General features: G+C 38.7%; 2 protein-coding genes and 1 pseudogene across 6 annotated transcripts; 2 read left to right on the plus strand and 1 right to left on the minus strand.

The window, feature by feature from the left end:
- Positions 1 to 16,822: 16,822 nt before the first annotated feature.
- On the plus strand, positions 16,823 to 87,306 carry UBE2Q2 (ubiquitin conjugating enzyme E2 Q2). 4 transcript variants are annotated; one of them, XM_060293951.2, is made up of 13 exons: positions 16,823 to 16,970; positions 28,263 to 28,364; positions 32,681 to 32,785; positions 40,012 to 40,068; positions 42,911 to 43,051; positions 45,845 to 45,929; positions 47,276 to 47,336; positions 48,092 to 48,182; positions 69,982 to 70,040; positions 79,293 to 79,341; positions 79,795 to 79,890; positions 85,178 to 85,244; positions 87,132 to 87,306. In XM_060293951.2, exons 1-13 carry the CDS (start codon positions 16,872 to 16,874, stop codon positions 87,161 to 87,163), a joined length of 1,044 nt encoding a protein of 347 aa, XP_060149934.1. In that variant the 5' UTR covers positions 16,823 to 16,871; the 3' UTR covers positions 87,164 to 87,306. The 4 variants fall into 4 exon arrangements, with proteins under 4 accessions (XP_060149934.1, XP_030730736.1, XP_060149935.1 ...); XM_030874876.2 differs by lacking the exon at positions 16,823 to 16,970 and adding an exon at positions 17,297 to 17,797; XM_060293953.2 differs by lacking the exon at positions 16,823 to 16,970 and adding an exon at positions 18,158 to 18,462.
- On the minus strand, positions 69,413 to 69,759 carry LOC115862751 (eukaryotic translation initiation factor 1 pseudogene; annotated as a pseudogene).
- A 3,695-nt stretch (positions 87,307 to 91,001) lies between the features above and the next one.
- On the plus strand, positions 91,002 to 121,665 carry FBXO22 (F-box protein 22). Of its 2 annotated transcripts, none has more exons than XM_030874879.3 (7): positions 91,002 to 91,239; positions 91,605 to 91,743; positions 101,919 to 102,006; positions 102,820 to 102,915; positions 106,913 to 107,077; positions 114,934 to 115,099; positions 120,149 to 121,665. In XM_030874879.3, the coding sequence occupies exons 1-7, from the start codon at positions 91,085 to 91,087 to the stop codon at positions 120,564 to 120,566; spliced, it is 1,227 nt and encodes a 408-aa protein (XP_030730739.2). In that variant the 5' UTR covers positions 91,002 to 91,084; the 3' UTR covers positions 120,567 to 121,665. The 2 variants fall into 2 exon arrangements, with proteins under 2 accessions (XP_030730739.2, XP_060149939.1); XM_060293956.2 differs by having other exon boundaries at positions 91,005 to 91,073.
- The last annotated feature ends 582 nt before the right edge of the window (positions 121,666 to 122,247 follow it).

Consider the following 122,247-nt stretch of genomic DNA (forward strand, 5'->3'; position numbering starts at 1 on the left):
GATTTTGTTTGACATGAATTCCCAGAATGCCTGACACACCCACATGCAAGCAGGCCCAAACCCATCCTGGAGCCTGTTGTGAATGAACCCGGGGTTTGTGCTGCTTCTGCCCTCAGCATCATTCCACACTCCCCGTTGAGCAGCCTTTCCCACGTGGAAGTGTCGCTGAGAGCTATGGGTATAGGAAAGTTCAGGTACTTTTACTAAATTGACTCTCTAAATGCAAATCAAAACTACAATGAGGTATCATCTCACACCGGTCAGAATGGGCATCATAGGAAAATCTACAAACAACAAAGGCTGGAGAGGGTGTGGAGAAAAGCGGACCCTCTTGCACTGTTGATGGGAATGTAAATTGATATAGCCACTATGGAGAACGGTATGGAGGTTCCTTAAAAAACTAAAAATAGAATTACCATATGACCCAGCAATCCCACTACTGGGCATATACCCAGAGAAAACCATAAGTCAAAAAGACACATGCAACTCAGTGTTCACTGCAGCACTATTTACAGTAGCCAGGTCATGGAAGCAACCTAAATGCCCATTGACAGACGAATGGATAAAGAAAATGTGGTACATATATACAATGGAATATTACTCAGCCATAAAAAGGAACGAAACTGGATCATTTGTAGAGATGTGGATACAGAGTGAAGTAAGTCAGAAAGAGAAAAACAAATATCGTATATTAACGCATATATGTGGGATCTAGAAAAATGGTACAGATGAACCGGTTTGCAAAGCAAGGCAGACATAGAGACACAGATGCAGAGAACAAACGTATGGACACCAAGCAGGGAAAGGGGTGGGGGGGTATGAATTGGGAGGTTGGGATTGACATATATACACTAATATGTATAAAACAAATAACTAGTAAGAACCTGCTGTATTAAAGATAAAATAAAATAAAATTCAAAGAAAAATAAATAAATTGACTCTCTAATTCTCAAGCCCAAGAGGGAAAGTTGTTTTCAGGGGAACCAGTTCCCAGTCTTTGCTAGAAGCTTGACACACCTTAACTTCTTGTTTATTTCTTAATCTGCCAAACAGATGGGTCAGCTGTTGGTTTGGTGGTAATGACAGGAATATTTACTCTGTAATCAAGCCAAGAGAGGTGAGATGGGGAGGACCTGGGAAAGGTGAATCTAGAAACCTGGGGAAAGATACTGCTCTTCTTTTCCAGAACTGCAGTCAACATAGTGACATCCTTTCATGTGGCCACTAGAGTCATCACTAGAAAGTAGTACTGCATTTGGAAACTGAAGAAATCTCAGAGACCATTCATTATCTCTTTGTTTTAAAGAGTAGGACAATGAAACTCAATGAAATTTATAATCGCTGAAAATTACCTGGGAAATGATGAAACCAAGGTTAGAACCCAGGTCTTGTGGCTATTAGTTCAGTGTGATTTCTATTATGCTATGCCGCTTCTTAAAGTAGCTTTCTTATCACTCACTCATTTATTCATCAAATATTTACTGTGTATTACTATGTGCCTGACACTGTGGTATATATGCTGGGATAGATAAATGATACGTGCTTGGACTATAGCAATGAACAAGACAGACATTGTCCTCATGGACTTTAAGTGTAGTGAGAAGACATATTACATATTGTATAATTATTTATAATTATATAAATAAGCAATTACAAGGGTGATGAACGCCACAAAGAATTTGAGGGTACTATTAGAGCTCATAAAAGCAGGCCTTACCTAGCCCAGGTGACAGTGACGGAAGTTAGATCTGGGAAGGCTTCCCTGAGGAAGTGACATTTAAGCTGAGACTTGAAGGATTAGTAGAAGATAGTGAGGTAAAGGGTCTAGGAGATGGGAAGAGAAATCTGGACAGAGGGAAAGACATGTACAAAGGTCGTGACGCAGGACAGAGATGGTACTTTGAAATAACTGAAAACAGATTCATGGCCTAGTATATAAATGGTCAGAAGGAGAGGGCTGTAAAATGGTTTGGGAAGGTAGGCAGACTGCAAGCCATGGTCAGGATTCTAGACTTCATCCTAAGAGTAACAGGAAACCAGTGAAGGGTTTTAAACCTAGAGGAGTTATGATCAGATTTTTAAAAGATCACTGAGAAGACTGCACTTGTGGGGAGCAAAAGTGGATGCAGGGAATTACTTAGGAGGCTATTGCAACAGCTCAGGTGAGAGAAGATGGTGACTTGGGCCAGGGCAGGGGTAGTAGATGTGGAGAGAAGTGAAGAAGACATTCAAAAATAATGAGGAGGTATGCCCACAGAACTTGGTACTAAACGGATGTGAAAAATGAGGGAAGAGGGGAGGTATCAAGAGTAGCTCGCAGGTGTTAGCATGGAATGGGGAAATGGTGGGAATTCCCTGGCAATCCAGTGGTTAAGACTCCACACTCCCAATGCAGGGGGCACAGGTTCAATCCCTGGTTGGGGAACTAAGATCCTGCATGCCACCCAGTGTGGCCCAAAAAAAAAAGAAGAAGAAGAAATGGGGAAATGATGGTGTATTCGTGGAACTAGGGAATGCTGCAGGAGGAGCATCCTCCAGGGAAAGACCAAGAGTTTGGATGTGTTAAGTTTGAGGGGCCTGGGAGACAAAAGGAGAAGATACTGAGAGGGCAATCAAATATATAGGACTGCAGTGCAGACAAGAGGTCTGCCTTGGAAATAGAAATTTGGGGATAATGTCATAGAGACTGTAATTGAAGCCATGGAGGAGATCACTTAGGAAGAGAGAAGAGGACAAGAAGAAAAGAGACAAATAAAGGAAATAACCAAAGGGTCTATTCCATTGCAAGAAATAATGTACCTCTAAGAACATGTAACACCTTTGTTTTTAAGATCATTGCTGATTATTAAGCTATTGTTTCTCTGTTTCAAACCCACCCTTCTATACTCTGCTTGGGGTATTGGGGCTACAGACTATATTCCTCTTCTGCGTACTGGGTGGTAGGAGTTGCTTGAAGGCATCTGAAAGGTTGGAGAAGGGAGAAGGGATCTGTGCTTTCCTTGTTATTGCTTCCTGTTTCTGTCAGCATCCCCCCAGCAGCAGTCTTTCATCCTGGTGGTGGCAGTTTTCTTAAGGAGAAGCAAGCAATTCCATACGCAGTATTTATACGCTCTGAGACCCAGTCTTACACAACCCCTCAGAGACATCAGCCTTGCTGCCACGAAATCCCAATATCTTCACTACTGTGCTTACTTGAAGATCATTTTCCCTGACTCTGGCCTTCTCATCATGTTACTCACATGTTACCATCCAAGAATATGTTAGAAACTTCGTCAAGCACCTGCAACCTAGCTGCAAGGGAGTCTGGAGCTGTGAGTTCTGACTCCTTCATTGAGGTGGTGGAATTCATAAAGTGGGAACTGAGAACTGCAAAAACATGGCTTCTAGCAGCCTAAGGCTGCATGCCTGGGACAACCCAGCCGCCTCCCGAGTGCCTGTCTGGAAAAGCTCAGGGCTGTCAAAGGAATTTACGGTCTGTTCTAACCAATACCTGAGGAAAGGCATCTGATCTCCCTTTCTTAGAGCATTTATCAGAAAGGAATTGCAATTATGAATCCTTTTTCTGTCCCCTCCAGATGTTTATGTATCTCCTACAAGTCAGGAGTGTCTTTTTCAAGAACCTGAAAACAATTTCTCTAAAATGTTATCATCAAGAAGGATAGGGCCTCTGTCTCCCAGTCTGTGTGGGAGGAGAGAATCCTAACTTCCGTAATTGCCAGCTATCAGACACAGCTGGGCTAATCACATGTACACCTGGCAACCCTTTGTAACTTTCTACTTGAGTTACCTCTTTCTCCCCCTCCCTGCTCCTTCCTTCTCCTTTTAAAATGCACTGTCACCTCTGTACAAATCAGAGCACAGTATTTCCTGTGCTGTCAGTAGTTACTGAATAAACTCTGTTTAGATCACTTTTACTCATGTCCAGCTGTATTTATCTTTGACAGAACCTTCCCAAATATAAAAAGATGATTTAAAGCATGACTGGAAGCCATGGATATGGCAAATATCACAGGGGTTTCGTTGTTCTTTATTTTTTTAAATTACTTGCCTCTCGCCGGGAAGGAGGTAAGGAAACATACTAAAAGACATTATCCAATAAGAGGGATAAGATAAGGCTAAAAAGGAAAAATTTAAAGTCCTGAGAGAAAGGAATTGTTTTGGTTAGGGTACAGGCTAAGCTGGTATAAATAGAGACCCCAAAATATAATGTTTAAACTAGAAAGAAGTTTGTCTCTTACATAACAATCAGGAGATAGCTTCAAAAGCTGGAAGGGTGGCTCCTCCATCATTAACATGTGGTTTCTGTCACTGAGTCCAGATTGGCTGTTCTGGTCTTAGCATCCCCTCCAGAGGAAAGTGGGGAGTCAGGGTGGGGGAGTAGTAGAGTGTCTGACCCATCCTTTTAAGGGCAAAACTTGGAAGTAGTGTGCATCCTTCCAGCCACACGCCATGGTCCATAACTAGGCTATTTGGCCACAGTTATTTGTGAAGAAAGTTGAAAAAGACATCTCTGGTTAGGTAGCCCTATGTCCAATTTAAATTCTTATTTTGAAAGAGGAGAATGGGGGGGGCGTTGGGGTGGGGCAGACATGGACAACTATGGTCTGTCACAGAGAGAACACAAATATCCAAAGTTAAGAAATCTGTGACTGAGCTATGCCCACCAGAGCAACAGTCAGCTCTACCCACCACCAGTCCCTCCCATCAAACCTCTTAGATAGCCTCATCCACCAGAGGGCAGAGAGCAGAAGCAAGAAGAACTACAATCCTGCAGCCTGTGGAACAAAAACCACATTCACAGAAATATAGACAAGATGAAAAGGCAGAGGGCTATGTACCAGTTGAAGGAACAAGATAAAACCCCAGAAAAGCAACTAAATGAAGTGGCGATAGGCAACCTCCCAGAAAAAGAATTCAGAATAATGGTAGTGAAGATGATCCAGGACCTCGGAAACACAATGGAGGCAAAGATCGAGAAGATGTGAGAAATGGTTAACAAGAACAAACAAACACAGATGAACAACACAATAACTGAAACGAAAAATACACTAGAAGGAATCAATGGCAGAATAACTGAGGCAGAAGAACGGATAAGTGACCAGGAGGACAGAATGGTGAAATTCACTGCTGCACAACAGAATAAAGAAAAAAAAAGGATGAAAAGTAATGAAGACAGGCTAAGAGACCTCTGGGACAACATTAATGCAATAACATTCGCATTATAGGGGTCCCAGGAGGAGAAGAGAGAGAGAAAGGACCCAAGAAAATATCTGAAGAGATTATAGTCAAAAACTTCCCTAACCTGGGAAAGGAAAAAGCCACCCAAGTCCAGGAAGCACAGAGAGTGCCATACAGGATAAACCCAAGGAGAAACATGACAAAACACGTAGTAATCAAATTGGCAAAAATTAAAGACAAAGAAAAATTATTGAAAGCAGCAAGGGAAAAACGACAAATAACATACAAGGGAACTCCCATAAGGTTAACAGCTGATTTCTCAGCAGAAACTCTACAAGCCAGAAGGGAGTGGCATGATATACTTAAAGTGATAAAAGGGAAGAACCTACAAGCAAGATTACTCTACCTGGCAAGGATCTCATTCAGATTCGATGGAGAAATCAAAAGCTTTACAGACAAGCAGAAGCTAAGAGAATTCAGCACCACGAAACCAGCTCTACAACAAATGCTAAAGGCACTTCTCTAAGTGGGAAACACAAGAGAAGAAAAGGACCTACAAAAACAAACCCAAAACAATTAAGAAAATGGTCGTAGGAACATACATATTGATAATTACCTTAAATGTGAATGGATTAAATGCTCCAAACAAAGGACACAGGCTTGCTGAATGGATACAAAAACAATACCCATATATATGCTGTCTACAAGAGACCCACTTCAGACCTAGGGACACGTACAGACTGAAAGTGAGGGGATGGAAAAAGATATTCTATGCAAATGGAAATCAAAAGAAAGCTGGAGTAGCTATGCTCATATCAGATAAAATAGACTTTAAAGTAAAGAACGTTACAAGAGACAAGAAAGGACACTACATAATGATCAAGAGATCAATCCAAGAAGAAGATATAACAATTATAAATATATATGCATCCAACATAGGAGCACCTCAATACATAAGGCAACTGCTAACAGCTCTAAAAGAGGAAATCGACAGTAACACAATAATAGTGGGGGACTATAACACCTCACTTACACCAATGGACAGGTCATCCAAAATGAAAATAAATAAGGAAACAGAAGCTTTAAATGACACAATAGACCAGATAGATTTAATTGATATTTATAGGACATTCCATCCAAAACCAGCAGATTACACTTCCTTCTCAAGTGCGCATGGAACATTCTGAAGGATAGATCACATCTTGGGTCATAACTCAAGCCGCAGTAAATTTAAGAAAACTGAAATAATATCAAGCATCTTTTCTGACCACAATGCTATGAGATTAGAAATGGATTACAGGGAAAAAACCGTAAAAAACACAAACACATGGAGGCTAAACAATACGTTACTAAATAACCAAGAGATCACTGAAGAAATCAAAGAGGAAATCAAAAATTACCTAGAGACAAATGACAATGAAAACACGACGATCCAAAACCTATGGGACGCAGCAAAAGCTGTTCTAAGAGTGAAGTTTATAGCTATACCAGCCTACCTTAAGAAACAAGAAAAATCTCAAGTAAACAATCTAACCTTACACCTAAAGGAACTAGAGAAAGAAGAACAAACAAAACCCAAATTTAGCATAAGGAAAGAAATCATAAAGATCAGAGCAGAAATAAATGAAATAGAAACAAAGAAAACAACAGCAAAGATCAATAAAACTAAAAGCTTGTTCTTTGAGAAGATAAACAAAATTGATAAACCATTAGCCAGACTCATCAAGAAGAGGAGGGAGAGGACTCAAATCAATAAACTTAGAAATGGGCTTCCATGGTGGCGCAGTGGTTGAGAGTCTGCCTGCCGATGCATGGGACATGGGTTTGTGCCCCGGTCCGGGAAGATCCAACAGGCCATGGAGCGGCTAGGCCCGTGAGCCATGGCCGCTGAGCCTGTGCATCCGGAGCCTGTGCTCTGCAACGGGAGAAGCCACAACAGTGAGAGGACCGCGTACCGCAAAAAAAAAATAAAAAATAAAAAATAAACTTAGAAATGAAAAAGGAGAAGTTACAACAGACACCGCAGAAATACAAAGCATCCTAAGAGACTACTACAAGCAACTCTATGCCAATAAAATGGGCGACCTGGAAGAAATGGACAAATCCTTAGAAAGGTATAACCTTCCAAGACTGAACCAGGAAGAAACAGAAAATATGAATAGACCAACCACAAGTAGTGAAATTGAAACTGTGATTAAAAATCTTCCAACAAACAAAAGTCCAGGACCAGACGGCTTCACAGGTGAAGTCTATCAAACATTTAAAGAAGAGCTAACATGCATCTTTCTCAAGCTCTTCCAAAAAATTGCAGAATAAGGAACACTCCCAAACTCATTCTATGAGGTCAGCATCACCCTGATACCAAAACCAGACAAAGTTACTACAAAAAAAGAAAATTACAGACCAATAACACTGATGAATATAGATGCAAAAATCCTCAACAAAATACTAGCAAACAGAATCCAACAACACATTAAAAGGATCATACACCATGATCAAGTGGGATTTATTCCAGGGATGCAAGGATTCTTCAATATATGCAAATCAATCAATGTGATACACCACATTAACAAATTGAAGAATAAAAACCATATAATCATCTCAATAGATGCAGAAAAAGCTTTTGACAATATTCAACACCCAATTTGATAAAAGCTCTCCAGAAAGTGGGCATAGAGAGAACCTACCTCAACATAATAAAGGCCATATATGGCAAACGCACAGCAAACATCATTCTCAATATGAAAAACTGAAAGCATTTCCTCTAAGATCAGGAATGAGACAAGGATGTCCACTCTCACCACTATTATTCAACATAGTTTTGGAAGTCCTAGCCACAGCAATCAGAGAAGAAAAAGAAATAAAAGGAATACAAATTGGAAAAGAAGAAGTAAATCTGTCACTCTTTGCAGATGACATGATACTATACATAGAGAATCCTAAAAATGCCACCAGAAAACTACTAGAGCTAATCAATGAATTTGGTAAAGTTGCAGGATACAAAATAATGCACAGAAATCTCTTGCACTCCTATACACTAATGATGAAAAATCTAAAATAGAAATTATGGAAACACTCCTGTTTACCATTGCAACAAAAAGAATAAAATACCTAGGAATAAACCTACTTAGGGAAACAAAAGACCTGTATGCAGAAAACTATAAGATACTGATGAAAGAAATTAAAGATGATACCAACAGATGGAGAGATATACCATGTTCTTGGATTGGAAGAATCAATATTGTGAAAATGACTATACTACCCAAAGCAATCTACAAATTCAATGCAATCCCTATCAAATTACCAATGGCATTTTTTACGGAACTAGAACAAATCATCTTAAAATTTGTATGGAGACACAGAAGAACCCCGAATAGTCAAAGCTGTCTTGAGGGAAAAATACGGAGCTGGAGGAATCAGACTCCCTGACTTCAGACTATACTACAAAGCTACAGTAATCAAGACAATATGGTACTGGCACAAAAACAGAAACATAGATCAATGGAACAAGATAGAAAGCCCAGAAATAAACGCACCCACCTATGGTCAACTAATCTATGACAAAGGAGGCAAAGATATACAATGGAGAAAAGACAGTCTCTTCAATAAGTGGTGCTGGGAAAACTGGACAGCTACATGTAAAAGAATGAAATTAGAACAGTCCCTAACACCATACACAAAAATAAACTCAAAATGGATTTGAGACCTAAATGTAAGACCGGACACTATAAAACTCTTAGAGGAAAACATAGGAAGAACACTCTTTGACATAAATCACAGCAAGATCTTTTATGATCCACCTCCTAGAGTAATGGAAATAAAAACAAAAATAAACAAATTGGACCTAATGAAACTTCAAAGCCTTTGCACAACAAAGGAAACCATAAACACGACGAAAAGACGGCCCTCAAAATGGGAGAAAATATTTGCAAACGAATCAACGGACAAAGGAGTAATCTCCAACATATATAAACAGCTCATGCAGCTCCATATTAAAGAAACAAACAACCCAATCCAAAAATGGGCAGAAGACCTAAATAGACATTTCTCCAAAGAAGACATACAGATGGCCAAGAAGCACATGAAAAGCTGCTCAACATCACTAATTATTAGAGAAATGCAAATCAAAACCAAAGTGAGGTATCACCTCACACCAGTTCGAATGGGCATCATCAGAAAATCTACAAACAATAAATGCTGGAGAGGGTGTGGAGAAAAGGGAACCCCTTGTACTGTTGGTGGGAATGTAACTTGATACAGCCACTATTCAGAACAGTATGGAGGTTCCTTAAAAAACTAATAATAGAATTACCATATGATCCAGCAATCTGACTACTGGGCATATAACCAGAGAAAACCATAATTCAAAAAGACACATGCACCCCAATGTTCATTGCAGCACTATTTACAATAGCCAGGTCATGGAAGCAGCCTAAATGCCCATCGACAGACAAATGGATAAAGAAGATGTGGTACATATGTACAATGGAATATTACTCAGCCATGAAAAGGAATGAAGTTGAGTCATTTGTTGAGACGTGGATGGATCTAGAGACTGTCATACAGAGTGAAGTAAGTCAGAAAGAGAAAAACAAATACCGTAGATTAATGCATGTATATGGAACCTAGAAAAATGGTACAGATGAACCGGTTTGCAGGGCAGAAGTTGAGACAGAGATGTAGAGAACAAACGTATGGACACCAAGCAGGGAAAACCGCGGTGGGGTGGGGATGGTGGTGTCCTGAATTGGGTGATTGGGATTGACATGTATACACTGATGTGTATATAATTGATGACTAATAAGAACCTGCAGTATAAACAAACAAACAAACAACTAATACTAAACTTTGGGTTATTTGTATGTAAATATGTTAATATAAATGTTACAAACATTACATGAAATTTCTAAAAATCTTATATGTTCTGGTATAATGTCATAAGTCATAATTCTAGTTATTACTTTAAAATGTATATCTCAGAAATAACTAAAAAAAAAAGAAATCTGTGATCATATGCAACCTTCTATCATGGGGGGCACGTTCTGTCATGCACAGTGTACTCAGCCCATGACCAATAACGAACGGGGAGTTGGTGAATGAATACACCAGCGTCTTCCCTCATGGTCGGGATAACTTGGAGGCATATTCTGTAATGTTCTCAGAGTTCCCTGGAGGGGAATGAGCTATAGTTGCCTATGTGCCACTTTTCAAGAGAATTGACCACTGTTAACATTTTGGTATATCCTTCCAGATATATAGACACAACTTGATTTTAATGGCTGCACGTTATTCCATTGTGAGGACAGACAAAAACTTACATTGGTACATCCAATTCTAAGCACTGGGTCCCTCCTTATATTTTACTATTATAAAAAGAGCTGGAATAAATATTTTAATGAAAATTTTTTTATTTCATCAATAAGTAGCTCCAAAAGGTAACTCTCATTTGAAAAATAAAATAGCAATAACAATACTATTGCCACACCAAAAAAATTAAACAATAATTCCATAATATCAGCAAATATTTAATGTTCAGATTTCTCCAATTGGCTCATAAATGTTTGATGCGTTTGGTAACATTCCCTTTGGTAACTAAATCTTGACGTACGTGCTCAAGGATAAATGCTTCAGGATAAATGCTTACATTTGAAAAATTACTGGGTCGAAGGTATATTATGCCTAGCTCTAGAAAGATGTTCTCACTCATTAGCCTTAAACATTCCAAAAGAACATTTTGTAAGAATGTGACAGAATTCCCAAGTGGATGGGATAAGGAGGGAATCTTTTTATTTGAATCTTTCATATGCTGATAACGGAGGGGAGATAATGCTCTGAAAGGTTTCTAGGGATTTACTGTAATGAACCTCAGGCTGATTTCCCTCCTGTCTCCTTTCGTCCGCATCAGGGGTCGGGAGTTCCTCCCATTGTATTAAGTAGCCTCTCTGGAGGAGCATGTGCCCCTACTCAATAGACCAGGTGGTCTTCCTGAAGGAGCTGGCAGCCCTCACTCAGCAATCAAGAATCTGTCTGTAGAACCTGTTATCTTCCTAACAGGACGATCTATATCTCACTCCAGTGAAGTTTCTGTGCTGCCCTGCCTTCTCAATGCTAAGTTATTTGCTATTTCATATTTATCTAAATTTACATTTTTATTTATAATTTATATAGAAGCAGGATTATCGTGGAAACGGCTAGACCGACCTGGTTCAAATTCTGACTTGGTCAGTTACTTGCTGCATGATCTTGGGCAAATTACTTCCCTTTTCTGAAATTCAGTTGTTTGGGAGTATAATGATAGTTTCCTCAGGTTGCTACAATGATGGAGTAACTTGGCTACTTCAATAGATACTTGTTGAATGAGTGAATATTTGCTTACTAGAGTCTTAGGGTTTTTTGTTTTTGTTTTTTGAGCTAGAAGAAATCTTAGTGCACACTGTCTTTATGTTAGAAATAAGAAAACTAAGTTCAGAGAAAATGTGAAATTTGGTCTTCATTTAACATTTATTAAACACTGAGTCTGTCAGGCACTGAAGATATGGTAATTAGCAACAGATGGTCGCTGCTTTCAAGGAGTAAGGAAGGACAGACATGTTTTAAAAAGTGCTGGACTGAGCTAATATGCGGTATTATAGAATAACCTAGCGCTGTGCTGTCCAATATGGTAGCCACTAGCCATGTGTGGCTATTTAAATTTAAATTAATTACAATTAAATAAAAGTAACTTTCAGTTCTTCAGTCACATTAATCACTTTTCAAGTGCCCAATGGCCATATATGGCTAGCGGACAGTGCAAATACAGAACACTTCCATCACTACAGAAAGTTCTACAGGATAGTGGTGCTTTCGACTTTCTCCCCAGAATAATATTCATATGCATATCTACTTCAAATTCACACAATTTCAGCGTGTTTGCACCTTGGTGAAAGCCCCTTACAATACAGGCAAGAGGTGGGCATCGATAACTAAAAGTAAAATCAAAGATAGGAGTTTTATTATAAGCCAGAGCCCAAACTTGTGAAAATTTCAGCTTAGAACAGTTTCTGGCTGAGTTGGCTGCAACAGAATAATGAGTCACTTGTTCATTTCAACAGGGATGGGCCCCGTTTCCTGTGCCTCGTGAGGAGCCCTGTGGTTTGGGCATACTGTGGTTTGGGCATATGCGGCCACATAATGATGTGTGCGCTCTTCGGACAGGGAGAGAGGGAGAGAGGTCCTCGCAGCTTCCCTGAGATTTCACTGAAACTAGATCACTTCTCTCACAATTTACTTGCAGTCTCTTTAATTGAAGACGTTACATGGCTTTCACTTCCAGTAGGCTATGTTCACTCTGTGATCACTCATTGGGTGCTTTCTATGTCCCAAGGATTGGGCTAAGTGCTACAGATATGAAGACGATTAAGACAAGAAGTTTATAATCTAGTAGAGGAGACAAACCTAAAACCAGCAAGTCATAACCAAGGCAAAACCGATGAAATAAGTGCCGGAACAGGCAAGGTACTGGGAAATTGGAGAAAAGGAGAGATTAAATTCATTTTAGAGGACTAGGGAAGGCTTGAAAAAGGAAAAAGGCATTTGAGAGTATTCCTACGGGATATGTTGAAACAGAGTAGCATGGAATATGCATGGAATATGCTGTCACTGGGAATTATTCCGCATTCAAGTTCTTGAAGTTTGCAATTCTGTACACGTTGTGATTTCTCCCACTCTTCTTTCATACTGAACTTGCTCTGTCTCCCTGGAGACTTCCAGACTCTCAGGCCCAGCTTCTTCTCATGGTCCTTCATGTGCATCCAGGTGGGACTCCATGGTTAGAGTTTTCAACCCATTTTTGTCAGCGCTCCGTTGTCCTCTGGCTTCTGTATTTATCTGTCTTGCCCATCCCTGAATGTGCCTTGCTATATTCAAGGTCATTTATTCAGCATGAGGTCTCTCAACAACCCTCCACTCTAACTCAACATTTCTTTGTGTGTTCCCCAGTTCTCTCCCCCACCCCCATCCTCCTTGGAGGGGGAATTCCTCTCTATGTGTAGCTCCTTATCCCATCCTTTCCCTTCTCTTCCAGAACCTAGTTCTATGCCTTATCTCCCCTCTTGTGTCTTCAGTTTTCATTGCCTGTAAATGGCTCTCTCCTTAGGGGCAGATCCAGGTTTTGTAGGGCCTGAAGCTTATTCAATCTGGAGAGCTCTCTTCAAGAAAAAGAATACAAAATTACAAATACCCACTTAAAACCAAAAGCTAATATTTATACAGAAGGGGGCCTTTGCCTGTGTAAGGGGCCCTAAATCTTAAGTGACATAGTATATCCACCTCTGTCCATACTATAATAAAAACAATACAAAACCCCAAAGCTTCCCTTTGCTATGCTACTACATGACTGTTCATTTTTCTTTCTCATCACTCTGAAACCTTTCAAGGTAGTAGTCTACATACACTGTCTCCACTTCCTCCCCATGCCCATCATTCTATTGTTTTCTCTAAAACACCATTGACCTCCTAATCCCTAAAGCCCATGGCTTTCTCTTGGTCCTGATCTTTCTTGCCCTTTCCACAAATAATTTGACACACGGGTCATCCTCTGACTTTCGACTTTGACTATCATCCCGTTTGGCTGATCCACAAGTATATGTCCCTTGCTCTGACTTCCCTTATAAACTCCAGACCTATAATACGATTCTCTGTGTGAGGTCCCATCAGCACCTCAAATTCATCTTTGTCTGGCTGTGTCAATACTATCACTCCTTCCCAGCCACCTGCCGTAGAAATTTCAAATTGTTACTTTAAACAAAGCAACACTTCTCTCCCTTCCTCTATCCCTGAATCAGCTCTAAGATCTAGCAGTTCTACTCTAGAAATATCCCTAGAATCAGTGTAGTCTTTCCATGCCCACTGCCATTTCTATTTCAGTGTTTCTCACTATTGACTTGGACCAATCCAAAAGACTCTATTGCTTGGAGCTGGAGAATGTCTGAGTTGGATGTGACTTGCCCCATGAAATTAATGGCACGCCAGATCTAGAATCTGGGTTTCCTGCCTCTTCTTCGTTGGCTACTTGACAGTTTTAAACCCATTGTAATCTATTTTGTGCACAAATGCCAGATTAGTCTTCTTAAAAGTGGTGACTCTCACCAAATGAAACTGTAGTAGTCCCAGGTATTTCAGGGTTCCAAAATCCAGGCTCAAATAAAATCTCAACTATATCTTCTTTTTGGCACCTTGCTGTACTATATAATCAGCTGGGCTCTTGGGTGTTCTCTGAACATGGCCATACTTTAATGCAAATAATTTCTGGAATTAATTTCGTCCTCCTCTGATATGTCATAGTTCAGTAGTTTGAACCTCTTATCAAATGTGATCTGATGTTGTCTTTATTTATGAGTCTGTAGTAGACATTATGGTTGACTCCCCAATATCCATTCCACCCCAGATGACTGGAAGTCCAATGAATGATCCCATCCATTTACCTGTGATTGGTTTAGGGGTAGGCTTGTGACACATTTCTGGCCAACGACACAGAAGAGAAGTCAGCTGGGTATATTCTTGGAAAATCCCCATGTCTTGGAAGGAGACATGGAAGAAACAGTCCTTTCCGATTCTGGATATTGTTATGTCTGGATGTGACCTGCAAGAACAGCTCCAGCCACCTTGCTCTCATCTTGACAAAGGAAATAGAGAGTCTGCGCTCTTGATATTATCAAAGCTTTAATCAACCAATCCTAGTGCCTGCCCTGATTCTGGACTTCCTATTATGTGAAGTAATATATTTCCTTATTGTCCAAGCCACTTTAAGTCACATTTTTCTGTTATTTGCACCAGGAAACAATGTTTTGTTTCTGATGCTAGATTTTAAGCTTCCTGAATTCAGGGACTGTATCTATTTACATTTCTAGCTCTCTTAGGGCTTGGAACACAGCAGATACTCAAAAAATGGGATTGTGAAATTAATATATATATATATTTCTGAGATATAACTAGTAAAAGTGTTTGCAATTTATAAAGCTCTATTTTCTCATAGCAATTTAGAGATAACAAAATAAAGTTTAGATAGATTAAATAACTTATTCAGGGAATTTTACTTCTCAAAGTCATACCAAGTTCTGAACAATTTGTTCTCTTTTTCTCAAGTCCTTGTCTGTGACTGCCATGCCTGTTAGGGTCCCAAGAGTACTGGGGACTGAAGGAAAAAAAAGCAGCAAGCCATACTTGTGCTTAACCCAGCAATAATGCCAATACAGTATCCTAGTTATTTCTGGCTCAGAGCTCAGGACTGGAACCCCTTCTTCTCCCAGTCCCAGTTCATAGTGGTACCTCTAGTGCCAGGGTCAGGAATCCCCACAAATATAACACTTTACCTGCAGAGGTATTTTCCTGGGAAGATGGATCATAGCTTTTATTAGATTCTCAGAGGGGTCTGTGACCCCTTGAAAGGCAATATAACATGATACGATATCTCAGAAGTAAATGAAAATAAAAACTTTTAAAATGTTCCCCATTCAGTGGACTTACTACCTCCCAGTGTTGTTCTGAATTTTGTTATCTAAAGGACCAGTAGACAAGGGACCATTTGTAGATCATGAAGTAGGATACATTTAGGAACCAGAGAAGGCTAGGTACCTCCAGTCAAGACCAGTGCAAAAGGAAAATGCAGAGCCCCTTGTTGGAAAATTATTAGCAGAGCATTAAACCAAGCACAAGGCCCTTCTAAGCCAGGACCCCTATGCAACTACAGGTTGCACACCCACGAAACTGGTCCTGCCCTTAGGACATACCACTAAACACACTATTAATTACCTGCCCAATTATGTTATATTCCTTTGGACTGCCACGCAGTCCTCCATCCATTTTGGGGGCATCTAGAATATGCCAGGGATTGTGTTAAGTGCTGTGGATTCCAGATAGGAGCATACATTCATAACATTGGGTGTCTATTACATAAAAGGCCTTGTTCTAGGTTCTGGGACTATGGCTCTGCATAAGACATTCATGTTGGGCAGAAACAATAAATAAACAGGAAAAATATCAGATAGTGACAGGTGATGAGAAAGAAATTAACATAGGATGATGTGATACAGGGTGACTAGGTGGCTATTTTATTTATTTTTTAAACATCTTTATTGGAGTATAATTGCTTTACAGTGGTGTGTTAGTTTCTGCTTTATAACAAAGTGAATCAGCTATACATATACATATATGCCCATATCTCCTCCCTCTTGCCTCTTCCTCCCACCCTCCCTATCCCCACCCCCCTAGGTGGTCACAGAGCACCAAGCTGATCTCCCTGTGCTATGTGGCTTCTTCCCACTAGCTATCTATTTTACATTTGGTAGTGTATATATGTCCATGCCCAGGTGGCTGTTTTAGATTAGGTGGTCAGGGAGGCCCTTTCTGAGATGACATTTGAACTAAGACTTTACTGAAAATAGGCCAGCCCTGCCTCCATGGGAGGTGGAGAGAGTTATCTTAAGCTTGGGCAATGACAAAAGCTCAAGGCTGGAAAGAGGGAGAGAAAATGAATGCCAGAGTGAACAGAGGTAGTGGGTAAGGGGAAGGATGAAATTGCGAGAGGTGGGAGGGAGCAGCCGGCAGAGACCAAATTATCATTTTTTGGTAAAAGGATTGAGAGCAAAGGAGTGAGCAGAGTCCGGCGAGAAGGTCCTGGCAGGAACTCAGGCTAAAGTGGTGGCTAGGTGACTAGGATGAGAATAGCGGAGATGAAGCTAGGTGGGCCGATACGGGTCCCGAATGCTCCTCACAGCCTGCAGTCTCCCACCAGGGAGGGCCCGGGGCTGGGTCAGGTGAGTGGGTGGCCCGCTCGTAGCCTCGCGGAGCACCGCCCCCAGGGGCCGGCGCGCGTCCGCTGCCCCGCCGACGTGGCCGGCGCAGTAGGCCGCGCACGTGTCTGCTCCAGAGCTGGGGAACAGGGGAGCGCGGGGGTCTCAGGTTCCTGGTGATCAGAGGCCGGGGCGCCAGCTGGCCTGAGCCTGGCGTCCGCGGGCGCGAGCAGAGCAGTTGGGCCGGGCGGAAGGGGGCTGGGTCACGGCGAGGAGGGGGCGGCCTGGCGGGCGCGCGCGCTAGCCGCGTGCACGCGCCGGGGCGGGGAGGGATGGGGGCGGGGTGGGGGCAGCCGTTTCCCAGGCGGTAGTGGGGGCAGCCCTTTCCCAAGGCGGTAGCGGGGGTGGTGTCGCTGTTGCCCTTTTAAGCCGCGGGGCAGCCGCCTCCTGCCGGTGGAGTCAGTTACAAAGGGAGCAGCCGCCCAGGCCGCTACACAGCCCCTCGCCATTTTCCAGCCCCGACCGACGCGGGCCGGGGCGGCGGGGAGAGGCGGAGCCGCGAGAGCGCGGCCCGGGCCGGCCCCGCGGGGCGGTCGCGGCCGTGACGGCGGCTCCGGGCCCGGCTCCCCTTCCGCACCCCTCCCGCCGGAGATGAGGGGAAGATGTCCGTGTCAGGGCTCAAGGCCGAGCTGAAGTTCCTGGCGTCCATCTTCGACAAGAACCACGAGAGATTCCGCATCGTCAGTTGGAAGCTGGACGAGCTGCATTGCCAGTTCCTGGTGCCGCCACCGGCGCCGCCGGGCAGCCCTCACTCCCCGCCGCCGCCGCTCACACTCCACTGCAATATCACGGTGAGGCGCCCGGCCGCAGCCCTGTAGGGCCGGGCCGGGGAGGAAAGGGGCGCCCAGAGTCCCTGGACAAAGGGGAGCCTGCCCCGGAGAGGCCCCTCGGACCCCCGGGCGGGGCGGGCCCGCCCCTTTCCCCGGAGAAGGGCCCGGCCCAGCCCCGCCGGGACTGCGCGCGGCTCGGGTGGGAGGAGGCGGTCTGCTCGTTTCTCCGGCTCTTCTCGCCGGCCTGGGTTTGGGACTCCTGGTCCCTCTCGGCCCCCGTCGCCGCGCCCTGAGGTGGGAGACCGCTGCCGGCCGAGCCCTCGCTGGGTCGCCATGGCCGCCTACAGCCAGGGGCCTGCCTCCGGGGCCGCGGTGCGGCGGGTCGGCTGTTGTTTGAGCCCCGGCGGGGCAGGCGAAGGGCCCTCAAGTTTGAGCGCGTCCTTCTCGAGTCAGATTTCCCTGGTTCCGCGTATTCCCCCAATTATATTTTAAGTTTGTGCTTAAGGAAAAGCTAACATTGAAAACTGACGCATTTGAGGAAAAAAAGTTTAGAATGCCGCCTCTGGCACTGTTTGAATTATCCCCTTCCTGCTGGCCTGGCTCCGCGCTAACGCGTTTCCGAAGGCGCATTGGACCTTGGATGCGGCAGGTGTTCTGGGAGTATGTTTGTGCAGCCCCTCCTGTGGGTAAGACGTTCAGATTAGGAGCTGGCGAAAGGCGATACGTGCCCAAGTCTGCTGCCCAGTAGGATTGTTTTATGTCCCAAAGCCGAGAAGACCCGTTAAAGCTCACTCTTTAACTTCATCTGAAAGCTCGTCAGAAACGCGTAAAAAAAAAAAAAGTTAAATAAGTTTCTTCATAAAAGTGTATGATGAGGCTGTTCGTTGTGAAATTGACTTAGGGTATTGGTTCAAACTGCGGAATATGCCTCTTATAACAGGAGTTAAGGTTTCACGTTCCTCTGTAAATATGGCTAAAACCGAGTCTGGCGTCATTAAACTCCCTTTTGTTAAGTTAGTAGGTACTTAAGTGCCTACCCTGCAGCGTACCTGGCGCTCCGGAGTCTGTAAAAGCCTTGAAGTTATGATAATTAACATTAAAGTAGTTTTCAGAGTACTGGGGAGCAGGTGTATATTTCAGAAAAAAAAAGTTCAGTAAAGAGCTGTACTCAGGTGTTCTTTTTTGGGCGCTGGTTTTGCACAACTGGGTAGCGCAGTCCCTGCTTTCAGAACTTAGTCTTCTTGGGGGAAGAGTTTTACACAACGAAGTGTGACCAGGTTCTATGGTATCATCATGAAAGCCAAAGAGAGCAATTAACTTGGACTTTGGTGGTGGTGGTGTCGCTTCAGAGAAAGCCTTGAGGAGAGGCTGATTGTGGAGTTGGGCTTTCACAGGTGAGTAGAATTTTGGAAGGGGAGGAAAGGGCATTTCAGGCAGAGGAAACTCCATCTGAAAAAGACAGCAAAGCTTGAGAAAATGTGGATTGACTAGGAGTAGAGAAGTTATAATGAGACTTGAGAAGCCCAGGATATAGGCTGGTGAAGGTGAAGATTTTCCAAGAATGGAAAACAGGAAGTAGTAGTGAGCATGAGGTAGGTGATAATAAAGAGACTGGCTAGTCTGAATGATGATTATTCTGGTACAGATTCAGGTATGGCCAGGAAAAAGTAGGGCTGGTTTCAATGATAGAGTGAACTTGTAGGCTTGTGGGCGAGCTGCTGAGTTAGGTAAATGGGAAGATGTTTTTGCCATCCAGGACTAGGAGTGGTTCTGTACGGTGGGTGGCATTAGGAAAAGTGTGTGGTTTTGGTAATCCCAGTGGGGGTGGGATGGTGGTGTTGCTGTGCTGTGCTGGCATTTAGTGGCAGGGGTACAGGGATGCCAGATGTCTTGTAATGTTCAGGCAGTCTGCCACGACAGAGAATTACCCCACTGCAAATGCCAGCAGTGCCCTATTGAGAGCCATATTGGAGGCTGATGGAGTCAGCTGCACAGAAAGATACTGAGTGATGACCTGGATTAGGAAGTGGAACAAGAAGTGAATTAGAGGCACCTGGCAAAAGGAGGCTCTGGTGGGGACCAGTATAATGGTACCACTAACACAAACTATTCAAATTGAGATGTTAGTGAATTATGACACATTATCAGAACATAATTATCATGGTAGATGCTCAGTGTATATGAATGTGTGTTAACATTATTATGGAGAAACATCAAACATATAAAAAGTTGAATAGTGTGGAGAACCTCCACGTACCCAGGCTCAACAGTGATAAACTTTTGGCCAATCTTATTTCATCTATACCCCACCTCGGATTATTTTGAAGCAGATTCCAGACATATCACTTCATCTGTAAATATTTCGGTGTGTATCTCTAAAAGATAAAGACTCTTTAAGCATGGCTGAGTGTTTAGATAAAATCACCATGGTTTGCTCTTGCTGATGCCATTTTCTTAGAGGGGAAGGAGCAAGGAAAAAATGGGGCTGGATTTCATATGTCAGGACCTGTCTACTGTGTTTGATTTGCTATTCTCTAAAAAGTTTTAGCTCTTAAAAAATAATGATAATTTTGATCTATCTTTTAAAAAACTTTTCCTCTTATTTCCTCTTATTCCCATATATTTATTGAGCTCTTCTACATGCCAGGCCCTGTCTTCTCCATGCTTATCAAGAAGCATCCTTAGGCAGTTTCTGTAATGTTTGAGTGAATGGTACCTCACTAGTTGTTTCCTTATACACCTGCATGTCAATTTCTGAGTAGTCCTCTAAAGATATTGTGCCCCCTTTTTCTTTCAGGCTTCTGCGTCAGCATTTTTTCCCATGTGGAATGTGCCCCTTACCCTACCCCAATCTGTCTTGACATGTCTGACCATCCCCAAGGCTCTCCTAGTCATAAGCTGTTTATGCTGATATCTATTTCCTTTCCTGTCTTCTATAGTCCTTAACTGTTTATTGCTTTGGTTATGTTTTCTTAATATTATAATACTTGGGGAGTTTTTTGTTTTTTGTTTTTTTTTAGTTGTGTAGTTTTTAAAAGTCTTTTTTATGGTGGCAGGGGGGGAATATTCTGTAGTTATATTTTTCATCTTCCTCTCACTAAATGCTCAGTAAATATTTGTACTATTGATGATATGGCCACCATTTTAGCTATATTCTGTTGGAACAAAAATCTTAACTACCATGTAAGTTAACTGCCAAGAGTTGGTCAAAAGGGCAGAGAAAACATCAAGAAAGTGTCATGGGTAGTGCATAAATATTTAAAAGGCCACTTAGGGTTCGATAGGAAATCTGCAATTTGACTTAACATGAAAGCGTTTTAAGAAGTAAACAAAACAAAACAAAAAACAAACCCAAAAAAAAAACAAGGCATAGATGTGTTACTCTTTAGGCCAAGGGAATGAAGCTAATTTTTTTTCCTGTTTTATAAATTTGTCCTAATCTTAAGTATGAAAGGGAAAGAGTGCTATTTTCAACTTCAAGGAGTCTTTTTTAAAAAACTTGTTTTCTGTGAACTCATGATATGAAAGTTTGTCATGCAAACTTAGAAGTATTGTCTTTCCATTTTCAGTAAATAGATCTAATTGCCAGTCAGTGCTAACATCCAGTTATGATCACACCTAAAATCAAAGCAGCTCGTTTTAATAACTTGTGCAGCCTTATTGGGAGCTAGTGTAGGACTTTGTTTTAGTCCTTTTGAAATATTTAGCATACCTTGGCAACTCCATTACTCCTTTTATGGACTTCTTGGCATTTGGGAACTCTTGGTAGGGAATTGCTGTTTTAGAGTGAGAAATCCCCCCCAGGAAGTAAATTAGCTGGTAAACAAATAAAACCTCATAGTACTTTATTATTTGTGTAGCATAAATCATTACTCTTTCTGCCTGAGTGGCTATTTGCCAGGCTATTTGTGGTGGAACATTTTTTTAATTAAATTTCTATTCATCATTGCCAAAAAGGTTACCCCCCTCCCAACCCTAACAGCAAGATACTAAATTAAAAATGTTAGAGCTGAGAGTTTAGGAGACAGAAAAAAATTTAGTCTTTAGTCTTTGGGACCTTAAGCAAATTACTACTTTCACTGTATTTTTCTATGAAATAGATAATACTTTTTGCCCCACATGAGAGCATATGTAGGAAAGCTCTTTAACATTGATAATGATCTCTGCAAATATAAAAGTGATGGTGTCATTAGCAGCTGAATAACACTTTTGAAAATGCTTTTTAATAGCTTTTCATGGGAAATAAACCAGTGCTGTTAATTTCTTAATTTCTTAATTTTTCTTGTTTCTAGTCTTTACATTGATAAAAAGTAGCCCAGAGAAGGTTATACAAAGGAAAATAACAAAACTTGACTAAAGAGCCCAAGACCTTTTCTTTGGTCTACTCTCCTGGGACAGATTACTTTTCCAAATTGAACTCCTGGAGAATCTTTTGGAAGTATCACAGCTGTCATGTTAAGCACCTCAGTGGTACTTTCAGTCCAGAGGAATCATTGTTTCCATTCATTTGACCAATTTATAATATAGAGTCAAATTCCTAGTTGGTATCTCTCTTCCCTCATCCCCATTTTTATGCCCTTCCTTGAAAGGAACAGATACATGAAGAGGGGAGACTTAGATTTCCATTTTGTGAATGGTGTATCCTTTAGTAACTTGTTTTTTTTCGTTGTTGTTGTTAAACTTCCTTAGGCCTGGAAAAGGATAGTATTAGATAAATGTCAGCTAGTTGAGGGGTGGGGAATTGAATTTAGTGGGGAATTGAATTTAAATAGTCCCTGCCAAATAAAGCATTACTGGAGAGCCAGAGTGGTGAAGCAGAGGTCCTTTTTTCCAAGGCCATTGTAATAGTGTTCTGTGTTCTCTTCTGAAAGATCATTCTGAGAGACAAAGCGGACTCAGAACCAAGGAAACCATTGGTTTCTGCAGATTAGGTGGTTTGAATTCTCTTCAGCACTTTTGTTTTCTCTGCCTCAGTGCCTTTAGAATGATGTTATGATTAGCTGTAATTTGCTATTCAAACAAGCACTTAGGAATTTTTTTCAGATCACAGGGGTATATATGCATTTTTCTTTTACCAAATGTTAGTGTTTTTACTCTGCTTCTCTGGGCTCTGGTCATGTTAGATATTTAGTTGTATGTTATTTACTTGTAAAATAATTATCAGGGAGCAATCTCTTTTTCTTTCTTCTTTTTTTTGGGTAGCTTTTTTATGTTGTCAGGTCATTTAGAATTTTATTAAGCTACCATATGGTAATTCTGTCAGTTTATTTCATTCTCCATCCCACATTTATTGAACGGCAAAGTGTGAAAATAGTGTCCCATAGCTGTTCTCCAGAAGAATTAAAACTGTTATACCTTTGAACCTTCAACAAGAAGTATGTATATCAATTTTCAAAAAAAGTTAGGATACAGCCATCTCCAAGGATTTCATGTCATTTGGAAAAATGCCAGAAACTGAGCATTCTGGCGGGCAGTTTTGCTGGCTGGTGCTTGATATAGAGCCACACATCGGTCTCTTAGTGGATTTATGTGGAAAAATAGGTAAAGCTAGTTCTGAACAAGACAAACTCCTTAGGCAGTGACAAGCGAAGAGGTTGGTTTGATTAACCTTGAGTTATGTTGCCTTAGATTAGGACAACACAACATTTTATGGTGGCAGTGGCCGTGGTGGTGAATTTCTTTGAAATTTGTCCACTTATGGTAACCTTTATGGTGGTGGTCACAGACAACTTCATCCTTCAAGCCTTAAAATCACTATAAAACTAATAGTAGAATTGAGGAAAAACAGGGTCCCTGAGTAATTAGATGCTTAGATAATTGTCTAAAATTTTCATAACTGGCGAGGAGAGGTGTTAGAAGCACTTAAACATTTAATGTAAGGAAAGCTGCTTGAACTTACACTGGGATTTTAGAGCACCATCTGTTGTTTAAAAATTGTATATCATGGGTCATTTTAAAGAGAAATAGTAAGGAAACTATCTTTTCAAGATAGATACAAAGCTTAGTTGTTAACCTTGTAAAAATTTAAAAGCTTGAGGTATATGAGAGGTTGAAAGCATTAATGCTTAGTTTTAAATATTGGTGATAATTTTGGATGCCTTTCAAAGTATGTAGATTGTCTTCTAAATATTACACTGAACAAGCCTTGACCATGATGTGAAATTTGTGCTGAAGATTACGTTTCCAGAGGTGGTGGTAGTGGATATTTTATAATGTGGAAAATAAGACATTTAAGAAGTCTAAAAACCAGATAAGCAAAACTAGAAAAAAAAAATCACCTGTAATTCTACCACTCAGAAGACACCACTGTCAAAATTATGGTACATATCTTGTCATCTGGTCATCTTTTTTCTCTTATGTTTATGTAGATTCCCTCTCCCTTTTAAAAAAAAATCAGGTTATTTTGTTATCTGATTTTTCACTCAGTAATGTTGTAGACCTTGTCATAAACTTTTTCCTCCAATGTCTTCAATTATCATGTGCTGTTCTGTTACATGACTACAGCATTGAGTCAGTCGTGTCTGCTACTATCAGTGGTTTCTGTTTTCTTCTATTTTAAGTAATGCTTTGAGCATTAATAGCTAGAGCTAAATCCTTGTGCATATAGGTAATATCCTTTGAAATTTTCCTAGAAGTGATAGCTTTCTGTTCTTGTTGATGAATTGGTTTTTGGAGATGTTGTAACAAATTATATTGTATAGGAACTTTTTTTTTTCTTCCAGGTAGCAGCTTTTATTAGATTGGTAAAAACGTTAGCAGGTGTGAAGTGAAAGGGGCATTCTCACAGTCATGGCACAAAGTATAGTATAAATATCTATGACCCTTTAGAAAACAGTTTGGTTTCTTTTAACCCTCTCTATTTTGGCAAGATATATGCTGGCTACCCTGGTTGGCCAACATTGTCCTTGTGATGCTGGATCTCCAAGAAAGACGGCTCTAGTTCCAGAGAAGACCCAGATTTGCCTGGTTTAGCTCATCTGACAGCTAACCACTGGGAGTAGAATAGGCTGGTAGAGACCTGTGATCAGGTTTTGGGTCAAGGGAGGCAGGTAGGAAGATGGGAAGGAGATAGGAAAACTAACCTCAGTAGAACCACATTAATATAGAATGATAAAAGGATGTTTCTTCCAAGGAAGAAATTCTGAGAGTGAGGGGAGAAAAGGTTGGGAGATAGGGGGCAGGCAGCAGTTATCAAGGTTTTTTGGAGTCAAGACTCTTTTACACTATTAAAAATATATTGAGGTCCCAAGGAGCTTGTTTTTATGTAGGTTGTCAATATTTATCATTAGAAATTAAAACAAATATTTAAAATATTCATTAAGGTAAACTCATTACATGTTAATATAAATGTTTTTGTGGAAAATGACCTTATGCTCTAAACCAAAAAGTTTTAATGAGAATAGTGGCACAATGTTACTTTTTTTTTTTTTTTTTTTTTTTGCAATACGCGGGCCTCTCACTGTTGTGGCCTCTCCTCTTGCGGAGCACAGGCTCCGGACGCACAGGCTCAGCGGCCATGGCTCACGGGCCCAGCTGCTCAGTGGCATGTGGGATCTTCCTGGACTGGGGCACGAACCCGTGTCCCCTGCATTGGCAGGTGGACTCTCAACCACTGCGCCACCAGGGAAGCCCCACAATTTTACATTTTTTGAGGTGAATCTCTTTGATGTCTGGTCTATCATTTGCTTCTGCATTCAATCTGTGGTGATATGTTGTTCTGGTTGAAGTAATAGGAAGAAAATCCAGCCTCACACCGATACTTGGTTGGAAAAAGGAATATTGTAACAGCTGTTTTAGATAGTTGTAGATATTCATTTTGGATACTCTACCCAAACTTGTTTTTTTCTTGAACTTTGAATGGATCTTTTACCCATGATATTACGACATCATGCATTGGTCATTTGGAAAATATGGGTTCACTGAAGTCTTCTAAATGTTGATACATTTTGTTAGGTGACATGGAAACATTATATTCATTAATATCACCATCAACCTCATCAGAATACTGTTAGGAAGCTGTCAGGCTCACAGTGGTAGATACAGGTTTTGCAAAATTCTAATTTTTGCTTGAAAGCTTGAATTTTATCATTGGCAATAAATACTGTCCTGTGTTTTCCTTGAAATGATAGGCTCTCTTCATTCTTTTTGGAGAAAACATCTATCAAAAATCCAAGTTGGAATAACCATTGTTTGTCAGTCATTCTTTCAAGTGAAAATTGTGTCCTGTGAAAGTGGTTAGTTCAGCTCACAATTGTCATACAAGTGCTTTTTCTCATGTGTTCTGTAGGAGTGCTCATGTGTGCTTCACATTTCATCACTTGCAATATTAAAAAGACATAAGGATTGAGATTTAGTAAAATAACTGCCTCATCACAGACATTCATAAGTGAAATGCCTTTTTTTTCTTTTAAACACCTTGAATGACTGGTGGTGAATACCATGTCTTCAAGTATAGTTTGGTGTCACTGCCTTTATCTGTGCTAAGGTACCAGCAGTTAGTTTTACCCACCATTATGTCTGCACCATTGGTACAGATGTCAATGTGAAAAAGGCACTTAACATTTTAGTATTCTTGTAGAAATAGTTTGGACCTCGGAGTCCAAGGGCCCCACTTGAGAACTGTTAACATAGTTGCTTAGACCTAGTATATATCCTGTCTTCTTTTGTACAGGATTAGAAAAATATGGCATAGGTAGTAACTGATCTCAGTATTTCTTTTATGTTTTTCTCTTTTTTTGCAATTCTCATAATATGGTTTTGAGGAGTTTTAGTCCAGAGCAACAATTCATATATTTTCTTTTGCTTATGCAGAAGTTTAATCTACATAATGAAGCTGAGAATTTAGTGCTTTTTTTTTTCTTTTAAGGCGAAAGAAAATACAAATCTAAAACAATAAAAATGGTTTAGATGGTGTGTTCTCAAACTAGGCTGAAGAATTTAAAGAAAATGTAATAAGTAATTCTCTTTAAGAATAGGATTAATTTTGAAGACAGTCTGTTTACCTTTCAGCCTTAAAGAGGTTTGGGACACAGTAAGAGTTTGAGGAATGAGAATACAAAAATAAACCATTACTGAATGGATATAATGATGTCCTACTTCAATACAGTTTTTCTTTCTTTAAAGAACATTTTGTAAAATGCTTTAAAAATAATCAGTTTCTGTGGCTCCAACTATATTATAATTGAGATTAGAGTTCTCAAAGCAATGCTTCTTTAAACTGCTTCTGCAAAATTGTTGTTTCTCTATGACCAGAATCTAACTGTACCTAATACTAATACTAATGGCTTTTCCCTAATATATAATAGAAAACAGTGCAAATGAACAGAGTAAATGTCTGTTATTAGGTGGAAACATGTACAAGGGTGTGACTACCAGGAGGTTAAGATTATTGGAACCATTTTAGAGGCAGCCTATTACAGTGTTCAATAACATCATTGACCTGGATGAGCTGGAGCACGCAGACAGTAGCTGTACAAGGAGAATGCCTGTCTCAGAGCCCAACTCCAGTGGCTAGTGAGCACTATGACTAATGTCATAGTGGCTAATGTAGCCCTAAGACAGCTATGTTGCTGTCTGTTCTGCCTTTCTAACACCTTGCTGTCTTGAAGAAGTAATCTTAACCTCATTTAAGAAATTTGTCCTTTAGAAGCCAGAGTCTTCCTTGCAATCTAAGAAGGGATGGGAAATTATTAGGAAAAAGGCAGAATTAAATGGGATTGATTTTTAGGGGCCAATAGGGGCCAATTTTCTATTGGAGAGAAATCTCAAAGTAGCTTCTGTAATTACACTACTCAGAAGGCAAGTAGTATAGTGAGTAGAAGATTTAAAAAATCATTTTTATCATTTGTAAGGATTTAAAAACATGTGCCTAGATATGTATTCCTTTGCTTTATTTAAAAAAATTCAGAGTTAGAGCTCATCTAGATAAATCTTAGAAATGTAGTTTTATTATATTAAAAGGCAAAAAGTAGTATGGTTTAACTCTGTAGACTACTTCAAGGTTGGGGTTTTTTAGTTTTTGCTTTTAATTTGTTTTTGCTTTTTGAGGGATTTATTGTGATTCCAGATTTTAAAGCCCTTAAATGTTAAAGCTGGTGAATCCAGGCCATGATAGACCTTTCTTTGTAGAGAAAGGAATCCTGTCTTCCTTGGTGCTTGCATACTTTTGATGAAACATAACTTTTGAAGTGTATTCTCTTCTGTTTGTTTTAAATCATACTGCTTACTGGGTAAAGTCCTTTTTTTTTAAGACTAATAAATTATGTAACATGGAACAGGAAAGATTAAACTGTAAAACATAATTTTTATTTAAAAAAATCCATTAAAAATTTTGTTTCTCCACACATGGATTTTAATGTGTTACTTTTCTTTCCATGATATGCTTTACTTAAATTTGTGGTCATCTTGCCATTTAGTGGTGAGGTTTAATTGCATATCCAGGTTATCCTGTCTGTAAATGTGTTTAACGTAGGTGTCTCTGTAACAGGAATCTTATCCATCTTCTTCACCAATATGGTTTGTGGACTCTGATGACCCAAATCTGACATCAGTTCTGGAACGTCTAGAAGACACTAAGAACAACAATTCGGTGAGAAAATAAGCCACACTACTTTTTGTTTCTCATGAACATATAGAATTTAAGTGTTAAGAGGTAATATGATATAGAAGCCTGATTAATGATTATTTGATAACCTGGTTTTTAGCTCCTTTAAGATTTCTTTTTTTTTTTGTCCTTCATATTCTACTGTTTAATACCTGGTTTTTCATTTTTATTCCCCATAGGTATAGTCTTAATTTAGATCAGGAATTAGGTGGTCTCTTTTCCATGAATCCTAATCATTAAACTAAGCAGGCCTTTTTGGTTGGGACCACTAGCCAAGGTAGGAAGTAGAAAAAGGGAAAAAGATCAAGGTAGATGTGAGGGGGAAATAATGACAGAATGACACCAATTGCTGTTTCTGTCAAGAGTCTATAACTCTGAGTAAAAGTCAAAGGTATATAAATAAAAAGTTATTTTCTAATATATAAAACAATCTAACTTTCCATTTTAGAAACCTGGTTTCTTTGATTATAAAACTATAAGTGACCATTGTGAGAGAACTAATAAAATTAAAAACAACAAAAAAAGGAAAATAGAAATCTTATTTTCTCTACCTGATACAACCATTGTTGACATGATGGCTATTTTTTCTCGGTATTTTTTTCCCTTGCTAGTAAAATACACATACTCTTATACATATGTTTAAATAGTTGAGGTTATGTTTTATATAATTTAAATGCTTTTTTAAAGTTAACATTATCATTACATTTTTCCACGATGTCACAAAGTCCTTACAGAAAAATACCAATTATTATTTGCAGGTGACATGATTGTTTACCTTAAAAAAAAAAAATCGAAAGGTGTCAGCTGAAAAAGCGATTTTTAAGATGACTGGTTAAAAGTTCTATTATATAAAAATCAAGTTTTCCCAAATATCAGCTATAATCAGAAAATATGGTGGACAAGTATTTTATTGACAACTCTAAATACCTAGGAATAAGGTTAGGTGTGCAGGTTTTGTATCAAGAAAACTACAAAAATTTGCTGAGTAAAATGAAAGACTTGACTACTGTGTTCCTAGATCGGCAGACTCCATATTATAAATATGTCAGTTATCTGTATAGCTTCATGTTAGTTTATAAATTGAATGCAATTCCAGTAAAAATCCCAACAGATTTATTTTTGGGACTTGACAAGTGACTCTAAAGTTTTTGAAGAGTAAATAATCAAAAACAATAATGGAGTTGAAAAAAAATGAGAGACATGTCTGACCAGATATTGAATAAAATAAAATATTGAGTACTGGCACCGAACTGGACAAGTAAAGGCAGTTAGAAGTTTAGAAACAGAGTCATGCAATTGAGAATTTAGAATGAGTTAAATCGAACCAAAATACTCAATAAGGAAAGGATAGATTGTTCTATTAATAATAAATGGGAGAACTAATGATTTGGGGAATCTAGAGACTTACCTGAGATTTTTGTCACCATAAGTTAGAGGTGGTTTAAGCACATCTATTCTTAAAATTAAGAACAGAAGAACATTGGTTTATAGAGTATTATCAGAGTAATAAGAGAGCCATGAAAGAGGAAAAAATTAAAAGCTAGACAGACATATGTTCACATCTCCAGCAGGGGAGGGGGCAACAGGACAGGTAAAGAGGGATAGACTTAGCTCCCTTACTGCTTAGGAGGTTGCCTCTAAAGATCTAAAGGTGTAAGTTTTGTAATAGTAGAAATGAGTGGGGTTATTTTTTGATGTCTAAAGTATCCATCAAAAAAATGCTCATAAAGTAAATTGACATAGGATATAAAATGGGATCCAATTTCATAAATAAATATTTACATAAAAGAAAAAAGCCAAAACTCACGCTTCACTCTTTCTTATACTCTCTGCCAGTTATTTTATTACCTAGTCTTGAATAAGAATAAGCTCTATTTCCTCACCTTTAATTCATTTAATTCATTATAATCTGGATTCTGCCATCTTTGTTGTACTAAAATTTTTACTTCTAGTTGCCAAATCCAGGACTTCTTTTTTAGTCCTAAAGTTTCTGCAGCATTTTGATACTGTTGATTCTTTCCTTATTGAAACATTTCTCCATTCAACAAACACATATTCCTTATTGTCCACCAATAAAGAGCTGGTTAAATAAAAATTACTGTATAGTTTTATGATAGAATATCATGTTGAAGTTAAGAAGAATGCAGCCAGTCTTTCCACAAGAGCACATACAATGTTCCATACTAAGGTGAAAAAGCAGGGCATAGCATATTGTCTATAATCTGGCTCCTTTAGTATACGAAGTAAAAAAAAATAAATAAATAAAAATAAATCTATGCTGGATTATACATACCTTTTTTTCCACCTGGGTGGATACAGGAAACTATTAGTAGTAGAACGCAGAAAAGTATTTTTTAAAAAATTGGCTTCTATGCCAGGCTTTGTGGTAAGTGGTGGGTATAAAAGACAAGTCATATCCCTGTCCTCTGGGAACTGATAATCTGATGAGGATTTCCATCAGATCACTGTCTCCTGTTTTTATCTCTTGCCTTGCCTTGGTCTCCTCTGAGCTCTTATTCCTTGGTCTGCCTCTTTCTTCTCATTCTGCGCTTTCTCTGAGTAATCTCTTCTACTCCCAGTACTTAAATCATGGCCTATATTCCAGTGATTCCTAAATCTGTATCTCTAGATAAAATTTATCTCCTGAGTTTGAAACCCATTATCTGTCTATATATCACACAGATCCAGGGAATCTTACTCAGATGTGCTGTGGCTGTTCAAAATGATTACATCTAAATTTAAACTCATCTACCTCTTAGTACTCCACCTCCCGCATCATGTTTCCCCTCAAAAATTCTCTCTGTGATTGTGAATGGGGCAAAATGAAATAATGAAACTTGTTACCCATGTCTGAAGCTGGGAACTATCTTAGAGTTCTTTTTTATACCAGTGTTTCCTGACTCCCACCCCCTCAACTCCAGACTATCTAGTAAATTTCTAAGACCTGTCCATCTCCCTTCTATAAGTATTTCTTAAATTCTTCCCCATGATCTTAGTTACTTCCTTCGATCCTTCAAACACTTTTTTGGGTGGAGTGTGAAGTTGAAATTCCTGGAAGCTGTGCTGCCCTGTTTCTTACTGCTTGGTGCATCTCCACCACGCTGCTGTCTTTCCCACAGTGCTACCGTAGCTCTTCCTGTACCAGGGGTTGGAGTGTCGGGTCTGTGTCCAGCTCACCCTGCCTTGTCTTTGTTATGTACTGAGCACAAAACAGAGCTTATTGGATGGATAACAAATCCACGGTGGGGCTTTGCTGCTTTTTAAGCTTGAGGATATTTTTTTATACTAATTTACTGCTCAACTTTCCTCATTTTTACTTGCTCCATTGTCCACTTTGGAAAGGCTTGTTCTTTGCTTTGTTTAACCCATTCTAATTCTGTCTGTTTTCCTCAGTCCTTCATAAACCTGCTCCTTTCTCTTCATCTCTTTTCTTGGTTAGAGACATCCAGGAAACTGTTCCTGACCAAGTGAAGTAAGTTACCTTACTTGCTGCCAATCATGGCTACTGATAGTGACCATTCTTCTTAAATCATAATTCTAAACTTATACATTGAAAACAATTTTTTAAACAATGAAAAACATGTTTGTGCACATAATTTACCTTGCTTACTTAAAGTAATATGCTTAAAAATCTGGATTTAAAAATGGAAACGAGTTATTCTTTGCAGTTTTCCTAGTAAGGTTTTTGTTTGTTTGTTTGTTTAGACAAACACTTAAGAGCCTACTAAATGTCAAGTGTTTTCACAGAAGAGTTCATTTAATTTTTACCCTTATGAGAAGGTTTTAATTTCCTTGTTTTATAGATGGGGAGACTCAAAACTCAGGGCGTTAGATACTGTATCCAAGGTCACCTGGATTCCAAGGCTCTGTTTGCTAGACCACATTTGCCTCTACTTTCAAATGAATGACTGTGAAATATATAATTTTATAAACCGTGTGCAGCAACACTGCCTCTGTTTTTTGTAGCCTCATTAATGTATTAATGTACTCTTGTAAGTTACTAAGAAAAGAAGTTAACAACTGAAAATTAGACAATGTCTGGAGCTCCCCTTCCTCTGCCATTTTGTTGATGTCATTCTGCTAGGTATCAGTTGTCGGGATTGCACTAAAGCCATAGTAACTTTCTTACACTAGCAGCCCCTAAAATATTTTTTAAAGACTGTTATTTTATCTGTAGGCTGTAATTGAGCAGTAATAAACTTTTCTCATTTCCTACTGGATTAGTTACAGTAGTTATAGTGTTATTCATGTCTCTAAGGGCTCTTTAACATAATGCTTATTTACTGAAATGTGTTTTGTAGCTTCGTCAGCAGTTGAAGTGGTTGATATGTGAACTCTGCAGATTATATAACCTTCCTAAGCACCTGGATGTTGAGATGCTAGATCAACCACTACCCACGGGTCAGGTAAAGTAAAAATTCTCTAGTATTCAAGAGCTAAAATAAATTGTCTCAAGCACAAGTAAAACTAGGATGATTTCTCATTATTATACAACTTATTTAGAACTTAGTTTTTGTTTTCCTGTTGAATTGTTTTGTTTGTTTTAGGTACTAAAAATAACCTTTTCATTCTTGGGAGCTGCTCTTATTTACTATGACAGGCAAACAGTTGCCCCCTCTCTACCACCACCTTTTTGTTAATGTTCCTGGTTTCCATAACTGTTCCTTGCTTCTGCAGTTGTTTGCTTTTGTTTATTCACTTACCTTCACCTGGAATGCCATCTCTCTATACCCATTTTTGCTTCTTAAGTCCTAACTCAAATGTTATCTCCTCCAGGCAGCAGAAGTACCCACTAGCTCACCACCACTTCTAACCGCTCTGGATTTCTGGATTTACCTATTTAGGCATAATTTATTGATTTGTACAATAACAAAGATTTAGCTTTTATACCACCCACCTACCCACCCACCTCCCCTTCCTAAAACATCATTATATTTAGTAATATGAATAATCACCACTTATCATTAGGACTTTGTAGTGTAGAGTTTTATATTTCATCTGTACAGTTTTTTGTTTTGCAATGTCTTCCTTATAATAATAATTCTTAGTTAAAAAAGTTATGTTCTGTCTCTTTTCTATGAGATCTCCCTCTCTTCTGGAGCCTTTGGCTCTTCTGCACCAGTCTTGGCAGGTTCTTTTCTGGGCTGGCTATTAAGCTGTCATATTGAAATTTTTCTTGTCTCCTCTGCTGGAGTAGTAGATCCATTGTTTCCAGATTTCATGTCTTCTTTCTTGGCTTACCTTTTCTCATTTTGCCTGAGGAAGATGATTTTACGCAAGTAAAATCTTAGAAAAACGTCAAGGGGTAGTACATTTTCTGAGTTCTAACTTCTTAAAAAAAAAAAAAATATATATATATATATATATGTATAGCCAGACCACCATGGGTTTGAATCTTGGTTTAATTACCTAATTAGCTTGGGCTAATTACCTAGCAATATGTACATCAGTTTCCCATTTGCAAAATGGGGAAATGGTAGTAATACCTATATTTGGGGAGAGCTATAAAGATTAAATGAGTTGGTGCATGTAAATCATTTAGAGCAGTTCCTGATGCATAGTAAATGCCCAATAAATGGTAACTGCCTTCACTTGACTGATAGTGTGGTTGAATATATAATTCTAAGTTGAGAATAATTTTCCCTGAGAATAAATGGTAACTGCTGTTGTCTTCTAGTCAATGGTATTGAAGCCTGATGCCATTCTGAGTCTTAGTCATCTCTGTGCGACTTCGGGAAGCTTTTAGGACTTTGTCCTTTCCCTGCTGTTCTGAAATATCACAGTGGTGTACTGAGTTTTTTTGTTTGTTTGTTTGTTTTTTCCATTTTTGTTGGGTACTCAGTATGGATGGACCTTCTCAAATTTGGATTCTTGAATCTTTCTTCTTGGGTAAATGTTCTTGTATTTTTTTCTGTGGTAACTTTCTCCTTTCCATTCTTTATTTGTTCATTTTGGAATGCCTACTAATAGGATTTTAGACCTCCTCATTTGAGTCTTTGTATCTCTTATTATCACTGTATTCTGTCTCTTTGTCTTAATTTCAAATTCTGGAACATTTTTCTTATCTTTCAACTTCTGGAAATTTTATTTGAACAGTCATAACTTTAAGTTTTATTTTGTTTATTTATTGCTGCTTAACCAGTTACACTAGAACTTAATGGCTTAAAACAACAGTTCTATCTCGCACGACTGTGTGAGTTGGTTAGGCTTAGCTGGACAGTTTTTCTGCTGACTTCACTGTGCAGTCAGATAGTGGCTGGGACTGGTAGTTATTTGGACACATGACTGCACTGAAATGTCCAGCATGCCTTCTTCATTCACATGTCTGGTGCCTTGCTGTTCCTCACATGGCCCTTCTGTCCACATGACATCTCCTCATTCCAGGGTCTCTTTACGTGGCTTCTCTTTATTTAGGAAGGTAGTCAGAATTTTTATTTTTGGCTTCTAAGAGCACAAAAGTGGAAGCTGCCAGGGTTTCGTAAGGTTTAGATCTGGAACTGGCCCAGTGTCATTTCTACCATGTTTATTGGTTAAAGCAAGTCCAGGGCCAGCCCATATGGTGGGAGGGGTCCATATAAGGGATGAATGCTGGGAGGTGTCGTTCATTGTGGCTCCTCTCCAAAGATGAACCATAAGTTCTTGTTCTCTGATTATTCCTTATTGATAGCATTCTGTTTTTGTTTTTATCAATGTAATATATTCGTGAGTGTCTTTAAGGAGTTACTTTGATACTCTCCCTCAGGCATCTCTATTTTTCTTTAATAAGTTTAATAAGTCTTTAATAATTTTTTTTTTAGTTTATCTTGGTCTTTTTTTTCTTTCTGAAGACTTTCCTCATATATCTATTTATTCTCTGTTGCTTATTCATGTTTTTTCCTTCCTCTTCTTCATTCATATTTGAGAGAGGTGTACTGAAAGGCTGATTGGGAGTTCTTTGTTGCCAAGACTTGTCAACTGATCGCTTTTAGGAGGAATTTAAGCTGACTTCAACCCCCTATCCCCCACCCCCTATTTCCTGGCATAATCATAAATGATGGCTGGAACTATTTGGTTTCTCTGGACATGAAACCTTATAATCTCTTGCTTGAGGTAGATATGTATGCCTGAGTTTTGCTTAAGGAGAGCAGTGTGTTTTGGTGGCTGGACAGTTTGTTCTGTATATAGGCTTTCAGTTAATCTACATTTTCAATCCTATCCATCACTCCTGCTGTCGAAATGTACCTGGTGTCTGAGTCTAGAGCCTCTCCAGGGTGCTGTGGGACAAATTAGCCACCTGATTATCCCCTACCCTATGGCTTTACTTGTTTGCTCCATTAATTACCATTCTTCCATTCACTGTCATCTTCTAGCATGAGTGAATTCTTTTTTCTGCTGGTAGCCCCCTTTTATTTTTTGTTACCATTATGTGTTTGTACAGTGTTTATTCTTCATCGTATGTCTTCATTGTAATTCTAGTGGAGCCTCAGGAAAGAGATGGGAGAAGAATATATTTTATGTTCAATCTGCTTCTTTAGAATATTTGCAACCTAGGTTTTTAACTTAATATATCGTGGACATAGTACATATAGATCTACCTTGTTTTTCACGACTGCATTTAATTCCATTCACAAGATATAACTTGTGAATTACATGAAGAAATTTCCTAATTTTGAGTCATCCTTGCATTCCCATAATAAACGTTCGGCGCCTACATAGGTTGGTAGTTGGGGGTGGAACACAATAGATGTGATACTTTATTTTTGGATTTTTATACTTTAACTGAGATTGTAATATAGTCTGTTTCCCTTTAAGCTCTTCTTGCTTCATTTTGGTATCAGGGTATAAGCAGTCTCATGACTTGGGAAGCTTTGTGTTTTTTTGTTTGTTTGTTTTTGGTTTTTTTGCAGAACGCGGGCCTCTCACTGTTGTGGCCTCTCCCGTTGCGGAGCACAGGCTCCTGACACACAGGCTCTGGACGCACAGGCCCAGCGGCCATGGCTCACGGGCCCAGCCTCTCCGTGGCATGTGGGATCCTCCTGGACCGGGGCACGAACCCGTGTCCCCTGCATCGGCAGGTGGACTCTCAACCACTGTGCCACCAGGGAAGCCCCAAGCCTTTGTTTTTTTCCTAAGATCTAGGACAGTTGTAATTTTCAACTGGGGGCAGTTTTGCCTCCCATGGGGCATTTGGAAGTATCTGGCTATATTTTGGATTGTCATAGCTGGCCGGGTTGGAGGAGTGTGCTGTTGGCTTTTTGTGGGTAGACAGGATGTTACTAAACATCCTGCAATGTCAGGACAGTTCCCCACAGCAAAGAATTATTTGGCCCCAAATATCAATAGTTCCAAGGTTGAGAAAGCCTGATTTAAACAAAGATCTGAACCTGATCCATTTTTCTCTTCTGTGTATTAGTCTATTTAGATTTTCCATTTCTTCTGTCAGTTTTAGTAATTTTAGGTTCTAAAAAATTGGTAACTTCATCTATACATTTGAAGCTCTTGGAAAGATGTGCAGAGTATTCACTTTTTGCATCATCTTCATCTGTGGTTATAATCCTGAAGTTTCCTTGATTACTTGTCAGAGGCTTGTCTGTTTTATTATAATGGTCTATTGAAAGAACTGGCCCTTAGTTTTATTTGTTAAATTGAATGTTTTTATTTTTCAGTCCAGTCTTAATAATGTCTCCTTTTACGTTTTTAGTTTACTGGATCAATATGATTTAAAGTGCTTTTTTATCAAACATGTAAGGGTGTTTGTTTTTTTCCGAGTGCTGTTTGACTTTATTGCACAGGTTTTAAAATTTAGTATACTTATTTTCTAAATAGTTTGTGTTTTCTAAGTAGTTTGATTCCATCTCTTGTTCGTATCACTCTTATATTTTACAAGAAAAAGTTCGAAATAATATGTATTGAAAGCATATAGACATAAGTTTAGTATAAAAGTTATGATGAATACCTGACAACTATACCACCTAGCCACCACCCAGGTGAAGAAATAGAACATTGCTAGCACTGCAGAATCTTCTGCAGGCTCCTTTCAGATTATCATTCCCTTGTATGCTAATCCTCTCCTTACTTTTCTCTAGTCTTATCACTCATATATGCAACCCTGAACAATATGGTTTAGTGTTGCCTGTTTTTTGAGCTTCATATTAAGTTATACTATGTAGTCTTTCATGTTTGTCTTTGCTCACCATTGTGAGTATATTCATTTATATTGTGTGTAGCTGTAGTTCTTTTACATTGCTGTATTTATTCCATTGTTTGAATGTACCATAACATACTTATCCGTTTGACTGTTTACTGACATTTGGGTTAATTCCAGTTTTCTATTAGGAACAGTGCTACCATGATCATTCTTGTCTGTAGTACATGGTACACCCGTGCAAGTATGTCTCTGGGCATGTATTTAAGAGTGGATTACTGGGGCATGAGGGTCCATTTCTTCTTAAATTCAAGAATTATTTAGAAAAAAATGTTTTTAGAGATTCTCAGACAGCTTTGGGGTTTTTCGTTTTTCACTGTGGTCAGAGAATATGGCCTGTAACCTTTCAGCTGCATTAGCAGCAATTGCTTAGACTTAACCATTGATGTTGCTGTTGTCTCCGCTTATTGCTGTTTCTTGTATTCCATGGTTGCCCCTTTCTGAACTATATCCCTGAATAATGTCTTTTTTTCTAGAAAGGATTTGTGGGGATGTGTATGAAGAGTGTTCCTTGAATACTGTGTCTGTTTTTATTATTCATTTAACAAATATTTATTTGACTCTGTGTAAAGCACTCTATGTACTCTATGTAAATGTTGAGGATCCAGTGCTGAACAAACACAGGTATGGCTCCCATCCTGATAGAACTAGATATCAAATTCTAAGTTCATAATTGAGTCTCTTCCAAGTTCTTTACACTTTTTTCTTCTGGTATTTGTTGTTACAGATGAAAAGGCTGATGCCTGTCTGATTCTTAGCTCTTTATATTTTTTCTTTCTGGAAGTCGGCATGGTTTTTTTCTTTAACTGTGAAGTATGGGGTTTTAATTTCCAACATTCCTTTGGGGCATTCAGAGCCACTTGCTATTATGAAGTCCTTCTTTAGGTTGGCAACATTTGTCCCTTTCCCTCATCTTCTGCATGAATGATGGATGAATATTGGATCTCTGTATTCCTCTTTCCATTTCCCTAACTCTTCTCTTATTTTAATCACCTTCTCCCCGTCTCCCACCTCCTTTTTCTCCACATTTTAGGGGAATGTCACAGTTTGGTTGTCTTCTTCAGTCATAAATATTTTGTTCATTTAGGTCCATTGTTCTCTCTGGCCCCTCTGAGTTTTTTTTTCTTTGAGGGGAGATCTTTTTGATTTTCCAGAACTTTCTTGTTCTTTACATAATAATCTTGTTAGGTTTTGTGGATGCAGTATCTTCTCAATTACTGCTAAAGATTCCAATTATTAGATTTTTAAATTCTGTTTTATTGCCTTCATTAATAATGCTTCAGGTCACTTTTTCTGCTTGTTCAACTTGGTGCCTTTCTTTCAGATTGCTAGTTTTCTTCAAATATCTGGTGATGCTTGGTTATCTACTCATTTATAGATGAGGTATACCATTGATCAGTATCAGTTGTTATGAGTGTCCTCAGCAATTGTCAGTCTTCTGTGCTATGGCCTCCCCTTTCTGGTTTTGCACAGCTGTGCTCTGCCTGTGGCACGTGAATGGGGACGTGCTGGCAGGTGGACTTTTACAACTCCTGAGTAAAAGGGAGAGATAAATCTGTTAAGAAATTTTGCTGCTGCATTGAGTTACATTAAAAAATGGTCTTTTCTCTCTGGTTCTGACACACTAAGAGGCCAGCAAGGTTGGCGTCCTATATGAGTGTGATCCTTACCAGCTGTAGTTGGAACAAATACAGCAAGAATTTCTAGGGGAAAAAAATCCTACTAAATTTTTATATATTGTGTCGTAGAGAACTGTGCTGTGGTCCAGGAAGCTTGTCTTTATGAACTCTGACAAAACTAGGTATGAAGGCCCTTCTTGAAACCTCGTCAGATTCGTTGTGAATGAGTGTTAAATTGTGTCTTATACAGAAATATTGTGGTAAATGACATGTTGTTTAAAAAAAAAAAAAAGAAAAATAGCTCCTTAGTGAAATGGTGATCACTTTGTAACTTTTAGTTTTGTACAGTGTCTATGCCTGTGTAACACATTTGACCTTTTAAAATGTAAGCCAGTAGAATTTATGGAAAGATTCAGGCTTTTCAAAGCTAAAAAGGTAGATATTTTAAGAAACCCATCGTCTGGGGTATTTTAAGCAAAAGAAGCCATTAGCCTTATACACGTAGCTATATGTGTAAAATGTTTTCTGACTTTAAATTAGAATATGTTTAAATTTTTTTTCTGTTTTGCTTTATATTTGACTAATTGCCTTTCTTAATTTCTAAGGCATCTATTAAGTTGAATTTTTCAAAATTGCTTCTTCTTAAAAAGCTGATACATATTATTTGTCAAATCAAAGCTGAATTTAAAAGTAAATGTTTCAACTTTAATAAGCTCTTAGTGGAACTGCAGTGACAGATGATTGATACTTTGTCCCTAAAATCTTCTGAAGTACTCAGTGTTTGCTTACTTATTCTGTGTAGTCCTGGCAAACTCTTTTCTCTTTGCAGAATGGGACAGCAGAAGAAGTGACTTCAGAAGAGGAGGAAGAGGAAGAGATGGCTGAAGTAGGTATTTTATATAAGAATAACATTTCATAACTATCTTCACTTTTGAACATTTTATTAATTTTCTAATCTCCTTTATAAACCATTGTTAATGTGGAATAATGAGAAGCACATTGAATTTGTAATTTAATACAATTTCTAAAATCTGGCTTTACCTCTAATTCATCGTATACTTTTTAGCAAATTTCTTATCTGATGTCCTTGGATTTTATTTCATGGAAAATAAGAGCTCTTAACATTTAGCACTAAAATTATATTTACATTTAATAGTAATCAGTACTTAACCTGATTTGGTTTAAGAATAGGAACTACGAAGTTTCAGAATTTTTGTGTTTGAATAAAAGGAGAATTTGACCACATTTCAGTGACTATTCACTCGAAGTAATGAAAACTATCTCATGTTGAAAAATCATCTAAGAATATCAAAGAGGAAATTCCAAAGACACTGAGCTTAAGTCAGTTTAGTTGCCAGCCATTGATAAAATTTTAGACGTTTTCAGGCTCTGAGTCTTTGCATTTAAATTCAAACTTCATAATGAAGAATCTGTGTCTCTACATTGACCTGATACAAGGGATTTGAGTTCCACAGTCTTGGTTTTAAAACATTTTTCTGTTTGGATCTTAGAATTAATTTAGGTTATTACCTTAAATCTAAAATACACTTCTTAGAATGCCTTAGAACTAAAGTAGTTGTTGGTTTGTTTTGTGAGTCTGGAAGTAAAATAGTTCTTAACATTGTCCAGTTAGAATGATTTTTGGGGGGATAGATTTTTTTTTTAAATGTTTTCATGCAGTTTAACTTAGGAATAAACTGCAAGAAAACATTAAACTGGGACTTCCCTGGTGGTACAGTGGTTAGGAATCTGCCCTCCATTGCAGGGGGACGTGGGTTCGAGCCCTGGTCTGGGAAGGTCTCACATGCCGCAGGGCAACTAAGCCCGTGCGCCACACATACTGAACCTGCTCTCTAGAGCCCGTGAGCCACAACTGCTGAGCCCACGTGCCACAACTACTGAAGCCCGCACACCTAGAGCCCGTGCTTTGCAACAAGAGAAGCCACAACAATGAGAAGTCTGTGCACCTCAACGTAGAGTAGCCCCACTTGCCGCAACTAGAGAAAGCCCGTGCACAGCAACAAAGACCCAACACAGCCAAAAATAAATAAAAAAGAAAAAAAGAAAAATTAAACCTTTACCATGGGTCCAATGTACAATAAAGTAGACATTGTACTCAAAGAGTTTATGTACCTTTCTTTTTTCCCCTCACAAGATAATATGAAGAAAGGACAGCAGCATTTAGGGAAATCTAGAAAGGTGGGATGGACTTTGGAGATGTCAAATTAGGATAGGTGAAAAGATATCCTAGGCAACTAAAATAATGTGGTAAAAAGGCCCAGAACAACCCTGGGCATGGTGTGTTTGGGTGCATTGGACGCTGTCCTTTTGGGAGAAGGACATTGCTGTATTGGAGTCTTGGAAAGCAAGTTTGGCTAGAAAAGGCAGATGGCTAAGTCTTGAATTAGAGACAAATATGTTTATATTTGGTATGATTGTTGGTAAGGCCTTAAGCAGAGAATAGTGTACAGTGAATATTGTTTTGTAAAGATGATAATGATGAATTCTGTGTTGATTAATACTCAAGTGGAGAAATTTTGTGGATTAGAACATGACTGAGGTTGAAGTTGGAGGAGGAGGAGGAGGAGGTACAGGCCAAGGGTATTTGTGAGAACTCTGAAGAAAACAAGTGTACGACAGAAAATTGTAGCTGAAAGGTGCAAACCAGGGGGAGGGAGCTCCATGAAGCATGCAGTCATAGACACGGTATGAATAAGAAAGGAATGTAATAGGAGCTGAAGAGATGGCAGTCCAAGAAAAAGACCATTGAGTCTGGACGAAAGTGGTCTAAATTATTAACCTGGTCTAGAAATCACAGTGAATTAGTCTGCTTGATAAAGTGGAGATAAAGTATAAACTACTTCTTTAGAGATTTTGATGATTGAGGTAAAGTTAGAAGAAAGGTAATAGAAAAAGGTTAGGATTTATTATACAAATCTATGCAGAATTTTTAAATTTGTAAGAGCTGATGCTAAGGGAAGGGAGGGAGAAGAATGTTGTAGTGATTAAAGATGTTGGCTTAGCGATACTCAAATTCTTTTTCTAACTTTTTTCCTAATTATAAAAATCAGTAGGTGCTCACTACAGAAAACTTGGAAAAGGAAAAGCACTAAATGTCTCTATTGATAATTATTAGTATTTCAGTATGTGTCCTCCTATTCTTTTTTTCTGTGCTTATTTTGGCATAACTAAGATTCTATATATTCATTTTTGTATTCTGTGTTTTTCATTTCATTATTGATACAGAAGAAACCATTATGCTGTGTTGGCATTTTAATGGTCTTCCGGTATTCCATTGAATTAAGTTAACTGTTCTGATATTTTGCACATGAAGATTTTGTTTTTGTGGTTATAAAGTTGAAATAGGCATCTTTATGCCTAAATCTGTGTTCACATTTTAGACTAATTTCTAAACTGAATCTAATAGATTTCTAGAAGTCGAGTTATGGTTCTTGGTACCTCATGCTAAACTGTTGCAAAAGTTCCCTTTAATAGGAGATTTAAAGCAATTTAAGATGGCTCATTTGGTAGTAGTTATGGCTTTGTAAAACTATTAAATATGCTTTACTCAGATTCTAGCTTTAAAGTATAGTATATAAAAGGAGAGAACCTTTTGAATGGAATGTGAAGGCTTTTTTAGGATACATGTATTCTCTTTGTTCTCTGAGTCAGGAATAATTTAGCTTTTGACATGAGCTTGAATAAGCTAAATTTTTAAATTTTTTTAGGATATAGAAGACTTAGATCATTATGAAATGAAGGAAGAAGAGCCTATTAGTGGGAAAAAGTCAGAGGATGAAGGAATTGAAAAAGAAAATTTGGCAATATTAGAGAAAATTAGGAAGACTCAAAGGCAAGACCATCTAAATGTAAGTATGTGTAAATGTATAGAACCTGGACTTTTGTGGTTAAGTAATTACGGTTGACCCTTGAACAATGCTGGGGTTAGGGGTGCTGACCTTGCACCGAAATCCACTTATAGCTTTACAGCCAGCCTTGCATATCCACGGTTCCACATCCGAGGATTCAACTAACTGCAGATTGTGTCGTACGTATTGAAAAAATCTGCATGTAAGTGGATCCACGCAGTTCAAACCTGTGTTGTTCAAGAGTCAGCTGTATAGGAATAATATAAATACAGGGCAATTCAATAAGATACCAATCAAAGCCACCCCCCTCCATCCCTGCCTTGGTTGTAGATTCAGCCATATGTTTTGTTGCCCTAGTTTCCCACCCCCACCCACAACATTTCTCATCTATTGATAGGCACTTTCTACCCCGTTCATCTGAAATCATTGACTTTCCAACTTGTTTATCCTGTTTTCTCTCCTTACCTTTCTCCTGTGGGATGTGCAAATTTAAATTCAGTCTCTCGTACAAAGTATGATTCAAATTCTTTCTTCTTCATGAAGCTGCCATCTGGTTTGTCCTGCCCTGACTGAACCAAAAGTAATTTTTTCTTTTGACTTAACATCTTTTATGTGAAGCAGCATGGTGACAAACACAGCTGTGTGGCTTCATTTTCCTCAATTCTATAATGTGGACATTATGTACCATTTAGATGATTCCTGTAAATAATAAATGAGAACGATGTATATAAAATGCCCAGAGTAGGGAAATATCAAACTAAAGTCTAGCTATCCATCTCAATACTTATTATTTACTTACTGCCTTTGTTTTAGAGCTATTTATCAAACCCATGAAATCTGAGAACCAGTTCTTTTGTCCTGAGCATAGGTTCTCAAACACAGGGAATGAATTGTTATGCAAGGAGATGACAAGTGTTGTAAACAGGTAGATTACTCTCACTTCTTCAGTCCTATTTACTGTATTAATGTAATTGGCAAATCTTTCTTTAGAGAGCAAAGAAATTTAGCCAAGTCCTTATCTTGATTATTTTTTTTTAAAAAAGCTTGTAGTATCTAAGTTAAAGATATTTACGATACTTTCTGTATCTTGTGATTGCTTCCAGTTTGTGTGTTATAGTCAAAACAACTACAAATTATTGAACACTATCACATGACAAACTAAGCAAAGTCTTTTAACGTTTATATGCCTTCCCATTTGATTTCTTTTGTAAACCTGATTTTCTACCCCACCTCAAAGTGTAGTGCAACTTTTGAAGGTGCAACATTTAAAATTTTACAAGGTCAGGTTTTTTTAATTCAGAAGACATTCTAAATGTTTTTGTCTTACGATAAATAGTTCCATTCATATTCAGTCTTAGGATAAGATACTGGTGCATTTTCATCTTCAGAGAAGGTGGAACACTGAAAAGAACTGAAACCAGTTGCATATATGTGGACATGTTGTTTCTCAATTTCTTAATATGTAAACTAGGTAGTTAGTATAAGATTCTTATAGTCTGATTAAGGGACCTGCTTTAGTTAATGTATCACATTGAGGGTCTTCTAGTATTTCCAAAAATGCATGGAGCTACTACACATCTATTAGAATGCCCAAAATCTGGAACACTGAAAACACCAAATGCTGGTGAGGATGTGGAGCGACAGGAAACTTTTCTAATCGCTGATGGGAACGCAAAATGGCACAGCCACTTTAGAAGACTGTCTGACAGATTCTTTCAAAACTAAACATACTCTTATCATACAATCCAGCAATTGAGCTCCTTGGTATTTGCCCAAATGAATTGAAAAGTTATGTCCACACAAAAACCTGCATGTAGATGTTTATAGCAGCTTTGTTCATAATTGCCAAAACTTGGAAGCAGTAGGAAAATGGATAAATAAACTATAGTACATCCAGGCAGTGGAATATTAGTCCCTGCTAAAAAAAAAAAAAAAAAAAAAAAATAATGAGCTGTCAAGGACAGGACATAGACATGGAGGAACCTTAAATCCATATTACTAGGTGAAAGAAGCCAATCTGAAAAGGCTGCAGACTGTGTTTTCAACTATATGACATTCTGAAAAAGGCAAAACTATGGAGACAGTAAAAAGATCCGTGGTTGCCAGGGGTTTCGGGGTGGGGGGTGGGATGAATAGGCGGAGCATGGAGGACTTTTAGGGCAATGAAAATACTTTCTATGTTATTATGATGGGCGGATACTTGTCATTATCCAAATCCATAGAATGTACAGCACCAAAAGGTAAAGGTACCTTAAGGTAAATTATGGACTTCAGGAGTAATGATGTGTCCAAATAGGTTGATCAGTTGTAAGAAATGTACCTCCGAAGGATGCTGATAATGAGGGAGACTATGCACTGTGGGGGGCAGCTATATGGGGAATCTCTGTACCTTCCTCTCAATTTTGCTGTGAACCTAAAACTGCCCACCCCAAATAAAATCGTAAAGAAGAAAAAAATTAATAAATTTTTTTTTAATTGATGGAATTTGAAATAGACCCTTATTAGTTCTAGGCTATTGGAGTGGCCATGGTGATCTGAACATAGGTTAGCTGTTTATTTATTTTTTTTCAGATGACAAATAGTAAATGAATCAGACCTGCCCCAAATTTATATTCCTACTGAAACTTCATGATCATTGATTTAATTGAACTTAACTTTTTTGACTTCTTAAAATGTTGAGTGGTGATCCATTTTTACGATATCATTGTAAACGTTTATTTCAGGTTCAGATACCTTAAATCTTTAGTTATTTAAATCAGTAGATCCTGGTAAACAGCAAATTTTATGTTTCAGGGTGCAGTGTCTGGGTCTGTACAAGCTTCAGATAGACTTATGAAAGAGCTCAGGGACATATACAGATCACAGAGTTATAAAACAGGTAAGGACCTCTGGATCTCTGCTGTTGTCCTTATGCCCTTTTAAATTTTCAGATAGTAACTTCATTTCTTACAGTATAACTGGACAGAAACAGAAATGTTTATTAACTTTATTTTAGGAATGTGAAACACAAATTTAATCAAGTTACCAAAAGACGGGGTAAAATAGGATGAGTTCACTTGTTTGGATTTTTAAAAATGTTTTTATGGACACATAATTTTTTATCTTCTTGCTGATGGGGATTAACTCATGATTTTTATCTTCTGGGAAAGGTACAAGAAATATATGCTTTGGAAAATAAATGAGTATATGTTTATTGTATGAACAGAGAACTGTTGTCAAGTTGATTTTTATGTTCTTTTTTCCTTTTTTTGAAAACAACATAATCAACTCTTATTGTAGTTAATGGTATTACTTTTAAAAATTTATAGTTTGACTTAAGAGTTCTTTCTTACCCAATAAGGCTTAAATATTATGGAATCTCTCTAATTGAAATAAAATTCCCTCAGATTATTGCAGAGAGTCTAACAGTATTGAATAAGAGAAAGAGCCAAACTTTAGTTTGTTTGAAAAGGTAGCATTATGATCCATTAAGAATTTTTCAGAGTGATCAAGTCTAAATCATTAGAGCTTACTTAAAAACAAACAAGCAAAAAAACCCCCCTACTTTATAGAGTCCAAGATAAGTCAAATTTGTTTCTGAGGTTGTTAGAAGTTTTGGTGTCCTAACAGTTCCTCTTATAAGAAATCTAAAAGTTTGTGTGTAGAAACATAATAAAGTTAAATATTTGAATACTGGTTTACCTTAAAATGTTCAGTCATCACTTGTTTGTTACTGCATTATTTGTAGTAGCAAAAAATTAAATTAATAACCAGCTATATGGTGGAATTAAGTTATGGCTTATCCATAAAATAAATTACTACAGTTATTAAAAAGATTGACAGTAAATTTTTATATTCTAATGGAAAGATGTCCCAAAAAGTTGAAGAAAGATTATAAAACTGTATGTAGAGGGATTCCATTTTAATAGAACTGTTTGCATATATGCATAGGAGAAAAGTCTTAAGTACATATGATTTTGCATAAGCTTCTTTTTCCTCTTACAATTAATGGTAAACAGTTTTTCAACCCCAAAAATCCTCTTCATTGATGGCTTTAGTTGTTCATCTGTTAACGGTATAAGATACTCAGCTCCAGCACCAAAATATTTATAATGCAGCTTAGTTGTTCCATGTTTTAATGGCAAAATTCGTAGCTTTTGTTGGCTATTTAGTGTATATATTTACACCAGAGCAATAGTTATAAGATCAAATGAAGAGTAACTAACATGCCCTATACCTTTACAGGGATTTATTCAGTGGAACTCATAAATGACAGTTTATATGACTGGCATGTTAAACTGCAGAAGTAAGTGCTTTTTTATGCTAATCCACTCTTTTTAATGGTAGACTATCACAGTGGAGATTTTTTTCCCCCTTAATTTGATACCTATTTACTGTGGCTTTTACTTACTGTTTCTGTAGAAATAGTTCTTAGGTTGTTAAAATGAGTTGTTTCTTGGGCTTAATAAGTAAAGTGAGAAAGAAGGAGGAGAAAAAGAAGAGCCAGCTGTGGGAAAAAGTGTTTCATGGAGTTAATGAGACAGTTAGGAACTATACAAACAAAAGTGTATAAATAACTTGATGAGATTGACTGTGACAACCAGTTTATATTTGAAATAAGAAATTTGAGTAGGGCCTGAATATATAGAACAGTTGTAGACAAATTTAGATTTTTTTAGTGATTTCACTTTTTCTGGTCTTGTCCATGGTAAATTTCTCTCCTTGAACCCCTTGTCTAATAATACAGTTTGAGAGAAGCAGACTTTCTTGAGAAGATTATGTACATATGACCCTTTCCTTTAGAATAACTGCTAACTTTGCATGCCCTTAGGAGAGTAGGTGTAGAATACTGTGATCTCTTTTTGGACATTTAATCCCAAGGCGTTGGAGGCTATAGTTAATTTGTTTTTCCAGGAACCATAGAGCAGCTTTAGACCTTCTCTGTTTGGAATTTACCCTAGGGGCTCTGTTTTAGCTCTTGGAATGGTTCATTTTTGAGTTTAGTGAGAAAAAAAATCTGACTTTTTGTTTGAACTGTTTTTTGTTTTGTAATTCTCTTAGGGTTGATCCTGATAGTCCTTTGCACAGTGATCTTCAGATCTTAAAAGAAAAAGAAGGCATAGAATATATTTTGCTTAACTTCTCTTTTAAGGTAAGAAAATTGTAAGGGGACTCCATATGCTTCTAATGGCAACGTATATTTGTACAATTGCTTTGGAAAACCATTTGGTATAACTTGGTAAAGTAGAAGATACTCATATCCTGTGGTCCAGGAATTCTCCTCCTAGATATATAACCTGCAAGAAATGAGTACTTAGATGCACCAGGAGACAAACACAAGAATGTTCAAAGCAGCATTGTTTATAATAGCCTCAAATAAAAATAACCCAAGTGTCTGTTCCAATAGAATGGAGCACTGTGGTATTCATAAAACGGAATAGAGCTATGTGCAACAAGATAGATGAATCTTAAACACAGTGTTGAGCAAAAGAAACCATATTCCCAAAACATGTTTTGTACCATTTCATTAGTACAGCTCAAAAATAGGTAAAACTGAATTATATTATTTAAGCATGCCTTCTCATCGGAGGCAGTATTCCCCCGAATGGGGTGAAAATTGGTCCTTGGAGTGAAAAAGTCTTAAATATTACAATAGTCTGTAGCCCTTCAAAGGGCCACAATACATAAATAGATACACAGTATGTCTGTGGTATTAAAAGTTTTGTCGGGGAGCAGGACGGGGAGGAGTTAGGAAAAAATTATTCTAAAAAGGCTTCTTAGTGGGACAAAAATGAGAAATATTTATGGATTCATACTTGGGCAATAAAACTATCAAGAGAAACGAAGATGTGATTACCATACAGTTTAGGATAGCAAGTACATCTGGCTAAGCGGGGAGGGAGTTGTGAGCTGAAAGGGACACATGGGGGCTTCTTGTTTATTGACTGTAGTCTGTTTCTTGACCAGGGTGGTAGTTGCATGGATACTATTTCATGCTAGTTTGTAATGGTGTACCTTTATATTTTATGCACTTTTCTAAATTTATGTGTTATATTTGTTTTTAAAAGATGCTAAAAAATAAAGGTTAAAGCAATGGAATCTACGTAAAATGTAGTGGTTTTAAATCTTTGTTTAAAAAAAGTAGGAAGTGTTTCTAAGGGGTTATATTTTAATTATTTGGAGCTTCTTTTTGACCTGTTCTTTGAAATTGAGAAAAAATTGTGTAACAGTTGTCTTGCAGGTAAACTTTTTTTTTCCCCCCATTTCAGTTAGGTGGACTTCAATGCACTAGGTGCTATAGAAGGCTTGAGGACATGGGGCATCTAAATAATCCCTGTTCTTCAAGAGCCTGTAGTCTTTCTGGGGAGAAATCTGTGAGGGAAACTGTAGGACTTTGGAGATCATGATGAAGAGTCTGGGAGCTTACCTTAATGCAGTAAAAAGCCAACAGAGGTTTTTAGGCAGGGGCATGATTGATCTGTTAGGCTTTTTATTTTATTTTTAAAGAAGAATTAGTATGCCTTCAGCATCAGAGTAGATAGGATAGAGTAGATTTCTGGGAGACTAGTTGGGGACTTTGATTTTAATCTGAGCAAAGAGCAATGAAGGTTGGTAGTGGTAGGAATAGGTGAGAATAGATGGATATGAGATGTTTTGAAGGAAGAAAACAAAAGACATGAAAGGATACTTTTATACTTGCAAAAAGGGTAATTTTCTGAAAGCTGCTTACTTAGCTTTTGTGTGTGTATATTCTTGTTTGGGCTTATATCCTCATTTATGATTGAACTTTCTTCAAATAGCCCAAATGTCAAATGTCATTGTTTTCCCACAGCTTTGTTATTGTAGAAATTATTGTGGCTATCAACTGGGTTGTCTTCCTAGAGAGTGAATCTGGTATATATTTACTGAAATTGCTAGTGACTGTATTTTTACTGATGCATATGGTGAAGAAAAACCCTAAGAATGTATCTTTTTAAAAAATACATGCAAAATATTTTTAACCTGAAATCTAAGCAATCATATTAAATCATATTCCCATAGGCCCAACACCAAGCTTAAGAAAAAGAACCTTATCAATATCTTTGAAGACTGATGTGGGCCCCTCCCCCCTTACTTCGTCTTTCAGAGATATCTTTTAAGGGAATCTGAAATCTTGACCAGGAAACTGAAGGTTTTGTGACTGCAGATAGCGTTTTCATTATATTTTCCTGCTTTAGGTAGAACTTCAGGGAGGGGATGATCTGGGAGGTAAATGGCTGAAATTCTGTTGGATTTGTTTCTGAACCATGGTTCCTGATATCAGAAAGAAGGGCCTTTGCTAGGGTTGAAGTATTTCTTGAGAGGCCTGGGAAGAATGTGATTGCCTTGAGCTAACTGACCTTACTAAGAGGATCTTAAACTCAATTGCCAAGTTACTAGTATCGGGATTCATAGACTTTGGAGGATTAGCAAGTATGACTCAGAAAGAAGGAGTCACAGAAGGAGCATGAACAGTATTTAGGGCCTTGGATGGCCATGGTGACAACTTGAGGGTCATAAAGAGTAAGAAAATGAAACTTGAGATGTAACATGACACAAGGATGGGGAAGGGGAAGGGGTAGGAGGGAATGGGACCTGTTAGATTTGTCAGCAACTTGGTAAGGAAGTGGTGGTCTGGCTTTTCAGGCCACATCTGATCTACTGAGTTGAATTTTGAGGTTGTACTTTAAGAAGGGTTTATTTAGACAAATCTGGGTTTATTTAGAGAATAGTAGCAAGGATTAGAAAGATTCCATACCATGTCCTAAGATAGCAGGTGAAATTATAGATTTGGAGAGGAGAACATGGGGGTTCCTGATACCTTGTCTTCAACTATTTGAAGGGCTGTATGTGTATAAATATTAGTTTGATTAGTTTTTGATGAACACAAGCCATGACAATAGAATTAGTAAGTCAAGCTGTAAAGAGACAATTTTCAATTCAATATAAGGAGGTGATGTATAACTATTTAGAGCCATCTGATGATGGCTCTAGTCTTTTAAAAATAGAATGTGCCTCATGGCTGAGAATAGCTTGGAAGCCCAAGATGTTGATTTGGAAATCGGATAACTTTATGACATCCGTGTAAAACCTGAGGTTCTTAGTTTCTGAGTTAGTATACCACAATAGCTCGCATATCTTTTTTTTTTTTTTTTTTTTTTGGCCACACTGCACGGCTTGTGGGATCTTAGTTCCTTGCAGGATCTTAGTTCCCTAACCAGGGACTGAACCCGGACCCTTGGCAGTGAAAGCGTAGAGTCCTAACCACTGGACCACCAGGGAATTCCCTCTTGCATATCTATTTAAACAGAAACCTTCCTCCACCCCACCCACCAATGCCTGTAAACAACCCCCCCACAACCCCATGCCTTTTTATTTCTGTAAAATCTTGATTACTGAGTTCCAAGGTACAGAGTTTATGGAATAGAATCCTTGTGTTTTGATGTAGAATAGTTAATCTGAAGGATTACTTAAAATGAAGGGAGTTCTCACTGTCACATAATCAATTAAAAGAGGTTTTGGGGCTTCCCTGGTGGCACAGTGGTTAAGAATCCGCCTGCCAGTGCAGGGGACACGGGTTCGAGCCCTGGTCTGGGAAGATCCCACCTGCCGTGGAGCAACAAAGCCTGTGTGCCATAACTACCGAGCCTGTGCTCTAGAGCCCGTGAGCCACAACGACTGAAGCCCGCGTGCCTAGAGCCCGTGCTACGCAACAAGAGAAGCCAATGCAATGAGAAGCCCGCGCACTGCAACCAAGAGTAGCCGCCTGCTCGCTGCAACTAGGGAAAGCCCGCATGCAGCAATGAAGACCCAATGTAGCCAAAAATAAATAAATTTATATATATAAAAACAAGGTGTTGTAGTCACTCATTTGGGATCACATATTTAAAGATCTGAAATATAGAAAATTAAATGAAGTTGTACTTTACCAAGCTTTGCATCTATGCCTTTCTTTATCTGTTAAGTTGTAGATAAAAGGTAAGCTACTTATTTGGAAGTAGATTGTAATAACTGTCATTAAGCTAGTTTCTTGTGTGGGTAGATTTCTTCTTTTTCTGCCTTGCAGTAGATAGCTAAGATTATCTGTTTTAGCCGTCAGAAGTGTGCTTTTTTATCTCCCTCTCCTATTAGGATTGAATTTACATAGTTTACATGTTCCTCAGAATCTTACTTGAGGATGGGTAGTAAGGTACTGGAATTATCCTGGTTATTTTTCCAGTTAAAACTGTGGTTTTGTGTTCCTTAGAAATAACTGATGAAACAAATGTTTGTTTAGCTCTTTTACTTGCAAATTGATTTTATAAGAGGTGTTAGTTTCTTCTCATTTATTTGAACACAGAAATCAGAAGTAATTTCTCTTAGACTTCCTGACATATCTTCATGGAGGCAGTATGCTGTTTACTCTGCTCCTCTGTTGTAGGAAAGTGAGGTGTAGCCTTCTTGGCCTCCTGGCCACTAGAGACTGACCTCTAACACTCTTGGCCACTTCAGCTACCATCTTTACTTCAGTTCATTGAGAGAAAAAGTTTTATTCTTTTGGAAACCTCAGTTTCCAGGACTGAAAATTTGAAACAGAGAATTGTGCAGCCAGAGAGTTAGCTGAGGTTCTGTTCTCTCATCTTGCCATTATATATTTTTATCAGGTCTGATGATCGTTGTCAGATTAATTGGAGCAATTATCTATTTGCATTTAATGTTGGTATTGCTATTCGGGTTTAAATCTGTCTCATTTACTTGTCCTTGCTCCATGCTTTTTTCCCCCACATTCTTTTGGATTTTTTTTTTTTTTTTTTTTATTACTCCAGTTTCCCACCTCTGTTAGCTTGGTGCTTATCATCCTTTACTCTGATTTACTACCTTACAATTATAATACATATCCTTAGCTTGTCAAAGTATAATATAAATTTGTTAATTTGTGTTTTTCCTTTTCCTTGTCAAGGCAAAGACCTTAGAACATGTACACCCTGCCAAATACGTGCTGTTGTTGTCATGCATTTAGTTCTATATTTATCTAAAACCTTATACATTATTGTTACATAATTCATCAGTATTCATTTGGATCTTTGTACATATTAGCTCTTTTCATGGTCTTTATTCTCCAGGTTTCCATCTAGGATCTTCTTTCTCTTGCGTGAAGAATATCCTTTTTTGTTTCCTTCAGTGTGGGTCTGCTTATAGGAAAATATCTTTATTTGGACTTCACTTTTGGAAAGTAATTTTTTTATATATATAATTTTCAGTACCCTAAATTTTCTTCTTTTAAGAGGTGAATTTTATTTATTTATTTATTTATGTGTTTATTTTTGGCTGTGTTGGGTCTTCGTTTCTGTGCGAGGGCTTTCTCTAGTTGCGGCAAGTGGGGGCCACTTTTCATCGCGGTGCGCGGGCCTCTCACTCTCCCGGCCTCTCTTGTTGCGGAGCACAAGCTCCAGATGCGCAGGCTCAGTAGTTGTGGCTCACGGGCCCAGTTGCTCTGCGGCATGTGGGATCTTCCCAGAACAGGGCTCGAACCCCTGTCCCCTGCATTGTCAGGCAGACTCCCAACTACTGCGCTACCAGGGAAGCCCCTGGAAAGTATTTTTATTGTGTATAGATTTTTAGTTTGGAGATTCCTTTCTTTCAGCACCTCAAAGATATCATTCCCTTATTATAGCTTCCATTGTTTCTCTTGAAGTATTTATAGTGCGTAAATCTCACGAAACCTTTAATCAGTTCTGGAAAATTTTCAGACATTATCAGGCATTCTCTCTTCAAATATTGCATCTGTCCCATTCCAGGACTCTACATATATGATTAGCCTTTTCAATACATTTCCCTATGTCTTGTTTATTATCTGCATTTTCCACATTTTTCTCTCTCTTGGCTTCATTTGGGATGTTTTCTGACCTATTTTTCTAGCATACTGAATTTCTCTTCCAAGTCTCCATGGTGGTAAACTCATCCATTAAGTTATTAATTTCAGTAACTGTATTTCTAAGCTTCAGAATTCCTATATAGTTCATTTTTATAATTTTAATTTTCTGCCAAGGTTTTCAATCTTGCCTTTTCTTACACATACTCAGCATAGTTATTTTAAAATCTGTGTCTGATAACTCTCTTATTTTGACCCCTTATAGTTTTGTCTGTAGTTTGCTTCTTGTTTTCTGATCATGTTGTCTTTAAGTTTTTTTTTTGTTTTAAACATCTTTATTGAAGTATAGTTGCTTTACAATGTTGTGTTAGTTTCTGCTGCATAACAAAGTGAATCAATTTTATGTATACATATATCCCCATATCCCCTCCCTCTTGTGTCTCCCTCCCACCCTCCCTATCCCACCCCTCTAGATGGTCACAAAGCACCAAGCTGATCTCCCTGTGCTATGCAGCTGCTTCCCACTAGCTAGCTATTTTACATTTGGTAGTGTATATATGTCAATGCTACTCTCTCACTTCGTGCCAGCTTACCCTTCCCCCTCCCCGTGTCCTCAAGTCCATTCTCTACGTCTGCGTCTTTATTCCTGTCCTGCCCCTAGGTTCTTCAGAACCCTTTTTTTTTTTTTTTTTAGATTCCGTATATATGTGTTAGCATATGGTATTTGTTTTTCTCTTTCTGACTTACTTCACTCTGTATGACAGACTCTAGGTCCATCCACTTCACTACAAATAACTCAATTTCGTTTCTCGTTATGACTGAGTAATATTCCATTGTATGTATGTGCTGCATCTTCTTTATCCATTCATCTGTCGACGGACACTTAGGTTGCTTCCATGTCCTGGCTATTGTAAATAGTGCTACAGTGACCATTGTGGTACATGACTCTCTTTGTTTTTTTAATAAATTTATTTATTTATTTATGGTTGTGTTGGGTCTTCATTGCTGTGTGCGGGCTTTCTCTGGTTGCTGCAAGCGGGGGCTACTCGTCATTGCGGTATGTGGGCTTCTCATTGTGGTGGCTTCTCTTGTTGCGTAGCACGGACTCTAGGCACGCGGGCTTCATTAGTTGTGGCACGTGGGCTCAGTAGTTGTGGCTCACAGGCTCTAGAGCGCAGGCTCAGTAGTTGGGGCACACAGGCTTAGTTGCTCCGTGGCATGTGGGATCTTCCCAGACCAGGGCTTGAACCCGTGTCCACTGCATTGGCAGGCAGCTTCTTAACCATTACGCTATCAGAGAAGCCCAACATGACTCTTTTTGAATTTTGGTTTTCTCAAGGTATATGCCCAGTAGTGGGATTGCTGGGTCGTATGGTAGTTCTAGTTTTAGTTTTTTAAGGAACCTCCATACTGTTCTCCATAGTGGCTGTATCAATTTACATACCCACCAACAGTGGAACAGGGTTCCCTTTTCTCCACACCCTCTCCAGCATTTATTGTTTGTAGATTTTTTGTTGATAGCCATTCTGACCAGTGTGAGATGATACCTCATTGTAGTTCTGATTTATATTTCGCTAATGATTAATGATGTTGAGCATCCTTTCATGTGTTTGTTGGCAATCTGTATATCTTCTTTGGAGAAATGTCTATTTAGGTCTTCTGCCCATTTTTGGATTGGGTTGTTTGTTTTTTTGTTACTGAGCTGCATGAGCTGCTTGTATATTTTGGAGATTAATCCTTTCTCTGTTGCTTCGTTTACAAATATCTTCTCCCATTCTGAGGGTTGTCTTTTTGTCTTGTTTATGGTTTCCTTTGCTGTGTGAAAGCTTTGAAGTTTCATTAGGTCCCATTTGTTTATTTTTGCTTTTATTTCCATTTCTCTAGGAGGTGGGTCAAAAAGGATCTTGCTGTGATGTATATCATCGAGTGTTTTGCCTATGTTTTCCTCTAAGAGTTTTATAGTGTCTGGCCTTACATTCAGGTCATTAGAGTTTATTTTTGTGTATGGTGTTAGGGAGTGTTCTAATTTCATTCTTTTATATGTAGCTGTCCAGTTTTCCCAGCACCACTTATTGAAGAGGCTGTCTTTTCTTTACTGTATATTCTTGCCTCCTTTATCAAAGATAAGGTGACCATATGTGCATGGGTTTGTCTCTGGGCTTCCTGTCCTGTTCCATTGATCTGTCTTTCTGTTTTTGTGCCAGTACCATACTGTCTTGATTACTGTAGCTTTGTAGTATAGTCTAAAGTCAGGGAGCCTGATTCCTCCTGCTCCGTTTTTCGTTCTCAAGCTTGCTTTGGCTATTCGGGGTCTTTTGTGTTTCCATACAAATTGTGAAATTTTTTGTTCTAGTTCTGTGAAAAATGCCAGTGGTAGTTTGATAGGGATTGCATTGAATCTGTAGATTGCTTTGGGTAGTAGAGTCATTTTCACAATGTTGATTCTTCCAATCCAAGAACATGGTATATCTCTCCATCTATTTGTATCATCTTTAATTTCTTTCATCAGTGTCTTATAATTTTCTGCATACAGGTCTTTTGTCTCCTTAGGTAGGTTTATTCCTAGATATTTTATTCTTTTTGTTGCAATGGTAAATGGGAGTGTTTTCGTGATTTCACTTTCAGATTTTTCATCATTAGTTTATAGGAAAGCCAGAGATTTCTGTGCATTAATTTTGTATCCTGCTACTTTACCAAATTCATTGATTAGCTCTAGTAGTTTTCTGGTAGCGTCTTTAGGATTCTCTATGTACAGTATCATGTCATCTGCACGGTATCATGTCATCTGCAAATAGTGACAGTTTTACTTCTTTTCTGATTTGGATTCATTTCTTTTTCTCTCTGATTGCTGTGGCTAAAACTTCCAAAACTATGTTGAATAATAGTGGTGAGAGTGGGCAACCTTGTCTTGCTCTTAATCTTAGAGGAAATGGTTTCAGTTTTTCACCACTGAGAACGATGTTGGCTGTGGGTTTGTCATATATGGCCTTTATTATGTTGAGGCAGGTTCCCTCTGAGCCTGCTTTCTGGAGAGTTTTTATCATACGTGGGTGTTGAATTTTGTCGAAAGCTTTTTCTACATCTATTGAGATGATCATATGGTTTTTATTCTTCAAATTGTTAATATGGTGTATCACATTGATTGATTTGGGTATATTGAAGAATCCTTGCATTCCTGGGATAAACCACACTTTATCCTGGCGTATGATCCTTCTAATGTGCTGTTGAAGTCTGTTTGCTAGTATTTTAAAGAAGATGATGGAGATAGGAGTTTATTAATTAATTTATTTCTGTTGTGTTGGGTCTTCGTTTCTGTGCGAGGGCTTTCTCTAGTTGTGGCAAGTGGGGGCCTCTCTTCATCGCTGTGCGTGGGCCTCTCACTGTCGCGGCCTCTCTTGTTGCGGAGCACAGGCTCCAGACACGCAGGCTCAGTAGTTGTGGCTCTTGGGCCTAGTTGCTCAGCGGCATGTGGGATCTTCCCAGACCAGGGCTTGAACCCGTGTCCCCTGCATTAGCAGGCAGATTCTCAACCACTGTGCCACCAGGGAAGCCCTGTTTGCTAATATTTTGTTGAGGGTTTTTGTATCTGTGTTCCTCAGGATATTGGCCTGTAGCTTTCTTTTTTGGGACATCTTTGTCTGGTTCTGGTATCAGGGTGATGGTGGCCTCATAGAATGAGTTTGGAAGTGTTCCTCCCTTGCTGTATTTTTTATTTATTTTTATTTTTTGCGGTACGTGGGCCTCTCACTGTTGTGGCCTCTCCCATTGCCGAGCTCCGGATGCGCAGGCTTAGCGGCCATGGCTCATGGGCCTAGCCCCTCCGCGGCATGTGGGATCTTCCTGGACCGGGGCACGAACCTGTGTCCCCTGCATCGGCAGGCGGACTCTCAACCACTGCACCACCAGGGAAGCCCCCTCTGCTGTATTTTTGAAGAGCTTGAGAAGGCTAGGTGTTAGCTCTTCTCTAAATGTTTGATGGAATTCACCTGTGAAGCCATTGGGTCCTGGGCTATTGTTTGTTGGAAGATTTTTAATCACAGTTTCAATTTCAGTGCTCACGATTGGTCTATTTATATTTTCTATTTCTTCCTGGTTCAGTCTCAGAAAGATTTGGTTTCCTAAGAATTTGTCCGTTTCTTCCAGGTTGTCCATTTTATTGGCATATAGTTGCTTGTAGTAATCTCTCATGATCCTTTGTATTTCTGCAGTGTAAGTTGTTACTTCTCGTTTTTCATTTCTAATTCTGCTGATTTGAGTCTTCTCCGTTTCTTGATGAGTCTGGCTAATGGTTTATCAATTTTGTTTATCTTCTCAAAGAACCAGCTGTTAGTTTTATTGATCTTTGCTCTTGTTTCCTTTATTTCTTTTTCCTTTATTTCTGATCTACATGATTTCTTTTTGCTAACTTTGTGTTTTTTTGGTTCTTCTTTCTCTAATTGCTTTTTTTTTTTTTTTTGTAAAAGGCGAAAGATTTATTCTATCTGAAGAGAAACCGGAGTATTCTAATTGCTTTAGTGTAAGGTTAGTGTTGTTTATTTGAGATGTTTCTTGAGGTAGGATTGTATTGCTATAAACTTCCCTCTTAGAACTGCTTTTGCTGCATCCCATAGATTTTCAGTCATCGTGTTTTCATTGTCATTTGTCTCTAGGTATTTTTTGGTTTCCTCTTTGATTTCTTCAGTGATCTCTTGGTTATTTAGTAACGTATTGTTTAGCCTCCATGTGTTTGTGTTTTTTACAGTTGTTTTTCCTGTAATTGATATTTCATAGTGTTGTGGTTGCAAAAGATACTTGATATGATTTCAGTTTTCTGAAATTTACCAAGGCTTGATTTGTGACCCAAGATATTATCTCTTGTGGAGAATGTTCCATGAGCACTTGAGAAGAAGGTGTAGTCTGTTCTTTTTGGATGGAATGTCCTATAAATATCAATTAAGTCCAGCTTGTTTAATGTGTCATTTTAAGCTTGTGTTTCCTTATTTATTTTCATTTTGGATGATCTGTTCACTGGTGAAAGTGGGGTGTTAAAGTTCCCTACTATTACTGTGTTACTCTCAATTTTCCCTTTTATGGCTGTTAGTATTTGCCTTATGTGTTGAGGTGCTCCTATTTTGGGTGCATAAATATTTACAATTGTTATATCTTCTTGGATTGATCCCTTGATCATTATGTAGTATCCTTCTTTGTCTCTTGTAATAGTCTTTATTTTAAAGTCTATTTTGCCTGATATGAGAATTGCTACTCCAGCTTTCTTTTGATTTCTATTTGCATGGAATATCTTTGTCCATCCCCTCACTTTCAATCTGTTCGTGTCCCTAGGTCTGAAGTGGGTCTCTTGTAGATAGCATATATATGGGTCTTATTTTTGTATCCATTCAGCCAGTCTATGTCTTTTGGTTGGAGCATTTAATCCATTGACATTCAAGGTAATTATTGATATGTATGTTCCTATTACCATTTTCTTAATTGTTTTGGGTTTGCTTATGTAGGGCTTTTCCTTCTCTTGTGTTTCCTGCCTAGAGAAGTTCCTTTAGCATTTGTTGTAAAGCTGGTTTGGTGGTGTTGAATTCTATTAGCTTTTGCTTGTCTGTAAAGGTTTTAGTTTCTCCGCTGAATCTGAATGAGATCCTTGCTGGGTAGAGATCCTTGCTGGGTAGAGTAATCTTGTTTGTAGGTTTTTCCCTTTCATCACTTTAAATATGTCCTGCCACTCCTTTCTGGCTTGCAGAGTTTCTGCTGAAAGATCAGCAGTTAACCTTATGGGGATTCCCTTGTATGTTATTTGTTGCTTTTCCCTTGCTGCTTTTAATATTTTTTCTTTGTATTTAATTTTTGTTAGTTTGATTAATATGTGTCTTTGTGTGTTTCTCCTTGGATATATCCTGTATGGGACTTTGCACTTCCTGGACTCGATTGACTATTTCCTTTCCCATGTTGGGGAAGTTTTCAACTATAATCTTTTCACATATTTTCTCAGTCCCTTTCTTTTTCTCTTCTTCTTCTGGGACCCCTATAATTCGAATGTTAGTATGTTAAATGTTGTCCCAGAGGTCTCTGAGACTGTCCTCAATTCTTTTCATTCTTTTTTCTTTATTCTCCTCTGCAGTAGTTATTTCCACTGTTTTATCTTCCATGTCACTTATCCATTTTTCTGCCTCAGTTATTCTGCTATTGATTCCTTCTAGAGAATTTTTAAATTCGTTTATTGTGTTGTCCATCATTGTTTGTTTGCTGTTTAGTTCTTCTAGGTCCTTGTTAAACATTTCTTGTATTTTCTCCATTCTATTTCCAAGATTTTGGATCATGTTCACTCTCATTATTCTGAATTCTTTTTCAGGTAGACTACTTATTTCCTCTTCATTTGTTTGGACTGGTGGTTTTTACCTTGTTCCTCCATGTGCTGTGTATTTCTCTGTCCTCTCACTTTGTTTAACTTACTGTGTTTGGGGTCTCCTTTTCACAGGCTGCAGCTTCTTAGTTCCCATTGTTTTTGGTGTCTGCCCACAGTCGGTGAGGTTGGTTGAGTGCGTTGTGTAGGCTTCCTGGTCGAGGGGACTAGTGCCTGTGTTCTGGTGGGTGGGGCTGGATCTTGTCTCTCTGGTGGGCAGTGCCGTGTGTTGGTGGGTTTTGGGGTGTATGTGAACTTAGTATGATTTTAGGCAGCCTCTCTGCTAATGGGTGAGGTTGTGTTCCTGCCTTGTTTGGCATGGGGCATACAGCACTGGAGCTTTGCTGGCCATTGCGTGGAGCTGGGTCTTAACGTTGAGGAGGAGATCTCTGGGAGAGCTCTCGCCAGTTGATATTATGGGGGGTCGGGAGGTCCCTGGTGGTCCAGTGTCCTGAACTCGGCTCTCCCACCTCAGAGGCTCAGGGCTGACACCTGGCTGGAGACCAAGACCCTGTCAGCCACGTGGCTCAGAAGAAAAGGGGGGAAAAAAGAAAGAAAATTAAAATTAAAAAAAAATACATTAACATAAAAAAATAATTAAAAAAGAAGAGAGCAACCAAACCAATAAACAAATCTACCTGATAACAAGAGCTAAAAACTAAACTAAGGTAAACATGAGAAACAAATCAGTTGCAGACAGCAAACCCCAAGTCTACAGTTGCTTCTAAAGTCCACTGCCTCAATTTTGGGATGATTTGTTGTCTATTCAGGCATTCCACAGATGCAGGGTACATCAAGTTGATTGTGGGGATTTAATCCTCTGCTCCTGAGGCTGCACGGAGAAATTTCCCGTTCTCTTTGTTCGCACAACTCCTGCTGTTCATCTTTTGTTTTGGCCCCCCTTGTGCGTGTAGGTCGCCTTCAGGCATCTTTTGGGAAGTCTGAGGTCTTCTGCCAAGGTTCAGTACGTGTTCTGTAGACGTTGTTCCACTTGTAGAAGTATTTTTGATGTATTTGTGGGGAGGAAGGTGATCTCCATGTCTTAGTCCTCCGCCATGTTGAAGGTCCCCTCTTCTGAACTGTGGCCTGAAGAGCAAGCATATCTTCTACACCTGCTTATCAGAGGCCTTGCCATTCCATTGTAGGCATTGAAAAAATGGCTTTCCCTGGAGACTTTACAGAAGCTAGACAGACCCCTGGTTTGGGTGTACCACAGACACGCGGGCACCCAGGTCACCGAGGCCACAAGCACCGCCCAGGGTACTGACAAGCTGCAGGGCCACATTTAGCACAGGGAAGGAACCTGGAGGAGCTGCTCTTTGCATGCAGGCAACTCACGTGGAGCCTCAAGTGCAAGAAGACCAGGCCTCACATGGCTGTCTTTAAGTCTTTTATGACTGGTTATTTTTGATGATAGATATTATATATGAAAAATTAGAGAGGTAATTCGAAGCCTTAGATGCTGTTGCTCTACAGAGAAGATGTACCTTTGCCCCTGTCAGGTGCTTGGGCAGTAGCAATCCAGGATCACTGAATCCAGAAAGGCATTGAGATGATGTAAAGATTGGCTTCATTCCATCAGGGCAGTTTGTGGTTTGTCCTTCAGGGTCCCAACCTAAAGTGTTGGAGCCTAATAAAGGTCTCCCTTGGTGGACCCTGAGATCCAATTTTTATCTTCTTAGCCCTAGCTTCTTAACCTCTTATCTTCCTCTCCTGTAATTGAAAGAAAACCCAAAGGGAAAGAAAAGGCCCCACTCTCTGGGGTTCCCTTTCTCTTCCTGATCTTAGCTCTGTAATTGTACATTTTTGTCTACCTTTTCTAATTCTTAGCCAGAGGATCGATCCAAATTACCTAGTCTATCATTATTGGGATGGTTCCTTTATATAGTTCTGTTGGACATAGAACACGTTTGTGTATTTCTTTTTTATTTGAATTTTATTTTTTTTATACAGCAGGTTCTTACTAGTCATCTATTTTATACACATCAGTGTATACATGTCAATCCCAATCTCCCAATTCATCCCACAACCCCCCTCAACCCAACCCCGCCACTTTCCCCCCTTGATGTCCATACGTTTGTTCTCTACATCTGTGTCTCAACTTCTGCCATGCAAACTGGTTCATCTGTACCATTTTTCTAGGTTCCACAGATATGCATTAATATGCGTTACTTGGTTTTCTCTTTCTGACTGACTTCCCTCTGTATGACAGTCTCTAGATTCATCCACGTCCCTGCAAATGACCCAGTTTTGTTCGTTTTTATGGCTGAGTAATATTCCATTGTATATGTGTACCACATCTTCTTTATCCATTCGTCTGTCAGTGGGCATTTAGGTTGCTTCCATGACCTGGCTATTGTAAATAGTGTTGCAGTGAACATTGGGGTGCATGTGTCTTTTTGAATTATGGTTTTCTCAGGGTATATGCCCAGTCGAGGGATTGGTGGGTCATATGGTAATTCTATTTTAGGTTTTTAAGGAACCTCCATACTGTTCTCCATAGTGGCTGTATCAATTTACATTCCCACCAACAGTGCAGGAGGGTTCCCTTTTCTCCACACCCTCTCCAGCATTTGTTGGTTGTAGATTTTCTGATGATGCCCATTTGAACTGCTGTGAGGTGATACCTCATTGTAGTTTTAATTTGCATTTCTCTAATAATTAGTGATGTTGAGCAGCTTTTCATGTGCTTCTTGGCCATCTGTATATTTTCTTTTGAGAAACATCTATTTATGTCTTCTGCCCATTTTTGCATTGGGTTGTTTGTTTTTCTAATATTGAGCTGCATGAGCTGTTTATATATTTCAGAGATTAATCCTTGGTCCGTTGATTTGTTTGCAAATATTTTTTCCCATTCTGAGGGGTGTCTTTTAGTCTTGTTTATGGTTCCCTTTGCTGTGCAAAGGCTTTTAAGTTTAATTAGGTCCCATTCGTTTATTTTTGTTTTTATTTCCATTACTCTAACAGGTGGATCAAAAAAGATCTTGCTGTGATTTATGTCAAAGAGTGTTCTTCCTGTATTTTCCTCTAAGAGGTTTGTAGTCTCCAGTCTTACATTTAGGCCTCTAATCCATTCTGAGTTTATTTTTGTATATGATGTTAGGGAGTGTTCTAATTTCATTCTTTTACATGTAGCTGTCCAGTTTGCCCAGCACCACGTATTGAAGAGACTGTCTTTTCTCCATTGTATATCCTGGCCTCCTTTGTCATAGATTAGTTGACCATAGGTGCGTGGGTTTACCTCTGGGCTTTCTATCCTGTTCCATTGATCTATATTTCTGTTTTTGTGCCAGTACCATATTGTCTTGATTACTGTAGCTTTGTAGTATAGTCTGAAGTCAGGGAGTCTGATTCCTCCAGCTCCATTTTTTTCCTCAAGACTGCATTGGTTATTCAGGGTGTTTTGTGTCTCCATACAAATTTTCAGATTTTTTGTTCTAGTTCTGTAAAAAATGCCATTGGTAATTTGATAGGGATTGCATTGAATCTGTAGATTGCTTTGGGTAGTATAGTCATTTTCACAATATTGATTCTTCCAATCTAAGAACATGGTATATCTCTCCATCTGTTGGTATCATCTTTAATTTCTTTCATCAGTGTCTTATAGTTTTCTGCATACAGGTCTTTTGTTTCCCTAGGTAGGTTTATTCCTAGGTATTTTATTCTTTTTATTGCAATGGTAAATGGGAGTGTTGCCTTAATTTCTCTTTCAGATTTTTCATCATTAGTGTATAGGAATGCAAGAGATTTCTGTGCATTATTTTGTATCCTGCAACTTTACCAAATTCATTGATTAGCTCTAGTAGTTTTCTGGTGGCATCTCTAGGATTCTCTATGTATAGTATCATGTCATCTGCACACAGTGACAGTTTTACTTCTTGTTATCCAATTTGTATTCCTTTTATTTCTTTTTCTTCTCTGATTGCTGTGGCTAGGACTTCCAAAACTATGTTGAATAATAGTGGTGAGAGTGGACCTCCTTATCTTGTTCCTGATCTTAGAGGAAATCCTTTCAGTTTTTCAGCATTGAGAATGATGTTTGCTGTGGGTTTGTCGTGTATGGCCTTTATTATGTTGAGGTAGGTTCCCTCTATGGCCACTTTCTGGAGAGTTTTTATCAGAAATGGTGTTGAATTTTGTCAAAAGCTTTTTCTGCATCTATTGAGATGATCATATGGTTTTTCTTCTTCAATTTGTTAATATGGTTTATCACATTGATTGATTTGCGTATTTTGAAGAATCCTTGCATTCCTGGGGTAAATCCCACTTGATCGTGGTATGTGTTCCTTTTAATGTGTTGTTGAATTCTGTTTGCTAGTATTTTGTTGAGGATTTTTGCATCTATATTCATCAGTGATACTGGTCTGTAATTTTCTTTTTTTGTAGTATCTTTGTCTGGTTTTGGTGTCAGGGTGATGGTGGCCTCATAGAATGAGTTTTGGAGTATCCCTTCCTCTGCAATATTTTGGAAGAGTTTGAGAGGGATGGGTGTTAGCTCTTCTCTAAATGTTGGATAGACTTCACCTGTGAAGCCATCTGGTCCTGGACTTTTGTTTGTTGGAAGATTTTTAATCACAGTTTCAATTTCAGTGCTTGTGATTGGTTTGTTCATATTTGCTATTTCTTCCTGGTTCAGTCTTGGAAGGTTATACCTTTCTAAGAATTTGTTCATTTCTTCCAGGTTGTCCATTTTATTGGCATAGAGTTGCTTGTAGTAGTCTCTTAGGATGCTTTGTATTTCTGTGATGTCTTTTGTAACTTCTCCTTTTTCATTTCTAAGTTTATTGATTTGAGCCCTCTTCCTCTATTTCTTGAGGTGTCTGGCTAAAAGTTTATTAAATTTGTTTATCTTCTCAGAACACCACCTTTAAGTTTTATTGATCTTTGCTGTTGTTTTCTTTGTTTCTGTTTCATTTATTTCTGCTCTGATCTTTATGATTTCTTCTGCTAACTTTGGATTTTGTTTGTTCTTCTTTCTCTATTTCCTTTAGATGTAAGGTTAGATTATTTGACATTTTCCTTGTTTCTTGAGGTAGGCTGGTATAGCTATAAACTTCGCTCTTAGAACTGCTTTTGCTGCATCCCATAGGTTTTGGATCGTTGTATTTTCATTGTCATTTGTCTCTAGGTAGTTTTTGATTTTGTCTTTGATTTCTTCAGTGATCTCTTGGTTATTTAGTAATGTATTGTGTAGTCTCCATGTGTTTGTGTTTTTTATGTTTTTTTCCCTGTAATTGATTTCTAATCTCATAGCATTGTGGTCAGAAAAGATGCTTGATATGATTTCAGTTTTCTTAAATTTACTGAGGCTTGATTTGTGACCCAAAATGTGATCTATCCTGGAGAATGTTCCGTGCGCACTTGAGAAGAAAGTGTAATCTGTTTTTGGACGGAATGTCCTATAAATATCAGTTGTATCTGGTCTGTTGTGTCATATAAAGCTTGTGTTTCCTTTCTTATTTTCATTTTGGATGATCTGTCCATCGGTGTAAGTGAGGTGTTAAAGTCCCCCACTAATATTGTATTACTGTTGATTTCCTCTTTTAAAGCTGCTAGCAGTTGCCTTATGTATTGGAGGTGCTCCTATGTTGGGTGCATATATATTTATAATTGTTATATCTTTTTGGATTGATTCCTTGATCATTATGTAGTGTCCTTCCTTGTCTCTTGTAACGTTCTTTATTTTAAAGCCTATTTTATCTGATATGAGTATTGCTACTCCAGCTTTCTTGTGGTTTCCATTTGCATGGAATATCTTTTTCCATCCCCTCAGTTTCAGTCTGAATGTTTCCCTAGGTCTGAAGTGGGCCTCTTGTAGACAGCATATATATGGGTCTTGTTTCTGTATCCATTCAGCAAGCCTGTTTCTTTCGGTTGGAGCATTTAATCCATTCACATTTAAGGTAATTATCGATATGCATGTTCCTATGACCATTTTCTTAATTGTTTTGGGTTTGTTTTTGTAGGTCCTTTTCTTCTCTTGTGTTTCATGCCTAGAGAAGTTCCTTTAGCATTTGCTGTAGAGCTGGTTTGGTGCTGCTGAATTCTCTTAGCTTTTTCTTTTCTCTAAAGGTTTTGATTTCTCCATCAAATCTGAATGAGATCCTTGCCAGGTAGAGTAATCTTGCTTGTAGGTTCTTCCCTTTTATCACTTTAAGTATATCATGCCACTCCCTTCTGGCTTGTAGAGTTTCTGCTGAGAAGTCAGCTGTTTATCTCATGGGAATTCCCTTGTTTGTTATTTGTCCCTTGCTTCTTTCAATAATTTTTCTTTGTGTTTAATTTTTGCCAATTTGATTATTTATGTGTCTCGGCCTGTTTTTGCTTGGGTTTATCCTATATCGGACTCTCTGTACTTCCTGGACATGGGTGGCTATTTCCTTTCCCATGTTAGGGAAGTTTTTGACTATAATCTCTTCAGATATTTTCTTGGGTCCTTTCTCTCTCTCTTCTCCTTCTGGGACCCCTATAATGTGAATGTTGTTGCGTTTATTGTTGTCCCAGAGGTCTTTTAACCTGTCTTCATTACTTTTCATCCTTTCTTTTTCTTCATTCTGTTGTGCAGCAGTGAATTCCACCATTCTGTCTTCCAGGTCACTTATCCGTTCTTCTGCCTCAGTTATTCTGCTATTGATTCCTTCTAGTGTATTTTTCATTTCACTTATTGTGGTGTTCATCTGTGTTTGTTTGTTCTTTAATTCTTCTAGATGTTTGTAAAACATTTCTCGCATCTTCTCGATATTTGCCTCCATTGTTTTTCCGAGGTCTTGGATCATCTTCGCTGTCATTATTCTGAATTCTTTTTCTGGAAGGTTGCCTATCTTCAATTCATTTAGTTGTTTTTCTGGGCTTTTATAGTGTTCTTTCATCTGGTACGTAGTCCTGTGCCTTTTCATCTTGTCTGTCTTTCTGTGAATGTGGTTTTTGTTCCATAGGTGTAAGATTGTAGTTCTTCTTGCTTCTGCTGGCTGCCCTCTGGTGGGTGAGGCTCTCTCTGTGTGTTTCTTAAGTTTACAATATACTGTCCTATTTGGGCCTGATCTTTTTATTTTATTTTTTTATTTTTTTAACATCTTTATTGGAGTATAATTGCTTTATAATGTTGTGTTAGTTTCTGCTTTATAACAAAGTGAATCAGTTATACATATACATATGTTCCCATCTCTTCCTTCTTGCATCTCCCTCCCTCCCACCCTCCCTATCCCACCCCTTTAGGTGGTTACAAACCACCTAGCTGATCTCCCTGTGCCATGCGGCTGCTTCCCACTAGCTATCCACCCTACATTTGGTAGTGTGTATGTGTCCATGCCACTCTCTCACTTTGTCACAGCTTACCCTTCCCCCTCTCCATATCCTCAAGTCCATGCTGTCGTAGGTCTGTGTCTTTATTCCCATCCTACCCCTAGGCTCTTCATGACATTTTTTTTTTCCCTTAGATTCCATATATATGTGTTAGCATACGGTATTTGTTTTTCTCCTTCTGACTTATTTCACTCTGTATGACAGACTGCAGGTCCATCCACCTCACTACAAATAAGTCAATTTCGTTTCCTTTTATGGCTGAGTAATATTCCGTTGTATATATGTGCCACATCTTCTTTATCCATTCATCTGTTGATGGACACTTAGTTTGCTTCCATGTCCTGGCTATTGTAAATAGAGCTGTAATGAACATTTTGGTACATGACTCTTTTTGAATTATGGTTTTCTCAGGGTATATGTCCAGTAGTGGGATTGCTGGGTTGTATTGTAGTTCTATTTTTAGGTTTTTTTTTTTTTTTTTGCGTTACGCGGGCCTCTCACCATTGTGGCCTCTCTTGTTGCGGAGCACAGGCTCCGGGTGCGCAGGCCCAGTGGCCGTGGCCCACGGGCCCAGCCGCTCCGCCACATGTGGGACCCTCCCATACCGGGGCACGAACCTGTGTCCCCTGCATCGGCAGGCGGACTGTCAGCCACCAGGGAAGCCCTATTTTCAGTTTTTTAAGGAACCTCCATACTGTTCTCCATAGTGGCTATATCAAATTACATTGCCACCAACAGTGCAAGAGTGTTCCCTTTTCTCCACACCCTCTCCAGCATTTATTGTTTCTAGATTTTTTGATGATGGCCATTCTGACCAGTGTGAGATGATATCTCATTGTAGTTTTGATTTGCATTTCTCTAATGATTAATGATGTTGAGCATCCTTTCATGTGTTTGTTGGCAATCTGTATATCTTCTTTGGAGAAATGTCTATTTAGGTCTTCTGCCCATTTTTGGATTGGGTTGTTCATTTTTTTGTTATTGAGCTGCATGAGCTGCTTGTAAATTTTGGAGATTAATCCTTTGTCAGTTGCTTCATTTGCAAATACTTTCTCCCATTCTGAGAGTTGTCTTTTGGTCTTGTTTATGGTTTCCTTTGCTGTGTGAAAGCTTTGAAGTTTCATTAGGTCCCATTTGTTTATTTTTGTTTTTATTTCCATTTCTCTAGGAGGTGGGTCAAAAAGGATCTTGCTGTGATTTATGTCATAGAGTGTTCTGCCTATGTTTTCCTCTAAGCGTCTGATAGTGTCTGGCCTTACATTTAGGTCTTTAATCCATTTTGAGTTTATTTTTGTGTATGGTGTTAGGGAGTCTTCTAATTTCATACTTTTACATGTACCTGTCCATTTCTCCCAGCACCACTTATTGAAGAGGCTGTCTTTTCTCCATTGTATAATCTTGCCTCCTTTATCAAAGATAAGGTGACCATATGTGTGTGGGTTTATTTCTGTGCTTTCTATCCTGTTCCATTGATCTATATTTCTGTTTTTGTTGGGCCTGATCTTAACTTCATTTATGTTAGCTTTCGTTTTCATTTCATTTCATTTTGGAGGACTATTTTTATGTTTATGACCCTCATTCATCATTAGATAATAAATGTATACATTCTTTATAAACTTTTTTTTTCTTTTTAATGTTTATGGGGTTTTTTTGTCTCTTTTTCGTTTATTGCCTGAAGGAGTTACTAGTCCAAGTTAAAAGCAGACCCCAAATGGTTACATTATACAAGCTGTGAGGTTTTTAAACTTGTGACAGGGGACAGAAGGAAAATTCTACTCATTGCAAGGAAATCCTCTCTTAAGCTTCAGTGAGCCAGAAGCACTTAAAACCCATGAACCTTGAGCTGATCGTCCTTACCCAGTCTAGTCTCTACGAGGAACTGGCATATATTTTTGATGTTCTTGTCCTGATCACCCTGTAGCTGAATTACTTCTCCATATTCTGAATGCTCAATTACAGTACCATTGCAAGCAAATTTCTTCTTAAACGCCTTCGCTAGTTTCTTTTTATCGTAATCATCAGTGATCCCTTGGACAGTAGTAAGGGTCTTCCTGCCGTTTTCCTGTTGAATTCTTATATGGATATAATCCTCAGTGCCAGCAGGAAGCAGATCATCACCCTTGCATCAGCAAAGGGGTAGATAGTGTGGAGCTTCTGGATAGTGGACATACGATGCAATCCCTTTTCCTCGGTGGAAACGGCCTGTGGAAGGCGGCGGCTGGAGAAGGCGGGTTGTGGGGACAGAGTGTTGGGAAGTGAGGGGGCTCAAGGGGAAGGCTGCTGAGTCCTTGGTGACGGCTCAGTGACTGGGCTATAGAGTATTTTTAAATCGTCTAAATAATACAGTATTAAGGATATTCTTAAAATTAAACTTGCTTATTTGTTTTTTAGGATAACTTTCCATTTGATCCTCCATTTGTTCGAGTGGTGTTACCTGTTCTCTCAGGAGGGTAAGTTTAAGTGATTGTTTTCTTTGATAGTCTACATCAGAATCATTTGGAGGGGTAGTTAAATGCTAGGATGCCTAGAGTGCGGAGCTTTACCTCAAGGTTTCTGATTCAGTAGGACTGGGGTAGGGCCTAAGAATTTGCATGTGTTAGATGGTCTCAGGTGAAGCTGATGTTCTAGGCTGGGAACCATAATTTGAGAATCATTGGCATAAACCATTATGTTTACAGGTAGAGTTTTTAATGACCTCTATTTGTATATACCTCACCTTAAAAAATCGCAAGTTTTTCAAATGTAAGATGTGATTGAGGGTTTAGAGAAAGTTAGGATTAGAGTGATTCCCACATGCCTATGATCCTAGGAATAATCACAGGAAATCTCATGGGCCTATGGAGCTGGTCATTGATCTTCTAAAGGTAGTTGTCTCAGTTTGGTAGGATCAAATGGTAATTGTCATCCATTTTTTAATTGAAGCTTATATTGCCTTTTGGTGATTAGAAGTCATATGAAGGATGGGGAAAAGATCAGAATTTGTACCTAGGTTAGTTGTGAAATGTTCTGTAGATCCTCAAAGTAAGAGCAGTTAAACTAATTTGAGAATTCTGATATGCTCAGCTAATCAATTCCACTTTGTGAGACATATTATGGTGATTAAAACCTAAAAATATCCAGTCCTCTGATCATCTCTATGGTTGATATAGTAATAGTTTCATTTAGATTAAAGCAATCTGGGTGGCTATAAATGATTGAGGAAAATATTTGGAAACTTTTTGTAAATTCAGGATAAATATATAAAAATATTTTTATCAGCTCATTTTGAAATCTCATGTAAACTTGACATAGATTTTTCACATTCTGTTGTGAAAAATCCCAAGAATTTTAAGAATTTATGATCTTAGTAGTTTACCACCTTGTTGTAGAGAAAACACATGAAATTATGAATAATGCCATTTTCAGTTTAAAAATCTGTTATATATTGAACAGTTTCTCTTTGATTCCTTTTACCAAATAGGGTTATTTTCCCATTATTCAAGTGAATAACTGGAATAATAAGCTGGTGACTTATCCAGATAAATCTTCTAACTTCTAATAAAGTATTTTTCCATTATACGAAAAGCCAGCAATGTAAAAGATTAAAAGTATTGAGTACTCAACTGATTGTCAAATGTTAAATATGGACTTAAGTTCTCTGAGGTTGAAGGAGAAGGAGATTGCTTCTGGCGATAGTGATCTGGGAAGACTTGGACAAGTAGGTGGGATCTCAGCTAGGCCATGAAGTATTGGGTGGGGTTTGGTCAACTGACGGAGGTTGAAGGAAAATTGTCTATGTAGGCGAAAAGTAAACACAGTCACTCATTTGGGAAAGAGCATGATGTATTCAGAGTGTACCAGATCAGTTTGAGCTATAACACAAGAGGGGTAGAATTCATATAGAAGAATTATAAGAAATTGTGTTGACAATATCTTATAATTATATAGGAGCATGGATTGGTGAGCAAACTATTTCCCATGGATATTGAATTTATCTTTCTGTAACTGGTTCAGGAACAGGGACATAACAGTAAAGAGAATGTTTTAGAAAGATAAATATGGTGACAGTAGAAGAGACTACAGAACACACTTATATTCACAAAACCTGGAAGAATGCAAGCCTTGTTAACTAGAGCTGAGGTCACTGTCTTAGGATGAAGTGATGAGAACCTAAATCGGTACAGTAGTAATGGGAATGGAAAGATGAATGAAAGGTGAGTGCTGATTTGAGGCAGAATCTAAGTGATTTTGAGGCAAAATCAAAAAAACAATCTACTATTAAGTAAAGAGGAAGAATTACTGGCTGACACGGGAAGAACTAAAGAAGAACTAAAAAGTGTGAAGCCTGATAGAACAGAGCTTGCAATCTTAGAATAAGGCTAAAGCTTGAACACTGTGACTCTGGATAGATTATTAAGGAATCTTTGTTCCAGATATTTTATATCCCACATCTCCTAGCTACTCCCTTATATGTTTCTTGTCACAGTCAAAAAAATGTTTTAAACATAACAGCTTTATTTTGATACAATTCACATATGATAAAACTTACCTTTTAAAGTGTATAATTCAGTGGTTTAGTATACTGAGAGTTGTGCAACCTTTACCACTAATTTCCATCACCTTCCAAAAGAAACTCTGTACCCATTAGCAATCACTTCTCATTCCTCCCTCCTACACCCCACCCACCAGCAGCCACTAATCTCCTTTCTGTCTCTCTGGATTTGCCTGTTCTGGACATTTCATTTAAATGGAACCAAACAAATTACAGCCTTTCGTGACTGGCTTCTTTCACTTAACAAAATTGTGGGCTTCCTTGGTGGCGCAGTGGTTGAGAGTCTGCCTGCCAATGCAGGGGACATGAGTTCAAGCCCTGGTCCAGGAAGATCCCACATGCTGTGGAGCAACTAAGCCCGTGTGCCGTAACTACTGAGCCTGCGTGCCACAACTACTGAAGCCCGTGTGCCTAGAGCCCATGCTCCGCAACAAGAGCAGCCACCGCAGTGAGAAGCCCTGCGCACCGCATGAAGCGTAGCCCCTGCTCGCTGCAACTAGAGAAAGCCTGTGTGCAGCAACAAAGGCCCAACGCAGCCAAAAATAAATAAATAAAATAAATTTATATTAAAAAAAATTTGTCAAGGTCCATCCACGTTGCAGCATGTATCAATACTTCATTCCATTTTATTTATGCATGGACATTTGCTTTTTCCACCCTTGGGCTATCATGAATAATGCTGTGAATATTCATGTACACGCTTCTGTGTGCACATGTTCATTTGTCTTTCGCATATACCTATGTGAGGAGGCACTAGGTCCTTTGGTAACTAACTTTTTGATGAAGTACCAGACTGCAAAGTGGCTGCACCATTTACATTCCCACAAGCAATGTGTATATAACCACACTCTTCACTTCCTGTTCACTTTTCAGCCCCATGTAGTCTGGCATTGGCTGTTAGTGTTCCTAACAAACTGGTATAGCTGATAGGGACTTTGGTATTGGACAGAAGTCCCTTTTCAGGCTCTGTCATATCTGATTATCAGATTTCTCAGCAACACTGAAACATTTTTCCCTTGGCTTCTGACTGCCTGTTCTCAGTCTCTTTTGCTGCAAACTCCTTGTTCACTTAACTTCTACCTGTTGGAGTTCTTCAGAATTTAGTACTGGGTCCTTTTTTCTTTTCCCTTCATTCCTTTGCCTTTTTTTTTTTTTTTTTTGCGGTACACGGGCCTCTCACTGTTGTGGCCTCTCCCGTTGTGGAGCACAGGCACTGGATGCTCAGGCTCAGCGGCCATGGCTCACGGGCCCAGCCGCTCCACAGCATGTGGGATCTTCCCGGACCGGGGCATAAACCCGTGTCCCCTGCATCGGCAGGCGGACTCTCAACCACTGCGCCACCAGGGAAGCCCTCCTTTGCCTTTTTTTAAAAATTAAAATTTTAATTGAGTTAATTGTGTATTTGCACACAGTTGTAAGAAATAATAGAAATACCTTGTACCCTTTGCCTATTTTCCCCAGTGGTACCATTTCTGCAAAGCTGTAGTATAATATTACGAGGAGGCAGTGATACAGTATGAGACAGTGATACAGAGATAGTGATACGATAAGTAGAGATTATTCAGATTTTCCTAGTTTTACTTATAACTCGTGTGTGTATGTGTGTATTAAGTTCTATATTGAGTAGGTTTGTGTATCCACCACCACAGTCAAGGTACTGAACAGTTCCAACACCATGAGGATCCTTCTTGAGGCCCCTTTAAACCATACCCATTTTACTGTAATGCCCCCTCTTCCCTTAATTCCTGGCAACCACTAATCTGTCCTGCATTCTTAGTATTTTGTCATTTCAAAAACAATTTACATAAATGGAATCATACATTTTTGGATTGCAAACTTTAGGGATTAGCTTTTTTTTTAACTCATAATTAGAGAGTCATCTAAGCATCTGACTACTTTGTTCCTTTTTATTGCTGAGTAGTATTCCACGGTGCACCATGTACTACAGTCTGGTTAACCAGTAATCTGCTTTAGGACTTCTAGACTGATCTCAGTGTTTGGGTATTACAAGTAAAGCTGCTATGAATACTTGTGTACAGGTGTTTTTTGTGAATGTATTGTCCTTTTTCTGGGATACAAGTCCAGGAATGCAATTGCTGGGTCATATGGTCATTGCATATAGAGTTTTTAAAGAAACTACCAAACTGTTTTCCAGAGTGGCTTTACCATTTTACATTCTTACCAAGAATGTGTGAGTGACACACTTTCTCCACATCCTTGCCAGCATTTGGTGATGTCACTTGTTTTTATTATAGGCATTCTGTTAGGTGTGTAGTGATGTCTCATTGTGGTTTTAACTTGCTTTCCCTAATATTCCCCAGTGTTGAATATCTTTCATGTACTTATTTGACAGCTTTATATACTCTTCCAAGAGATATCTGTTCATGTCTTTTGCCAGTTTTCTAATTGGATTGTATTTCGTTGAATTTTGAAAGTTTTAAAAATATATTCTACATAATAGTCCTTTGCTGGATATGTGTGTTTTTTTTTTTTTTTTTTTTTGCGGTACATGGGCCTCTCACTGTTGTGGCCTCTCCCGTTGCAGAGCACAGGCTCCGGATGTGCGGGCTCAGCGGCCATGGCTCACGGGCCTAGCTGCTCCGCGGCATGTGGGATCTTCCTGGACCGGGGCACAAACCCGTGTCCCTTGCATTGGCAGGCGGACTCTCAACCACTGCGCCACCCGGGAAACCCTGGATATGTGGTTTTTTTAATTTCTTCTAGTATGTAGCTTCATTTCATCTTCTTAACAGAATCTTTTGTAGAACAAAATATTTTAGTTTTGATGAAGTCAAATTTATAGATGTTTCTCCTTATATAGATATGCTTTTGGTGTCAAATCTAAAAACTCTTTGCCTAGTCCTAGATCCCAAAGATTTTCTCCTACCTTTTTTTCCTCAAGGTTTTACAGTTTACTTACAGATAAGTCTGTGAATCATCTGAATTAAATTTTGCATAAGGTATGAGGTGTAGGTCATAGATTTTTGCCTAATGTCCAGTTGCTCTAGCATGATTCGTTGAAAAAGCTCCCATGGCTTTTGAAATATTTCTATGTGCCAGTGACTCCCAGGTTCGTATCTCACATCCCTATGTCTTTTCTGCTTGCAATATCCTTCTGCCTTCTTGACACCTCAACTTGAATGTCTCTTATACAGGCATCTCAAACTCTTCAGGACAAAAACTTGAACCCATCTTCTTTTCAGTTTCCCTTCCCCAGTCTTGCTTATCTTAATTAATGAACCTAGGAGTCATTCTTTCCATCACCTTTTCCTCATTTTCCTTTGATTCTCCCTTTTAAAGAGTTCTCAGATCCAATTACTTGTCTCCATTTTTGTTGCTACCACCATCAGTTCCCAATTGGATCACTTCAGAGGATTCCTGATCAGACTCCTGCTTCTATTCCCTCATTCATAAAGCTTCTCTAGAGTGAGCTTTTACAAATTTGTTCTGATTATGTTGCTCCCCTGCTTAAGCTCTTCGCATGTCTTCCCACTGCTCCTACAGGTTGATGTCCTTACCATATTCTGCACGCCCTCTGTGATCTTGCCCTTGCTTTCCTCTTCAGTCATCTTGTTACTACACTTTTCCTCTCTGAGCTAATGCCCCACTAGTTGTCTTTCAGCCCCTAGTGCCGAGCAGACTCTTTCCTCATGACTTCCATATGCATTTCCTCTGCCTGGAATGTTATTCCCACCCACACTTCAATTCCTGCAGGTCTCAGCCTGTGTGTCACTTTTAGATATGCTGTTCCTGACCAGCAAATTTAAAATAAGCCTCCTGGTTTTTCCTGCTCACAGAACTCTGGGTCTCCATCCCCCACTTTATTTGTTTAACATCTGTTATCTTAACTGGATTGTAAACATCATGAAGGCAGGGTCATGTCAGTTTTCTTCATTGTACGCTCTGTGTCTGGTTCAGTGCTTTAGCATCCATACTATATATGCAGTAGATATTTTTAAATGAATGAATGAGATAGGAAAATACAGTAAGTTAGCAAGATGTAGGCAATTTAGGGTAATATACAATTCCCAGTCCACTGGTATTTTTATGAGCTATATTATTGAGCCATCGAAACTTGACCATCTTTCTTGCTTAGTCCAGGGTGTAGTGTAGTGAGAATGAGAAAGATTATTTGATGATAATACAATATATTGTGAGAGAGCTGTTTGTAGGCAACTGAAGATGCTTTATTGGTTGATATAGTAAGAAGTATTCTTTGTGCCCCAGTCATCCACAAAGAAAATACTTCTACTTCTAGATGCCCATGGGTTGTTTCTGTCTGTATTGAGAGAACATTATCTTAAGAAACTGGTTTTAAATGTCAGCATTTTCTTTATCCCTCTCTTAGGGCTCTGTTCTTAGAATCCATTGCCCCTTTCCTTACCTCGAAAGGGGAGGATTATGATTGTTCTGTGTGGGCTGATAAGCCTGTCTTTTTTTTTAATGTCATTATCAAGAATTTGACTATAATATAAAAATTTTATTTCTCATCTCTGTTTTTTGGATCATGTCATATGATTTAAGAATCATGTTGTGTGATTAATGTTACTTGTTGTCCCCTTAAGTACTGATTAATGGTATCTGTTGTCCCCTCAAAGCAATTAAGTGATCATCATAGACTGTGGGTGGGGAGGTTAGCTGGCAAACATTCTTGCAGGAACCTTCTAGTAAAACAAAAATTCTATAAATTGAATGCCTGAAGAGGCTGAGCTTAGGATACTGTTTGCTATACAACTTTGGCAATTGAAAATTTTTTTAAGTTGAAAATATTACTATGCCCATGTATATGGCATTTTATCTTTAGATGACTCTTAGATTATTATTATTTTTTTAGTGTTCTTGGATTGTCTCAATATTCAGCAGCAACTCTTTGGAGGCAAAGAGCAATAAGCGCTTGGAATACATATTGATAAAATGATACGGTACAGAAGTAGAGTTGATAAAATGATACAGTACAAAAGTAGAATTGGCTACTTTTTTTAGGTGTAAATGCTGCTGACAGTATATATTAAGAAAAAGCTTAGTAAGTGTATATTAAGGAAAAGTTTAATATGCATTAATATATACTTAGCTCACTTTTTGCATAGGTAACTAGAACTACTTCTGTCTTGTGTTAGACATCCAACAAACATTTTTATAGCTATTATGTGCTTGTAGAAAATGTACTTTCTTTTGATCTACAAGTATGAAAACTTCCCTTCTTCCCTCCTGACAAGACTCTCCACCCCAAAATGAAGAGTGGGGTGCTAAAAGGGAAGGTGGTGGTTAGATAATTCGTGACTCAGTGTCATCTACAAATCTCCTCTTGCTAAAATGTTTCTCTTTAGCATTTCTGAAGTGTAAGGACCAATGAGTGTAACGAGTGTTAACTCATTAACAGATTACTAGACTTTGAGCAGTTCTGGAGGAGCCAAAATCCAAATGAGAACTTGGATCTTGTAATTCTGTTAAATCAGCAAGTGCTTATTTAAAGCTGACTATATACAAGATGCACTTTGAGCCCAGTGGGAGATTCAAAGAATTGGAGACAGATTTCTGAGTTTCAGGAACATAAGAGAATATACAAAGTTTAAAATCCCATGATTCTCCTCCCTAATTTAATTTTTTGGAGTGTTTTTCTTTCCTTCATATTAAACTTTTACTTTGAAAGTTCCCAGAAGTTGGGACAAGCAAGTAAGAGAGACAGTTGCCTAAATTCTTCAGGATGGGGGTAGTTACTACTTTATGATAGTGAATAATTTCACTGTAACTGTTTTTACTAATGGTCTACAGTAGAAGTTTTTAGATTGCTTACTTATGTGTAATTTGGTTTAGTCAACACAAGGATGCATTTGGTTAGCCAGAATGCAAAATTTGCTGGCTAGAATGGTCTTGGAAAGTTTTATGGGGCAGGGGGGAATATGGCATTTGGAAGAGTAGGCAGCAGTGGGAATCTCAGGCAAGGAAGGGAAAGGCATGGGCAAAGTCCCAGAGGACAAAAAAAATTTGTGGTAGACTCACTTTTCACCTAGACCTGATCAGTGGTCTTACCTTATGTATTTTCAAGATTACCACAGTTTTTCTTCTGTAATTACCATTCCTTTGATTTTATTTTTAAGCATGATATTTAATGATTTTTTTTAAAGATTCGAGCTCTTTTTTTAAAAAATAAATTTAGTTATTTATTTTTATTTATTTATTTTTGGCTGCATCGGGTCTTCGTTGCTGTGTGCGGGCTTTCTCTAGTTGTGGTGAGCGGGGGCTACTCTTTGTTGCGGTGCACAGGCTTCTCATTGCAGTAGCTTCTCTTGTTGCGGAGCATGGGCTTCAGTAGTTGTGGCACATGGGCTCAGTAGTTGTGGCTCGCAGGCTCCAGAGCACAGACTCAATAGTTGTGGCACACGGGCTTAGTTGCTCCGCGGCATGTGGGATCTTCCCAGACCTAGGGCTCGAACCCATGTCCCCTGCATTAGCAGGCGGATTCTTAACCACTGCACCACCAGGGAAGTCCTAATGTGTTTTAAAGTTTAACATTAAAGGAGGAATTACTTTGTTTGAGAAAGTGTTAAAAGGCTGAAGAATCTTGATCTAAATAATGATTTCCTAACAGAGATCTGGGAAATCCCCAGTAACTGTCGTTGGTTCAGAGAACAGTCCTCAGGACTGGGAAGAGAAATAGGGGAGTCCCAGAGAGGGGCTCCATGGTCAGAACCATTTGATCCTCAAAACAGAATGAAAAAAATTTTTAAGTATAAATATAAATGCAGATGTTCATTATTATAGATAGGGTAAAGTCACTCCTGTCAGAGGAAAAACTTTTGGCTGTGTAACATGATGGTGGAGAAATCTTTGGTTGAGTAGAACAGTTGAAGGCCATATAAGGAAATTTTTCTCCCCCATTTTCTCCCCCATTCTCTGGAATATTTAGGGCTAAGTTCTTAGTTTCTGATACCTTAAAAGTCTTCTGTTATTAAGAACTATTATTTAAAAAAAAAAAAGACATTTAGATGATGACATCAGAATTTTAGAATTACCCATAGTCCTGTAACTCTTAACAACTGTTTTCATTTTTGCATGTTATCTTCTAATCTTTACTTGTATGCATACTTTCTTAGTAATGGTACTTTAAAAATTGATGAAGAAGGAATACCAAGATCTAGAGAATTTTGTATGATTCCGTTTTCTTTTTAAGGTATGTGTTGGGTGGTGGAGCATTATGCATGGAACTACTCACAAAACAGGTGACTATTTTCTTATGATATTCGTGTTTTTCAAACATAGAGTGTTTTAACTATGTAAATTAGATTCTAAGTGGACAAAGCTCTTTGTAATAGTACCTACTTTAACATAATTTTTGTTTTTTGCTAAAAGCACCTACTTTTAATAATGAAAGCTTTTTAAACCAGTAAAATGACATTGTACTTGCTGCTTAATCTATGCTAGGATGGGCAATAAGAGTGATGTATATTTAAAGTTGTAATTTGCTCATTTTTAGCACTTCGAATGTTGGTTTGCTTTGCTTCGTTTTTTGTGAGATTTTGGAAATGGTCCAACTTTACTTTTACTCTTTGACCACAAACTTCTTAACATTAATTTGCTGTTATTGAGTCATTATATGCCATTTTCTTAAGCTTTCCTAACTGGGAATCAAGAATACCACTGTGTTTTAAAAAAGTGTTTTCTTCTTTCTGTAGGGCTGGAGCAGTGCCTATTCAATAGAATCGGTCATCATGCAAATCAATGCCACCTTAGTCAAAGGCAAAGCCAGAGTGCAGTTTGGCGCAAATAAGGTACTTTTATTAAGAATGTCACATAAACTATAAGATATATTTCCTGTTATCTTATGAGGAGGCTTCTTTCTATTCTCTTAGTCTTTGTTATTTCTACTATAGTTAAATATGTCTATAATTTGAAATTTATTCTTGGTTTATATATACTAATAAGTAAAAAAATTATATGTAGTTGTAAGTTTCCAAAAATTGAGATCATGTTGTAATAGTTAATTCCCAGTGAGCATATACGTGCTAGGCTGTAATCTAAACTTTTTATTTGTATTAACTTTCAGTCCTCTTAATAACCTAAAAGTAGGTAGTGTTATTGTCCTCATTTTGTAGATGAGGAAACTGAAGCACACAGAAGTTAGTAACTCGTCTAAGGTCACAGGTGGCAGAGTGAGGATTGGAACCAGACTTTCTGGCCGTTAGTCTCTGCTCTTAACCACTGAGTTCTTTTCTTTATTCACTTACTATATCAGAAATATCTTTTCATGTCTAATTGTAGTTATCTATAAACACTTAAGTGGACACTTAAGGATGTACTCTGAAGTTAGTATGTTTTGGAAAAATATGTGATGGAAATCATCCTGACCTGACATTTAAAAAAATCTGGATGTTCCTAAAGTTTCTTGTGAATTTTGTATTAAATGCCTATCCAAATAGTACTAAATCTAAATAGGTATTTATAACTGTATTGCACATCAAATCGTGAGCCCACTAGAATCTTAACTCACAGGGGAAGCAAAAAATTGAAAAGGCTGTTTTACAGAATTATATACTTGGGATAATATTATAAAATAACTTACTTTTAGCTTTTTAAACAGCTATTTCTTTGCATTAGAACAAAGTACCATTTTGTATAAAATCTAGAAGTTAATTGAAAAGTAGTGAATTGCTTATAACTACATTTAACTAGTGTTTCTTAACAGTGTATGTATTTTAGGTATTTTAAATGTGGCAATAGAATGATGTGTTAGAACATCAAAACTTTGTTTTTCTAAATGACAATTTATGCTCACTATACAATACAAATAGAAATAAATACAAACTAAAAAAGTCGTCTGTAATTTGAGTGTCTAGAAATACTATTAGCATTTTGGTGTACTTCCAGTCTTTTAAATTTTCTTCCTGGCATTTATTTATATGTAGAACTTGATGTTAAATTTCATCATTTTTTTTTTAATTAGCGTGTTTTTCCCATTAAGAGAAAATACAAAAAGCTTAGAACAGTGATTTTTTTTTTGAGTAATTGAAAGACCATTTTTACCAATAACTCACACTGTAAACTTACCTCTCTGGGCATCTGTATCTTTACCTGAAATACAATTGATCTGGATATTTTAAGTTTCTTCCAGTTTTAACATTCTGTAATAACAATACGCTATCTTTGTTCAGTGCTGTAATTCCCTTGGAATCAATCAATTTCAATATAATTGCCTTAAACCTTTACATTTTCATAATTGCAGTTTTGTTAGCAAGTAAATATAACCATTTTATATAGAGTGCCAAGTTAGGCAGCTAAATATGTTTGCATATTAGAGTATGTCTTAGAAGGTGAATTTTTTTAATTGTCAAGGTGAAACCTTACCCTTCTATTTTTTTTTCTTATTAAGAAATATTTGTCAGTTAAGAACGTAGAAACTTTGCATGATGTAATATGAGTGTTACCTTCCCTTCTACTCAGCAGGGAATAGTCTGAATGTTAACTTTAAAAATACTACTATCAAAAAAGTAAGGTGCTAAATGGTGTTAAAAATACGCTACCATTTGTGTAAGAGGGATAGACAAGGACATATTATAGATGTGCTTTTATAAGCAGAGAATATCTCTGGAAGGATATTCAAGAAAATGCTAATAACGATTATTTCTGACAAGGGGAGTGTTGAAATATTGAGGGGGCAGGTTAGAATTGGGAGGGAGACTTTACTGTAAATCATTTGTGCTATTTGAATTTCTTTTTGCCATACAACTATTCAGGAATATTTAAAATATAAAAAAATACTGTCAGCTATTGGTTCAAAATAAATGAGTTTGTACCCTAAAAAAACTTATTAAAATGAGATAAATATACGTAAGTACTGAAAAACAGAAAAAGTTGCCCATCCACACACATGAAATTTGGAGATAGGGTCAGATTGATAGAGCTGAGGCTCTGCAGCTATGCCTGGGACAGAAGGATCTTGGCAAAGCTGGTTTTCTTATTCAGTTAACATGGAATAGAATATAGACTGTAACATTAACTCTAGGCTGTAGTAGTGAGAAAGCCTTCTAAAGTAGAGGTCTGATCATATGACTTTTAGCAGGAATTGGGGGTTTAGATAGGCAAGACAGTGCCTTCTAAGAAGCTTCTGTTCACTGTTTGGAGGGTAATGGTAGTTGAGCTAAATAGTGAAGTCCTAGAGCACACAGCCCTAACTAGCTATTTCTATCATCAGGAAAGGCATCTGTCTTCTCTACAGCCCATAGACCTCCAGTTATTTACCTATAGGATTCCCTAGTCAGTGATCACATTCAGATGAGAGAACTGATTTTTTTTTTTTTTCCCTGGGGGAAGTTGTTACCTATACTAAGCACTCCAGTCTTCTATTATAAATGAGCGAGACTGGTCAGCCGAATCTGGGAACCTTGAATAATCCCGAGATTCTCCAAGGGGACTAAAGTGGTTTCATGTTAGTTGTATCCACAGTTCTCATCAGCAGCAGATACAATCTTCAGAGGAAAGCATTTCTAATTTAAGCCTGTAAGATTCTCAAAGATTAAGATCAAGCAAATATGAATTCAGTGAAAGATGACAAGCACATAAGTAGACAACCTAACATACATGAGAACTGGCAGAAACAATGAATAAGAGATACATATTCCCAAAGACTTGAGGTTTTGGAATTAGCAGATACTAGAATTTTGAGAAAATGAATAATTATATGTAAAATCTAGTGTAAAGAAAAAAGAATCATAAAATTGAGCAAATGATAAGACCAGGAATGATGAGACAGATCTGAAAAAGAATGAAATAGAATTTATAGAAATGAAAAATGTTGAAATGAGAAACAATAGATTAGACATCAGAAGAGGGAATTAATTGATTAGAAGAAATAACTCAATGTTGCACAGAGAGACCTGGGGATAGACAGTACAGCAGAAGTTAAGAGGTAGAGATCAGAATGAGGTCTAAAACATGTCTTATTCGAATCCCAGGAGGAGATAATAAAATTATATTAAAGAGAGAAATAGAAACCAGAAAGTGAAGTTGTAGAAGCAGGCCCAAATAAATAAGTCATAACAAATAAAAATGGACTAAAGTTACCAGTTAGTTCAAATTAAAAAGCGGTGTTGGGCTTCCCTGGTGGCGCAGTGGTTGAGAGTCCGCCTGCCGATGCAGGGGACACGGGTTCGTGCCCCGGTCTGGGAAGATCCCACATGCTGCGGAGCGACTAGGCCTGTGAGTCATGGCCGCTGAGCCTGCGCGTCCGGAGCCTGTGCTCCGCAGCGGGAGAGGCCACAACAGTGAGAGGCCCGCGTACCGCAAAAAAAAAAAAAAAGAGAGAAAAAGAAAAAAAAAAGTGGTCTTTAAGAAGTGTATTTGTTTATTTATTTTTATTAAAAAATTTTTTTGAAGTATAGGTGATTTACAATGTTGTGTTAATTTCTTTTGTGTTAATTTTTTCCTGTACAGCAAAGTGACTCATTTATACATATGTAAATATATTATTTTTTATATTCTTCTACATTATGGTTTGTCACAAGAAGTATATTTAAAATGTAAGGATACAAAGAGATTGAAAAAAAAATTTTTTTTAAAGAAGAACGATAAAGATAGGCCAGTATAGGCATACCTTGGAGCTATTATGGGTTCAGTGCCAGACTACTACTTCGATAAAGCCAGTATCACAATAAAGCAAGTCACATGAACTTTTTGATTTCCAAGTGCATACAAAATTTACACTGTACTGCAGTCTATTAAGTGTGCAATAGCCTTATGTCTAAAAAACAATGTACATGCCATAATTAAAAAAAACTTTACTGCTAAAAAATGCTAACATTTACAACATCATCTGAGTATTCAGTGAGTTGTAGTAGTAACACCAGAGATCACTGATCCCAGATCACTGTAACAGATATAGCAATGAAAAAGTTTGTGTCACATTTTGGTAATTCAAAATATTTCAGACACACAAAATGAGCCAGTGCTGCTGGGAAAAATGGAGCCTATAGACCTGCTCGACGCAGGGTTGCCAGAAACTTCAAATTGTAAAAAAGGCAATATCTGCTAGGTGCAGTAAAGTGAAGTGCAATAAAATGAGGTTTGCCTGTATACACTAACAAAAAGATGATGTAGCTGCACTATCAAACAATTTGATTTTGGAACAGAAAGCATTAGCAACTACTTAATGATGAAAGTCTCATTTAACTAGGAGGATATAATTTTTTACTTTGTCATGCTACCTATCATTTGTTGAGAGGAAAAAGCAGGGGACAGTGACTGACAACAATAGGCTGTACATTAATTTTCTTGTATAACCTTAAGGATATACAAGGAAACTAATAACAGTATTTAATTTGGATAGAAGAAGGAAGGTGGATAGGGGAGGAACTGGGTGGTTTCAGGACAGGTAGGAAGGAGAGTTGTTACTTAGAATATGTTTATACATTTATTCTTATGCTGTGTGAATTTATTTAAAAATTCTGTGACATAATATAATAGGTGTGTACCACTATGGAGAATGCTTATGATGTATTAACTGGAAGTTAAGATGTAGGCCAGTTGTACTCATGGGGATAAAATTAATGCTAAACTTGGCCCCTTAAAAGAGGTTCTGATCTAGAGGTTAACAAAAGAAGACTCCTTTAGTAATGGCTTGATGCCACTTGGACATTCTTTAGATTTTTAACTCAAAATGTCATTCATATGTGTAGTCCTTAAAGCCTAATGTTTCCTTACCTGAAGGTAATATTTTGTAGTTCTTTTTTTTTTTTTTTGATGGAAGTTATGAGGAAGAGTTTTTCTACTTGCATCCAAATAGCATCCTTTAACTTTATTCATAAAGCCTTGTACTTGTGCAGTGGTAGGAGGACTTATAAAAATGAACTGTGAATTTTGTAGATCTTTCCTAGAGAACAGTTATGGTTTTGTTGTCCCTCTAAAATGGTAGAGAATAATGAAATTGAGAAATTTATTTTGGAAATGGAAATATAACTTAGTTTCCTGTGTTCTTTTAAGTACAGCAGTGATGCATCCATAAATTATTTGTAATGATTTTCATCTACTTATAGTTTTGATATAAAATGTATAATTCTCTTTCAGAATCAATATAATCTAGCAAGAGCCCAACAATCCTATAATTCCATTGTACAGATACATGAGAAAAATGGTATGTTTAGTTAAATAAGTATTTATTGCCATTTATGAAATTTTACATAATGTACTGTTGATATTTATCATGTTTTATTCTTCTGTTTTTGCTTTAATTTCTTACAAAGTATAGCCACTACAGTGAAAAACTTTAACCTGAGGATACACAGTGTTTCATTCAAAATCTTTGTATCCTAAATACTTGGCCTGCGAACCTCTGAGTCAGAGTCAAGATTTTTGAGTAGATTGAGGAATGGATCACTTTACTCACTTGAAATGTATGGTATTAGGATAGGAATTGAGTTAAAGGCAACTCTAAAGGTGGAGTTCTTGCTGTTAATACTGAGTAAATGCAATCAGGATCATGAACCAGTTTCTGAAACATCTTCAGACTACTTAATGCTTTTTGACAATTGTACACATTTATTTATTCAAGTAAAAAAGTACTGATTTCAGTTTATACTTAAGAATATTTGAGTTGTATATTTTAAAAAAATATTAAAATATCTTTCAAAACTTTATTGGCCTTTTAAAATTTTGCTTATTTTCACAATGCATGTTTGGAGCTTTTGTCTCTAATAGTGAGGCAATAAACAAGTAGACCTGGAATCAGAAGACCTATTATCAAGTGGCATTTGTGTCACCCATTAGCTAATGGGTAATTAGTCCCATTACCGCTCAGCCTCAGTTTCCTCATCTCTAAAATTGGCATGATGTCTGTCTTGCCGAACATGAGGAAAAAGCGAGTAGTGTGTACGCACAGCATTTTATAACCAAGTGCTGATATTCGTGGTAGCTGGGGTAGTGAAACTGATGCTTTTTTGTGCAGAGTAAGTAAATTGATAGGAAGTAGTTTTCTTCAGGAGTATTTACAGTAAAGTGTTCTTTACTTTGCTAGAATGTGGTAGTTTGTGACTTAGGATTTGTGTTTTGTGTGTGCTCACTTTTATTTTAATGACAGAGCAAACTTGCCACTTTTGCAGTGACTGCTTACTTCTGAAAGAGTAGTATTCAGAACAATTTTCAAGCTTCTGAAGAGGGAAATGATAAAAAACTTGAGGACAAAGCTGGGTTTTCATAATAATAATCTCCAGCACCCTAAATTAACAGACCCAAAGACTCCTGTATGCTACTTCATTAACCACGTGGATGCTTCACAAATCTTGGTATATTCATACTGTTCCAATGGCAATTTCGTACCAAGCAGTACTTAATCTCATTTGCCTTTTTAGAGAGAGCTTATATTTTTGTTGAGCTTAGAAACATATTTTTTTCTTATGTCTTATTTTTTGTTAAATTAGATGTTGTAGTCAGCATTCAAAAATGTTTATGGAAACTGTATTTGAGAAAGTGTGGGTGTGTGTATAATTAGCTATGGTGAAAGAGCAATAGATTCAGATTCAGGAGATGGCTTCTAGTATCTTCTGCTAAATCTGATCTTGGGCTTACTTAATCAGTGCACCTGCTGAGATGGCACCCTCACTGGTAAAATGACATCACTGCCTGATGACAGTCCAAGTTCCTCTTATTCTAAAATACCAGGATTTTGTTTGGGGGATAGCTATTTTCAGTGTGGTTTCCTTTCAAATACTGAATTGAAATGAAATATAAAACCTAGCTTGTTGCCTAATATTTCCACACTGTTCTCTTTTGGTAGAAATGCCATTAATATAGAGATCTTATATTGAAAACTCAAGTACAGTTTATTCATAGAAAATAACTTTATATTGTGAACATAAATATCAAAATGCTATGTTACCAACCCAAGTGTAAGTTTAATTTTTACAGTAGTTTACAGAGGAAAATTATGGGTAGAGAAAGTATCTAACCTTGGTAAAATGCCATTGCTCTTAGTTGGTTTAAGAATTAAAATATTTTAACTGTTTTTTTCCCCATTCTTTTTCAGGCTGGTACACCCCTCCAAAGGAAGATGGCTAAATGTGTTGACTTTTGTATGTTTGGACCAATGTTGCTTTAAAGAAAATCTTTCCAACATGCAGACACAAGCTTTGAGTGCCCCTATAACAGCAGTACCGAAGATGTTAGCTAATAGATATTTTAGTGGATAATCTGTCAACTGATCCAGTATAAGTTACAGCCTTTCCATTTTTCTCATTTTAGGTACCTTGGACTGAGCAGTGGGGCCTTTACTATATTTTTCCTGATAAATACACATACTGGCCACTCCTTATCTCTTTCTTTGAAAGGTGAAATGTGTTAAGCAGACAAGTCAGCATCAGGTTACTGAAGTTGCAACTTGAGGGCAACTTTCCCATTTTGAGCTCATGTGTTATGAGGATTTGCAATATATTGTTCCATTTAAAGCCAATAAAAGTTTAATTGATGTTTAATATTGGTTTAGAAAATTTAAGATGTTCTAAATCACAGTAGCTTTTTCAGGTTAAAACCATTTTATGATATTGCCAAAATAATGACAGGAAACATACTTATTAAACTGTTAAGATTTTTTTTTTTTTTTATGGCTATGAAGATCTGAATTGTTTTTCCAAGATTTGCTCTTTAGTAAGTTGTACTTTTTAGGCAAAGCAAAGCAAGGCTGTGCCAATTCAGGCTTGTAAGTAGTCATTTCCACTGGGGCATCAGAGTCTTGCTGGGCTGAATCTGCTTCTTGTTGGTTCAATATTTACTATGAAGAAGAGCTTGAAGTATAGAGCTTGAAGTTATTTTAAATACTAAGTCATTTTACGTTTCCATTTTATTAACGGGATGTTGCAATCAGTTGTAAACTAATAAACTTATAAAGTGATTGGCACAAAGACTCTTTGAACAAAAACTGCACAGTTAAGTACAAAAAGTATCTAATTTGGAGACCTAAAGTTTTTGCTATAGTCATAACAATGGCTTTTACATTGAAAGACTAATAGGAACTCTACATATATTAATTCTTTTATAAAACCTGACTTAAATCAGTGTACTCTCCATTTTATTGCCTTACCAGAATCAGTCCTGTTGGGTTGGTAGTAGATTTTTTTATATACCCAAATTTGATTTAAAAGTAAACTCTAGTTATTAAGCACTTTTAAAAAGAAATCCAGAAGCACATTTTTTCTGCACAAACCAATTACAAAGTTCAAAAGTGTTTCTTATGCTTTGAGACTCAGTTTTTAACTTTGTAAACCACATCTGAGAGACTTGGCACTTCTGCATTATTGTGTTTAATTTCCTTTTTTTTTTTTTTTTCTATTTTGGTTAAGAAGACAGTAGAAAAAGATTTTCTGGCATTCTTGTTCACTTGGTTACATTTGTATAAAGTTATGATCGCCAGTTGCTCAGATAAGTGACAAGGAAGAATTCTTTAAAGCATTAAAGTTCCTTAAACCTAAGGCTAAATCTTGAATACATTATTGAATTCTTTAATATCCTGATGGCTAGCAGATTGACAGCTGCACATTCGGCATGCTTTGTTTGTTTTTTTTTGGTTTTTGGTTTTTTGGGGACTTTATTTTTCATTGCAGATTTATTTGGCAATGTACAGTAAATTTTGTAAACTTGCATCAAGTTTATGAATAAAGAACCATTTAAAAAATAACTTTGTCACTTTTCCCTCATAAAAGATAGTCTTTGCTTCAAGTTTCTACAGGCTGTTGGGTTTCTGGAATAGGATTATATATGGTGGGATGGGGTGAGAGGCTTGAGGGGAAGAGAGGCAGATTGATTTCACAAGAGAAAGCTAGAGAATCCAGAATTGGTGTGTATAGACTTGGAATACTCAGGGCTTCCTCAACTTGTTCCCTCTCCCACACTTATTTTTTAATATAAATTCAAGTGCTACTTTCTTTATGGCTGTCCCTAGTTCTACAGGTTACAGTAATCTGCTCCCTCTTTAGTATACCCATAGCCTCTTACACAATTGTCAGTTTATCTCACATACAAGAAGTCCAGAGGTAGGAAAATTCTAGGCATGGTACCTCTGCTGCTTTGAGATTTTTCCATGTTGGTTTCATCTTTGGATAGACTGTTGTCTTGGATGTGCAGCCACCTTAATCCATCCAGAGGTAGATAATGGTCCTGTTGTCTAGTGTCTCCTTAGGAAGTGAGGAGCTCTTTAGAAGTCCCCCCCCCACCCCCAAAGCATTATTGCCTCTCACTTTTCCTTGGCTAGAACTCGGGCCTGTGTCTACCCCTAAACTAATGGCTGGTGAAAAGAATGAGACCTTCATGATTAATATGGACCAGTGGTTCTCAAGTTATGATTTGGAGAAAGCTGGAGGCTCCTGAGACACTTCTAGGAGGTTTTTAAGATCAAAACAATTCTCTTAACACTAAAGCATTATTTGCTATTTTCACTCTCATTCTTTTACAAGTGTACAGTGGAGTTTTCCAGAGGCTACGTGATGTGATAGACGTGATATTGCAACAGATTGAATTCAGAAGCAGATCAAGCTGTCTTCTATTAAGCCAGAAATTAGAGGTTTGCAAGATGTAAAGATGCTACACTTACTCAATATTGGAGGGGGAGAGTGGTGGAGATTTGGTAAAGTTATTTTTTCATAAGTTATTTTGTTTATGTGTCATGAATTTTAAGTGAATTAATATTACAATGTTTTAATTAAAAAAAATAAAATTTATTTATTTTTGGCTGCGTTGGGTCCTCGTTGCTGCATGTGGGCTTTCTTTTAGTTGCGGCGAGCAGGGGCTACTCTTCGTTGCGGTCCGCGGACTTCTTGTTGCGGTGGCTTCTCGTTGAGGAGCACCGGCTCTAGGCGCGTGGGCTTCAGTAGTTGTGGCTGGCAGGCTCTAGAGCACAGGCTCAGTAGTTGTGGCACGGGCTTAGTTGCTCAGAGGCGTGTGGGATCTTCCTGGACCAGGGCTTGAACCCGTGTCCCCTGCATTGGCAGGGGGGTTCTTAACCACTGTGCCACCAGGGAAGCCCCCAGTGTTTTAATTTTTAATGTAAATATAAATAGTCATAACCCATCTAAAGAAGCTCTTTAGTGTTGCCAATATTTAAGATTGTGAAGCAGTCCTGAGGCCAAAATGTTGGAGACCAGCTTGTTTAGACCAGCCAAATTTACCAGTCAAGAGCTGGGCATCAGATCAGGCCCTTGTTAGCCAGGAAGCGGCAAGAGGAATAGATGTTAGCTGGGGATACAGCAGTATCTGCTGTGCTTACATTCCTTCTATCTGTGATTCTCAAGCTGGGTTTGCATCACGGGAAAGCTTAAATCACAGTAAAGCTGAAACTACGACTGCTGGGCCCCACCCCCAAGTGTTTAAGTAGGCCTGGGGTGAGGACCGAGAATACGCCAAACAGAATTTCTCAGGTGAATCTGATGCTACTAGCAGGGAACTAGTGTTTGGGGGCGTGCTTTCATAGCAATGGTAGGTGCTCTTTAAGCCGTTGAACACATTCAGCACTTGAGGGCTGCACGGTGTTGAATAAAGGTGGTGATTTTCACAGTTTATCTTAAAGCAGATACTGCCAGTTCAAAAATTGGACTCATGCGGTTAACAGGCATTGGGACTGTGAAGACCCATTATTTAGTCTGTGCCTTCCAGAACTCATGAATTAGAAAAAGACCTGTACCGACAAAGAAAATACCGCTGCAAGTGCAGTGAGAGGCACAGAAGGAGGTGGATGTGGTTCGACTGTGGAAAGCCTCCTGGAAAGTTCCAGGAGGATTACACGACGCGTGGCCACCACCTCCAGGCACCTGCCGCCGCTCCCAGACCAGCGCCGGAAACGCTTTGGCTTGGAGTCACGTGGGTGCCTCCTCAGCGGCACCACCTCCCCTGACCGGCCGGAAGTGGCGCGCGCGCCTGCTCAGTACGCGCACGGCCCGGCCTACGCCGCTCCCTCGGAGCCGCCGTACTGCTTCCCCGTCGGGTTGGTGAGGCATGGAGCCGGTGGGCGGTGGCGGTGGCGGTGGCGGTGATCGCCGCGGCTCCTCCCCCGCAGACCCGCGAAGCACCTTCGTGTTGAGTAACCTAGCGGAGGTGGTGGAGCGTGTCCTCACCTTCCTGCCCGCCAAGGCGTTGCTGCGGGTGGCCGGGTGAGGGGAGAGGAGGCGGGAAGCTTACCTCGGGACTTGCCTGGGCTGGCGGGGTGGGCGGATACCGTCGGGACCCAGGGATGACCCGGGCTCCCTATCCCTACCCCTGCCCCAGGTGGTGGCCCCATAAGCTAGGTACCCCGGCCGTAGTGCTCCCGGGGACCTTTCCCAGAGGAGCCAGGTTTTCTCTGCCCCCGGCTCTCCCTCCGAACCGGCGCCCGACGCCTCCCCCTCCCGGGGACTTTGGATCCCGCAGGAATCTCCTGCAGTTGCGCTAATGGGTGGTGGGGGCCGGTGGTTTGTGAGCCGCGGGAGAGAGGGAAGTGAACGTCCGTTCACAGCCCTTTGTGCGTTTGCGTCCCCAGCGTGTGTCGCTTATGGAGGGAGTGTGTGCGCAGAGTGTTGCGGACCCATCGGAGTGTGACCTGGATCTCCGCGCGCTTGGCGATTGCCGGCCACCTGGAGGAGCATTGCTTGGTCCGCGTGGTAGCTGAAAAGCTTGAGGTAAGTAAGAAGGGGTGTTGTGTACAGTCCTTTGCAGGGTTGGTGGGTCAGTCGTTGAGAACTAAATGCAACAATTTTGTATATGGCGTTACTTTTTGTAATTTAGGCAGGTTTTTCTCGTGACATGAAAAGATTTTGTAAACATCAGTTTTAATGACTATATTGTAAGGATGTGCCATGGCTGCTTTGACCGTTCTTCACATATTGGGCACTTTATGTATCCAGATTGCCATTGTTATGAAAATGCTGTTTAGAACCATCCTTTTACCTGCTTTCCTTGTCACTGTTTTGCAGGGGTGGTAACTGAAGGCTCTCTATTGCATAGTGTCACATAAAAATGCCAAGAACCAATACTTAAACCCCAAAATTTCAATCCCTGGTCCTGTTTAAAATTATATGTTTAGTATAATCTAAATTATTAAAAGCAAAAAAGGAAGAACAGAAAAGAAATAAGCCAAAATGCTAGCAACAGTTTCCTTTGGGGGTAGAAGTGTGTGTGTGTGTGTGTGTGTGTGTGTGTGTGTGTACACTGTTTTTAAAAACTTTTTCTTTTCCTTCAGATTTTTACCACTGCAAGTATTATTTTTATTTAGCTTTAAAAGTTTATATATTGCAAAAGCTGTTAAAGCCAGGCAGACATAGGTGTGAACCCAGCTTTGGCACATACTAGCTGTGTGACTTTGAAAATGTTACCTAAACCCTCTGAGCCTGTAAAATGAAAAGAAAATAATGCCGTTTACACTCTTACAGAGTTGTAAGGATTAAATAATGAAAAGTTAACCCATGTAACATTACCTACAGTGCCAGGAATATAATGTTTTCAATAATTGAAAGTATTATTCTCTATTAATATCATTACTAAAATTCATATACTAATACCCTTAAAGAAATTTATACATTGTAGAAAACTCTAGTGTGGAGACAAAAACATGAAAACCTTGTCCAAATCATTCATGCTCTTTTTCTTTGTGTTTGCCAAATTATCTAGTAGACATGATACTTTATAGCCATAAAGAAAGTTGATTTAGCATTTTTACTAGAAATATTTTAAAATCCACTGAAAATTTTATAAGACATCTTGTCATTTGGAACTTCTTTAAATGAGGTTCTAGTTGTCTTCTATTTTGCTTTGAGAACATTTCATGTTGATGATTGCCACTGTCACTTCTAGTGAGACTTGGGAAGGAAAATTCAGCAGTTGCTTCTCAATACGTACCAGAAAAGAGAATCATAAAACCTCAAGGTTAGACTTCCAAACTTTAAGAATAGGAAACCCAGGGCCTAAGCACTTCCAGGAGTTATTCTACTTGTTTATGGCAGAGTCAGCACTAACACCTAAATCTCTTAAATTCTCTCCTTTACTCACTATACCCAGCATCACAAACTCAAATGACTCCAGAGTTAGGTAACTCACAGTGGGTGGATGACTCAGTGTGCCATCATAAAAAGTGATAGGGCTATGGCAGACCAGATAGTGCTTACTTCTCCTTGGCCCCAGTCAAAGGGGAATGCAGTCTAATAAGTGTTGCCAGAATGTCTACTTTTTCAAAATAAATCCACATTTTATATAAATATTTTGTGGGAATTTTAAATGTTGGCAACCGAAATACGTGTGTGTGTCTGCTTTGTTTTCTTCGGGAAAATTAATTATTTTACAATTTAAGTATACTTAACTTACATCACTAAGTTAGTTCCAGATGCACAATATAGTGATTTAATATTTCTATACATTACAGAATGATCGCCATAAGTCTAGTTCTCCTCTGTCATCGTACAGAGTTATTATAATATTGATTATATTCCCCATGCTGTGCATTTCATCCCTGGGACTCATTTATTCTGTAACAGGGAGGTTGTACCTCTTAATCTCCCTTACCTGTTTTACTCATCCCCCAACTTCCCTCCCCAATGACAACCACCTGTTTATTCTCTATCTATGATTGTTTCTGACTTGTTACATTTGTTTTGTTTTTTAGATTCCACATATAAGTTAAATCATATGATATTTGCCTTTCTCTGACTTATTTTACTTAGCCTAATACCCTCTAGGTCCATCTGTATTGTCACAAATGGCAAGATTTCATTCTTTTTTTATGGCTGAGTAATATCACATTGTAGGTATACCACATCTTTATCCGTTCATCTATTTGTGGGCACTTAGGTTGCTTCTGTATCTTGGCTATTGTAAATAATGCTGCAGTGCATATATCTATTCAAATTAGTGTTTTTGTTTGTTTTTTTTTTTCCTCCCAGAAAAATACCCAGAGGTGGTATTGCTGGTCATATGGTAGTTCTGTTTTTAATTTTTTGAGGAACTTTCATACTGTTTTCTACAGTGGCTATATCATTTTACATTCCCATCAACGATGCATGAAGTTACCTTTTCTCTGCATCCTTGCCAACACTTATTGTTTCTTCTCTTTGATAGTACCTATTCTGACTAGTATGAGGTGGTATCTTGTTATGGTTTTGATTTGTACTTCTCTGATGATTAGTGATGTTGAACATCTTTTCATGTGTCTGTTGCTTGTCTGTAAGTCTTCTTTGGAGTCTATGCAGGTTCTCTGCCTTTTTTTATATATAAATAATTTTTATTTAAGTATGGTTGCTTTACTCTGCCTATTTATTAATTGTGTTGTTTGTTTTTTTGGATAAGTTATATGAGTTCTTTGTAGATTTTGGATATTAACCCCCATAAGAGATACATATTGTTTGCAAATATCTTCTCCCATTCAGTAGGCTGCCTTTTGATTTTGTTGATAGTTTCTTTCACTGTGCAAAAGCTTTTTAGTTTGATGTAGTCCCATTTGTTTATTTTTGCTTTTGTTTCCCTTGCCTGAGAACACATATCCAAAAAATATTGTGAAGACTCATGTCAAAGAGTGTACTGCCTATGTTTTCTTCTAGTAATTTTATGGTTTTAGGTATTACATTTAAGTCTTTAATGCCTTTTGAGTTTATTTTTGTGTACAGTGTGAGAAAGTAGTCTAGTTTGATTCTTCTGCATGTAGCTCTTCAGTTTTCCCAACACCATTTATTGAAGAGGCTGTCTTTTCCCCATTGTATATTCTTGCCTCCTTCATCATAGGTGAATTGACTATGTAAGTGTGGGTTTATTTCTGGACTCTATTCTGTTACATTGATCTATGTGTCTGTTTTTGTGCCAGTACCACAGTGTTTTGATTACTGTAGTATAGTTTTAAATCATGGAACGTGATACCTCCAGCCTTGTTCTTTTTTCTCAAGGTGGTTTTGGCTATTCCGGGTCCTTTGTGTTTCCATACAAATTTTAGAATTATTTGTTGTAGTTTTATGAAAATGCCTTTTGGTATTTTCATAGGGATTGCATTGAACCTATAGTACGTTGGGGCGTATGGTCATTTTCACAATATTAATTCTTCAGTTGATGACCAGAGCATATCTTTCCATTTGTGTCATCTTCCGTTTCTTTCATCAGTGTCTTATGATTTTCTGAGTACAGGCCTTTTACCTCCTTGGTTATTTTATTCCTAGGGTTTTTTTATTTAAATTATTTTCTTTATTTTTTTGGCTGCATTGGGTCTTAGTTGAGGCACATGGGATCTTCGTTGAGGCATGAAGGATCTTTCATTGTGGCACACGGTCTCTTCATTACAGCGCTTGGGCTTCTTTCTAGTTGTGGTGGGTGGGCTCTGTAGTTTGCGGCATGTGGGCTCACTCATTGAGGTGTGTGAGTGCAATAGTTGTGGTGTGCGGGCTTAGTTGCCCTGCGGCATGTGGGATCTTAATTCCCCAAACAGGGATCGAACCCACGTTCCCTGTGTTGGAAGGCAGATTCTTTACCACTGGACCACCAGGGAAGTCCCTTTTATTATTTTTTTAATATCTATTATTTAGGCTGCGGCATGTGGGATCTTCGTTGCTGCGTGTGGGATCATTTTAATTGCGGCATGTGGGATCTTTAGTTGCAGCATGTAGGATCTTTAGTTGCAGCATGCTGGCTCTTTTAGTTTGGGCATGCAGGATCTAGCTCCCTGACCAGGGATTGAACCCAGGCCCCCTGCATTGGGAGCTTGGAGTCTTAACTGGACCACCAAGGAAGTCCCAGTTCTTTTTGATATAAATGATGTTTTCTTAATTTGTTTTTCTGATAGTTCTTTGTTAGTGTATAGAAACACAACAGATTTCTGTATATTAATTTTGTATCCTGAAACTACTGAATTCAGTTAATAGCTCTAATATTTATTTGGTAGTTTCTTTAGGGTATTCTATATATAGTATTATGTTATCTGCAAACAGTGAGAGCTTTACTTCTTCCTTTCCAATTTGGATTCCATTTATTTCTTTTTCTTGTCTGATTGCCATGGCTAGAACTTGCAATACTATGTTGAATGAAAGTGGCGAGAGTGGGCATCCTTGTCTTGTTCCTAATCTTAGAGGAAATGTTTTCTTTCAGCTTCTTACTATTTAGTATGGTGTCTATTTTGTATGATGTTAGCTGTGAGTTTGTCATATATGACCTATATTATGTAGAGGTATGTTTCCTCTATATCCACTTTCTGGAGTTATTATCATAAATGGATATTGAATTTTGTCAAAAACTTTTTCTGCATTTATTGAGATGATCATATTTTTATTCTTAAGTTTGTTCATGTGGTGTATTACATGGATTGACTTGCAGATATTGAACCATCCTTGCATCCCTGGGATAAATTCCACTTGATCATGGTGTATAATTCTTTTAATGTATTTGGTGTGCTTATACTTTGTTGAGGAGTTTTGCATCTATGTTCATCAGGGGTATTGGCTTGTAATTTTCCTTTTTTGTGGTGTCTATCTGGTTTTGGTACAGGGTGATGCCTCATAAGAATGAGTTTGGAAGCATTTCTTCCTCTTCTTTTTTTTGGAATAATTTGAGAAGGATAGGTGTTAACTCTAAATGTTCGGTAGAATTCACCCGTGAAGCTCCATGGTCCTGAACTTTTGTTTGGGAGTTTTTAAACTACTGATTCAGTTTCAGTGTTGCTAGTTGGTCTGTTCATATTTTCTGTTTCTTTCTGATTCAGTCTTAGGATATTATATGTTGCTAGAAATTTATCCCTTTCTTTTAGGTTGTCCATTTTATTGGCATGTAATTGGTTTTTGTTTTTTTTTTTTTTGCGGTATGCGGGCCTCTCACTGTTGTGGCCTCTCCCGTTGCGGAGCACAGGCTCCAGATGCGCAGGCTCAGCGGCCATGGCTCACGGGCCCAGCTGCTCCGCGGCATGTGGGATCTTCCCTGACCGGGGCACGAAACCGTGTCCCCTGCATCGGCAGGCAGACTCTCAACCACTGCGCCACCAGGGAAGCCCATGACATGTAATTGTTGATAGTAATCTCTTCAGATCTTTTGTATTTTTGTGATGTCAGTTGTAACATCTCCTTGATCATTTTATTTTACTGATTTCAGCTCTCTTTTTCTTGATGAGTCTGGCTAAAGGTTTATCTAAATTTTGTTTATCTTTTCACAGAACCAGCTCTTAGTTTCTTTGCTCTTTCCTGTTGTTTTACTGTCTCTATTTCATTTATTTCTGCTCTGAGCTTTATGATTTCTTCTAACTGGGTTTGTGTGTTCTTCTTTTTCTAGTTCCTTTAGGTATAAGGTTAGGTTTTGTACTGAGATTTGTCTTGTATTCTGTGGTAGGCTTGCATTGCTATAAACTTACCTCTTAGAACTGCTTTTGCTGCATCCCACAGATTTTGGATCGTGTTTCCATATTCATTTGTCACCAGGTATATTTTTCTTGTCACCAGGTATTTGATTTCTTCAGTTACCCTTTGGTTACTTAGTCACATATTGTTTGGCCCACCAGTGTTTTTTTGCCATTTTTTTTTTCTTGTGGTTAATTTCTAGTCTCATAGTGTTGTGGTCAGAAAGGATGCTGGATGTGATTTCAGTCTTCTTAAATTTATCGAGACTTGTTCTGTGGCCTAGAATGTTATCTACCCTAGAGAGTGTTTGATGTGCACTTGAAAATAATGTGTATTCTGCTGCTTTTGGATTGAATGTTCTATATGTTATAGCTATTAAGTCTGTCTATCGTAATGTATTGTTTAAGGTCAGTGTTTCCTTGTTGATCTTCTCTCTGAATGATCTGTCCATTGATGTAAGTGGGCTGTTAAAGTCCCCTACTATTATTTTGTTACTGGGACTTTCTCCCTTTGTTTCTATTTGGTTTATGTATTTAGGTGCTCCCTTTTTGGGTGCATATATATTTACAATTGTTATATCTTGCTGGATCAATCCATTTATCAAAGTAATGTTACCCAGCTTGCTTTTCATTTCCATTTCCATGGAATACCTTTTTCCATCCCCTTACTTTCAGTGTGTGTGTCTTTAGATCTGAAGTGAGTTTCTTCTAGGCACTATGTATAAGGGTCTTATTTTTTCACCCATTCAGCCAGTCTGTGTCTTTTGATTGGAGCATTTAGTCCGTTTACATTTAAATTAATAATTGATAAGTATGTACTTATTGCTGTTTTGTTCATTGTTTCCAGGTTGCTTTTGTAGTTCTTTTTTGCTTCTTTTGCTTGCCTCCCTTGTGATTTGATGACTATCCTTAGTGTTAGGTTTGGATTCCTTTATCGTGTGTGTGTGTGTGTGTATCTTTTTTTTTTTAAATTTGTTTTATTTTATTTTATTGGCTGCGTTTTGGTCTTCTTTGCTGTGTGCAGGCTTTCTCTAGTTGTGGCGAGTGGGGGCTACTCTTTGTTGAGATGCGTGGGCTTCTCATCATGGTGGCTTCTCTTGTTGCGGAGCATGGGCTCTAGGCGTGAGGGCTTCAGTAATTGTGGCTCACGGGCTCTAGAGTGCAGGCTCAGTAGTTGTGGCTCGCGGGCTTAGTTGCTCTGCGGCATGTGGGATCTTCCCGGACCAGGGCTTGAACCCGTGTCCCCTGCATTGGCAGGCAGATTCTTAATCTCTGCGCCACCACAGAAGCCCTGTGTGTGTATCTATTATAGATTTTTGGTTTGTAATTACCTTGAGGTTCATATATAACAGCCCATGTATATATTTGTGATTATTTTAAGTTGATGATTCTTAAGTTCAAACACATTCTAACAAACCTGAATCCACCCCCACCTTTTATTGTTTTTTTTACATTATATTTTCCTTTTTTGTTTGTTTGTTTGTGTCCCTTAACTACTTTTTGTGGATATAGATGATTTTATTACTTTTGTCTTTTAACCTTCCTACTAGATTTTTATATTGCCTAGTGTGGTGTTTTTCTTTTCGGTTTAGAGAAGTCCCTTAAACATTTCTTATAAAGGCTGTTTACAGGTGCTGAACTCTTAGGATTTGCTTGTCTGTAAAACTCTATATCGCTCCTTCAAATCTGAATAATAGCCTTGCCAGATAGACTGTTCTTGGTTGTGTATTTTTTCCTTTCATCACATTGAATATATCATGCCATTCCCTTCTGGCCTGCAAAGTGTCTACTGAAAAATTTGCTGACAGTGTTATTGGAATTCCCTTGTACCTAACTAGTTGCTTTTCCCTTGCTCCTTTTAAGATTCTCTCTTAATCTTTAATTTTTGCCCTTTTAATAACAGTGTGTCTTGGTGTGGACCTCTGAGTTCATCTTGTTTGGGACTGTGCTTCCTGGACCTGGATGTCTGTTTCCTTTCCCAGATTAGGGAAGTTTTTAGCTACTGTTCTTCAAATAAGTTCTCTGCCTCTTTCTCTCTCCTCGACTTCTGGGACCGTATATTGTAAATGTTAGTACTCTTGATGTTGTCCCAGAGGTTTCTTAAACTATTGTCATTAAAACAATTTTTTTTTGTTCTATTCAGCTTGAGTAGTTTGTACTATATGTTTTAGTACACTCATCCATTCCTCTGTATCATCTAAGCTACTGTTGATTCTTTCTAGTGTGTTTTTTACTTCAGCTATTGTGTTTTTCAGATCTGTTTGATTCTTCTTTATCACTTACTGTTAAACTTCTCACTGTGTCCGTTCTTTTCCTGATTTCATTGAGCATCTTTGTAATCGTCATCTTGCACTCTTTATCAGGTAGATTGCTTATCTCTCTTCACTTACTTTTTCCTCTGGGATTTTGTCTTGTTCCTTTGTTTGGGACATATTCCTCTGTCACTTCATTTTGCCTGATTTTTCTGTTTTTATTTCTTTGTATTAGGCAGGTCATTTATGCTTCCTGATCTTGGAGAAGTAGGAGATGTCCTGTGGGGCCCAGGAGCACAGTTTCCTCTGGTCACCAGAGCTATATCCTCTAGGGATGCCCCTTATGTGGGCTGCAAGGGCCCTTCTGCTGTGGCAGGGCTGATTACTGTGGGTGTGCTGGTAGGCAAGGCTGGCCCCCCAGCCTTATTGGCTGCCAGGTGCTCCTCATGTGGAGGCTGCCAGCTGCTGGTGGGTGGGGCTGGGTCCTGGTGAAGTTGGCTGTGTGACCTGCAGAAGGGGCTGGAGCTGGTGGGTAGGTAAGCCCTCGGCACTAGTAGACTAGAGGGAGGACTCCAAAATGGTGCTAGCCAGCATCAGTGTTTTCCTGCTAGAACAAGTTCCTGTAAATGGCTGCTGCTAGTGTCTCTGTCCCTAGGGAGAGTCCCAGTTGCCTCCTGCCTCTCCAGGAGGCTCTCCAAGATCAGGAAGTATGTCTGACCCAGGCTCCTTTCAAATTACTGCCTCTTAGCTGGGACTCAGGGCATATGAGATTTTGCATGCACCCTCTATGAATAGAGTCTCTGTTTCCTCCAGCCCTCCGGCTCTTCTGTACACAAGCCCCGCTGGCCTTCATAGCCAGATGTTCTGGGTCCTCATCTTCGTGGTGCAGGACCCCTGGGCTGGAGAGTCCAATGTGGGGCTCGGATCCCTCACTCCTTGTGGAGAACCTCTGCAATTGTGATTATCCTCCCATTTGTAGGTCACCTATTCAGGGGTGTGGGTCTTGACTATACTGTATCTCCAGTTTCCCCCTTCTGCCCTTCTCATGGTGGTTCCTTCTTTATGTCTTTAGTTGTGGAAAATTTTTTCTGCTAGTCTTGAAGTTCTTCTCATCAATAGTTCCTCTATAAATAGTTGTAATTTTAGAGTGCCTGTGGTAGGATGTGAGTCAAGGTCTTATCACTCTGTTATCTTAGCCACTCCTCCCCAAATTATATTCTTTGAAAATGCCTTGTGGACCAAGGAAACTATATCCATAGGTCTTATCCAGCCCTTAAGCGACCTCAGGGTCATCATTCTATCTCAGTATGTTTTATGAGTTTGTCTATATGGAATCTATTCTGAAACATCTTAACTTTCCGAAATCAACATTTCTTTTTCATTTAGTCAGTGTTGAGGCTTTGCTATATGCTCACTTCTTCATTCCATTTTGATAGTAAAAATCTTTGAAAATAACCAGCTTAGGAGGAAAAATATGTTCACCTTTTCATTTAGTTGAGCCACTTTGCCACTTGTCTGTTACGAATTTTGGTGGAAAACAAATAAGCCCAAGTTGTAAGGGCTTACAGCCCTCCCTTGTAAGTGGAGATAAGACACAAACAAGAATGACTGGGATGTCAGGGATGTTGCATGTGAGGTCAGAGGTCCTAAGGAAGTCTAGGAAAAGGTTTTATAGAGGGTCTGGCACTTAACGCTGTTTCTTAAGGGAAACAATCTTAAATCAAGTACAAAAGGAAGAGAGCTGCAGAAGAATATATACAGAAGCGGGCTTGTCTGGATAGTAGTGAGCAATAGATTCCTGTAGGAAACTAGTTGGAAAGCTGGAAGTGAAGACCTGGATTGTTTAATTCGGTAGGCAATGAAAAGAGGAATGATACGGTCTGTATACCTTCCCTCTGTTGCTGAGATGTTTCTGTTGCTATGGTACCTGTTCACATAAAGCAAGTGGAATCTTTTGCTGGTACTTAATGTTTTTGTTTAAAAGCTTAAATTATTGTGAAAATGAACTTCTTGAGTCAAGCTGGAATGAGTTTGACTTGAAGAAATAATAGATGCTCAACAAATGAATGAACTGAAAATGAAAGCTCATGAGTGAAAAATGAGTGAGAAATGGATCGACTCAGAATGCCAATACTGACCTGAAGGGAGGGTAGGGCAACAGTAGTTTGGACCAGGGCAGAACTTTAAGGGACCACAAAAGCATTCATAGATTTGTGTGATCAGGTTCTGATTTTTTTTTTTTTTTCCTTTGCAGAATGTCCATATCTTACCACAGACAGTTCTTTACATGGCTGATTCAGAAACTTTCATGAGTCTGGAGGAGTGTCGTGGCCATAAGAGAGGTGAATATCAAAGGAAAAAGTTTTGGATTTTTTTTTTTTGTTCCCTGTGTACTTCTTTTTGGAGATAAATACTATTCTCATTCTGAGAGTTACTGACTTTCTGAGGCTATGGGCCTACTCCCTGGAGAATGCATGAATATGCTGTCTTTGAACTTTGAGAAGCCCTTTTGCTTTGAAGATTGATTTCTAAACCTTGTGGTACAATTGAAACAAATTCTTTACTTTAGTAAGGTGTTTTTCTCTTTTTGAAATACTTGAATCCTCCAGGCACTTCTTTTTACTATTAAAACAGGATGTCTTTGGGTATTCAAGCCTTTTATTGTATTGGATGACCATTTACCAAGGTTATCTGTAGATACTGTGCATTCTTGGCTTGCTAAACAAAGAAGCAGACTCTATCCCATGTTGGGCACACTGAGGCCCAGAGTTAGACTTGGATAGTGGATTATCATTGTCTGATTTGAATCCAGGTGACAGTGTGGTAGAAAAGTCATTATGCTTTAATATCAGCTGAACAGAAAGGTATAATAGTAAATCTGAAAATCAGCTGCTGCTGCTGCTGTCATTGAGGCAGAAGCAGTATGTGAACAAGTAGAAGAAGGCAAACTGGCAATGTTTAAGGTCAGGTTTAGAATTTAACGTATAAAACAAGGGCTCAAAACAGAAAAACTTTTTTGTTTTTAATCAAAGTTTTTAGACTTCCTTGTAAAGTGTTCTCGTGTAAAATAATTTAATATTTGCTTTTTTTCCCCCTTCCTCATCAAATTTGACCTTAAATGGATGACATTGAATAATTTTCCTGTGTTATTACAGCCAGGAAAAGAACTTCTATGGAAGCAGCATTTGCCCTTGAGAAGCTGTTCCCAAAACAATGCCAAGTCCTTGGGATTGTGACCCCAGGGATTGTAGGTGAGAGAATACCAACTTGATTTCCTTGCTTTGCATTAATGTGGGGTCCTATAGATTGGTGGGTTATTTGTAGCTTAACAGCATGTTTATATTTTTGGCCATCCAAAGTACAATAAAGTTGGTCATATATACCATCGTATTATATTTCACTTATATTAATTTTCCTTAGGTTATTGTGGTTAATATTTCAAATCTCAGGGCTGTCCATGCAAACCAAATCTAATTCATATCTTTCCAGGAGCCATTCATAAGAGGACAGAGATCTCATTCTTCCTTTCTACAAACTGGGAAGTATTAGCAAGCATTCTTACTTTTGTCAGTTCAGCCAGAACTGTTTCTGGTGGATGGGGTGAGGTAGGGCTGGGATCAGGAGCTGCAGTAGGCCTTACTAGGAAACTTCTCTTTCTCTGCTTGGCTGCCACTGTTTGAAGTTTATAGCAGGAACTTTCCAAGTTTGCTACTGGTGAATTTTTGCTCGTTTTAATTATTTTGACTTCTGTATCTAATGGGGGGAGCGAGATCCTGTTAAAGCTGTCATGGTGCAGTGGTTCGCATCCCTAGATTGGGATCCCAGCTGTACCACTTTAGTATCGGTATGACTTTGGGCGAGTTAGCTGACCTCATGGGGCTTCAGTTTCCCCATCTATTACATGGGGGTGATTGACCGTACCTTCTTCAGAGGGTTTGAGGATTAAATGAGTTAGCACATGTACAGCATTTAGAATAAAGATATGCAATAAGCGGTAACTAAGTGTTAGCTATTATTATTTCTTGTTGCACTCCGTAAATGGCATTTTTAATCTTCACTGAGAGACTTTTGATTGGAATTTAGGAGTCTTGTACAATGAACTACAAAGGATTTCAAGTGTTTACAGATGAATAAGGGTAAATGTATGGTTGATGGGGGACTGTTTCATCCCTCCTGCTATCAGCTCCCACCCCTATACTATTATATCAGCCCCATCACCACAAATTTTGTTTCTCATTGGATTAAAAAAAATGACGGCAGTGACTGATTTTCTTTTAACTTTCGAATTTTCCTTAAATGAGTGATCTAGTTTTTACCATTATTAGTTATTAACAAATGCTTCTGTAGAAACATAGCTTTCATTTCTTACATCATTTGGTTAGACCTCCCCACCCTACACTCTGTGGCGTCCTCAAAGCATGACTAAGGTTCTCCTCTTTAAAATTTCAGCTGGGGGTTAGGGACAGGAGAGGGCGGGCCAACCTGGGCAACACTCTTGCCTCCATGACCCCATAGTGAGGGGTGGGCAGTCTACCTGAAGCCTTCCTCTCATGTTTGCCATGTTTCAGAGCAGTTGGTCATCTTTCTAAGTTCTCTTAACGATCTTCATGTCGGGAGTGAGTATCATTCCAACTCCCTTTAGTCGGGACCTGTCCTCTTGTGTTTTCTTGGACCTACTCCTTACCCTTCTTATTGATTCTTGTTCCCACAGCTGAGCACTTTCTTTGTTCCACATATGTCACAGAAAAACTTCCACCAAGACAGTTGATTGGATTCCTTTTTCTTAGGCCACAGTTAGTGATTATTTCTAAAATAGCCATTGGCTACTAACCCATCTTCCTTCTTTAGGTTGGGAAAATTTCAAGTTTGAGAATTTGTTCATTTTTATATATACAGAGATCATTTTCTTTCTTAATTGAGGTAAACTTTACTTACAGTGAAATGCACAATTCTGAGTGTACAGTTTAATGAGTTTTTTTTTTGTTTTGCGGTACGCGGGCCTCTCACTGCTGTGGCCTCTCCCGTTGTGGAGCACAGGCTCTGGACGCGCAGGCTCAGCGGCCATGGCTCACGGGCCCAGCCACTCCGCAGCATGTGGGATCTTCCCGGACCGGGGCACGAACCCGCATCCCCTGCATCAGCAGGCTGACTCTCAACCACTGCGCCACCAGGGAAGCCCCTAATGAGTTTTGACAAATTCATATCCTGGTGAAACTGACATGCTAGTCAATATTTAGTATGTTTCCATCACCCCAGGAAGTTCCCTCATGCCCTCTTCCTGCCATTCCCTACTTCCATAGGAAACCCCAGTTGCAGTTTCAGTGACCATAGGTTAGTTTGGCCTGTTGTTGAATGTAATATAAATGGAATCATGTTATATACTCTCTTTATCTTGGCTCTTTCACTCAACATAAATATTTTTAACAACATAATATTTTTGAGACTCATGTTATTTTGCATATGAGTAATTCATTAAAAAAAATTCTAGAGTAGTATTCTGTGACTTAACTTGAATTAATTTTTGTGTATGGTATAAGGTAGGTTCAGGGTTAATTTTTTTTCATATGTTTATCTAGGTATTCCAGTGCCATTTGTTGAAGACTTCTCTTCCTCATTAAATTGTCTCAGCACCTTTGTCAAAAATAATTGGCTGTATGTTTGTGGGTCTGTTTCTGGATTTGATTCTGTTCCATTGATTTATTTGTGTATCCTTAAGCCAGAGTCATATTACTGTAGGTCTTGATGTTCTTTTTAAAGATTGATTTCCATAGATCTTGATGTCCTTCTTTTTAAAAATTGCTCTGGCTATCTAGGTCCTTTGCATTTCCACATATATTTTAGAAGCATCCTGTCAATTTCTATAACAAAGCCTATTGGCTTTTAATTCGGATTGTCTTGAGGCCTGCTACGGACAAAAAAAATTGCTTTTATGTTTTGATATTTTTTTGTAGAAGAGGGCCTGATAATAAACTCTGAAATTTTATTTTCATGTTTTTAAATTCAGAATATGTTATGTGGGGTTTGATTAGATTCTGAAATTTTCTCTTTGAAAATTTTTTTTTCCATTTTGTTCTATCTTTGGTTTCTAAAAGGCTTATTAACACTTTTTTTTAAGAGTTTCCTTTTTATACTAGTAAGAGCCATTTACTGTTTTTAAAAAAAAGTAAAGGAAAATTAGAAAAGCAAAAAAGAAAAAAGTTAAGCTACTTTAAGCTTTAAGTAGAGTTAACCACTCTGTTAATTTTATGATGCATAACCTTCCAGACTTTTGGTATGTAGTACAGAGTATAGATACAGATAGGTGTGTAGTATAGATATATGTATATATGTGTGTATATGTATGTGCGTGCATAAAATATGTATTTATATATTTATATAAAATACAGTTTTCAGTGAACTTGTAATCTGCAGTATTTGTATCGGTCTGCCAGGGCAGCCATAACAAAATACTATAGACTGGATGGCTTAAACAACAGAAATTTATTTTCTCACATTTCTGGAGTCTGGAAGTCCAAGGTGTTGGCATTTTTCCTTTCTTCTGAGGCTTCATTCTTTGGCTTACATACAGCCACGTGCCTTCTCACTGGGTCCTCACATAGCTTTTTCTCTTTTCTCTGTATGCCTTCATCTCTGATGTTTCTTCCTCTTCTTGAAAGGACACCAATCTTACTGGATTAGGGCCTGACCCTTGTGACCTCATTTAACCTTAATTGCCTCTTTATTTAAAGGCCTTATCTCCAAATACAGTTATATATATATGTGTGTGTGTATTTCAATTCTACATACACACGATATATATAGTGTATATAATTGTCAAATATTCTATGATAAATTTTACAAGTAGAATTGCTGTGAAGATGTAGTTACTACCCTCCCCCAACTTTTTATTTAGAAAAGCTTCAAACCTATAGAAAAGGGAAAAGAATAATAGAATAGTACAATAAACACCCATATATCCTTCATCTAGATTCACTGTTGTAAAAAATTTTGCAACATTTGCTTTTTCTGTCTTTGTTTATGAAAACATTTCTTTCTGAACAATTTTGAAAGTAAATTTTAGGCATCATGACCTTATACCTCTAAAAATTTCAAAGCTGAGAAACTCTTATTCAGATAGTGGCCTGTTACCTTATTGATTATGTTAGTGACCTAAACTGAAGTTACCTAGGTGTGGCTGGGTAATTTACACCAGATGAAACTTCTGTTTTTATTGAATCTGTTCACAAAACTGTTTAACTTTTTTCCTAGTGACGCCAATGGGATCAAGTAGCAATCCACCTCAGGAAATAGAAATTGGAGAATCTGGTTTTGCTCTGTTATTTCCTCAAATTGAAGGAATAAAAATAAAACCCTTTCATTTTATTATGGATCCAAAGAAATTAACACTAGAAAGGCATCAACTCACTGAAGTAGGTAAGTTGTTATTATTTACCATTAATTGCCCGTATTGTTGATTGATTTTGTTTGTTACTTTGAGAGAGTCTGAATTAAGTACACGTTACTGCAGATGTGGATAATTCAAATTAGTGATTAACAGAGGCTAGTGCAATATTGTTTTTGGTAGAATGGATTTACTTTTTAAATTATTTTACTTACATTAAAGCCTGAGAGAATCAGAGATGAATTTTCCATAAATACTCTGTTGATAATAAACTTACTTGTATTTAATTCTGAATTTTGAAGGATTTCTTCCTCTTTGAACATTTTCTATTTTTTTTTAAATTATTTGGCCGTGTTGGGTCTTCGTTGCTGCGCGCAGGCTTTCTCTAGTTGCGGCGAGCAGGGCCTACACTTCATTGCGGTGCGCAGGCTTCTCATTGCGGTGGCCTCTCTCATTGTGGAGCACCGGCTCCAGGCGCGCGGGTTTCAGTAGTTGTGGCTCGCAGACTCCAGAGCGCAGGCTTAGCAGTTGTGGCTCACGGGCCTAGTTGCTCCGCAGCATGTGGGATCTTCCCGGACCAGGGCTCGAACCCGTGTCCCCTGAATTGGCAGGCGGATTCCCAACCACCGCACCACCAGGGAAGCCCTTGAACATTTTCTTATCATTTTGCCCTATTTTGTTTTTTGAAGCTGAAAAGTTTCTATTTTGTTTTTTGAAGCTGAAAAGTTTAAGGTTTTATTTCTCTTTTATGCTAGTAATAAGCATTTGTTTTTTCAAAAATTAAAAGATACAGGTTAGTTCAATATTGACTAATTAGAAAGACGGGAATAAGTGTAACGAACTTGGTAAGTTTTAGAAATAGTGTAAGTTAAGGCAGAGTATATCAAACAACGGTTTAGTAGGATATATCAGGCAGGAAGCTTGGCTGGAGTAGACAGGTCATGCATGAGGTGATTTTTTTTTTTTTTTGCGGTACGCGGGCCTCTCACTGTTGTGGCCTCTCCCGTTGCGGAGCACAGGCTCCGGATGCGCAGGCTCAGCAGCCACGGCTCACGGGCCCAGCCGCTCCGCGGCATGTGGGATCTTCCCGGACCAGGGCACGAACCTGTGTCCCCTGCATCAGCAGGCGGACTCTCAACCACTGCGCCACCAGGGAAGCCCCATGAGGTGATTTTGAAGAGGTAAAGGGTTAGCTCAGTTTCTAAGCTCTGATAAGAAAGCTTAATTTAATATAGTAAGCAACAAACTAATTATTCAAGCAAAGCAGTGTTAAGGCCTTGCATCTACCTCTGCAGATGAACTGATAGGGGTTAACTTGTTAGAGAAGCTTGTTTGGCCTTTGACTCAGTGCTTTTGCTGAAGGTCATATTGCCAAGCCTCCTCTGTACTGTCTTTTGGGGTCCAGAAGTAAGTGTGGTGCCTCCTGGGCATGCTCCCCTCTGCCCTATAGCAACCTGGGGGATCCATGATTGAGGTCCTCATGGTATGCTTGAAGCTAGAAGCCTAGTTTTGTCCATTTACAAGAAAGACCCAAAATCTTGAGTGGAAGGAACCATCTATTTTATGATAAAATAGTTATTAGATTTGTTTTAGACCTTGTTTGCATTATAGTGCTAAATAAGTACAGGAATCAGAAAACTGAAATGAAAAAGAGCCCCACGTTTTTCTGCTGTGTGAAGCGTTTTTATTGGTGTCCTTTCCCTAAGCTGTTTGCTGTCAACAAGTCTGGCTTATTCCAAGGCATCATTTTTATCCTGTTCGTGGCCTTCTGGAAATTGAGGTTTTGCCTAGATTGAGATGATAATCTCTATTCTTTCCATACTATTTTCTTCACTTCTAAAATTGGACCATTGTCTTTTATGTGGACGAGAAGATGGAGGCCTCTGAGGTGGGCAAGGAGTGAGTGGTTGGAGCCTGTGGGACGTGCCTTCTCCACAGAGTCCCAGCCTGCACTCCTGAACCAGACACCCGGAGCAACTCTTAACTATGTTCCATGACAGTGGAAGGCACCCCGTTCCTGGTAGTGTCCCTCAGGCTCGGCACACTTTCTCTGTAAAGGCCAGATAGTGAATATTACAGGTTTTGCCAGTGATACAGCCTCAGTTGCATCTATTCAACTCTGCCGTTGGGAGTGCAGAAGCAGCTATAGACAGTACATAAAAAATCAGCTTTGTTCCAATAAAACTTTATACAAAAGCAGGGATGCCGGATTTGGCCCCTGGGCTGTGGTCTGTCTTCCCCTGCGTTGTAGACTTGGCCACTCTGACTAGAAGGTGGTGTGTGAGCAAACAAAGCAGCTCGGCCTCCTGTGAAATAGGCAGTGCCTCTGTGCGCAGGGACCTCGTGTGTGATATTATAGTTTTTCCAGACCCTGTGTATAGGGAGTGTCGTAATCGGACCCACTGTCACGGTACGTATAAATTTATATATATACATACACACGCACTTTCTTTTATATTCTTTTTGAAGAACTTACCAAACTGGTGCATTTCTTAAACAAGGCATAGGTTGTTTTAAAGTCTGAATGGTATCCTGTGTTAAAAATAGTCTCTGGAATGAAAAATATATATATATATATATATATGTGTGTGTGTGTATGTGTATGTGGGCTAGCACTTAATTCTTAAGGAGTAAAGGCAAAAATACCTCTGTTCCCTAAGTGCCATAAAAGCCAATGTCCATCCATTCAAAAATTGTTCACGTGCATGTCATATGCCAGTCCCTGTATGTGTGGGGCTCTGGAGATGCTTGTTGGAGACACACTGTCCTGCCTCTTGGAGCTTCCAGTCTAGCAGGCCAGGCCGACTTTGAATACAGTACCACAGATGTGTAAGTGTTACCAAGTAGAAGAGGTGCTAGGAAGCGTAATCATGGACTTAATCCACTCTGGGGTGTTGGGAAAGTGACATTTGGGCAGAGCGCTGGGTAGAAGTGAACTAGAGTGGGGAGAGGTCCCTCAGATGTGGAGTCAGGAAGAGTATCATAGGAGTACTGTACCTTCTTTCCAGCTTACTGACAAAAATAGATGAAAGGACAGGACATAGAAAGGGCCTGGCAAGTCACCTTCAGGATTTAGGTGCTGTGGATTCACCGGCTCATAGGAAATGTAAGGAGTTCCAGCGTATCTGGAGAGTGGTGGGTGTGAGGAGGGGTGTGGTGTGAGGTGGAGCTGGGATGCAGGGTGGGGCCGCTCAGCACTGAGGATCTTGACGTGCCCAAGGGCAGCGGAAGCTGAAGCCGGAATTCTAAACTAAGGAGTGGCACAACTGATGGGTGTTTGGAAAATGCCCCTCTGGCTGTGGTGTGATGGCTTTGGAGGAACACAAGAGGGGAGGCAGGGAGAACGGGGGCTGTTGTGGCTATTGCAGTGGTGTTGTAGAGACATGGGCGGATTCAAGATGAAGTTCCCACGTGAGTCCACAGGGTGAGGTGATGGGTTAAAACGTTGTGGGGTGAGAATGAGGACCATGGCAGTGTTGTCACCGAGGTTTCTGCCAGGGCAGGTGCGCAGTACCTTCTCCTTGAGGTAAGGAATAGACGGGGGCGCAGGTTGGAGGAGTCAGATGATCAGTTCTGGGTTGGACACATTGAATTTGAGATGGGGACATTGATTAGACAGTTGAATATGTGGGTCTGGAGCTCAGGAGAATGGTCTCGACCACAGATACAAATTTAGGAATATCAGGTAATTAATGGTTGTTGTTTGGGTCCTTCCTGCTTACTTCATTTTGGTCTTCTGATGACTACTCTGCCAGCAACTGAGAGGTGTAAAAACTAAATTTTAATTATTTGTTAAGTCAGAGTCCAAAAAAAATTTGAGGGATTAGGTTTTTAAATTATCTGGAGATTTCATAGAGAATCTTGAGGGGGCCACAGTCAGTGATCAGGTGCAAAGCAGAGAAAAATGGTGCTAAAAGTTAAGTGACGGAACTTGTCCTGCTTTAGAAGCTGCCTAGCCCTTGAAAAAGCTGGGCAGCTTCTAAAGCAGGAAGGTGACTTAGAAGGAGGGTGGTGCCAGTGTTTTGTTAGGCTTTCCTGCCCTTTGTGGTGGATTTCACTCAGCTCCAGGAGCAAAGAGCTAGGAGAGAGCAGAGAACTAGCAGAGAGCTGTAAGGGGCCTGGTGGGGGCCAGCTCCCAGGTTATGGTGCTGGCAGGATACAGCCCCTGAGCCCCCGGGCCGTAGGCTCATGTTCATGGAGCTGACTGGTGTGGTGCTTCTCTTTTTTTTCAATCCCCTACCATGTACGTAAAGTGACACGGCTTCTCATTGAACGATATCAGAGAGATTTTTGAATAAGTTGCATCTCAAAAAAGCATGACAACTACGTGATAGCCAGAGCAGCACAGGTGACCCCTAGCTGGTTTGGAGGATAGGATGCATGGCTTCTTTATTTTCCCTCTAAATATGATGTTTACTTTAGATTCATTTGATTCAAGGGGAGATAGCATCTTGAGTGTCATTTCATTATTTGATAACTTGTGTAACTCGTGGTCGGGGCCCTCAGTTTAGCCAGAACATGTTTTGATAGCTCTCCTCTATTGAACCCTTACGGGGGCCGGGCACTGAGCAGGGTTGGATGCTTCTTTATGACATTATCGTATTTAATCATCACAACCTCTCTTGAGACTTGCTCCTGCCCCAGTTTTAGAGGAGGAAGCTGCACTTGGAGAAGTCTAGTAAATTGCTCAGTCAGATGGCTACAAGGGATTGAGCCTGAGTTCTGATCCAGGTCTGACTCCAAAAGTCATGCCCTAGCATGCTGACTTCATATTTATACATGTTTAGTGTAAAAAAGATGGATATAAAGATACAGGGAAGGAAGTGATGCTAAAACTAAGGTTGTGAGGAAGAGAGAACACAGCTTCTGTCTATGAATTGTTCATGGTATTAGCCTCTCATTTCAAGTAGACATTATCTTTCACGTAGGTTTTCTACATGCATTTAGATTACATCACTTTCAAACAGGCCATAAAACAGCTGTCTTCAGAGAGGCTTCCCTAAAAAGAGTAGAAATCTGAACACACAGACCTAAAGCCTTTTCAAGCAGTCCTAGCCAATCTTTGGAATAGTTCTTCATAGCTGGCTTTCCTGAATCTGATGCTGCACTGGGTGTCTAGATTTGATTTTTCTCCTTTTATTTAACCTTCCAGCTTGGGCATAGCTATAATGAATTTATATTCTGCCTTATTTGAAAATGAATTTAAGGCAGCATACAAAGATACATAGACTATCAGTGGAGGAATTCTGAGTTGAGGGACATGTGTAGGAGGAATATAGTGCAGCCAGGATGGAGGGTAGTACATGAGATACAGACCATCATCATTTGCTAGATGTGGGCCACAGGTTTGGCTGAGCTAGGGCAGAAGAAGCATTAACTCTTCCCAGTTTTCTGAGAACTGAGATAAATTCTAGTGGATCCGTATGCCCTTATAATAAATAGCTTGTTTTTCAAGCTGTTTCTTACCCCATGTCACTCTATGAACACCAGTGGCATCACCCCAACTATGTCTCCTTAAAATAAAAGCAGTTGTAGGATCCAAACCAATGAGGTCTGGTTACTGAGCTCTCCGCAAAATCTAAAAATGTTTAGAGCTGCCAAAGGAATGGATGGCCCATGTGCTCTTCAGCCACTCAGTCTGCTGTGACTTAGATCTCATGCTGGATTTCAGGGAACAGTGAACTGGAACTTGCACCTTTTATAGTTGGGCTGGTTGAGTACGTCATCTGCCCAACAAACATCGGAGCTGAGAATATGGCTAGCGTGCTTTCCTGAAGTTGAAAGTCCTCAGATGCTGGTAGTGAGCAGAGGGCCCTCCTGTTTCCCCACAGAGGCAGGACTGAAGGCAGTGCCAGGATTTCCCTCAGAATGAGCTGGGTAGTCGTCTTTTCAGGCTCGTGTATCTTAGGCCTCAATTTTTAGTGTCAGGGAGTTTGAATTGTACCTTCCTTCTGGTACATGATACAGACCTGTCTGCTCTGTCAGGCAGCCAGCCTGGGCTAAGGCAGATTTGTTCTCCAAGTTGGGTGCGGGGAAGTGAGTCTACTTTCTAGATTTGTGTGTGTGTGGTCCCGCTGTAGAACAAGACCACTGGAGGAGGATGTTGAAAGCACTCAGTGTGCGTTGGATGAATAAGGGCGGTGCCTATAGAACATTCAGATGAAAATCTTAGTAGGCAATTGTAAAAGAGGGCCTAGAGCTTAGAAATCAGGAAAGGGAGAGACTTAGACGTTTTTAGGTTTCTAAAACTTAAAACTGAGAGTCAGGAGATGTGGGTCTAGAGGCTGCCAAGATGCCGTCCTGGGCCAGTCACTTTTCTAGGATTAGCAGCCCTTCTTTGTAAAACAATCGTAAACTGTTGATCCCACGGGCCTCTTTTGACTCTAAAAATTCATTCTAAAAAAAAAAAAACATTCTCTGAAAATTTGCTGGGCTGGTCTGTGTGGAGAAAAAGACCTTTTAGTAATGGTTTGGGGTATGTGGTATCTTGAAAGTACTGGTTTGTACTAATATCCTTCTTACTCTCCAGATCAGTGATGTACTGTATAGAGAATTAGAAATGGACCAGAGGCAGTCTCCCTAGATAAATCATTATTTGGTGTTAGGAATTGGTCATTCACCTCTGCTCCACCCCGTTTCCTTATTAAGTGAGCCTTATTTCTGGCAACCTTTATTTACCCTTACGTCTGTGAAGATGGAAGTCATGTGGCTGAGTCAGTGGGAACTCAAATGTGAGTCAGGTGTTTGATTTTTTTTCTTTTTTGTGTCCCAGAGCCACCTCTTTGGCAAATTTCAAGTTGATAGTGTATAAACAAGGTGCAAGAGGCACATGTGAAAGCCTGGGAGCTTGTAGGGGAGAGCATGAGTACTGCCTGCCTCCTGATAGACTATGCTGCCCTCTAGTGGTAGCTGCTTTTCATCCATATGCTGCAGAATTGAATATTTCCCTGCTTTGGAATGAGTTTCCAATGGTTAAACCACCTTCACTCCCACTCCCTTTCTTGGAATATATGGATAAGGCCTGTATTTTAATGGTGTATTAGTTTCCCGAGGCTGCTGTAACAAATTAGCACAAACTTTAGTGGCTTAAAACATTTATTCTATCACAGTACAGAAGGCCAGAAGTTTGGAATCCGGGTGTTGATGCGGCTGCATTCCCTCTGGATGCTCTAGGGGTGAATCTCTTGTCTCTTCCACCTTCTGATGCCATCGACATTCCTTATGGCTGCATCATTCTAGTTTCTGCTTCTGTGGTCACATTGCCTCTTCTGTCTGTCTCTATTTCTCTTATAAGGATACTTGTATAGTATTTAGGGCCTATGGATAATCTGGATGATCTCATCTCAAGATTTAATTACATCTGCAAAGACCCTTTTTCTTTTCCAAGTTAGGTCACATTCTTTTTTCCAGGGATTTGGTGTAGATATGTCTTTGGGAGACCACATTCAACCCACTACAGGTGGTTAGTGCTGTTTCTGTCCATTTTCTCTGGATGTTTAAATTCCCACTGCGTCTGACTCTGTGCTTCGTAAACCAGTGTTCCCTTCCATTCCAGGTGGTGGCTGTGTGGAATGGCACCAAGGCCCACCAAGGGTGCTGCTCAGTTACATAGTTGCTTCCTTATTTGTGTTGAGTGTTGATTGTATTATTTTCAAATAGCCATTTAGTATTTTTAATGATGAAAAATTAATTATATCAAAGATTTTGAGTAATGTTAAAGTTTGCCAAAAAAAATGGACTTGACAGCTTAAACAGTAAATTGCACTTAACTAGGCTTACAGGACATTAGCAGTAACATTTCATTTTGCAAAATAATTAAATGAAGAATTCCTTTTTAAGGATTTCTTTTTAAGGCTATCTTTAATTGTTTCTTTTCATTTCTTTGCAGGTCTTTTAGATAACCCTGAGCTTCGTGTGGTCCTTGTATTTGGCTATAATTGCTGTAAAGTGGGAGCCAATAATTATCTGCAGCATGTAGTGAGCACTTTCAGTGATATGAATGTCATCTTGGCTGGAGGCCAGGTGGACAACCTGGCATCGCTGACCTCTGAAAAGTATGTCTGATGTGCTTCTGATTTCTTCTGCACATCGTGGGAAATGTTCTCATGGGAAGTGTTTGGGTTTTTAAAAAACATGCTTAAAGAATTGCTAATAATTAATTCCGTTTTGCAATAGACATAGGTTGAGGGGCTCACACAATGTAATTCTGCTTATCTTTGAAGAATGAAATTTATATATGTTATCCTTTAAGAACTTAGTTGGACTTATACTCTCCTCAAAATTGACTTTCAACATTGTCTACTGAGCTCCCTTGACAGCTCTGTACTCTGTAACTGCAATACAGTAAGTCCCCTACATAACGAACCTTCAGGTTGCAAAACTTTTGTGCGTTTGCATGTCCAATCATGTAAATTAGTTCACATGGCTGGCATACATTGTCACATGCGTGCATCCTCTACAGGTGGTTATGCTTTTGTGTACTGTACAGTACTGTATAGAGTACAGTAGTACAGTATCTTTAATTAAAGCCCAGGATGTCCGGAAGCAAGCATAAAAGCAGCGGTGATGTAGCTGATAGTGCTAAGAAACGCCAAGCGAAAAGAACTGAGAGAGTGGAGCGAGGCAAAAAGATGGTAGACGTCGCTCATTATCATCACATGAATCGTTCAGCCATTGGCACGATTCTAAAGAACAAGGACAAGAACATGTGAAGTCTGCTGTGCGGTGATGTTGACAATATTATTGAAGAAGTGTGGAAAAGTGATGGAGGAGATGGAGAAGCATCTCAGTGTGTGGATGCAGGATCAGCCTCAGTGTCGAGTCCCGCTCAGCTTAATGCTGATTCAAGAGAGAGCTAAGAGCCTTTATGAAGACTTGAAGAAGAAACATGGCAAAGAATCAGAGGGCACATCTTTTAATGCCAGCCACGGCTGGCTTCATTGGTTCAAGACTAGAGTCAACCTTCATGATGTAAAAGTAAGTGGTGAGGTAGTGAGTGCAGATATGGTAGCTGCCCAGGAATTTCCTGAAATGCTTCGAGAAATTACTGATGAAGGCACGTATTTACCTGAGCAGGTTTTTAATGTGGATGAGACTGTACTGTAAGAGGATGCCAGACCGAAGTTACATCAGTAAGGAGGAAAATTTGATGCCAGGCTCGAAACAGCAAAGCATAGGCTAACTGTGTTGTTTGGTGGCAGTGTTTCCAGCGATATGAAGCTGAAGCCTCTCTTAGTTTATCATTCAGAGAACCCAAGAGCCCTTAAAAACATAGCCAGGGGCTCTCTTCCTGTTGTGTGGAAGAGTAACCCCAAAGCCTGGGTTGCACAGGCCATTTTCCAGGACAGGTTTGTCCACCACTTTATTCTGAAGGTAGAGAAATACTGCTTGGAGAAGGACGTCCCGTTCAGCATTCCTTTGCTGCTTGACAGTGCTCTGGGTCACCCCCTCATTCACAGACAGCTTTCATCCCACGTCAGAGTAGTGCATCTGCCACTGAATACAATGTCTCTCATCCAACCTATGGACCAGGGAGTTATAATGACTTTCAAGAAATATTATTTATGTCACACTTTTCGTCAGGCAGTAAAGGCAAGTGACAAATCAGGAGCAACCTTGTGACAGTTTTGGGAGGACTATAAAATATACAAGGCCATGAGAAACATTGATTTTGCTTGGTGTGAGGTTACGGCCGTCACCATGAATGGGGTTTGGAAGAACCTTTGTTCATGACTTTTGTGGATTTGAGAAGGTGGATGAGGAATCCAAAGAGGTCTTCAGCAACTTAGTGACCCTCAGCGAGAAGCTGGAGCTAGGTCTGCAAGAGGACGACTTCATTGAACTTCTTGCTGTGCAACATGAGGAGCTTACTAATGAAGACCTGATGGAATTGGGGGCCCAGAGAAAGGGCCCAGAGAAACAAGAGGAGGAAGTAACTGAAGAACCGAAGAGATTCACGACACAGGAAATGGCGAGGGGATTTTCTTTATTTGAGGAGGCACTGTTAACTTTTTGAGGCATAGGACCCGGACGTAAAATGGTACACAAAGGTTGTAGCAGCTGTTCAGAATGCCATCCAGTGCTACCGTGTCATCTGTGACGAGAAAAAAAGAGCTACTACCGAGACATCACTTTTTCAAGACGGTAGATAGAACTGAATCCAGCAAGGAACCAGAACCTGTGCCATCAGCGTCAGGCGTGAGTGAAATTGCAGCTTCCCTCCATCTCCTAGAGCGATCCGATCCTTCAGCTCTACCATCTCCCACCTTCTCTTCCTCCTCCAGTCGTATCTCTTCTTGCCTGTTCACTGGATGCTAGCCCCAGTATGCCAGCTGCTGTACTGTACTACTGTACTTTTCAAGGTACTGTACTGTAAGATTAGAAATGTTTTATTTTTTGTTTGTTTTTTATGTATTATTTGTGTGAAAAGTATTATAAACCTATTACAGTACAGTACTATATAGCCGATTGTGTTAGGTGGGTACCTCGGCTAACTTTGTTGGACTTAACTAACAAATTGGACTTAAGAACATGCTCTCGGAACGGAACTTGTTCGTATGTAGGGGACTTGTTCGTACGCAGGGGACTTCGTATGGTTCATATGTATGTCACTTCCTCTCTGGCTCTGTTTTCCTCCTCTAAAGGAAATGCGTGGTTCAACAGTACATCTTTATGGTAAAACTTCTCAGAGCCTCTAATACTGTGCTCAGTACTTTGGATCTTTTAGAGGGAGGGGGAATATTATTACCTGTGGCCCTTCTTAAATCTGTTTGGCCACAAAACCTTTTGTCCATGGAGCATCTTGCAGGCTGACTGGTATTACTTGGCATACATTTTTGGGAATACTGTACTAGATCTTTTTTTTTTAACATCTTTATTAGAGTATAATTGATTTAGAATGTTGTGTTAGTTTCTGCTGTAGAGCAAAGTGAATCAGTTATACATATACATATATCTACTCTTTTTTAGATTCTTTTCCCATATGGGTCATTACAGAGTATTGAGTAGAGTTCCCTGTGCTATACAGTAGGTCCTTATTATCTATATTGTATATAGTAGCGTGTATATGCCAGTTCCAATCTCCCAATTTATTCCCCCCGCCACCGCTTCCCCCTTGGTAACAGTAAGTTTGTTTTCTACATCTGTGGCTCTATTTCTGTTTTGTACATAAGTTCATTTGTACCATTTTTTTAGATTCCACATATAGCAATATTACTTGGCACACGTTATTGGAAATACTGTACTAGATCTTTTGAAAGGCTTTTTCAAGCTCAAAAATGATGCATCTTTCATTTTATTATTAGGGCTTTTGTTTTCAAAGATAAAAAATATTTGCTCTTCTATCTTGAACCCTTACTACTTTTCCATTTCCAATGAAAGTATGTAGTATTTTGAGTTTGAGCTAATTAAGTGGACATAAATATCAGCTGTTTCCAAAAGCAAGAAAATGAGACACACACACCCCCGGCCCCATCCTCCAGATGTTTCCTGCAAGCACTATTATTTGTTTCTCTCTATATTTGTGTTTAGTATTTGGATCCTAGAGTGGTGACATGGAGACACACTGTTAGAGATCAGTATCATTAAGAGCAGCTTAAATCATCCCAGTCATCATCTCCCTCCTGGTAGTCAGCACTGATGGATCAGGGAAAGCAGGTAGCTAAGTTGAGTTCCCTGGAACCTGAGGAAGAAGGGAGGAAAGCCAACTGCACTGAACTCTAAGCACTGGATTTCATGCATAAGTATACCTGATTCTTGTTAGCTATCTGTGGGTTATTTCTCCTTTTGCCTAATTTTCCTTATTGTCTTTGCTTTTACTTTGAAATTATATACAGATAGGGCAATGGCAATTTAACATACAGTTGATTTTTGAAATGCAGCTCACTCAGACATATAACTGAGGTGCTAGCCTGTTAGCATGGCTGTCTGTATATAATCTACTCTTTATACCTAATATGGGAAATATGCCCTCAACAATCATTACCTCTTACATGACACATTAATTTTAACGTGGTCTTTACACTGTGTCATGGAGTAAGGGAAGCCATTGAGTAAATCAGTGCTCCATGTTAATGGTGTCCAGATAGGAGCCCCGCTACCTCCAAAAAAAGGTGAATAATTCTTTTTAGGCAGGAGACTCGTGTTGCAGTTGTATACCAAAGAGGAAATGTAATAAGGTTAAAGGAACAGCAGCAGACTTCAGAAGATGGATTCTGCCCCTCAGAAACTGGTTTTGCCACTAGTTAGCCTTAAGTTGCTCAGTGCTTAAGCTTTTTAAGTCTTAGTTTCTTTTTAACCCAGTGAATCCTGCCCATTTCGTAAACTCTGATAGAAATGTTAGGTACTTACTTGGTTTTCCCCGATGGGTGTTCACTGTATTATGCTTTACAACTTTATTGGCATTTTATTTTTATTTTCTGTAGTAACCATAAAATATTTCATTAAAAAAAATACCAGGCAAATAGAAACAAAAAGAAAATGTATGATTTTACCTTCAGATTAAGCTAAATTATCAGGTCAAAGCAATAAATAAGACACAGCAATATAGTCTATTCCTTTATGGACCAAAGAGTATAGAGCTTAAAACTTCTGGAATTATGGGTTCTTAATAAAATTATCCTCCATGATTGAATATTTAATACACCTCTTTTAGAATTTGACAGCTGAGGTAGGGGAGAAAAGATACCAAAGAGGTAAATAATACCAAAAGCTTTAATACATATCATAGTATATATGCATAAAACTGTAAGATTCCTTTTTCAGGGAAGTGAGAAAGGTAAGAATACTCTGTACCCTTCTAAAACTCAGGTTGGATTTTAGAAATCTTTGTGGAGATGATGCATTTGCCCCTTTGTATCTGTGACTGAGGAAATGGTTGCTTTCTTCTCCGTAGATCTGCCTTCTGCATTCTTTTAATATATTAATTTCAGTAGTTTAATTTTTAACCCTTATTACAGTCCTCTGATCAGGGAGAGAGAGCCTCAGACTAACTGTAGACTGAGGCAGCACTTCCCAACCAATGAATCAGGAGGATTTTTCTTTTATACTGTAAATTTGAATGGTGTTTCATGATATATTGCCACTTTTCTAATTTAATTTTCTAGGAACCCTCTGGATATTGATGCCACCGGTGTGGTTGGACTGTCATTTAGTGGACATCGTATCCAGAGTGCCACAGTGCTTCTCAATGAGGATGTCAATGACGAGAAGACTGCTGAGGCTGCGATGCAGCGCCTCAAAGCAGCCAACATTCCAGAGCAGAATACCATTGGCTTCATGTTTGCGTGTGTTGGTAGGGGCTTTCAGTATTATAGAGACAAGGGGAATGTGGAGGCTGATGCATTTAGAAAGTTTTTTCCTAGTGTTCCTTTATTTGGCTTCTTTGGAAATGGAGAAATTGGATGTGATCGCATAGTCACTGGAAACTTTATATTGAAGAAATGTAATGAGGTAAAGGATGATGATCTATTTCACAGCTATACAACAATAATGGCACTAATTCATCTTGGGTCATCTAAATAAAGCCACCTGTAAAGTGGCTTTCACAATGTATAACTTTTGGGCTCTGTCTTTTCCAGAAAATGGAAACTTGGGATATGTATATTACAAACAAAAAACTTTATATGTATCTGTTTTGTAGCTTTGACATTCTGAAGATTATTTGGTAGTTTTTAATATATTAGGTGAAGGACAAGTTTGTACATGATGTAATGCAAGACCGGGAGTTGAGAGCTTTTGCATCAGGCACAAGTGAACCAATTATGGCTATACTGCACCAGATATGTAGCTGCTGTGTGATAGGACTTTAAATAGTCTTCTGCATAGGAAGACTGAAAAAGGATTCATCAACAGAAAGGAGATTTAAGACATTCCATGACTACCTCTGCAATGTTAGATGATCTTTCAGCAGACTCATGAAGATATTTTTCTCCCTTAAATAAAGGAGAAAAATACACAGATGGCTTGGGAAATTTTTCTCTGCTTTACAATTTTACCATTTTTTTCAGAAGCTGTAACAAATTGCTGACTTTTTACTTATTTGATAAATGTTAAAGAACTATTTTTGTTTTAGTACTCTAAAGTTGCTTAGTCAAATAAATTGCCAAGACTAATCAGTATTTTATTACCTTATAAGGAAAAAAATTTTCCTTTCCCCTCAATAAAGAAATTGCAACAGAAAATTCTTTTTTTCACCTACTTCTATGTAACTAATTGGCAGATGAGACAATTACATCACCTTATTTTGGTTTTATACCAATAAAACATACCTTGGAAACTCAGATAGCTGTGTACTTCATTGCTTTTAGTGAGTGAGTGAAGGAATCCTTTAGAAAAGAAAACCCAGAATAATGGTATTTGTTAGTTAGCAAATCCTGGCATATTTCCAGTAAAATGTTTTTCAAGTTTAAATTTCTCATTATGTAAATATCAAAATGAAATCTGTGTAGAGAAAACCAGTTTCCCCCCCAATATCCATTCTTTCCTTTTCACACAGTCATAAAACCTTTGATTTTCAGCTAGGCACATGCACACCAGAATAAAGACTACATCCTTGTCTCCCTTGCAAGTATGACTGTTCTGGCTGGTGAAATGTGAGGGAAATGATAACGTGTCCTTTAAAACAGACTGTTTTTTTTTTTTTTTTTTTTTTTTTTGCCTTTTTTCGATCCTTTTGCTTAGAAGTGTATATGATTGTGAGCCATCTTAGACTCTACAGAAGAGGCAGTGCTCTATTGTGGAAGCGATCACACAGAATGATCCTAGGTTGCCATACAGTTTTGTTGACGTGCTACCATTACTGATTTGGACTGCCTATCTCCAGAGTGTTTTACAAGACAGAAATTAACATAATTCTTGCCTAAGGCACTTGTTTTTTTCCAGGTCTTTGTTACAGGATATCTGTATTAGCATATTCTAATACAGTATGATATAATATATGGCACTTTTGTAATAGTGGTTTTAATGGCATAGAAGAAAACTTGCAAGGTAAGTGAAATCAAATATATTAACAACATTCCTGCTTTTTTTTTTTTTTTTTTTTTTTTTTTTTGCGGTATGCGGGCCTCTCACTGTTGTGGCTTCTCCTTTTGTGGAGCACAGGCTCCAGATGCGCAGGCTCAGCGGCCATGGCTCATGGGCCCAGCCATTCCGCGGCATGTGGGATCTTCCCGGACCGGGGCACGAACCCGTGTCCCCTGCATCG

The sequence above is a fragment of the Globicephala melas genome, chromosome 2, assembly GCF_963455315.2.
Source record: "Globicephala melas chromosome 2, mGloMel1.2, whole genome shotgun sequence".
Taxonomy (NCBI): Eukaryota; Metazoa; Chordata; class Mammalia; order Artiodactyla; family Delphinidae; genus Globicephala; species Globicephala melas.

Bases quoted from the DNA above. Each gene is read 5' to 3' on its own strand.
- UBE2Q2 (XM_030874876.2), top strand. From the start codon at position 17,609: ATGTCCGTGTCAGGGCTCAAGGCCGAGCTGAAGTTCCTGGCGTCCATC. The intron at 43,052-45,844 runs GTAAGTATGTGT...TTTATGTTTCAG, and splicing joins AAAGGCAAGACCATCTAAAT to GGTGCAGTGTCTGGGTCTGT. The intron at 70,041-79,292 runs GTAAGTTTAAGT...TTTCTTTTTAAG, and splicing joins TTACCTGTTCTCTCAGGAGG to GTATGTGTTGGGTGGTGGAG.
- FBXO22 (XM_030874879.3), top strand. From the start codon at position 91,085: ATGGAGCCGGTGGGCGGTGGCGGTGGCGGTGGCGGTGATCGCCGCGGC. The intron at 91,744-101,918 runs GTAAGTAAGAAG...TTTCCTTTGCAG, and splicing joins TGGTAGCTGAAAAGCTTGAG to AATGTCCATATCTTACCACA. The intron at 107,078-114,933 runs GTAAGTTGTTAT...ATTTCTTTGCAG, and splicing joins GCATCAACTCACTGAAGTAG to GTCTTTTAGATAACCCTGAG.